At 31.5% G+C, this 144179-nt stretch overlaps 9 protein-coding genes, 2 long non-coding RNA genes and 1 pseudogene across 17 annotated transcripts in view; 6 read left to right on the forward strand and 6 right to left on the reverse strand.

Moving 5' to 3' along the window:
- The window catches only part of LOC111300662 (stress enhanced protein 2, chloroplastic-like), a 2712-nt gene extending 2025 nt beyond the window's left edge, over nucleotides 1–687 (reverse strand). Inside the window, exon 1 of the mRNA XM_022896283.2 lies at nucleotides 635–687. The gene's annotated coding sequence lies outside the window, so the exon portion shown is untranslated. The remainder of the gene's footprint in view (nucleotides 1–634) is intronic.
- A 38701-nt stretch (nucleotides 688–39388) lies between these two features.
- LOC111299829 (uncharacterized) lies at nucleotides 39389–42616 on the forward strand. 2 transcript variants are annotated; one of them, XM_022895295.2, is made up of 3 exons: nucleotides 39389–39810; nucleotides 39889–39945; nucleotides 42341–42616. In XM_022895295.2, exons 1-3 carry the CDS (start codon nucleotides 39577–39579, stop codon nucleotides 42530–42532), a joined length of 483 nt encoding a protein of 160 aa, XP_022751030.1. In that variant the 5' UTR covers nucleotides 39389–39576; the 3' UTR covers nucleotides 42533–42616. The 2 variants fall into 2 exon arrangements, with proteins under 2 accessions (XP_022751030.1, XP_022751031.1); XM_022895296.2 differs by having other exon boundaries at nucleotides 39392–39810; nucleotides 39904–39945.
- A 1763-nt stretch (nucleotides 42617–44379) lies between these two features.
- On the forward strand, nucleotides 44380–45509 carry LOC111301001 (uncharacterized). The gene is made up of 5 exons (XM_089746855.1): nucleotides 44380–44397; nucleotides 44554–44720; nucleotides 44900–44991; nucleotides 45082–45249; nucleotides 45379–45509. The coding sequence occupies exons 2-5, from the start codon at nucleotides 44623–44625 to the stop codon at nucleotides 45399–45401; spliced, it is 381 nt and encodes a 126-aa protein (XP_089602981.1). The 5' UTR covers nucleotides 44380–44397; nucleotides 44554–44622; the 3' UTR covers nucleotides 45402–45509.
- LOC149513806 (vacuolar protein sorting-associated protein 53 A-like) lies at nucleotides 45407–46003 on the forward strand. Its single transcript, XM_089746856.1, has 2 exons — nucleotides 45407–45509; nucleotides 45714–46003. The coding sequence occupies exons 1-2, from the start codon at nucleotides 45419–45421 to the stop codon at nucleotides 46001–46003; spliced, it is 381 nt and encodes a 126-aa protein (XP_089602982.1). The 5' UTR covers nucleotides 45407–45418.
- A 1478-nt stretch (nucleotides 46004–47481) lies between these two features.
- Nucleotides 47482–50941, forward strand: LOC111299825 (protein CPR-5-like; annotated as a pseudogene). The gene is made up of 5 exons (XR_016329951.1): nucleotides 47482–47843; nucleotides 48476–48532; nucleotides 48640–48673; nucleotides 48816–49558; nucleotides 50254–50941. The product of XR_016329951.1 is annotated as a protein CPR-5-like (transcript).
- A 1155-nt stretch (nucleotides 50942–52096) lies between these two features.
- LOC111299831 (protein HEAT INTOLERANT 4-like) lies at nucleotides 52097–58598 on the reverse strand. Of its 2 annotated transcripts, XM_089747792.1 has the most exons (14): nucleotides 58182–58598; nucleotides 57735–57773; nucleotides 57583–57636; nucleotides 57395–57458; nucleotides 57046–57104; nucleotides 56252–56376; nucleotides 55993–56052; nucleotides 55224–55282; nucleotides 54972–55051; nucleotides 54195–54233; nucleotides 53931–53993; nucleotides 53795–53842; nucleotides 53564–53692; nucleotides 52097–52580 (listed from the first exon to the last, which is right to left on the reverse strand). In XM_089747792.1, exons 1-14 carry the CDS (start codon nucleotides 58359–58361, stop codon nucleotides 52533–52535), a joined length of 1047 nt encoding a protein of 348 aa, XP_089603918.1. In that variant the 5' UTR covers nucleotides 58362–58598; the 3' UTR covers nucleotides 52097–52532. The 2 variants fall into 2 exon arrangements, with proteins under 2 accessions (XP_089603918.1, XP_089603919.1); XM_089747793.1 differs by lacking the exon at nucleotides 55993–56052 and having other exon boundaries at nucleotides 58182–58596.
- Nucleotides 58599–59088: 490 nt separating this feature from the next.
- Nucleotides 59089–61324, reverse strand: LOC111300999 (pentatricopeptide repeat-containing protein At3g02490, mitochondrial-like). The gene has a single exon (XM_089747791.1). The coding sequence runs from the start codon at nucleotides 61203–61205 to the stop codon at nucleotides 59223–59225; it is 1983 nt and encodes a 660-aa protein (XP_089603917.1). The 5' UTR covers nucleotides 61206–61324; the 3' UTR covers nucleotides 59089–59222.
- Nucleotides 61325–64794: 3470 nt separating this feature from the next.
- LOC111299826 (putative inactive receptor kinase At5g10020) lies at nucleotides 64795–73186 on the reverse strand. Its single transcript, XM_089747794.1, has 3 exons — nucleotides 71884–73186; nucleotides 68999–70657; nucleotides 64795–67065 (listed from the first exon to the last, which is right to left on the reverse strand). Exons 1-3 carry the CDS (start codon nucleotides 72818–72820, stop codon nucleotides 66488–66490), a joined length of 3174 nt encoding a protein of 1057 aa, XP_089603920.1. The 5' UTR covers nucleotides 72821–73186; the 3' UTR covers nucleotides 64795–66487.
- A 21269-nt stretch (nucleotides 73187–94455) lies between these two features.
- On the forward strand, nucleotides 94456–95942 carry LOC149513807 (uncharacterized). Its single transcript, XR_016329953.1, has 2 exons — nucleotides 94456–95006; nucleotides 95487–95942. It is a non-coding gene; the product is annotated as an uncharacterized LOC149513807 (long non-coding RNA).
- Nucleotides 95943–97620: 1678 nt separating this feature from the next.
- Nucleotides 97621–105923, reverse strand: LOC111299832 (uncharacterized). 2 transcript variants are annotated; one of them, XR_016329952.1, is made up of 8 exons: nucleotides 105545–105923; nucleotides 105022–105107; nucleotides 103390–103536; nucleotides 103174–103282; nucleotides 100819–100942; nucleotides 100589–100674; nucleotides 98905–99175; nucleotides 97621–98210 (listed from the first exon to the last, which is right to left on the reverse strand). XR_016329952.1 is itself a non-coding variant. In XM_022895299.2 (7 exons), the coding sequence occupies exons 1-7, from the start codon at nucleotides 105666–105668 to the stop codon at nucleotides 98103–98105; spliced, it is 969 nt and encodes a 322-aa protein (XP_022751034.1). In that variant the 5' UTR covers nucleotides 105669–105923; the 3' UTR covers nucleotides 97621–98102. The 2 variants fall into 2 exon arrangements, 1 of the variants encoding a protein (XP_022751034.1); XM_022895299.2 differs by lacking the exon at nucleotides 100589–100674.
- A 17521-nt stretch (nucleotides 105924–123444) lies between these two features.
- Nucleotides 123445–126436, forward strand: LOC149513808 (uncharacterized). Its single transcript, XR_016329954.1, has 2 exons — nucleotides 123445–124033; nucleotides 126254–126436. It is a non-coding gene; the product is annotated as an uncharacterized LOC149513808 (long non-coding RNA).
- An 85-nt stretch (nucleotides 126437–126521) lies between these two features.
- On the reverse strand, nucleotides 126522–129560 carry LOC149513809 (uncharacterized). Of its 3 annotated transcripts, XM_089747796.1 has the most exons (4): nucleotides 129246–129560; nucleotides 128851–128919; nucleotides 128658–128749; nucleotides 126522–127131 (listed from the first exon to the last, which is right to left on the reverse strand). In XM_089747796.1, exons 3-4 carry the CDS (start codon nucleotides 128697–128699, stop codon nucleotides 126706–126708), a joined length of 468 nt encoding a protein of 155 aa, XP_089603922.1. In that variant the 5' UTR covers nucleotides 128700–128749; nucleotides 128851–128919; nucleotides 129246–129560; the 3' UTR covers nucleotides 126522–126705. The 3 variants fall into 3 exon arrangements, with proteins under 3 accessions (XP_089603922.1, XP_089603923.1, XP_089603921.1); XM_089747797.1 differs by lacking the exon at nucleotides 128851–128919; XM_089747795.1 differs by lacking the exon at nucleotides 128851–128919 and having other exon boundaries at nucleotides 128658–128796; nucleotides 129246–129557.
- Between the last annotated feature and the right edge of the window lie 14619 nt (nucleotides 129561–144179).

Consider the following 144179-nt stretch of genomic DNA (forward strand, 5'->3'; position numbering starts at 1 on the left):
AAACTTAATTAATAAACTAAACAACAACCTAACAAAATTAATTAAACATAAAAAACCTAAGGTTAAATTAAAATTGAATTAAACAACTTAAACTAACATGAACCAAAACTTAAACTAAATTAAATGAATTTATTAAACTTCAAAACAGTAAATTAACCCTAATATATCACGCATGAAACATAAACAAGACAAATAAACTTAAATAACACTTAATAGAATTTAACTTAAGTAAATTCAACTAAAAAAATCCAAAAACAATAACCCTAATCTAACAATGTGAAATCATAATTTCTGCAAATAAATTTAACTTGAGAAATATTAAATCAAATTAGAGCATAACTAAATTAACCTTAAATTGCATGAACTGAACTTGAAAATAATTAAAACAGCAAATTAAAATAAATAGAAAGAATAGAAAATTAAAAAGCTTGAATTTAAATTAAATCAAAATAGAATTTACATTCCTTGAAAAACTTAAATTGAACTTGCAAAAATTTAAATTAATTTAAAAAAACTGAATTAAATTGAAAATTAAAAAAAAAAAGAAGAAAGCTTAAAAGAATAACTACTAGTCTATCACCCCAAACTTTAAAACTAAAAAGAACTTAAAAATAATAAAATAAAAAAAAAAAACCTGTAAAGTTATAATATGGGTTATCACCCTAACTATGCTCATCCTTAATGCCTAAGCTAGCTATTTATAAGTAAAAAAAATTACAAAAAATCCTAGAGAAATGCAGTTGACTCAATCTTGGTCTCTTGAAGTAGTGTGATTCTATCATGCTTGGTATCTTGAATGAAATAATTTTCTTGGATTAAATATTTAATGGATATTTTACTCATCTTCACGTGAATGCATATAGATCAAATATGCTAAATTAAGTGCTAACTTGTCTTTTCTTTATCTTTTTTAGATAAATCTTGCTAACTTAACACTTACATGATAAGAGTGTTGCACGACTAGCCTTCTTTTGTTAAGAATAATCTTGTTTTCTTTTAAAATCTCTCTAAGTAGCTCTTAAAGTCCTAACTTTGAGTTGCTTTCTTGAATGTAAATCTCTTTTTTTCTTGATTTTAAGCAGTTTTAGAAGTTTTAAATTTTTTTGTTGCTTATTTTTTTTGGACACGTTCTTGATGAGTTCTTAAAGAGTTAAATCTCTAAAATTGAAGATGCAGGTTTGGCTAAATCTTTTTGAAAAATAGAAGTTAAAAGTCTTCTAGAAAGTGTTCATAAAGTTGGAATAGATCTTGTTCCTTCTTAGAAACTTCTTGGAATTAGGCTTCTACAAGAAGTCTTCATAAAGAAAAGGGAATTTAAATTCTAATTTTACTCTTTTTAGTATGCCACTTCCTTTATTCGAATCCTTTTAAATTGCATGCAAATGTTACCCTAGGTAGGAATACCAAATTAAAGTAGGATTTCCAAATTAAGGTAAGGATTTTAAAATTGAGAAAGAAAATCAATGGTTGTTTGGACTTTTCCAAGTTTGGACAAACCTATTAAGTCATCATGTCACATAAGCTTCCAAATTTTCTTTGCCAATGAGTTTAGACTTATTGCCATATCAATTAATAATCTCATGGGTTTGTCTATAACAAAGTCACAATATATCAACCTTAATCTAAGGTCATAAAATATCTTAATATCTCATGATGTATTATGATAAATTATAAAAATAATATAACTTTTAAGAAAAAAGGAAGAACGGTAAACATTAAAAAAGGTATACATAATTTTATTTAATTTATTAATTTAACAAATGAAAAATGATATAGTTTCTAATTTTATAATATCAATTTATTTTACGAAATTAACTTAATTAATTACGTTTAATAATATATTTTTATACTTTTTTTATCATTACATTTATAATTATTAAAACTTTTTTTAAGGATAAGATATTTTAAACTCATTTTACATCTAATGATATGAATTTTATAATTATTTTCAATTTTTTATGTTAACAATTTTTTATTTAGAATCTTTTAATTTAAAAATATCAATTCTTTTACATTGTCAAGTTAATTATTTACTTTAATTTTTTGTTACGCTTGTTCATACTTTCTGTTTTGTTTAGAATTATTATAACTCTTTCTTAAGGTATTATGATATCAAATGATATCAATTTTACGGTTATACTTACTTTTTTTTTACTTTTTTACATTAACAGTTATTTTTTGGTTTGAAATTACTTTTTATTTATAATAATAATTTTTACATTTCCAATTTAATTATTTACATTATAATAATATATTTTTACACTTGTTCTTATATTTTATTATGTTTAAAAGTATCACAACTGTTTTCTTATGGTGTTACAACACTTCTAATATACTTTAGGCCAAATGATACAAATTTTACGATTATTCTTATATTTTTACATAAAAACTTTTTTTATTAAATTATTTTTTAATTTATAATAATAATTTTTTTACATTGTCAACTTAATTATTTACATTAAAATAATTTTTTTATGCTTGTTCTTATATTTCATTATATTTATAATTATTACAACTTTTCTTTAAATTGTTACGATAGTTCTAATATATTTTACACCAAATTATACTAATTTTATGACTATTTTTACCTTTTTATGCTATGATACTTTTAACACATTTTACGTTAAATTATATCAATTTTATGATTATTCTCACTTTTTTATGTTAACACTTATTTTTAGGTTTATAATTATCTTTTATTTAAAATAATAATTTTTATATTGTCAATTTAATTATTTACATTACAATAAATTTTGTTAACCTTATTTTGCATTTTATTATATTCAGAATTATCACAACTTTTTCTTAAGTATTACAATACTTCAAACATATTTTATATCAAATTATACCAATTTTATGATTATTCTCATATTTTTACTTTAACACTTATTTTTTTATTTAGAATTATTTTTTTATAATACTAATTTTTTTACATTACAAATCTATTACATTTCAATAATATCTTTTTACATTTTTTGTTACTTTTAATTATGTTTAAAATTATTACAATTTTTTGTTAAGGTGTAACAAAACTTCTAACCATTTTACGTAAAATAATACAAATTCTACGATTTTCTCACCATTTTATATTAATTCTTATTTTTTGTTTAAATTATTTTTTATTTGTAATAATAATTTTTTTTATATTGCCAATTTAATTATTTATATTATAACAAGTTTTTTTACGCTTGTTGTTACGTTTTATTACTTTTAAGATTATCATAACTTTTTTTAAAGGTGTTACAATACTTCTAAATATTTTACATCAAATAATATCAATTTTATGATTACTCTCACCTTTTTTATATTAACATTTATTTTGTGGTTTAGAGTAATTGTTTATTTGTAATAATAATTCTTTTGTGTTGCATAAAATATTATTTATGTTGTAATAATATTTTTTATACTTGTTTTTTTTTTATTATGCTTAGAATTATCACTACTTTTTGTTAAAGTGTTATGACACTTCCAATACAATTTATGCCAAATAACACCAATTTTATAATTATTCTTAACATTTTACGTTACAACATTGTAACATATTTTACACTAAATGACTTCAATTTTTCAATTATTCTCACCTTTTTAGGTTAATATGTTTTTTTTAGAATTATTTTTTATTTATAATAATAAATTTTTTATATTGTCAACTTATATTTACATTACAATAAAATATTTTACGTTTATTCTTACCATTTATTATGTTTAGAATTATATCACAAGTTTTTCTTAAGGTATTAGGACATTTTTAATATATTTTACACCAAATAATACCAATTTTATAATTATTCTCACATTTTTATATTAACACTTATTTTTTAATTGAATTATTTTTTCATTTATAATTCTAATTTTTTTATGTTACCAATTTATTACATTTCAATAATATTTGTTTACATTTGTTGTTACTTTTTATTATGTTTAGAATTTTTACAATTTTTTTCTTAAGGTATAACGATACTTTTAACTATTTTACATTAAATAATACTAATTTTATAACTATTTTCACTATTTTACGTTAACTCCTAGTTTTTTATTTAATTTTTTTTTGTTTGTAATAATTATTTTTTTATATTGTCAACTTAATTATTTATGTTATAATAATATTTTTTATATTTGTTATTAACTTTCATTATGTTTAAAAGTATTACAATGTTTTTTTTTAAAGGTATTATGATGCTTTTTACTATTTTATGTCAAATAATACTAATTTTATAATTACTCTCACCTTTTTTATACTAACACTTTTTTTTTGTTTAGAATTATTAATTATTTGTAATAATAATTCTTTTATGTTGCCAAAAATATTTTTTATGTTACAATAATAATTTTTTACACTTATTATTACTTTTTATTACATTTAAGTTTATCACAACTCTTTGTTAAAGTGTTACAATAATTTTAATCTAATTTATGTCAAATAACACCAATTTTACAACTATTTTTATCTTTTTACGTGACGACACTTCTAACATATTTTACGTCAAATGATTTTAATTTTACAATTACTCTCACTTTTTTACGTAAACTTATTTTTAGAATTAACTTTTATTTATAATAATTTTTTATCAGCTTAATTCTTACATTATAATAATATCTTTTACTCTTGTTCTTATCTTTTAATATGTTTAAAATTATTATAACTTCTTTTTTATTGTATTATGACATTTCTAACACATTTTACATCAACATATACCAATTTTACGATTATTCTTATCTTTTTACACCTATTTTTTGGTGTAGGATTATTTTTTATTTATAATACTAATTTTTTACATTACCAATTTAATTATTACATATTAATAATATTTTTTTTACACTTTTTGTTATTTCTAATTATGTTTAAAATTATCACAATGTTTTATTAAAGTGTAACAATAGTTGTAACCATTTTACGTCAAATAATATTAATTTTACAATTATTCTCACTTTTTTACATTAACTTTTATTTTTTGTTTAAAATTATTTTTTATTTGTAATAATATTTCTTTTACATTACCAACTTAATTATTTTTGTTGCAATAATATTTTTTTTATGCTTGTTACTACTTTTCGTTATGTTTATAACTATTACAACCTTTTATTAATGTGTTACAACATTTCTAACTCATTTAATGTTAGAGCTTTGATAGACAATAATTCAGGGGTTATCAACCCTATCCACTCTAAGGTTACTCTCCATACTATCCTGCTGTGAATAATGCCTTATCCTACCCATACCAGCTAGCTCCACAACCACCTTATTCATCCACATACCGATCAATTTTTAGCCCTCAAGATTTTACATATAGCCATAACATTCAAACTCCTGCAAGAGCCCAAATTCACCCTACTAACCAACAAGTGGTTTATGAGAGCAACAGATTACTCGAGAAAAACCTGTATTTGATCCAATCCCTATGACTTATACGGATTTATATCGAGAACTCTATAATAGTCACTTGATTGCCCCTAGTCGTGTGGAGCTGCTCAAGCCACCCTATCCTAAGTGGTATGATCCTACAGCCCACTGCGACTACCACTATGAAATTGCTGGCTATTCTACTAAAAATTACACTGCTTTAAAGCAACTGCTTTAAAGCATAAGGTGCAATGGTTAATCAATGATGGAATGGTAAGTTTTGATCAAGAAAAAGCAACAACACCTAATGTTAGTGGCAACCCATTACCAAATCATAATGCTCTGGGTGAAAATCAAGAACACATTGATCAGAAAGGGTCCGAAGAGTCACAATGAATTGAGGGGTAAGATGTTAATAAAGATTCTTGATCTGATCACATAAGGGGATAATTTTAGAGAATGGAGATAAGGCTGATTGAAAGTTTTTTATCATTTTAAGAATTTTTTAGAATAATGTTAAGTTTTTTTTAGGCAGTAGGATTTCATTTGTTATCATTTCAATAAAAGGTAATTTAATGTATTTCATTACATTTTCTTCTTCATTCAACTACTATTCTATACTTTGTCACCTTTCATAACTTTTGTTCCCATTCTTGAATTTTGAATGATGAATGTTTAGACAATGATAGCAATAATTTTGGGATTTAATTTTGAGAACTCATTCACATTGATTTAAGAAGATTATTTGAGCAAAAAAAGTCAGCTACTAGTAGATGTAAAATTAATATGATTGGAAGAAGTGTAGTCTCTTACAAATCCATGAGCTTATTTTTGCTCAATAGATGATGATCAAGGACAATATTCACATTTGAGATGAAAAATGACCATTTTTCTTTTATCATTTGAAAAATCATTCATTGCTACCCCTTTGAGCCTATTATGATTTTTTTTTTTAAAAGAACCTCGACCAAGAATCACCCTCCACACTGGAGGGTAATTTTTGAGAAAAAAAATAGCCTAAAGATAAAAAAAATGTCTAAAACAAGAGCAAGAAGAAAAAAAAATTAAAAAAATATCACAAATGATTTGGGGCAAAAAAATAAGAATCTTTTTATGAAGAATAAGATAGAAAAATAGAAAAGTAGTAAATTGATATAGAGTGGGGCAAAATTCTAAGCTGCATCAAGTGATGATTCTTTGGTTTTGAACCCTTTAAACATATATATTGAGCCTATTTTATCCATTTCTTTCATTACCCCATACCATGGCCTACATTACAACCTTGAAAAGTTTATTTGGATCAAGTATGAATGCTCGAATTGAATAATCATATGTTGGGCAAAGGTATGCTTATGATGGAATCATGTTATTGCCCTAAAGATTAATGTGTGAGAGATATCAACAATGAATGAAAGATGAGAAAAAAAAAGAAAAAAAATGGTGAAATGTAAAAAATAAAAAGAAAAAAAAAGGAAAATGAAAAAAAGAGAAAAAAAAGATGAAAGGAGGAAAAAAGAAGACTCAAATTAAAAATCTGAAAGGGTAATTTGGGTAGACCAAATCTCTGAGCTGAAAGTTAGATAAATAGTTCAAATATATAGAAGATCAATGCATCTAAAGATCCTTCAAAGCTGAGATAGAGTCTGATGAGCTCAAAATGATTTTGACAATCAATGGAATGAGTTTGTGAAAAACATCTTGAATTAATGTTCAAAATTGTTTGAATATTCATTTGTCCCAATGTCATACATCCAACTTGTTTTTTTCCCCATTTGCTTTGGTACCAAGACTCACTTCTTATTCTCTCAATGCACATTTCGTTCTTTTGTCCTCACATCTCTAAAATGAATTGAGAAAATGCTTGATTGCATTGTATTTGTTAAGAATTGAAATGATAATGAATGAATGAATATGTGCTTAAAAGAGTTTTGCATTCCTTTGAAAAGAAATCCAAGTTGATAAAAAAAATAAAGAGATCATAGAAACCTAAAAAGGATGATTTGAGATAACATGTGGTGTGATCAAATGATGAAAATGGTGATGGGTTGGTCAACAAATGAAGAGAGTGCAAAAACTTGAAAAAGTACTATGACCAAGTGATGAGTACAAGGATGAATTGCTTGACATGACTTGCAAGTTATGATTGAATGATAAAAATAATTAGTGGACAAAGTTTATTTTGGAATGGTTAAGGTTGAGAAACCTATGAGTGTGACCTAGTTCGGAATGGTTAATGCTGACACACCTATAAGTAATGACCCAGTGATGGTGGATGAAACTTGTTTTGAAATTTGTTAGTGTTGAAAAGTCCATGAATAGTGGTCAAGTGATTATCGATTAATGAAACTTGTTTCAAAGTATTGAGAAACGGAACAAGGAAGACATGCGAAATGGTAGAGTTTTGAGAGCTATATTACCATAATTACTTAGAATTTTATGATATAGACGTCTGCATTACATGCATCATGGTGGCATCATTGCTTGAATAGTACATGCACATAATTTGATGAATTAAACTTTGTTTAGACATGCATGGTACTATGAGAATATAGGTTGCCGCATTTGCATCATTAAAAAGGCATTTGCATCTTTGGTCATAACGTTCATTCATTCAAATTTTTGAGTCACTTGAAAAAGAAATTATGAATATTTTGATGAAAATTTTTGAGAACTCAAATGAGAATCTTTGAGTTTCAAAATGAGAATCTTTGGGGAGTGAAACCCTTAAGTTCGTCGAATATAAATCTTCGAACTAGAATGAAAAGTTTTAAACTTTTAGATGTAAATCTCCAAAATACAAAGCTTCAACTTTTTAGATATGAATCTCTAAATTTTTAAATGAGAACCTTTGAACTTAGATGTGAAACTCTAAGTTTTATTGCTGAGCCTTTGAACTCAAATGAGAAGCTTTGAATTTTTGGATGTGAATCATAAGCTTGCCAAATGCGAACCTTTAAAAAACCTTGAACTTTTGGATGTGAACTCCAAAATTCAAATGAGGATCTTTAATGTGAGTCTTGTAAGTTGCAAATGCAAATCTTGAGATCTTGCAAATTTGAATGAAACTGAAATTTTGAGAATCAAATTTCAGTAAATTCTTACGAAGTTGAAAGATTCTTGTGAATCCGAACCTCTGAATGTTGAACTCAAATTATGAATCTTTTAGTTTCCATTACAAAATTTTTTTAATCACGATCTATAACTCATTTGGACATAATTGTCAATGGGCAATTTACTTTTCAAAGTTGTGGTGCCTCTGATTAGAGGAGAAAGTTGTGGTGCCTTTGATTAGATGAGCCATTTATTTTTTCAAAGTCATTGAACCTCTAATTAGAGGAGCTTTATTTATTTTTAAAAGTTGTTGAGCCTCTGTTTAGAAGAGTTTTATTTATTTTTCAAAGTCGTTGACCCTCTGATTAGAGGAGCTTTATTTATTTTTCAAAGTCGTTGAGCCTCTGATTAGAGGAGCTTTATTCATTTTCAAAGTCGTTAAGCCTCTGATTAAAGGAGCTTTGTTTATGTTTTTCAAAGTCGTTGAGCCTCTGCTTAGAGAAGCTTTGATCAAAATTTTAACGAAAAAAAGTTAAAAAAAAAGGGTCAAGTGCAGTCTTGAATGGGTGTCTACGTCTTTGCATAATTTTTGTTTCACAAAAAACGTGTAAAGAGGAGCAACTGTAGACACCCAATTTGGTCCAGGCCCGGATCAATTGGGCCTGGTCCAAATGGGTAAACCCATTTTAATTTATTTTATTTTATTTCTTATTTGTTTTGTATTTTGTATTTTATTTATTTATTATTATTTATCTATTATTACTATTTATTAATATATATTTTATTATTAATTATCTGTTTATTTATCTATTATATATTATTATTTATCTATTATTATTATTATTTATCTATTTACATATTATCATTTATCTATTAGTATATTTTTTTTATTTTATTTTTTTCTTGGTTGAATCCTGATTGGGATTAGGATTAAAAAGACTGGAATTCTGGTGAAAATTTGGGGCTGACAGAGTTGGGATTGGATTCAAAGATTGAATCCAAATCCCAGAGGGAATTGGGATTGATCAGAAACTATTCTGATCAATCCCTATAAATAGGTGCTGGAAGAACAGAAATAAACACACAGAAATGTAGACATAAAGAAGAAACAGAAGCTAAAAAAGGGTTTTTGTGCGTTAGAATAATCTTAAGAATCGGTAAGAATTTTTTAAGATTTTGATGAATTTTTTTTCTGAAAATTTTTGGAAAATTTTTAGATTTCGGTTGAATTTTCTGACGAAGTTTGAATTTTTTGGTGACTTTTTCAGCCAAGTTTGAATTTTTCGGCCAGCTTTTCAGTTTTCGATGACTATTTCTAGAAACCGATCAGTTTTTCGGTGAACTTTCGATAAAAAATCCAGATTCCAGTGAAAATTTCCAAAATCTGACGAGATTCAACCAGAGTTCTTTGTTGGTTTAGAGAGAAAAGAGAGAAAAAAAAGGGAAGAGAGATGGAGAGAGAAGGAGAGATCTGCTAAAAAACAGAAAGGATAACCTTTTATACTCGTTGAAAATGAGAGGGGAGGAGAGATCTGCTGAAAAATAAAAATGATAGCCTTTTATACTCGTTGAAAACGACGTCATTTTGGCGTTATTGTGCACAGAGGATCCGTGCATTTTGAAGTCGGATGACCTGACCCGAGCGTCAACCCGCTTTCGACCTACTTTCGACCTGCGTTCAACCCGAGTGCGAACCGTTTTCGAAGCCGAGTCGATCTAAGTTGAGTCGCGTCTTCGAGCCGTCTTTTCTTTTTCAAGTCGCGCCGAGCCGAGCCACTAAGCTGAGCCATTCTCAGGTTTTTTTTCATTTTTTATTATTTATTTATTTATTTATTTATTATTATTATTATTATTATTATTATTATTATTTATTGATTAGATTAGAATTGTTTAATACTTTTTATTTTATTTTTATTTTATGTTTTATTTTATTTTCTTTAAATAAAATTCAAAAAAATATTTTAAGGAAAAGTTGAAAGTATCAATTTTCCTTGAAAATAAGTTTTTCTGAAAAAAATATTTTTGAGGAAAAGTTGAAAGTATTAATTTTCCTTGAAAATAAGCTTTCTAAAAAATATTTTTGGGAAAAAGTTGAAAGTATCAATTTTTCTTAAAAATAAGTTTTCAAAAATAGATTTTTAGGGAAAAATTGAAAGTATCAATTTTTCTTAAAAATAAGTTTTCAAAAATGGATTTTTGAGCATCAATTTTCCTTAAAAATAAGTTTTCAAAAGTGAATTTTTGAGGAAAAGTTGAAAGTATCAATTTTTTCTGTACAAAAGCAATCATTTTTTTCTTTTTATTTTCTCGAATTTTTTTTAATGTTAAATAATCCGACGTGGAGCCTCTGCAAGTGAAACAGTAGTTTTCTTGCATACTCTTGAGGTGAGGGAATTTTTTCAATTTTTTGCTAAAAATATTAGAGTCAATTGAGAATAATTTCTAATAATTAATTACTTGATAAATTTTTAAGGTTTATTGGATAACACAAAATTAAGCTGGTACCATCTTTCGATGGGCATTGTGAGGGTGCTATAACCTTCCTCACATGTAACCGAACTTTCAAACCATGTTCTGGTTAGTAGACCTAAACCTATTCTTTTAAGGACCTTTAAACTTAGGTGTTCCCTGAAAGGATAGATTTCTTAGGTGGCTAATTACACCTAGATAAAAAAGATTGGTGGTGACTCCTTCAAGTCAATGTCTAGTGATAAATCTCCGGATCTAGATGTTATGACACAAATTTTCACTCAATAGGTTTAGCAAAGCAAATCTTGAATTATTTCATTACTTTGACTCGAAAAATTTCAAGAACTCTAAGAATTATCAAGAACACATAAAAAACAATCCAAAATTCATCTAATGCATCAAGAATCATCCAAGATTGATAAAAAAATTTCCAAGATTATTCAAGATTTGCCAAGATTCCATCTTTCTTTCAAGATTTCCTACAAAACAAAAAATTTAGCACATTAGGAATAAAAAGATCTTTATTTAGCCAAAAACTAAGTAAAATTACTTACTTAAGCATTGAAAATATGTCTAAATAACTTTATTTTATGGAGTTATCATGCTATGGTATTCATAAACTAATATCCTCAAAAAATTATTGGATTTGAATCTACTTTCATTGGTTAAAAATAATTGGCATATCAAAAACTTATTTTAAAGATTTTTTATTTTTCCAATCAATGAAAAAAAAAAAAAAGACAACAGCTTTTGTTGGTGGTTTAGATTGATGCCTAGTTTTTACAAAAGCTACAAGAAATTACCTTCCACTATTTTTTTCTTTTTTTCTTTCCTTTTTAGATAGGTGAATGATTTTATTTATCCAAAATTAAAAGACTATTGCATCAAAATTTTTTAACTAATATGATTCAAATACAAAAGATCATAATTTAAGAATTACATAGTAAACAATTTTACTCTATAAAGGCAAAAATTTTTTTAAAAAAACATTGTTACATTAAACGGCTCTATCACACTATAAAAGTTTAGATTTTTAGTGATGCTTTTTTTAACGTTTAGCAGCATTTATAAACGCAAATAAAATATTTGCAGCATTTGTGAAAAATGTCACTCAAAGTGCTGACTATACACATGTCACGAAAAATAGCGATGTTTTTGAAAAAACATTACTATATTAGCGACATTTGTATCTAAAAAATGTCACTATATTAGCAGCGTTTACATCTGAAAAACGTTACTATATTGGTGGCGTTTGTATCTTTGAGATGCCGTTAATTTAGTGATATTTTTATCATAAAAACATCGTTAAATTGGTGACGTTTGTATCAAAAAAACACTGCTAATTTAGAGGTATTTATGTTTAAAAATGTCGTTAAATGCTGAAAATAGTGACATTTGTAGTAAAAATGTCATTAAATTTAACGGTGTTTTCTAATACAAACGTCACCAAATTCAGATTTAGTAACATTTTTAAATACAAACACTGCTAAATAAAAAATTTTACTTTTTTTAAAATTTTTTTAAATTTTATTATAATTAAATAAAAATGGATTTAAATTCATAAACTGAATATTATAAATATTTAAATATCTAAATACATAATTTGTTCCAATATGCATGTAACACATAGTTTAATACATACAATAATATTCCATTTTGCATTTGTTTTTCTCTTGCCCATCAATGGACTCCATGAAAGGAGTCATACTTGCTTTGAATAGACCCTACAACACCCATTCCTCATCTTGGCTTTCATTGCTAAAGAGAACATTTCTCCAGGAAACTCAAAATGTACTATTAGAAATGTATCATAGTACATTTCATTTATCTTTTCCACAACTTCATGTTCCATCCTGATTGAAAAATGTCACTAGATAAGCTATAAAAAGTACCATAAAATTTGTAATAAAGATAAAATCAAGGAAGATATACAAGATCTCATTGTTACATACATGCAGAAATAATAGAGAAACAGATTTAACCAAAGCAATAAACTCAGATATATTTTTTGGCCAATGATCAAGATAAATACACAAGGTAAAATGATGTACACTCTCTCTCTGAGTGCATTTTATGAAAATGCCTTTCATAATCATAGTTTTTCCATTTTGCATATATCATTATGAAATTGCTAGACTTGAAATGCAGTGCCATATAATTTGAAAAAAGGAGAATATATGAAAGGCTGAGAGATAGATCTTCAATCAAGTTCATGTTTGATTGCATTGGAAAAAGATAAAAATTATTTGATTCCATAAAGTTTATAAGATAAACCATTTCAAATCATATTTTCAGCTCGTAAATAAATTCATAGAAATAAATGGATTCAAATGCTTTAAGAGGAAAATAAACTAATCCTTCAAAATAAAATGACCACGCAATAGAGTTTCAAGAGAGAAATACAAATTGTGTAATGGATAAATCAACTATGCTGCACCTTGAACTGATGGTGCAGCTGTGTCTATAGAGATCAATGTTTTTTTATACTTAGCAGCAGCAAAAATTGTATCATGGAATCATTAGAAAGTAATTGGAAAAAGTATAGAGGACCAATCCAAGTTGATAGGTCTACAGTATGCACCTTTCAACTGCTACAATTCATCAATCAAGTTTGCTACAAAATTCAACAAGAAAATGATAGTAAAATAGAGAAAAATCAACTTAATGAACTAGTAACTCAAGTGATACTTAAAACAGAGAAAAACAGAGCATTAACAACTAAATCTAACCAAACACTAAATGAATTCATGAAAATAAATGCAATCAATTAAAAAATAATGAGTAAACATGTAAAACTAAGAATGTAAAGTATGAGAGAATCAAATCTAACACCTAGAAGGAGAAAGGATCATCATTCATCAAGTTCTCATGCATGGATTGTTTCTGCCTTTTAGATTCAGCCTTAATTTTGAAGATTTAACTGTACTTGTACAAATGGAATTTGAGGTTGAATTTTTACTAGATTATAGCCTTATGAACTATGAATCTAAGAAGAAAAATTGAACTAAATCAAGATAGAATGCACTAAGTTTTGATCAAAAGATTGAAGATAGGTCAAGTGTGTGATTTTGAAACTAGATTTGAGTTTAAAGTGAATTTTACAGAATTTGAAAAGGAATTCATGAGAATTTGTAAATTTCATTATAAAAATCTTAAAGAACATTCAAAAGGAGTGTAGGAAACCTAAAATTGTAACAAGATTCAATTAAGAAAATTGAAATTAAAAGCTGTTTGATTGGAGAGAAAATGAAAATGATAGTAGATCAGGTTCTGACAAGAAAAATGAAAGGTAAAATATCAGTTTGTGCTCTAAGTTGCACCAAGAAATATATATGGAAAGCATAAACTTCTTATAAGATAGCTAATTAGTCATAAAATATGGCTTAAATAAGGTTCAAGAAAGTTCGAACAAGTATCAACAAATATCATACAAACATTCATGTGAAACCATGGCCTCTTACCCCAAAATCCCTTAACTTTTGATAAACTATTAAAAGAAGTTCTTTTCGTAATAAAATACAAGATTCAAGTGCATTCAGTTATCATGAATTTATATTTTTATACAGTTCTCTTGATTCAAAAGATTTTCTTTCAAAATAATTACATTTTTCACTTTCTCTCAAACTCACCCAAGCACATTCAACACATTAAATCAAACAGCAATCAAAGATTTCTATATTAAACCAGCATAGATAGAGCAAGAATCAAGGTAAAGCATTCACATATAGATATGAAAAAAGTGAGAGTAACCTTGTACTGGAGTATTCAAAGAGCTTTTTCAGTGGCTGAAAAAACTAGAAGAGCTATCTCAGCATCGCAAAGAGTGAAAAGCTCATAAGCTTTCTTGAAAAGTCCTCATCTCCTCTTTGAGAAAGTCACTTACCTCATTGCTACATTGTCAATCTTCTTGATTTGAATTTTCTTTCTCACCATTCTCTTCTAAGAAAAAAGTTAAGAAAAGAAAGGAAATTACAGAGAAGAAAGAGGGGGTTTAAATTTTTGGAAAAAATTTAACCACGTCATTTTTTCACGATAGCGATGTTTACTTAAAAAAATATCACTATTTACAAAAAAGATTATTGAAGGTGTTTTAGGTAAAAAAATGCCTTTAATAATCTTCTTAAATTTTTTAGAGAAGATTATTGAAGGTGTTTTTTGCAAAAAAATGCCTTCAATAATCCTCTTAAATTTTGATAAAGAGATTATTAAATGCAAAAAACACCTTCAATAATCCCCTTAAATTTTGATAAATAGATTATTAAAGGCATTTTTTGGCAAAAAATACCTTCAATAATCCCTTTTAATTTTTTTAAGGAGATTATTGAAGGTATTTTCTACAAAAAAAAAAATATCTTCATTAATCCCCTTAAATTTTGATGAGGAGATTATTGAAGGTATTTTTGATCAAAAATATCTTCAATAATCCCTTCTAATTTTTTTATAGGAGATTATTGATGGCGTTTTTTGGTCAAAAACGCCTTCAATAATCTCATCTAATTTTTTAGAGAGGATTATTGAAGGTATTTTCTGTAAAAAAAATACCTTCAATAATCCCCTTCATTTTTTATGAGAGGATTATTGAAGGTATTTTGTGCAGAAAATACTTTTAATAATCCCTTTCAAATTTTTATGAGAGATTATTGAAGGCATTTCAAGCAAAAAAAGCCTTTAATAATATGCTCATAAAAATAGAGAGGATTATTGAATGCGTTTTTTGCTAAAAATGCCTTCAATAATTTTTTTTAAAAATTATAGAGGATTATATAAGGTATTTTTTGTCAAAAATACTTTCAATAAATCTTTTTGTCAATGAATCTACTAAAAATGGAGTAGCATTGTCAGTTAAAACATACGAATGTTAATCATAAGGTTGTAGGTTTGATCCCTCTCTTCAGTATTTTTTAGATCTTTTGAAGGATTATTGAAGGCGTTTATAATCAGAAATACCTTCAATAATCTCTTAAAAAATCCATAAAATGTTAAAAAAATGATTGAACCTATAATCTTATGATTAATGATTATATACTCTAACCAATAACACTATTTCATTTTTTATAAATTTATTGACAAGGAGGTTCATTAAAAGCGTTTTTAGTTCAATAATTTCTACAATTTTTTAAAGAATTATTGAAGGTATTTTTTTTTTACAGAAAACACATTTAATAATCACTTCTATTTTTTATGAGCAGATTATTCAAGGCGTTTTTTTGCTTCAAATACCTTCAATAATCTCTCATAAAAAATTGGAGGGGATTATTAAAGACGTTTTTTGCACAAAACACCTTCAATAATCCCCTCATAAAAACTGAAGGGGATTATTGATGTATATTTTAACCAAAAACACCTTTAATAATTCTCTATAATTTTTTAAGGGAATTATTGAATGCATTTTCTATAGAAAATGCCTTCAATAATTACTTTTATTTTTTTATGAGAGGATTATTCAAAGCGTTGTCTATCAAAAATGCCTTCAATAATCCCCTATCTATTTTTTATGAGGGGATTATTCAAGGCATTTTCTTTATAAAAAAATACCTTTAATAATCACTCCAACATTTTAGAAAAGATTATTCAATGTGTTTTAATCGATAAACGCTACTAATTTTTGTCTTTAGTGGCATTTATAAGTAACAACACCACTATTTGAATATTTAGTGACGTTTTGATAATAAACACCTTAAGTTTTATAAAAACACAGAAGCTAGCGACTTTTATAAGTAAAAGGCTGCTACAAAACTGCCGTTAATATGCTATTTTCTTGTAGTGTCATGAATCTCCCATGCAATTTTTAATTGTATTAAAGAGGTTTTCTTTTCTTTTTTTTTTTTTTCTTGAGAAATACTAAAGACGTTGGTTAGACTGAAATTAATAGGATTAGTACATAATAAAAAGCTGGGCAAAAGGGTGAAGCTTCACCTTAGTTAAAGGATATTGGAGTTATATGTTTTAATGAATGTGCATCGAAACTAGCATGCGAACCCATGCTACGCTGCAGGAATAAAAATAATAATGCTTAACAAATGTAATAAATTTAAATATATTGAGGATGTAAATTGATTTATAATTTTTATTTATAGCACTATATACTATAGCGTATATATATAATTATATATATAATGTGCATACAAAAAAATTTTAATCTAAAATCAAGATTGATGGAATAGCAAACACGAATGAGGTTCAACATGTTTTAGAAGAAAAATTACCATCTTTAGATCATCTATTAGTTGATCAATAAATTAAGCAAGCATTATTGGACAGTGCTCCCCATTTTGCATCTCAACATCTAAAACCTTTGCTAAAAGATGTCAAGTACTATTTTTTTTGTTTTCAACAACTGAAAAGAAAATATTTACAAAAGTACTTACTAAAATCAATCCAAAAAGGTATAAAACTTATCTTTCTATCTAAAGCAACATATATCAAGTAATGCTAAATCATAATAACCATATGATTTGCACAATAAAGTATCAACTAATATCAACTAAAATTTGGTGTAAATTTTTCTTATCTATATTTTAGATCCTTAAGAGATTTTCATACCCACATATGGTATTATCACAAAAAAAAAAATAATAATAATAACACTATTATTAAGTATAAAAAACAACAAGTAAACATTTGATTTGACTTGAACATGGAAGCCGAAGAGTGTGGCCCAAACTCTTTAAGATAGTTATTGTTGATTATGCAAGTTTGACAAAAATAGAAGGTTTTTTTTTTTTTTTTTTTTTGTGAAAATTTTTGAGTTTACAAACCTTTTGTGCTTGTTTTGAAATTTTCGCAGCTGCTTATGTCCATGCTTAAAAATTTCACAAAATGCAAATAAAAAAAGCCAAATTACTTCACACATTGAAATTTAAGAAATATGCAATCCATTGAAATAATCATTGAAGTCTTATCCTATTCAAACAACAATTATGGTTAATGAATGTAATGCTTAATGATTTTATTTAGAATTCGCTCCAAAGCAATATTATTGAATAGAAAGATAGGTTAGAGGACAAATATATCAAAATAGATATCATTATGAATAAAGGCCAAGTGGCGTTTCTTGAGCTTTTTTTCCACCATTTTTAAAGTTTTTTGTAATCGATATTAGCTAATCTTTAATTCAGATTTTTATAAAAAAGAAAAAGTAAATTAAAATAAAATGATAATGAAATATGAAAAGAAAACAAGGCAAGACAAATGAAGCACCTGAAATCTTTTGTTCACCTGTAAAAATTACAATTAAAAACATAGAATAGATCAAATGTACATTCAAGCAAAAAAATCAGCAAAGCAATATTTTAAATCTCATATGACAAATTAAATAGTCACATAGAAAAAAGAAAAGAAAAGAAATTATATTTAATATAAAAGCGAAAATAATAATAATTTCCATTACCATCCAATCTTGATCTTCTCTATCACTAGGTAAAGCCAACTTTGCTACTGGAAACCATATTTGAGGAGCTGGATCAAATTCATTTTTGTCAATAAATCCACGTATTTCTGTCATCATGCAACTCACTCAAGAATAGTGCTAGGATGCAAACCCCTAATATCAAAATATAAGATAGTCACATATTTAAAATACAAATACCTAAAAAAAGAGAAGTTAAGTTAATTCAAGGCTCCAAATACAGGCAAATTTGTAATCCATAAGACGTATAAAATATTACTATATACATAAGACCTTGACAATGTCTCCAATGAGTATAATCCTTATGCTAAAGGCAATTTTTTCAGAGTGACACATTGATCAAAGTGATACATAGACAAAATTAACACTACATGCAATTAAAAAGAAAAACAATAAGTAAAAAATGGTCGTGCACTTAAACATGGAAACCAAGAGAACAACCAATGACTCTTTAGGATAAGTCTAATTGATTGTACTATTAATCAAAATATGGTGCCTTTCTTAGAAACCTGAAAATTTTATAGCTAAATCCATTAAATTTGCAAATCAATTCTAAAAATCATATCCTCTTTATCTATAAAATACAAATAAGAAAAATAAAAAGTATCTTCACCCATGTGATTTAGTAAACCTTAAAAAATGCATATTTAGACTATTTTTTACCATCAATGTAATCAACATAAGAGAATTAACATAGATGTAGCAATGTTAATAAATAAATAAATATATATATATATATATATAAAACAAAGTTACGAATATCAATAATAAAAAAAAGTAAAAAAATCAATGAAATAAGTTGAATTAGCAAAATTTGATATATAAAATAAATATATAACAAAATAAAATGTAAGTTATTTTCATGGTTAGCTACATTTATCAAAATTTTATTTGTTTAAGACATGAGAAAATATTAAATACTTGTTCATTTTAAGGTGACAAAATTACAACAAAAAATTTTCAAATAGTTTTGGTTATTTTGCTCACTTGGTCATTTAGTTTTGGTTAGTTTTAATAAAATGCTACATGTCAAATTCTATGGCCAGGGTATTTGAGTAATTTAATATTTAATTAATTTTATATTACGTTAAAATTAATACATAATTTAATAGAGGCATTATAGTAATTTTAAAATAAAATATCACATGTAAACTCTTATGATGCATTCATAAAGGCATTTATGTAATTATGGTATAAAGGGTATTATAGTAATTCTAGTCAATTATGATAATATGGGTATTTTCATAAGTGGGGTATGAGAAATATTATAATAATTTTGGCCAAATATAGCAGGAGTGGTATTTTGTAATTATGGTAATATGGCATTATAGTAATTTTGATTAATTGTAGTATGAGGGGCATTTTTGTAAATATAGTAGGATGGTATTATAATAATTTTGAATAATTATGAGAAGATGAGTGCTTTTGTAATTATGGTAGAAAGTCACTATAGTAATTTTTTATATGTGTTAAAATCATATCAAATAAACAATGGGCATTATAGTAATGTTCATGGGAATTGTCTTAAAATATGTTATTTAACATTTAATAGGGGTATTATAGTAAATTTCAAATAAAATTTCACATGTTAAATTTTTATGAAGCAATGATAAGGGCATTTTAATAATTTAATATGTAGTTAATTTTATATTTTGTTAAAATTTCATATGAAATTTAATAGGTGTACAGTAATTTTTAAATAAAATATCACATATCAAATTATTATAAAAGCAATGACTAGGATGTTTTAATAATTTAATATATGATTAATTTTATATTATGTTAAATTTAATATATAATTTAATAAAGGTATTACAGTAATTTTGAAACAAAAATGCCATATATCAACTTTTTATGAAGTACTCATAAAATATATGATTAATTTTATATTATGTTAAATTTAATATATAATTTAATAAAGGTATTACAGTAATTTTGAAACAAAAATGTCACATATCAACTTTTTATGAAGTACTCATAAAAATATTTTCGTAATTATGATATGAGAGATATTATAGTAATTTTTGGCTAATTATGATATGAGTATTTTTTTTTTTATTTTAGTAGAAGGGTTGTTGTAGTAATTTTAGTTAGTTATATTAGGAAAGGTATTTCTATAATTATTGTAAGATGATATTTTAGCAATTTTAACTAATTATAAAAAAAGAAGTATTTTCATAATTATGGTAGAAAGATATTGTAGTAAATTTGGACACGTGTCAACATTATATCAAATAAACAAAAGGTTATTCTAGTAATTATTAAGGGGATTGTTTTAATAAATGTTAATGATTTTGAAACAAAATAACACTTCCTATTAAGCATTCATAAAGATATTCTTATAATTATGGTAAAAGGGGTATTATAGTAATTTTGATCAATAATAAGAAAATGGATATTTTCATAATTCAATAATAAGAAAGGATATTTTCATAATTATGATATGAGGAGATCATAATAATTTTGGTCAATAATATGAGATTAAGTAATTCTGTAATTCAATAATAAGAAAAGAGATATTTTCATAATTATGGTATGAGGGTATTATAGTAAGTAATTATAAGAAAAGAAATATTTTCGTAGTTATGGTGTAAGGGCATAATAATTAATTTAAGAAAAGAGGCATTTTTGTAATTATGATATGTGAATATTATAGCAAATAATTATAAAAGAAATGATATTTCATAATTATAGTATAAGGGCATAATAATCAATTTGATCGTGTGTAAAATGATTTTCAAACATTAAAAGAGTTTGATAATTTACTAAATGATTTTTTTAATATAAGTATAGATTTTTTTTTTTCAAATTTCTTTGCCCTTCTCCCAAAGCTTACATCCCTATGTATTTTATTATTTTTTAAATTGGTTATCAATCCCATAAGTCCTTTAATACCTTGAATAATTTAAAAAAGACCTTTTCTATCCTTTTAAAAGACCAAAATGGATTATTGACAAAAGAAAAAAATAAGAAAAAAAGAGAGAAAAGATAAAATGTTGCATGGATACTCACCATTTACTCAATTGTTATTTTCTTTTTTTAATCACAAATTTAAAAAAAATGACATGGAAAAAAATACAGAATTGAGAAATAAGTTAAAAACTATTATGATTTGGGAAATAGTTTTTTAATTATTATGACTAGATAAAATAAAAAGAAAAAACAAACTCCCGCTCTTTAAGTAAGCTCTTTCTTTCTTTCTTTTTTTTATAACTTTTTTGTGAACTTCAATTTTTTTCACACCTCTCTAAACGCACCATTTTTGCCACTCAAAAACCAATTTTTTGACCTCACGTTCAACTTTTTTTTTCTCTCACTGTGCTAGCTATTGTCGACTTTGAGCTCTTTTTTAACAAAAAAAAAATTATCACAGCTTCATTTTAACCACCTCATCACTATTCTAACCTTAGATTTCCTAAAATCTATCCCCAAAATCTTAGATCAGCAAACAAAACCATAACCAAAACACCACAAAAACACCAATCTTTGCCATTCTAAATGGAATAGCCTTCAAATATATTCTTTCCCTTAACCTATTCCTTCTCCTCTTCCAATTGGAAGCCTCAAAACTCTCTAGAGCTTCCCAAAAGCGAAACCCACCAACCTTTATGTGGTTTTTTTTTTTTTTTTTTGCTTCTTGTTGTTTTTGGTTATTAATTCTTTTCTTTTTCTTATGTTTTGTTTGTGTGGTTTCCTTTACAAGGAATGAGCTTTTAGTTTTTGCTAAGTTTTTTTATAGGTAATTTTAATGGTAGTTTGTTTGATGTTTGGATATTGATGGATTTTCTTTTTTGTTTTTTTTTTGCTTATGTGGTTTCCTCTATGGGCAATGAGACTTGTATTTTTTTTTTTTTTTTGTGTAATTTTGATGGTGGTTGTTTGATGAGTTTTTGTTAGGTGGGTAGAAAGTGGTGGTGAAGTGGAAGTAGTAACATTATGTAGGTTTCTTTTGTGTAGTTTTAATGAAATTTTGTTGTTGGTGAGTGGCGACCGACGATAGAAAAGGTGCGGAGGAGAAGTTGTTATTTTTTTTTTGGTAGAAAGAGAGTGAGAGAATAGTTTAGAGAAGGACAAAAAGAAAAAATGAACAAAAAAAATTAGGGTTTATTATGCACCTAAACGATGCATTTAAGAAAAATGGGAAAATAATGAGAAAAGAAAAAGAAGAAAAAAGGAAATCATTAAGAGGCACCATCCAGATCATTGAGAAGTGGTCAAAATCTTATCAAAATAAATAAAATTAATAGTATGGATTGAACAACCAGCATATTATTAAAAAATATAATACACGTTTTGATTAGTTATTTGAACTCAACATATTGGAATTATGTGTTTTTAGGACATTTGGTGATTCGTTATAAAATTAGACTTATTTGAACTCAACTAAATTCAATTCAATCATCATTCATCATCAACTCAAATTATAAAAAGATTGAAACTTGATATCTATACTAGTAGAATTCAAGTTCAAGCTTAAGTTCAACACTAGAATTAAGTTTACAAAACCCAATTTTATTTACAAATTACTTAAGTGTTAAAGGTACTAGAATCCAAAATGACACATTTTTCAATCTAGTTGAGCTCAAGTTTGGCTCGATATTCTACAAATAAAAAAAAAAACTACATCAGGATAATTGGCATTGTGCAGTTCACTACTACAATATTAACTTAAGTTCACTACTACAACATCAGGATAATGGTTTAGATTTAAGTTTAAGAACTGAAATTAAGAATTTAACACTCTATCAATAATCAACTTGGCTGTTGTTATTGGCAACTTAAAATAATGTTAATTGACCTCAAAAAGTATAGAGATTGTCATAATGTTTAGATCTGAAAATCTATCGTCAGACATTGACTTAAGGAGTTGCCATCAATCTTTTTTTATTTAGGTGGGATTGACCATCTAAGTAATCTATTTTTTCAAGGAAGACTTAAGCTTAAGGGTCTTTAAAAGAATAGGTTCGGGTCTATTAACTAGAATAGGGTTCGAGAGTTCGATTACGAGTGAGGAAGGTTATAACACCCTCACAACGCCGATCGAAAGATGGTACCAACTTAATTTCGTGTTATCCAATAAGCCTTAAAAATTTAAGTAATTAACTATTAAAAATTATTCTTAATTAACTCCAATACTTTTGACAGAAAATGAAAAAAAATCCCCTCACCTCAAGAGTATGTAAGAAAACTATTGTTTTACTTGCAAAGACTCCATCGTTAGATTATTTAACATTAAAAATTTTTCAAGAAAAAAAAGAAAGAAAAAAAAATAAAAAAAAGAATAATGCTTCGACTTTTGATATAAATCTTTTTTTTATCTTATGGAAAAAAACTCATTGCTTTTATATAAGTAAAATTGATACTTTCAACTTTTTCTCAAAGTATTTAGAGGTTTTTATTTTAAGAAAAATTGGTACTTCCAACTTTTTTTCAAAATATATTTTTTTAAAATTTTAATTTCAAGAAAAATTAATACTTTCAACTTTTTCTCAAAATATTGTTTGAAAATTCTTCATTTTAAGATAATTGATACTTTCAACTTTTTCTAAAAATATTTTTTAAAAAAAAAATTTATTTTTAAGAAAAATTGATACTTTCAACTTTTTTCCAAAAATATATTTTTTTAAAAATTTATTTTTAAGGAAAACGGTTATTTTCAACCTTTCCCAAAAATATTTTTTAGAAAAAAAATTTTATATTTAAGAAAAATTGATACTTTCAATTTTTCCTCAAAAATATTTTTTAAAAATTTTATTTTCAAGGAAAATTGATACTTTTAATTTTTCCTCAAAAATATATTTTTTTGGAAATTGTATTTTTCAAAAAAATTAATACTTTCAACTTTTTCTTAAAAATATTATTCTTGAAATTTTTATTTTATATTTTATTTTATTTTTTAAATTTATTCATGCGAAAATACTCTTAAAAATAAACAAACACCTAAATATAAAAAAATACAAAAAAAATGAAACAGCTCAGCTCGGGGATTAGTGCGGCTCGACCCCGAAGACAGAAAATGGTTGAAAGGGATGGCTCGACGGGAAATCAGCTCAGCTCGGCTCAACAGCAAGGTCTGTGGAGCGAGTTAAAACGGGTCCTGCTAGAGTCGAGTCGCCCCATATGGAAACGCGCAGATCTTGGACTCTTTTAAACGCCAAAAACAACGTCATTTTGAGGAGGCTATAAAAGCCCAAGCTTTGACCTTTTTCCTTAGATTCGACCTTCCTCTTCTCTCTTTACCCCTTCTTTTCTCTCTCTCTATCCCCCTAAGAACACCTATTGAAATTTAATCGAATTTTGGAAATTCTTGCCAGAATTTGGGTTGTTCATCGAAAGTTCATCAAAAAATTCAATCGGTATTGGAATCTATGTCGAATTTTGGATATATCGTCGAAAAGCTCAACCGACGTAGAAAAATCATCGAAAAATTCAACAGGCGCCGAAAAATTTTTTGAAATCTGAAAATTTTTTGAAAAATTTCCAAAAAAAAAATACCAAAAGTTCAAAAAAAAATTTCCTAAAAATCTTAGGATTCTTGTAACCATTTTAAACACTTTTCCCCACTTCTGCTTTATGTTTTTACTATTTTTTTTATGTTTTCCCCCAAATTTTTTGTGTTTCTCCTTTCTGTTCAGTATGTCAATTTATAGGGAAAATTAGAGGTATTCTAGTTCAATTGTGAATCTTCCTAAGATCATCACAAAACAGATTCAATCAATGTACAATTCTACCACCCTAACCACGGCTAAATTTACTTATCTTTTTTTATTTATTTTTTAATTATCTTAATCTTTATCATCATCTAATAATTGAAAATTAATCTGAAAAAGAAGAAAATAAAATAAAATAAATCTAGAAGAAAAACAAATAAATATATCAACATGAATAAATAATTAAGCCCAAATCTTTGGGCTTGACTGATCCCATTGTACCAGGCCTAATTAATCTGGGCCTAGACTAAATTGGGTGTCTACAGTTGCCCTTTTTTGTGCATTTTCTGTGCAACAGGAATTGTGCAAAGATGTAGACACCCCACTTAAGCCGACACATTCATTTTTTTTTCATTTCTTTTTCTAAAACAGACACTAAAATTTGCTAAATGACTCAAAACTCTTCTAAGTAAAGATTCACAATTTCAACTTTGAAAAAATAAACAAGGCTCCTCTAATCAAAGGCTCAACAACTTTGAAAAAAATAAACAAAGCTCATTTAAATAAAGGCTCAACGACTTTGAAAAATAAATAAAGCTCCTCTAAACAGAGGCTCAATGACTTTGGAAAATAAACAAAGCTTCTCTAATTAGCAAACAATGCTCCTCTAAAGAGAGGCTAAACGATTTTGGAAAATAAATAAAACTCCTCTAAACAGAGGCTTAACAACTTTGAAAAATAAATAACTCATCTAAATAGAGGCAATAGAACTTTGAAAAATAAATTGCTCCTCTAAATAGAGGCACCACAACTTTGAAAAATAAATTGCTCCTCTAAACAGAGGCACCACAACTTTTAAGAAATAAAATGCTCATTGACAATCATGTCCAAAGGAGTTATAGATCGTGTCTGATGGAAACTCAAAGATTCATAATTTGAGTTTGCAATTCAAAGGTTCAGATTCGCAAGAACCTTTCAGCTTCGCCAGGATTCACTGAAATTTGATTCTCAAAATTTTAGTTTTGCCAGATCTCAAGATTCACATTTAAAAATTGCAACAATTGCATCCAACATTTAAAAATTTTCATTTGAATTTTGGAGATTCACATCTAAAAGTTCAAAGCTTTTCATTCAAGTTCAAAGGTTCACGTTTGACAAATTTGGGATTCACATTCAAAAAGTTTAAGCTTTTTAATTCGAACTTTGAAGATTCATATCCAAAAGTTCAAAACTTTGCATTCTAGTTCAAAGATTCACATCCAGCGAACATTAAGGTTTCACACCCCAAATATCTTTATTTGAAACTCAAAGATTCTCATTTGAGTTCAAAGATTCACATTCGATGAACATTAGGTTTCACACCTCAAAAATCCTTATTTAAAACTCAAAGATTCTCATTTGAGTTCAAAAATTCACATTCGATGAACATTAGGGTTTCATACCCCAGAGATCCTTATTTGAAATTCAAATATTCTCATTTGAAAACTCAAAAATTCTCATCAAAAGATTCATAATTAAAATGTGCATGCAATGAATGTCATGATCAATGATACAAATGTTTGTAACAATCTGGATTCTCACAATGCTATATTCTTAACCATGATTCAAATGTTTATCGCATAATGCAAATGCATATCCAAACTAAAGTTTTAAACATTCTTCAAAAAAATAATGACAACATAATACATGTAATGTAGATATCAATGTCATAAAATTCTAATCAAAATATGGTAATATGGTCCTCAAGACTCCACCATCTCACACCTTATTTAGCTTCTCAACACTTTGAAACAAGTTTCATCAACTGATCATAATTATTTTCGTCACTTGATCACCATCCATAGGCTTATTAGCACTAACAATTCTAGAACAGGTTTTGTCTATTACCCCATATCATTTAATCACAACTCATAGGCCCCTCAGTAGTAGTAATTTCAGCATAAATTTCATCCATTGACCCAAACTATTTTTATCACAATTTACAGGCTTCTTAGTACTAGCCATTTTAGAATAAATTTTATCCTCTGAGCCATATTATGTTCATCACTTGATCACCATTAGTAGGCTATGTTGATTAATTCATCCCTATATTCATCACTTGGTCATATCATTTTTCTCAAATCATCCTTTTTAGGTTCCTACCATCTCTTTATTTTTCTTTTATCATCTTAGATTTTTTTTCAAATGAATGCAAGATTTTTTTATGCACATTGTCATTCATTCATCATCATTCCAAATCAAGACAAATATAATGCATTCACACGTTTTCTTGATTCATTCTAGGGATACGAGAACATAAGGTGAATTGAGGAAAGACAATTAATGAGAAAAGAGTTTGGTATCAAAACAAATTAGGAAAGAAACAAATCATTGAGGAATCGTATATCAAACAATGAATATTCTGAACATTAATCCAGGATTCTTTTTTAAAAACTCATTTCACTGACTTTAAGCTTATTGAACTTTGCCCCAACTTTAAGAGATCTTCATATATCTTTGACCTCTCATGCATATGAACTGTTTATCAAACTTTCAGCTCAAATTTTTTTTTACCCAAATAGCCCTTTCGGATTTTCAATTTGAGTCATCATTTTCTCTCCTTTCTATTTTTTTTCTCTTTATTTTTTTTTTGTCTTTTTTCTTTTTTTTTTTCTTCCTTCATTCATTCACCTATTTTTCACATCAGTCTTTAAAGCAACCAAGCATGATTCTGTCATTCCATCATGAGCATATCTTAGCCTAATATATGACCATTCAATTCGAGCATTCACATTTGATTCAATTAAATTTTTAAAGATTGTAATGTAGGCCATGGTGAAGGGTCATAAAAAAATGGATATAATAGGCTCAAAACATGTATTAAAAGGGTTCAAAACCAAATGATCATCATTTGATGCAACTTGACATTTTACCACATTATTTCATTACTTTTTTCTTTCTCATATTCACCTCACTCCTCATAAAATGATTCATATTACTTTGCCCTAAATCAGGTGTGACATTTTTCTTTGCTCTTTTTTTCTTTTTTTTTAGACCTTTTAAGCTCTTTTCTTTATCAAAAATTACCCCTCAATGTGAAGGGTGATCCTTGGTTGGGTTCTTTTAAAAAAAAAATCACAATAGACTCAAAGGGGTAACAATGAATGATTTTTTGAATGGTAAAAGAAAGATGACTAATTTTCATTTCAAATATGAATGATTTCCTTGAACATCACCTATTGAGCAAAAACAAGCTCATGGATCTTTATGAATGACTGCACATCTTCAAGAAATACTAATTTCACATCAACTTACGTTTTTCAAATAATCTCATCAAATTCAATGTGAATGAGTTCTCAAAATTAAATCCCAAAATTATTGTTATCCTTGTCTAAACATTCATCATTTGGAATTTGAGAATAAGAATGAAAATTTTTGAAAGGTAATAAAGAATGGAACAATGATTGAATGAAAGAAAAAAAATGTAATAAAATGCATTAACTTGCCTTTTTATTAAAATGATAACAAATGAAATCCTATTACCTAAAAAAAATCCTAACATTACTCTAAAAGAAATCTTAAAATGACAAGAAACTTTCAACCGACCTTATCTTTATTCTCCAAAATTATGTCCCTATGTAATCGGGTGGAGAATTTTTATTCATATCTTGCCTTCTGATTCATTGCAGCTCTTTAGGCCTTTTCGGATCAATGTGTTTTTAATTCTCACTCAGAGCATTGATATTGTGATTAGGCAATGGATTGCCACTAACATTAGGTATTGTTGCTTCTCCTCGATCAAAACTTATCATTCTATCATTGATCAACCGTTGCACCATATGTTTCAAAGCATTACAATTTTCAGTAGAATGGCCAGTAATTTCATAATGGTAGTCACAATAAGCTTTAGGATCATACCACTTAGGATAGGTTGACTTAGTGACTCCACACTTTTGGGGGCAATCAAGTAGTTATTATAGAGCTCTCGATATAACTCTGTATAAGTCATGAGGATTGAATCGAATATGGGTTTTTTCTCAAGTAATTCATTGCTTTCATAAACTACTTATTTGGTTAGTAGGATGAGCTTGGGGTCTTGTGGGAGGTTGAATATTAAGGCTGTATATGAGAGCTTGAGGGTTAAAAATAGGTTGATATATTGATGGGTAAGATGGTTATGGAGCTGGCTGATATGGGTAGGATGAGATATTGTTCACAGCAGGATAGCATGAGGAGTAACCCTGTGGATAGGGTTGGTATCCCTTAAACTGTCTGTCAAAGCCCACAACTTGAGCTTCAGTTTCTTTCTTCTCTGATGTCTTTTTAGTTTTTCCTCTTTTCAACTTGCCATTTTTAATGGCATTCTCAATGATTTCACCTAAGATCATCATGTCGATGAAGTTTTTTATGGCATTCTCTATCATCTTTTCATAATAGAGAGATTTCAAAGTGTTGACAAATAGTACAGTGGTCTCTTTTTTAGTCAAAAAAGGTTGCACCTGAGTTGTCATATCCCTCCACCTCTGGGCATATTTTTTGAATGATTCAGTCGTATTCTTTTTCATATTTTACAAGGAAAAGTGATCAAGAGCTAAGTCTATAATATGCCGATATTGACTGATGAAGTCATTGGCCATATCACTTCAAGAATGAATATGATTCCTGTCCAGCTGGACATACCACCTAACAGTAGAGCCAATGAGGTTATCTTGAAAGACGTGCATCAAGAGCTTTTCATTATTGGCACGGACAGCCATTTTTTAACAATATATAGTAATGTGAGTCTTCGAAGACTTTGTACCATCGTACTTTTCAAACTCTGACACTTTGAACTTCGAAGGGATAACCATATTCGGGACTAAATAAAGTCCAACAGCATCGATAGAACCATAAAAACCAATCATCTCTACAGCCAGTAACCTTTATTCTAGCATGCTAATTTTCAAGTCTTCTTGGGATTCAACCACTTTTGGCTTTTCTTTCTTTTTTTCTTTTAGTTCATCCAGATTAGAAACTTGAATCGGTTCTACTATCTTTTCAGTAGAGACAAGATTCACATAGTTGTAGTAATGCCCTAGATTAAAGGCTGATGGCATTTCAGGATATGTAAGATATGTGAATTGTTGTGATGGAACCTCTTGTGTAGACTGGGCTTGAGGTGGACCAAAACCAAGTGGATATAGGGGGTCAATCACTTCTTGTGATGGATGGTCTCGTTAATTGGTATTCTCTTCTATATTTTTTTTCTTATTTAGCTTGTTGAGAGCATCCAGAATTTTACTCAACTCATTTTCAAGCTTCTCTTGAGCCTTATCTATCTGTTAAGATGGCTAAAATTTTTTTATTTCATTTATCTAGCTTTGGCCCTTGTGTTGTATCGATGAGTTGGGTTCTTACTGGATGGAGCTATCCTTAAACCTTTGGCACCATAATTATGATTAGAAATGTTATGCTATGCTTTATGTATGATATATTGATGCATGAATGAAATGTACATTTTCATGGATGAAATCTAATATGCAGATGCATAATGTTACATATGACAATAAAAATGATGCATGACATGATAATGTAAATGCACAAAGTAAAACAATCAAAATAGTTAGATCAACACAACTTATTCCTTATTGTGTCATAGTTTCAAGATATATTTATCATTGGGTATGAAGGGTTTTATCTTAGGGCTAGACACTTCTAAGGTTCACTATTTATGGTTCAAGGCTAAAGTTCAAAAGTTCCTAAATTACTTCTTACATCATTGTCTGTCACAGACTAGTAAGTAGTGATGGCAACAGGTCGGGTCGGGGCGGGTTTTTGCTCGCCTCGAACCCGACTCGATTTTAAATATACAATACCCGTACCCGACCCGATAATTTTTTCATTTTTAATATCCGTACCCGACCCGACCTGATAGTGTATAAAATTAAATTCGATCCGACCCGACCCGAAATTAATAAAATATTATTTTAAATATAAATATAAAATTAAATATATATAAAAATATATATAATTAAATATATAATTAAATATAAAATTAAAAAATAATTTTTTTATATATATCGGGTCAGGTTTGCTTAAAACCCGACCCCGACCCGAACCCAAAATTTTTTTTACTCTACCCGACCCTACCCGACCCGATACTTGATTTTCAAAAAAAAAATCGACCCTAAGGGGTCGGGTCGGGTCGAAACCCGACGGATTCGGGTGATTTTGCCCTCCCTACTAGTAAGGCACCACAATCTTCACCCATTATAGGTTGCAAGCGAAAAAGATTCAATTTAAGTGAGAGTATTTTGCTAGCCACTATGGAGGCATTAAAATCTCACCAAAGCATAAGTACTTTATTCCATCATAAAGGGATAGAACTCGGGTATAGAGCTCATATTATGTACATACATATGAATGACATACTTATCAAACAAATAAACATAATGAATGTATAAAAAAATCTCTACAAAAAAATTTAATTTTATTAGGCTTTTGGATAACACAAATTTATTTGTTGGCCTGACTCTCGGCTGGGCTATAGTGGAGTCACCAAACTGTCATAATGTTTAGATCTGAGGATCTATTGCTAGACATTGACTTAAGGAGTCACCACCAATCTTTTTTCATTTAGGTGCGATTGGTCACCTAAGGAATCTATCCTTTCAAGAAATACCTAAGCTTAAAGCTCCCTAAAAGAATAGGTTCGGATCTATTAACTAGAACAAGGTTCGAGAGTTCGGTTACGAGTGAAGAAAGTTATAACACTCTCACAACGCCTATCGAAAGATGGTACTAGCTTAATTTCGTGTTATCCAATAAGCTTTAAAAATTTTACTAAGTAATTAACTATTGAAAATTATTCTTAATTAACTCCAATACTTTTGGCAAAAAATTAAGAAAAATCTTCTCACCTCAAGAGTATGCAAGAAAATTACTATTTTACTTGCAAAGACTCCATCATCGGATTATTTAACATTAAAAATTTTTCAAGAAAAGAAAGAAAAGAAAAATAAATAAATAAAATAGAAAAAAAGAATAATGATTTGGCTTTTGATATAAATCTTTTTTTTTATCTTATGAAAAAAAAATGCATTGCTTTTATACAAGGAAAATTGATATTTTCAACTTTTTCTCAAAGCATTTGGAGGTTTTTATTTTAAGAAAAATTGATACTTTCAACTTTTCTTTAAAAATGTTTTTCTTGATAATTTTTATTTTTAAGAAAAATTGGTACTTCCAACTTTTTCTCAAAATATTTTTTTTTTGAAAATTTTAATTTCAAGAAAAATTGATACTTTCAACTTTTCTCCAAAAATATTTTTTTTAAAAAAAATATTTTTAAGGAAAACGGTTATTTTAACCTTTCCCAAAAATATTTTTTTTAAAAAATTTATTTTAAAGAAAAATTGATACTTTTAACTTTTCCTCAAAATATTTTTTTTTTGAAATTTTTATTTTTAAGAAAAATTGATACTTTCAATTTTTTCTCAAAAATATATTTTTTTGAAAATTGTATTTTTAATAAAATTGATACTTTCAACTTTTCTTTAAAAATATTATTCTTGAAAATTTTATTTTATATTTTATTTTATTTTTTTTAAATTTATTCATGCAAAAATACTCTTAAAAATAAACAAACACCTAAATATAAAAAAATACAAAAAAAAATGAAACAGCTTGGCTCGAAGGTTAGCGAGACTCGACTCCGGAGATAGAAAACAGCTGAAAGGGGGTGGCTCGACAAAAAATCGGCTCAGCTCAACAGCAAGGTTTGTGGAGCTAATTGAAGTGGGTCGCGCTACGGGTCGGATCACCATAGGTGGAAACGCGCGGATCTTGGACTCTTTTAAAGGCCAAAACGATGTCATTTTGAAGAGGCTATAAAAGCCCAAGCTTCAACCTTTTTCCTTAGATCCGACCCTTCATTTTTCTCTCTACCCTTTCTTTTCTCTCTCTCTCTCTTTATCCCCTCAAGAACACCAGTTGAAATTTAATCGGATTCTAAAAATTCTTATCGAAATCTAGGTTGTTCGCCCGAAGTTTGCCAAAAAATTCAATCAACGCTAGAATCTGTGCTGGATTCGGGTATATCGCCAGAAAGCTCAACCGGCACTGAAAAATTCAACCGGCATCGAAAAATTTTGCCGAAATCTAAAAATTTTTCAAAAATTTTCAAGAAAAAAAATGCCAAAAATTAAAAAAAAAAAACCTTAAAAATCCTAGGATTCTTGTAACCTTTCTAAACACGTTTCCCCACTTCTGCTTTATGTTTTTACTATTTTTTTTTTTTTGTGTTTTTACCCCACCTTTTTTGTGTTTCTCCTTTCTGTTCAGTGTGTCAGTTTATAGGAAAAATTAAAGGAATTCTAGTTCGATTGTGAATCTTCCTAAGACATCACAAAATAGATTCAATCCATGTACAATTCTACCACCCTAACCACGACTAAATTTACTCATCTTTTTTTTTTTTTATTTATTTGTTAATTATCCTAATCTTTATCATCATCTAATAACCAAAAATTAATCTGAAAAATAAAATAAAATAAATAAATCTAAAAAAAAAATAAATAAATATATCAACATAAATAAATAATTAAGCCCAAATCTTTAGGTTTGACTTATCCCATTGAATCAAGATCAATTAATCTGAGTCTGGACCAAAATAAATATTTACAGAGATAAAATGTCAAGTACAAGTATTTCATGTATTTTATTTTTCATTTCAAATATGGGGACGCCGTTCAAATTAATTAGCAAAACTAAAAGGATCTTTAGCTAGTCTGAGCAGGGGACAGCCTCATTAGACCATGGAAGCTTTGATCCTCCTAATGGATCTGTTGTGTGTGATTACCGTCTGAATAAAAACAACAGCAGTAGATCTATGGATGATTAATTTCAAAACTCCTGCCTTAATATAGTTGACATCAAACCCAATTTAGATAGGTAGCATCATACTCATGGATCAAAAATTAAAATTTTTGAAAAAAAACAGAAAAAAAAATACCTCCGAAGATCAAATCTGAGGTGCTTCCCTATCTTCATTTCCTAAAAAAGGAAGACAAAGAAATTAAAGTGTTCAAATTGTTTTCCTTTATTTTCTTTTCTAGTTTTCAGGGAAAACAATACTTAACAACCTTTATCAATATTTTTGCAAGATGTGAAGGATTCAATCATGTGGCAAAGTCTCTTCTTGAGATCTTGAGCAAGCTTTCCGATATATTGTACAAAATTATATGGTTATAGCTAGCAGAGAAGCTGAATAGCTTTTATGTTACTGATAATGAAAACCTGCAAAGCTTTGCTATTGACATTGAAAAAGGCCTTTGCATCAAAAAAACAGCTAGAATGTGCTCAACATATAATTTATTGCACTTGTGAAACTAAATAATACTATTTTGTTGCATTCGAAGCAATTATAACTAAATGGTGTAGAGGCTGATGAGCACTCCATTGTTGCTTATTATTATTAGGGGACTGGTGGCTAGACCTATGAATTAATAATGATCATTCCTTTGAATGATTTAGATTTTTTGTTTCTGTTAGCTTCATGTGATTATATTTCTGGATTATTTTAAAAGAGAGTTCAAATTTGAAGCACTAGATTAGAATCATATACTCACAAGAAACATATTAGCTCAAGCCCATTATTTCCATCTGGGCTCAACATGTAAAAAGTCGAGGAATCCTTGAAGCTGACGACTTGATATAAATAGGCCCTAATGTATGCTAACTCTATATCTAGGCCCTTGGTCTTAGAACTCCCTAGCAATACCTCAGCCCCTATTGTCCATTGACACTGTCCTAAGGTGTTACATCACATTTAAGTCCTCCTCCGTCGACTTTCGCTTAACCCCATAGGCAATTTTTTCTCTTACAATACGTTGTCCACAAAGGCTTATGAAGCACAAATACAGACATATAATATGAGTACGATACAATATCGATACGACAACATGATAATTTTTAAAAGTGAAGATACATATACGACAAAACATAACAATAAAAAAAATATTTTTTATATATTATAATCATTAATTAAAAATATCTAATAGATATTGAGTTGATTTTAAAAGATAATTATCTTTATGAAAAAAATTGATGATAAACATATGATGTCATTATCCACAATAATAAAAGGGCATATAGATATAACAACAAAAGAGTATATAGATATAACAATAAAAGAATAGTTTTTTTTTTTCTTTGCAGTATCTGGTCAAGTTCAACAATTATTTCAATATGTTGCAAGTGATGAAATGTCGAATCTATGACATGGATACACAAAAGGTTCAGACGTGTCACACACTTCATGGATAAAGACTCGTCAAGTAGCCGTATCCTATCTTTTTCAGCTCTTTTTTCACATTCCAAGGCTTGCCATCCCTACACCTAATTTCTTTTGTAACACAATTGTTTACATGGCTACACTGCAAGAAAAAGCATTTCTAGAGTAGGAAAACTTAACTACTGTAGTGCTAACTCAGCAACTAACGAAGGGAGGCACTTAGGACTCTCTTGAACGGAAAGGCTTACCCTATCTTTATGATACCTGAACAAAGTGCCGATCACTCGAGTTCCAAAATTGCTTTTGTGAATCTATTATTGTTAACCCAACAGAAAGGCTTGGAACTTGCATGTTAGGGATGATGACAGGGAATGAATGAACAACAAATTGAAAGACATAGGATTTTTTGCTTATGTTTCTTGATCATTTGGGATGGTTGTACAATAGGCAATTGTTGTTGCATGGTGTTGTTGGGGCTTTCGAGGTTAAAGGGGTTGGTGGTGTTTGAGTTTCATCCCTAGAGGTGGCGGCATTGGTTTTAGGTTTAGACTCCCCCACTAATGGACGTTGATGAAACTAGAATAAGAAAAGGCCATAGTAGAGAGGGTCGTCAGGCTAGTTACCAGCTTGAGTTATTGGATACACCCTACAATTATGGCAATATTAACTTCTTCAGGCTTAGCCTCTTTGTTAGGCTTTGAACATCCAAACATACTATTGCTACAATAGTTTGGAAATACTCCATTTTATTTGGTGCAACAGATTTGCATTGGATATAGATCAAAGAGGTAATTTGGTTTGGATGTGCTTGGGACCATTGGTGGAAATGCATAAGGGAGCATATAATACTAAACATATTTGTATTGGATATAGATTAAAGAGATAATTTGGTTTGGATGTGCTTTCGACAATTAGTGGAAATGGATAAGAGGGTGTATAAAGGAATGAATATTGAAATTACCCTATTTTGGTTCATGCATGAAATTTACATACAAATTTGTGGTTTAGATGGATGGAATTATTGTAGACCAAACCAACCAACAAGATTAGATAATACTAGTAGAAGAATTTTATTAATGATTACATAGAACAACAACTAGCTATAAATTTTGGTGACATATTTAACTTTATTGATGGTTTTATTCTCTATGATGGATTTTGTTAATGCTAAGAAGAACAAAACTTAATGCAATAAACTTTATTCTATATTTGTTGTTAATGTTAAGGTCAAGTATAAGAAGAACAAAACTAAATTATTCTAGTAGTATATAGTTAAAAAGTCGGTTTAGTATAATTGGAGCCTTTGTAAAAATATATATTTTTCTATTAGAGCGATTTAAAAAGTGCGATTAAGGAAAATTAAAATAACATTAGATAAACTTAATGCACAATTGCTATAAAATATTTAAAAATATTTGATTGTAGTATTTTTGTATAATTTTAATAACAACCTTACTCATTGCTTAAGGTTTTCAATAGATCGATAATTTATATATTTATATTGTATAAAATATTAGAATTCATGTATGCATATCATATTTTACATGAAAATAACATATTACAATTCGTATTTACATGAAAATATGAAATATATTTTTTTGTTTGTTAAGCTCATGTAATTATTACTAAAATTTTAAATCATATTATTTTTGTGTCATTTTTTCGTATTATATCTATATTATGTTATTGTATTGTGTCTTAGATTATTAGATTTAATTTTTAAAACCTTGCATCTTAGTTTAAGATTTAATGTGCCCTTTATCAATAATAGTTTAGCTTTGTAACGCATCTAAAATTTTGTTAAGGTGTTCATTTGTTATAGTGGATATTGGCTAATTGTGGATTGTGACTAAGTATTAGATAATGGCAATTAATAAGATAGTTAGGAAATTAAAAACTATATATTTAGAAAAAAAAATTAAGGTGAAAAAAAATGAGAATGTTCAAATTTTTTTGAACTTTTAATTTTCTAATTTTTAAAGTGTCTAAAACATTCTATCATTACATTTGCATCCCTCTCTTCGGCAAAAACCAAATAAAAAAAAAAAACATTTAGGAACAGTCTTAAAATCTTACTAAAATTGCTTGATATTGAGGAATGGCTATCTGCTATGTTGTATTACTGGAGCATTTCGATTATAATTCTTTTTGTTACAATGTTATAATTGTCCAATCACAATTAATGATTATACGAAGGTCTGTAACTTATAAGAATAAACTTAACATAATATTTTGATAGACCTTAGTAACTTTAAAATCTGATTAGTTAATTGAAGTACAATTACTATAGTATGTACCCTATATTGCCCTTCTTGGCCTCACAGTTAGGCATCCCATCTTATCAGTTAAGAAAGCATATAATTATAATTCTTTTTACTATAATACTATAATTATCCAATCAAAATAGAGATTTATATAAGAATCCACTACTTATAAATGTGGGTTTTACGTAAAATTTTGATAGATCCTATATAATTTTGAATTAAATTAATTAATTATACTATAATAATTGTAGGTGATATATTCAATTAATATAACTTTTCTTCTTTTTATTTATGAAACAAAGGAAATATATTTTTGGCAAAAAAAAAAAAAAAAACGTTGATAAAAATGTAAATAATAAATAAAACAATAAAAAAGATCAAGATTTTTTTTTCTTTTGGCTACCGGGAATCTAGCTTTTGTTAAACACACCTTTTGAAAAAATAACATTTTCCCAGTAGGCTAAATATTTAATTTAGGATTTAACCTTTGAGTAATTCTCAATTAAGAATCAAACATTTTATTTGATACAATTTAAAATCAAACATTTTCGGATTTGCTCAAATTAGGATCTTTTAACGAGAATGAATAACACGCACAGTTATATTAATTAACGATGACATATGACAATTATATGTGTCAATATGACTGCCAACACACATGCATACATGTAATTTAAGATAATTTATATTAGTTTTATGAAAAAACTTCCTCTTTCTTCCTTTCTTTCCCTTTCAAAAGTTTCTTCTCTTTATTTTCTCTATGACATTTAGGGTTAGCAAATTTTGAGTTTGGAAAAAATTTAGCAAATCATTTCCTAAACCCGAATGCCTTTTAAGTCTCAAATATGAGTTTTTCAACTTAGAGTTTGGATTATAACTCAATCAATGATCATTCGCCATTAACAAAACTAGAGTAAGAGATTTTTAACTATCAGAGGCTTCAACTACCATAAGGGAATTTGGATTCATACCAATTACCATTGATTGTCTTATGAAAGTAGAATTGAATATCAACAATTATCTTTTATTTGGTCTCAAGCTTTATGGGTTAACTTTTTACAAACTTTCAACCCATGAAATCTCTGTAACTAAGGAGATGACCAATAGAATACCACATAACTTTGCCACCTTCCTTGCTTTTTAATGTTCTCTGTCTAGTAGAGATTTCATCCAAATATCTAGCAAATATTTAAGGTAAATGTCAAAAAAAAAAAAAAAAAAGAATTAGCGAGAGAAATTTTACTTTGAACAATTCGGTAATGAAGCATTAAATAGAGAAATTCTTAATTTTTTTTGCAAATTATATGAAGTAGTTAATTTTTTTTTTTTTTTGGTTTAATTGTTTGATTGAGAACTATGAGAAAGTGAGCAAGAGTTTTTTTTTTTTTTTTCAAAATCAAAATTTCTCTAACATAAAATCTCTATTTTTTTTCTTTCAAAAGCTAATTAATTTATTGGGGTAATCATCTATAATAAAAAGATAGACTATTCAAATTTCACATTTGATAGTTTTTGAAAGAATTAGATTTGAAAAACGAGAGAAAGTTTATGTGAGAGAAAGAGAGTAAAATGGTAGAGAGAGAAAAGCAGGAAGAAAATGAATGTAGAGACCATTTAAGCCACCTGAATAAATAATTCACAAAAAAAAAAAAAAGAGACGTTAGCTTGACATTAAGTTCTTGACACTACATTATCATATGTGCATTTCACCCAAATTTTTTTATTTAAAGAGAGCCTAAATTATTACAAGCCAATAATATTTAATTTTTTTTGTATAAAATAAAATATTTAATTATAGGTTGAGTAATAGTCAAATGTTTAGTCTTTAAGCATTTAACATTCTCAACATCTCTGCAACTGGACCACGCAAACTAATGGGCGCGTGGTCCTTAGCATTTTCCATATAATTTCTTTATTAGTCAGCTTCAGCCTACATAATAAAATTAAAAAAAAAAAATTGGCTGCCATTAATCAACCATGTAAAAAGCTACAGATCCTTTTATTTCACCTTTCGATTTTTAACCCACCATACCCCCTTTCTTTCTTCAGCTCTCCCATCCCTCCTCACCTACCCTTCTTCCCTTCAATTATATTTCCCTCTAAATTTTGATATATATTTGACCAGAGAAAGAAAACAAAATATGTTTGATTTTGGAGATGAACTAACAATTGAAAGCTACAGAATTCCATGGCTAATATGGATCCAAATACTTGTCATGTTCCTTCTCATGCTTCTTCTCTATGGCTTCAGCCTCTTCGCTTTGGATCTCCCCGACTCCGCTTCTGCTTCCGTTTGCTCTGAATCCCACTTAGATAAAACCCCTGTTTTCAAGCATAATACAAGACTTGTCTCCACTTGCTTCCAGGCTTCCCAGGTATGTCCACTTCTCCTTCTCCCTGCCTTTCCATTTTCTTGTCTCTTTAATCTACTTATCTCCCCCTAACTTGGATAAAACTCCTGTTTCAAGCATAATACAAGACTTGTCTCCACTTGCTTCCAGGTTTCCCAGGTATGTCCACTTCCCCCTGCCTTTCCATTTTCTTGTCACTTTAATCTACTTATCTCCCCCCAACGTTTTTCTATTCAATTGGGTCTGACCGTTGGCTTATTTCGGGTTAATATTTTCTTCACCTGGAAAACCAAGTCCAAAGAAACTTTAGCAACTAAAATTTATATATATTTTTTATAGATTGGATAGCTTTTAGAAAGCCAAAGGCTGGAAATGGTTCAGAAACTGGAATTTCTTGCTAATTTCTTCAATAGTTTGGGATCAACTTTTTTTTTTTATATTATATTAGTATACAGTGGATTTTGGAAATCATGTGAACATTATTGAGCCCCCCCCTTTTTTTTTAGTAAAACAGAAGGAATGTCTTTTCATAGTAGTAGTTGGCGTACCAAACGCAACCCTAAAAGGTTTACATTAGTTCTGACTTTATTTGAACACGAAGGAAGTTCTGCCACAAAACCCAATCTCCCCCAGCGAAAGTAAACAAAATTTCTTTTCACTTTATGCTTCTTTAAAATCAAAACTTGGAAGCTTGGTATTACCTTTTTTTTCTATGGTAAAAGGATACAGCTAATTTTCTTTTTCTTTTTTAAGCTAATGTTATAGCACACAATAATTTCTAATTGGTGAGGAGATTTTGTAAAGAAGGAAGACGTTTTTCTTCTTCACTCCTATGCCCTTTTTTATCCACTGAACATAATTGCTGTGCCTGCTGTTTTTAATGATGTTAATTGAGAAAAAAAAAAAAGAAAACTTATTAATGAGGCTAATTGAAACATGGGTTTAGCTCAAATGGTTTTCATTTTTTTAAAGAGTTGAATTATTGCAAGGCTGAGTTTCAATTTCTAGCACTTGCGATTCCCCTTCTTCTATCCTTAGGCTTGGGCCTCCCTTGTACCAAAAAGAAAATGAGGCTAATTGAGTAGTACTAGTATTTTTCAAGATTAGCTGCCTAATTAATGAACCTAATTGCATTGCCTGCTGTTTTTAATAAGGCTAAATGTGTAGTAGCACTACTATTTTTTCAAGATTTGTTGCCTAATGAAATTTGGTCTCTGTTTTAGACTGCAGAGCTTGGGCCCTGTGAATAGGAAAACCAAAATTTACTCTTTTTAAGTTCAAATAATTACTTATAGATGAATTGTTTTACGCTTATAGATGGATGATAATTAATATTATCTCCCATAAACGAATATGATACACACTTGTATTTTTTTTGTCATAGCCTGTCGACGTAAGGCTGGAATTCCTTCTTCAATTGAATATTCATTTTTTTGTCTGTTTGAAGTGAAAGCTACTTTGTTTTATATAATAAATAAACGAAGATGCATTGCATAAAATATCTTAATGCTGTTCTTATTATTAAATTATACTAATAATTCATTCACCCTACCTTCAGAAATTTGTCCTTTTCGTAAGCATTATTTAGATTTACTTTGGAGGCACATTTTTAATCCCTTTTAAAGAGAGGAGAGAGAGGAGTGAGTATAGTTGATTTTTTTCACTGTTCCAGTTGAGGCTCCCTTGTCTCTAATTTCTTCTTCTTTTTTTTTTTCTTTTAATTTTAACTCGTTTTTATTTGTTCAAGTTGTATGGTTAGCGTCAAACTTGTTATACTTTCGGTCTAACTTGTTTGAAAACTCACTTTGCAATTTCAATATGTTGGCTGTACTTAATTTCTTCCCTGTGTTTCTGTTTATTTGCCAACCCAGAATGAAAAATTGTCGAAACTTGGGCGGAGAAACTATTAAAAATGATGAATATATATACCTTGTTGATCTTCTAATTATTCCTAGGTATTGTGCTTGGATGAATAGGAAAAAGTTTGTCAGAGAATGAGAAGAAAGATTTGATTTGAAGTTATATTTTCTTTTTCTTTTTTCTCTTTTGGGTTTATTATTGTTTTAGACTAGAAAAAAAAATGGGTGAGGTGAGAAGCAAAATAATTTTAAAGCAATGGAAACTATAGAATTAGAGAGAATTGCATTAGTTAGTTTTAATATTTCTTTCAAGTTTTGTGAAGCTGAACCTCGGCTTAGTTGGTTCATGTCTCCATTCTTAAGAGGTGTTACTAAAAAGGTCTGGAATTCAAATCCCAAGATTTATAACTTCTTCCCCTATCCTAGGGTTCAGCTTCCTTTGTTAAAAAAAAAGTTTTAGCCGGTTAAAACGGAGAATTGCAACTCTTATTGTTAGCTTTTTTCCTTTCTTATGTAAACTATCCATTGTTACATTTCTGTTCACTTCACATAATGAATCTCCATCCCTATCTTAACTATTATTAATTTGGAAGCCAAATCAGTTGTGGGTTTTAACATGAATTGTTAATTTTTTATTTAAAAAAAGCACATATGAGTGTGGATAGCGTTTAATAATGGATATTGGGTATTGGCAGGTTGGAGAAAACCAGAGTATAAAGGGTGAGATAGCCATAGGAACAAGCAGAAGTATAGTAAGAGGAGGAGAAGACAGTGTAGAAAAGGAGAGATGTTCATCAAAGGAAGCAAATCAAAATTGTTATCATCCTTGTCACTATCTCAGGCTTGCTAAGCTTGCATTTCTCAAGTGTTTGGGTCTGGATTCCTAGTCTGAGAGTAGTTCAACAACTGAACAAAGAAACTAAAGATACTATTCATATTATTAACATGTCTATAATTACTTATTAGCTTAATTTCATTCATTCAGCTTCACTAAAATTTAAAATGTTGGTCTACATGGAAAATTTCCAAATTTCCTCTTTGATCAAACTATCTGAGAGCATTGCAAAGAGGGTTGAAAAAAAAAAGATTACCCTACCAATTCTCGTATCTCATAATTTGGTTTAATTTAACATTATTTTTTGTGATTGAAAAAAATTGGATTTAAAATAAGTGCATTTGAGATTTTGAAGTGGTTGACGGGTCAGCAAAAAATAGCATAAAAAATTAAAATGTCTAAAATAAATATGATGTTGAAAAATAAAAAATGTCATTTTTAATTTTATTTGAGTAAATTAATATTAATATATATATAAATAAATTATTATGAAATTTAATATTAAAATTTTATAAAATATGTATTTTAGTTTTTTTAAAAATTTAATTTATTTCAAGTTAAAAAATAGTTATATTTCATTTTAAGTTCAAAATATTTAAATATATCAAAAGTTGATAATATTATATCATTTAAATAAAAAAGGAATAATTTTATAAACCTCAAATAAATAAATAAATAAATAACCCTCCATTTCCTTTTTTTTATCAGGTTCAAACATAAAATCATAAAAAATATACTATCAGAAAAAACGTTTCTTTTTAAACCATTAAAAATGAAGTGAAATTCAAACTTATACATTAATTAGAAACACTGTTTATTAAGCTGAAATTATAGACAGTTGACCTCTGTCTTGAATCCATCAATCGTGCGTTTCTTACTAATATCCGCCCGCAGCGTCGGTCTCATAATCTCCGCCTTTCGCTCTGCCGCGTCGCTTCTCTTTACGTCCGATCAGAGTATGGTTCAACATCATCGTCATTGGTTTCTACTCATTATATCCCCTTCATTGGATCCTCCCCTCTCCAGCTCCCTCAATGGACCCTCACCAGCCGCCACATCCACTTGCTCAATGTCATCGCTTGCGCTATCAGTTCTCCTTAATTATTTCTATTTTTATTCCCTTAATTTTGTGGAAAATTCGCACCGATTTTGTGAATGAAATTGAAATGTACTTGTAATTAGTTAACAAAGTTGTAACAAAAATTAATGCAAATTTAAATCAGCATTTGACAGCATCATTCGGTTAAAGAAAAAAAAAAAAAAAACCTCATGAATTTTGCTAGTCATATACAAATGAATTCAGCATTCCAGCATTTGTGTCAATGATATGTTCCGAGTTAGAATCCCTCCTCTCCCAATGAAAAAAAGAAACAAAAGAAATGAATTTTAGTTCCATTCTATGTGCAAAATAACCATTCTAGATATCAATGTGACTATATAGTGTATCTTGTTAATGCCCTTTAAACTCCTGATAAAAGACTTCAACTCCATAATGAACTCAACTTGAAAGACGATAGAGAGAAATTAATATTTCGGTTGTCCCAAAATGCTTTCCGGAAGGTCATTCTAGTTCTTGCTGAAGCTCCTTAAGTTCTTTGGTTGCTCCAAATATAGAGCACTTAAGTGTACGAGTAATTGAGAAGTTTTTCATCCTTTTAAACATGCTTGAAAATCTCTAGGATTTGGAAACATGGTTTTGCATATAAATGCAGTCACGTTCAAATCCTTTGCCAACATCCTTGCAGCATCATTACTAATGTGGTCTATCTAAAGCAAGAATCAGGTCCCATTGATGCCTTATAACAAAGATCACCATGCTGGGATTCCAAATAAATTTCTCTTCTGTAACAATTAGCATTTTCCTATATTTTTGTTTCTTATTGGTTCCATAATCCATGAGAGGAATTTACAGGCAAGGTACTTAGGTTTTGAACAGCTTATGCTTTTGAAAATTTTTTAGTTCAAATGTTTTTGCGGAGTGTTCTTTCTCACTCTCTTAATCAAACAGTCAGCAAGTTCTGTTTTGAGGTGACATTATGTTATGCTTCTGACAAATTCACAAACATTTTCTAGGTGGCAGTTTCAGCAGCTTGGCTCTTTTTCTCTGCAATCAAGGGGTCAGCAGAGTCACTAGAGAAGTTGATGGATGTCACCAGGGAAGAGTTTCCTGATACTATGGCTGCGGTTCGGTTATCAGGCATGGAGATTAGCGACTTAACAATGGAGCTTAGTGATTTGGGGTTAGTATTTTACTTGATCGATTGAAGACTCTCATATCTATTCTCTCTTCCCTTTCCCTTTCCTTTTCCCTTTCCTGCTTTTATTCAGTATATTTTCTCCCATTTTGATTGATATAACAAAAAATAATATTCAGTGCTATCTTGAAGTCATAGTAACCAATTGTTTGTTTGTTTTACAGGCAAGAGATTACTCAAGGTGTTAGAAGCTCAACTAGAGCCGTTCGCTTAGCTGAGGAGAGATTGCGTGGGTTAACAGACATTGCTTCATCAGGTTATCCATGCATTTATTGCTCTTTAAGTAAATTTGCTAAGACCTCTCAAATGGATACCAATGAATTTTACTTTATTTTTACTTGATCAGCTTCGGTGCAGGTGGTAAGCAATCAGAAAACTGAGGTATCAGGGCCAGTGTTGGCTCGAACTGCAAGAATAATAAGGGAAGGAATTGTAAAGTGTCGAGCCATATTTCAAATATTTTTCACTCTAAGTCGATTTTCTAGGATGGCTCTTAACTATTTTGCCACTCAAGGTAAGCGGTAGAGCCATGGAGTCAAGCTTTGAGGTGAGCGAGTTTAGATCTGTCTGTCCGAATTTTGTTATCCTCTGTTGGTCTATCTGAGTCAGGATGCTTTGCTTTCTGTTTTTCTGCTGATTGCAGTTAAAGCATCATTGTTTTGCTAAAAGATGTGTTGTACGTCATGAGAAAATTTTCATTTAGGCCAGTTGACCTGCTATCCTCTTGGTCGACAGACATTTGGTGCTATTTTTCTGCTATCCTCTTGCCAAAAGGTACGCAAGCTGACAATTATTTTGGAAATTCCTTCACTTGGTTGACAGACATCTGGTGCTGTTGGCTAATCAAAATTTGTAAGTCGAGAGATGAGCAAAGCTGAAGCATTTTTTGAAGTTTATACTATCTCCTGTATTCTGTTGCGGATGCATACCGCGCATTGCTACCTGAAGGAACACTAATAGAATTTCACCGTATTCTAGAGCTCAAGGACCTCAAGAAATCTTACCAACAAAGTATATTAGATGACCTCAACAAAGGTGCACCGACAATCTCACAACCTTCGAGTTTGACACCAGTTGGCCAAACAATGCCACCTGCCACTACAGTTCAAGCGATTTCAAATCCTGCTTCAGTTGGATTTATAGCTTCTCGAGAGGATGTGCTAACAAGAGCAACTGCTCTTGGACGTGGTGCTGCTTCAACGGGGTTCAAAAGGTTCCTTGCTTTAACAGAAGCTGCTAAGGACCGTAAGGAGCTTTTCAATGCCTGAGAATAGTAGATAATTTGCAAATATGATTACTTATCAGATTACTCTGTTTCTTGGTGGTTTTTGGTTACCATTAAAAGTTAAAACATCATGATTATAATGATTAATTACCTCAAGAAAATTGGCTGAGAATTAATCAATAAGTGGGAAAAATTTAGGAATTTTGTTTCGGTTAGGAAGTTGGCATGCGTCAAAAGATTTACAAATATTTTTTTGTGCTAAAAAAAAGTGAAAGGATAAAAATGAACTTGAGTTTTCTTTTAAATTTGTGCAAATTTGTAGTGGATATATAATAAGGGATAGAGAGAGTATAATATTAAATTTTTAATCATCTGAATATCTAATTAATTTAAAAAAAAATTCATGCAAGCCTAATTTCACATGGATTAACCACTAGATAAAAAAATTTTAAGTTCAAGTTCAATTTAATTTGTAAAATTATTTTATTATAAAATAATTATTTTTATTTAATTTTAATTTTAAAATATTAATATAAATTCTTGTTAATATTTTATTAATAAATTTTAAATTTGATGGACTTAAATGAATTTAAATGAACAGACCAAATTGAATTTTGAATAAATATTTCAAAGGATTTTGAATAAATTTTTAAATATATCATTAGATAGATCCGACTTGTGAATAATTTTTTTCAAAACTACCTGAACCTACATTTTTACGGCATTTATGACAATGGAGACGCTAACCAAAAAAAAAATTTCGTCTCAATGTATGTCAATTATTTATTTTTTATATAAAACGAACTTTATTTTGATTATTATTTTTAAATTTATAAAATTTAAATTTTAAATATTTAAAAAATTATATTTTTAAATTGTAATTTAATATAATATTTTTTAAAAAAAATTATCAAAATTATTTCTTATCATCTACACTCTAATTAAAAGTTTTTCACCTTATTTTTAGAAAAAAATTTTGCATTTTCTGGTTCAATGTTTAAATAAACCCTTAAACTTTAATAAAAAAAAAATGAAATCATGTCCCTAACTTTTTATTATGTGTAAATAAAACAATTTTTTTAAATAATTATAACTATAAACCTTTAAAATAAATTAAAAATCCAATTCAAATAATTTTTAAGTTATTTTATAATTTAAGTTATTCTATAAAAAATCTAATTGAAATAACAAAATATTGATTATGACTTATCACATGTTTGCTAATAGTGTCAGACAACAAATATTAGTCTTCGATTATTATAATTGATTTTTTTTTTATTGATTTTAAAAGTTTTATAATTATAAATGTAGAAAAATAAAAAAAAATTATAGTTTTATTTATACAGTAAAAAATACGAAACTTATAATTCTATTTTTTTACCGAAGAAGGGCCAAAACGCCGTATATACAACAGTCAACGTTTACAACACAAGACGAAATTCAAATGTTCTTACGGCGTCGTTTCAACGCCGCTTCTTACCGTCTTTATTACAATAAAGGAGATATTCAAAATTTACGCTTTAGAAGTTTATTGTAATGGACGACCTTTCTTCTTCTACCCTTTCTCTGCAACCCTACGGATCCCCTGCTTGCACATCTACATACCACCTAACTATGACTCGAATTCAACGGTCCAAAATCATTTTCTATCTCAAAAACCCCTCATCAACATAAAGAAAAATGAAGAAAACAATTTTTAAAGAGGCACACTGATCTTCTTCTTGCTCCGCTTGTTCTTCTTCCTCTATTCAGAGAGGAACGCGCGTATCAATCAAACGCCGGACTCGAATGGTTCGGCCCGGTCTGGTTCGGTGAGCTGAGGTTCCTGACGTTGAGGTCATTGCGCTTCCTCTGGGAATTCCTTCGCGGCTGTTGTTGCTCAGGTTCGATCAAGTTTTAATCTTTTTCTTTCTTTTTGTTATTTTTTACACTTTTTTTAACCCCTATGTAAATGGAAAATTGGTGAAGTTTTGATTATGTATGGGTTCTCATATGATAGAAATGTTGATTTTCAGTTGAAAATTCGAACCTTTTGAGAGGGCATTGTTAGAATTATGTTGTAAATGTAGGGTTTTTGTTTTAGTTAGGAAATTTTGAAGTTAAATTTTGGTTTTTTATTTGACAATTTGCGAAAATTGTTTTAATTTTTTGATGGCGATAATCTCTGCTGACTAGTATAGAAGTTTGTTAGTGAATTCATATATTTTTGTACTTGTAAAATATTTATGCCAGATTTATCATTTATAGTTTACACAGTTTCTGAAACGATTTCTATCTGTCTGCCATGCAACTCCCTATTTTATCTGTTTTGGCTATAGTCATTAAACAATCCAAACTTTGCGTAGTTGGTTTATTATCATGCAGTGGAGGGGTCAAGGTAGTTTGAATCCCCTCTCCCTCTATTAGAAAAAGGGCTACATTTTTTGAAAGGCAATTCTTATACTTTTCTTCAGTTTGTAAATATCTCACATTAATTGTTGGTTGATTATGTTAACTTCGTTCCTTGTAATTCCAGGTTCTGGAAAAGATAGATGTCACAAATGAAAGGCTGCCTTCTGATTATCTCTCAGTGGTATTCTCCTAATTCTCTGACAGGATGCTCATGATAGCTGGTTTGTTTTTACCGAAGTTAAGAATGTCTTGCTTGTTAAGAAAGTTAGTCAATCTTCATGCTTGCAGATCTGCACTTCAGCTATCAGGGAATCTTTAGCAATATAAGCCGGACTTTAAACTGCTGACTCGGCAACTGACTCTCATTTTACGAGTTGAGTTTCCTCATGTCTTTTTATGTGCATCACACTATCGAAGATACTTATTGACCACATGCCTTTTGCTTCTATGGTCCACTTGGCCACTGGTTTTGGGAGACAATTTTGATTGTTTTGTGAGGAATTTTGAGAAATCATTGGGAAGCACCTTGAGGACTCTTAGATTGATTAATGAGTCATCCGAGCACTAGGAAAAGTTTCTATCAAACCCCAATAATGAGGAAAGGTCTACTTCAGATGGAACTTCAAGCAGAAATGGATGTTATAGAAGCTCTTCTGATATAAAGGATTCTCAATCAGAAGTCGAGCTGCCTTCCATTGCAACTCAGAATCTATTGAATATCCATGAAGAGGTACAGGAGAATATCCCAGTTGATTTCCTGAATCGGGAACTTGCCATACATGGACAAGTGAATTGACTTGCTTGTGTCAACTGAAGCACAAGTTCTGTTGTAAACCAGTCATTGCTTAGCACAATTGATAAATCTGTTATAGAGCAAGTTCGTTGTAATGACCTCAAGACATTAGAGCTTGGTCTTACTATGAAAAAGTTGAAGTTGAAAGAGGAACAGCTAGCTCTAAACTTTGATTCAAACCATTTGGAGAGATCAAAATTAGCAATGGGTATATCAAAGGCATCCTTTAAAGCTGAAAAGTTCAAGAACCAGCTAGAAGAAACAAAACATGCTGAATTGCTTAAAAGGTGCATTGATTGTCTTGTTGCTGGGTTGCTCATCATGTTATTCTTCCTTATTTATGGTGCTTATGTTTACTCTTACAAAAGGATTACCGATGCTACATCATCTTGTAGTCCTTCACTTGAGGTAAGAGTGATCTTCCTTTCCTGGATTCAGTTGATCAATTGCCTGCCAAGATTTTCTTGAGCGTTAGAAGTTCAATGTTTTGATTTCTTTTGATATGTTTGAGCATTAGATTAGGTGCCTCTTAATATTGATTCATGAGTTTGGTAATTATCTCCTTAACTAGTTTCTCAAGCCCATGAAAGGTATTCCTCAACAACACCACATGAAAAATTTATCTTCTAATGCTGTATTTTCAATGAATTATGATAGTTGCTTACTCTATAACTCTATGTGGAAAATTTGTGTAGCCTTTAGGCCTGTGGGAATTGAGTCTGTGGTTTATGGAGTAAATGAATGGTTAAAGCTTCTGGAATTAATGTCAGTGTCAAGTTGCACTTTGGACAAGAATGAGACGTAGGAAAATTTCTTTTATAGAGACTGCCCACCTTATACCATATGGTGTTTGTCTTTCTAAATTTTGGTAACAACAATTAATCTTTAGGCTTGATGCATGTTTACATCTCCAATATTCATCTGTTGCCATGTTCTGTTCTAGATAAATATCTGTTCCAATATTTATCTTTTTGCTTTTAGGTGCCTCACATTATCACACCATTCATAATAAATTATATTCTCTTCGTGATGTTTCCCCTCTAATATTGTTTTAAACCTTTCCCAAATTTATATGATGGTTTGACTTTTTATTTTTTTCAGGAAACCAGGTCCTGTGGGTCCCAAAGCCGGTGGCATCTTTCAATTTCAGGTTCCACACTCTCAAGTGACAGGTTCAAGTTGTAAGCCAAATGATGTTTGGTGTCTTGATGATTCTTGCAGTAGCTTATTTGCTTATACAGCGTTCAGCAACTTCAAAGCAGACGATGCCAGTCACTGTCATACTGTTGCTATTAGGAATTGCCTGTGGTTTGGCTGGGAAGTTCTGCATAGATACTTTGGGAGGAAAAGAATATTATTGGCTTTCCTACTGGGAGATTCTATGCATGTTGCATTTCCTCTTAAATGTCTTTACGTTGGTTTTGTTCTTCACTCTTCGTGGACCTGTTAACGTATCACAAGGGATGAAACAGAGCACATTGCTTCCATACTGGATTCGAAGATCAGTATTCTATTCAGTTATGCTTTTGATTCTGCCTTTATTGTGCGGTCCTATGCCTTCTGTGAACCTGAGTGAGTGGAAAGATCACTTCTTGCTGTTGGTTTTAGATGATATAAAGGAATCTAAAGTGCTTGTGAGGTTGTTAGAGTTTTGAAGTAGTTATTTTGGACTAGATGTCAGAGTGCCGACAGTAATTTTGTGGGCTTGGTTGGGGTAATTTATTGGTCTTTTCTTCCATTTATTTTCCCCCTCCTGTAGAGGATCACGTCCAGCAGGTGTTTTCTTACCTACAAAAAAGTTGAGGTTCAGTAGGCATCATTGGACTGTATTTTGTTGTCAAACTATTGTACATTTAACATTATGAATTAAGTTATATAAATTATGAAAACAGTTGCTGCCTTCTGTTTAAGGATTTTTCTTCTTGATATGAGAATTTTCTGCCTTTGTGATCAAAAGAAGATCAATCATTTGGGGAGAAAGAAAGATCTGCCCCTCATTCCTTTTTCACTGACAGAACAGGTCCTCTCTCTCTCTCTGCGTCACCTTTCCGTTTGTCATCAATGGCATGGATGCTGTTGCTGGTGAGCTGATATCTACCTAACATTTTTTTTCCTATATATTATTAGACTGAATAAAATTTTCTCATCTGGGTATTCATATATGCTGCTCTCCGAAATTTCCTGCAAGTAATCATGCAAGGCAGCAGGGAAGGGTTGCAGTCCAAGGATCATGAATGGCTGAATTTTCATGCATTTGTGCGTGTTTATGTATTATTTATCTGAGCTAGTTCAAAACCATGATTAGACAAGAACATAGAAAGTAACGTGCTTGTGTAATTATGATGATAATTTCATGCCAGTAAATGGTTTTCATTCGTCCTGGATACTTGATTCTTCCTTCGAACTTGAGTGCATGCTCGAGTTTCTCTGCTGATAGCAATGGAACTTTGATGGAAGTCCATTAAATTTTTAGAAATCTTCAAACCAACTTTTCAGTTTCTCTTCCCGAGAGTGCATAGATCTTTGTTCATTCAGATGTACGAGAGTCCTCCGATGTTCCAGCAAAGGCCGAACTCATGACTATCTCACTTGTTGATGCGTCATTCACGCCACCGTTGGATATATCCATCGTTCACTCAGCTTCTCAAAATCTACTTCTGCCACAGCCAAAACTCAGATTTTGTGACCATTGATATGAGGCGTTAAAATATTCTGTTGAGGAATACAATTTCTGGTCCTTTTCTAACATTTCCCAGCCCCGAATGCACCAAGTTGCAATCATAAATTTTAGATACACCACCACATAATACGTCAAAATGAACTAGTTTCTTGGCGAAATTATGATGCTTCAAAACACTGATATCGACCATCCGATGCCTGAAAAGCCTCAGTGAACCTTGTACAAACATAGAGCATTCAAAAACCATGAGATTCCCAGAGGATTCTCAAAGATTTAAGATGGAGTATTTGGCTGGTTTTTTCATTGATTTTGTTCATACAATTGAATTGTCATATAATACTACTATTACAGTAAGTAGGAACAAAAGATCGCTAAGGGGGACGAGTAAAATCAAGATATACTCAAGCTGCAGGGGGAGTTTTAGCACCTTAAGCTTAAGAAATCCTTCAAAAATTTTGAAAAAAAAAAAGGGCCTCAACAGAGTATTGTACAAATTCCTCCTATTGTCGCAAGAGCACCTGTTTTAATTATCTAAAAAGTTATGGAGCTATAAGTTTAAATCTTTCTCATAAGACACCTGGCCATGATGGGGCATCAAAGGCATGCTTCCAAAGCTTCCTGGTAACAGACAAATCGTAGACACTCTTGGGAGCCTAAGCAGGCTGTGGAGCATCTCTCAACTAAAATAGATCCTGAAAGAAAGCTCCGTTAGAGAATCTCATGAGCCTTCCCGTAATACCTGTTTATGAAAGGAGCCTGCAACACAGAACCACCAAAGAAAGATAAGAATTAATCGTAAAATTACCAATCATACAGTTATTAAATGTGACATCTGGATTCCTAAAGATGACATTCCTGAAGCATGATCTTACTGGACTAGTAACTGATATAGAGTTGTTACACCATAAAGAATAAAGATAATTTATGCTATTGACAAACTTCACATCATGAAATATACAAATATATCTTAGAATTGTCATGAAGACAAAGTGAAGTTGGTTATGCTTATGATTCAAATTCAAATTCAACAAGTGGCATGAAAATTAATCGAAATTTACTAAGCAATGTTCACTTTAATGCTTTCACTTCTTCATTACAACTAACATCAATAACTATTTGAAGGAGTTATAACCACCATGGTAATCCACATGATGTTCCAGTTGTTATGCCATATCTGGTTCAAAAGAGATTGACTCGCTAGGATCTTCTGGCCAAACAGTATACTACTGGAAATTGAGAGGACAAAGACAAGCCAAAGATTGAGAAAGATAGAATACAATATGGAACAGAGGGAGCAAGTAATTCAGTTGATTTTCCAGAGAAAAATCCAAAACTTTGGGAAGAAAAAAGTAATCCAACTACAAGTGCTCCAGCATATTTGATAAACCATGCCACCATCAAATCCGGACAAAATAAACTTATCCAACTTTACAATTCAGAAACTTAAATCACACCATGTGATCACTACTATCATTGATAGCATGCCCCAAGAAATCAAAAAGCCTTAGTTTATTATGTAACAAGCTCTGATGAGAACACCATGACTACCTATAAGAAAAATCTGCTCACAACTAATATAAATACCTTTCTGTATGAGAAACAATAAGTACTCATGAAGCAATATGTTCAAACTTGTTATAAGGCTTCATTTAACAAATTAAATAATTACCAAAAAATTAATACATTTTTTTAAAGAAAAAAAGAAAAGGCTTATAAAGCAGAAATTAATAAAACCTTACCTTAACATTTGATACATCAGGAGTATCCTGAGTTTGAACAGGATAAAACTTGTAAAATCTCATGCTCTGAAATGCTGCTTTAGTTTCCTCACTCATTTCTTCAAGGGCATTTTTGCGAGCTTCTCTTGCCTATAACAATGGAATCGGCCAAATTAATCAGCATATCCAAATTCATGCTCCCTAGCAAAATATTTTTTCACAAGTCAAAAAGTAATGTTGCCAACAACATACCTGCCGATTAGCTTTCTTTGCTTCTCGAACTTTCTCTTTGACAAACTCCTACAAACCAAAAGCATATCAAGTTGAATTAGTAGTTAGAAATACATAAAATCCACAATTTATCAGTGGATCTTCAAGTGAACTTCACCTTAAAGGCATCCTTCTGATCTTTATCTAATTCCTCTTCCTCGATCAGTTTATCAGTAAACTCCTGAAAATAGGTAGATATAGTTTAGAACCAAACTCGTATGAGGACTAAATAAAAAGCCAAAGCTTAAAATGATTGACTAAAGTCTAATGCATAAATAGCTGAAACCCACACAATTCCAAGCTACCAGTTCACATAATTCAAACTTCACAAAAAATCATGCTAATTAGACTGCAACATAAAAATGAAAGAGTTAAGTCTTACATCAAGTTCATCCAACTCCCAATCAAATTCACAAAAGACCTGCAAGACCAGAAATGATGTATCAATTTACATAATATTTTGCAGAATAGCTGCCTTACAAGCAGTGTAGTCAAGGAGTGCCAAGACGCTAAAGCACAATACAATCTAGCAAAAGCACCTCAGGCCCCTCCAATCAAGGTACTTTATTAAGTTGCAAGGCATACCTCAAATAACCTTCCTTTTTGTTTCCAGTTCTTTTCTTTTAATGAATATATTTTCACTTGATGAAGGACAGTTCACAATTCAAAAATAACAAATGAATTATGTCCATGAGTGAAGGAAACTCAAGAGCTAGAGTAATGATGCTTAGTAATGCTTGATCTCCGTATCAGGGAAAGGAGTAAAGCCTACTTTTCAACACTTATTAATGGCACATCCATACTTCAAGTTTAAAGTATAAAAGATCCATTGCTACAGGTGGAAACCCCACTCTCCACAAGGTTTGAACTTCAAACCTAGAAGTTTTAACTGTTGGAGTATCATAGATACATAAGTACATTAGCACATTTGAATGATGTGAATTAACCTTTCTACCTCTTAGCTCTTTGCTTCACTCATGCAAGCACCTTTTTTTGTGCTTGAGCCTTAAAATGGTGGCTCTAACCATATTGAATGCAACAGTTCATTTATCAAAACATGATAAGCTCAACCTCTAAAACAAACTCCATCCACCCATTAATATCCAGAAACTCCGGTGTCAGTTATAATTAATTTTTTTAGAAAATATGAAAACATTACCGGCTTTGATTCGGCTGGAAAAATTATTTGAACCTCAGTGCTTTGTTCAAGCTCATCTTCCTTCAAAGGCTGATAGAAATCTGTCAATAGAGGCATGCCAAACAACATAGCAACAAATAAGGGGTTTTCTCCTTTTTTTTCTTTAATATTTTCATAACTTCCTCTTTGACAAGTCATCAAAACAAGCAAAAGACTTGTGATGCTAATGCATAATCCAGCAATTTAACATCCAAAGATATCTAGAGAACTCACAAGGCAGACAATACTCGTATTGCTTGAGACGATCTATTTTCATTTGTTTCAGAGCAACCCTGCAAAAGGAATTTCAAATGCAACAGGTTAACCCGAAATACATGCATGCATTCAAAAAACATATATACACCCACATTCAGGGAGAGATGATATAACTAGAGAAACAAATTTGAAGTCCGTAAGCTTGCACTGAAATAATTTTACAATCTATACAAGACAGAAATTTATGAATTATTTAAAATAAGTATCAAATGGTCAGCTTAGCTCATATATAGAGACATACTAAATACTGTTCTCCATGCATGAACATTTCAAAAGGAAACCACAAACCTAGAAGAGTCAAAAAATGAGAAATGCACATTAATAAAAAAGCAATCAAGCCTCTGTGGATGGCCACAAATTTCTAATACATCGTTATTTTCAACAAGTAGGACTGAAGTCTCAGCACTTCATCTGGTGTACTTTGTAAGTATTGGCACAACAACAAGCTGACAGAATACATTGACAATTCTCTGAAAAAGCAAACCTGATTCCAACACTTAACCACCACCCCAGCATGCACATTCAACATACAAGTCTACCATAATATAGCAAATTTTTCAGAGAGAACCAAAAGAAGCATACATGACCCAAGTTAACAATCTCAGACAAAAGCAGTTGAAATAAAGACACAGTGATGGAATCTAGTTGACAATCTCATGCAAAAGAGAAAAAAAAAAAAAAAAAAAAAACTAAAGAGGATTGTAAGTGTTAGCGTGCACAACTATACCTTCTTTGAGTGCAGCCTAAGATGAATATTTGAGATTTCAGTCTATCAACTTGGCTGTCTCTGTAAAGGAATTAAATACCATCACCTCAAAGATTGATTTTAAATCAATTCAAATTCAAAAGTAATAAAAACAAAAAATAGATAATAACTCATTTTATCAACTGGCCTACTATATAGATAAATTAAATTAAATTAACCCCTTAAATATTAAAGATTAACCTTAAATCTGATCAAAAGAAAAAAGATAAAAACTGGGTACCTATTCTCAAGTGGAATATATGGCACCCAATCCATTTTCATTTGTTTCATGGGAACAATCTCTTCAGCTTCTCTCTGCACCGAGTTAATTCCAATCTTATCTGAAGGTGGGAAAGGAGACACAACCTGAAAGAAGCACCAAAAGTCAAAGATTAATCAGTAAGAAGATACAACCAGATGATGGTGGAAACAACTATTTAAAACAAATCAATCTCATAAACCATTAATAATTATGTCATTGCAGTCGTAGAAAATAATAAACACCTGACATAAACAACCAAGATGCCAATTATTAATTATAAAAGAAAGCTAACTGAAGTTAGGAAGATTTTAACTCTCAACATTCTGGACCATTACTATTAACTCTTTCCATCAAAAGAAAATAGTTTTGCACTAAATAAATCATATGGAATGCTCCATAACATGCATTTTGAGATGGTCATCAAAAGCCAGTGTGACAAAATCCCGTCCACATCTACAGAGGTGATGACGTTAAGTAAAGAAACCCATTTATTCAAGAGGCCCCAAGTTCTGCAATTCTAAGCTTGACAACTGCACCTTAAAGGAACAGCCACACTGAACCGTCAGAGTAAAATGTTAAGACCAGCAAGGGAATATATAACTTCAAAGCCACATAAAGATAATATTCAATAAACCTTTAGCAAATAAAGATGCTTAAAGGTTCTATTATCACTCAGCCCACTCATCACAAGAAAAAGAAGAAAGAAACATCCGTTGAATCAATTTAGTATGACAACCATTAAAATCACTTCACAACAATGTTAGGCAACTTACAGCCACAACCACAGGTATACAAATGACTTTGTTTTCTCCCTTGTAAGGGACCAATTGAGCTGCACAAATAGAACATAACTAAAATTAATAAAGTGTAATGGATGAACAAGAAGGAAAGTCAAAAGAAATTGAAACTACATGATTCAAGAAAGAAACCCATGGGAACTTAGCTCAAATCTAAAACCTAACACACAAACTCTTTCTCTTTTTTTTTCACAGTAAAAAATACATCACGATCGAGAGAGGTAATGCAGCCAATGGCATAAAAACCCATTTTCTCCCCTCAAGAAATGGCAAAGTGTCTGTATAAAGGCACAAAATACCAGGACCAAGGCTGTGAACTACTTACGCTCCGTACAACCAAAGAGATAAACTTTCTGTCCATATAGCTTTCCCCCCTCTTCAAATGCATCCTGACCAGAAACAGAACAGTAAAAAATCCAGTTAGCTCTAGACCAGGGCAAAACAAAAGCAGCAACTAGCAATTAAAAATGAGAAAAGAGAATGCAAAAAAAAAAAAAAAATCCTGCAACTCACTTCTAGATTCGAGAAGTTCCAGTTGAATTGGTAAACGGTGTCCAATTGATCCCACTACCATATGACAAAAGGAAAACGAAATGTAAGCAACAGCACTTAAATTCATAAAACAGACGAACCAAAATTCAACATGCAAAACTCAATATTCCAACCTCTGTTCCAACAGGAAACGCAGCTTTCCATAAATCTTCCTGCACAATGCAAATTGGCAATTTTCATAACAACGAATTTAGAAAACAATAACAAAGCAAGACTTTACCTCATTTAATTATCTCAATAAATAATATTTCAGCTCCAAATTTGTATCCATTATGAACATTAAACTTTACTTAATATAAGAAGCTTAAACACTGCGGTGTTATCCCGAATTAACAGCTCAAAACTTAAGTTGAAAAAGTCAACAGCATTGAGGAATAGGCCTTACAAACCTAAATCTTTTAACCTCGTATTTATTCAGATGTTGTACAAACCAAAACATTAAACTCATAGAAGACAAACCCTAATTTAAAAGAAATTAGTATCCTAAACAACAAATTTGAAAGTTGGAATCAATAAATAAAAAAGGGCATAAAACAAAACAATGCGGAGAAATATTATACCAAGTTACGCTTCTCTTCGAAGTACTCAGGCTCTGGCTGGGGCTTGGAGGTCTTGGAACGCTTAGCTTTGGAAGCAAGTTTATGGTTCGCCTTCTGATTCTCTTGTGAAGAAGACGAAGCTTTTACTTCCTTCTCCTCTTGTTTCTGGCTGGCGGCTTTTCTCTTAGCTCCTTTCCTCATTTGATTATTTATTATAAGAAAAGAGAAAGAGAAAACAAAGGCAATGGCAAAGCTGGTTGGATGAGAAAGGAAAAGAGGGGGTTTTTTTTTTTTTTTTGGTTTATTTTGGGGGATGGCGGTGGATCTGGATTCAAAATCTAGAAAGAGATAAAGGGGAAAGATATCTGTTTGACAAAAATGTATTTATGTGGTACGAAGGGCGCTTTGTGGTTTTGTTTTTGAGCGTCGATCCAACGCGGTGGTCTGCCAAATTTTGAGGGTTTTATTTTTCTTTTTTGAGGGGAGGCGCGGGGATATAAAAATTGAAGGGGCTTATTGAAATATTTTCAAAAGTTTTGACGAAGGGGGAAATTGAAAGAATACAAAATTCTAGTGCACGGTCAACCGCGACGGCTCTGCAGGGAATATATAAAAAAAAACCCTGGGGGACTTTGATTTCTTTTTGTGTTTGGTATGATATCTGGATTGGCAAGTTATCTTCTTTCTTTGTGCTACTCCATAGATGCAACAACTTTACAATTAGAGTCGGGCTTGAAAAAATTTTAAAGCTCAAATCATTGGATTTGCTCAACCAAGTAAATAAATTATTAATATGACCTGATTCATGAATTACTGATATGAAGTATCAGTCCGATCCAAATTTGAGGAAACCCTCTCTAGACTGAAGTCTTTGACCTAAAATTGACTACCATATGCAATAGAAAAGCACTAATAGGGAAAAAAAAAATCATAAAACCCTTGAATATCTTGGTTTTTATTTGCCAGAGGGCAACAGATTTGAATGATTGATTTAGAACATTTCATGCCAAACTTTTGGAAAATATGCCATAGTACATCAATGTGAATTACAGCCAATGAAGCCTAAGCAACCACAGGAGGTGCAGTATCAACTTGGCCAGATTTCAAAGAACAAAAGAGATTCAAAACATCTGCATTGTTACGAACGTAACCTGGGCATTTTGACAATAAATCTTGCGCTTCATTTTGCCTTGCACCTTTTAAAAAGGCTTCAAAAACACGGAGAATCACTGACGTAGATGGAAACTTTTTTGATGTCATAGACTTGAGAAAGGCTATAGCGTCATCACTACTTCCAGACTTCGATACATACTCAATGAATGGATCCACAAAGGGTGGGTAACCATGATCTTTCATCAAACTCAAGAGATTCAAAGCATCTTTAAATCCACCTTGAGCCAATAACTTCCTTATCAATTCCTTGTAGGTAGCATGCCGTGGCCTTAACTGATTCTTACTAACGTACTTATGTAGAAGCTGGCATGCATCTGTCGCTCTTTTCCCACTGCAATAAGAATATACCAACCATTCAAACGCGTAGCCAGCATGAGAGACCCCTTCTTTTTCAATCATTTTTTCGAAATAAGCTGACGCTGCTTCAAGATCTCCACCAGCGCAACACCCTTCAATTAAAGACACCCATGCCTTGTGATCTAAATTAGTATTTGATGCTGCAACATGATCTATAAACTCAGCAGTTTCATCTTTTTTACCAGTGCTAGCAAGTCTAAAGGTAATTTTACTCTGCAAATTACCACCAGCTACAAACCCACCTTCTTCCATTACTTTTAGAACCTTGTTGCATTCTCCAAGTCTACCAACACTTGTCAAAGATCTGAGAACCGTATCAACCATAGAATCTGTCAAGGCATTCCCACTCTCCGTAAAAATCCTCACAACTCTTGAAAACAGACCCAAGTCTAACTGTTTACTCACTGCTAATTTCCTCAGCAGAAAGGTACAACAACTCACAGAAGGCTTATTGGAACCAGCCATTGCAGACTCATACAAGTCTACAGCTTCCTTAATCATCTTCCTCTTACAAAAACGAAACAAAACCTTGACATAAGTCTCCATTTCCATTTCATACCCAAAACTTTTCATTTCATCAACAACCTTCCAAAACCTATCAATGCAATCTTCCCTCCCCAAAGCCCTCGCCATAGCATTATAACTGTGCTCATCAAGCCTTAACAAACCACACTCCTCAATCCACCGGAAAAATATCAAAGCTTTTGCTGGCTCCGAAGCAAGATTCTCCAATACCATTTTCACTAAATCATTCGAAAATGTAGCATTCAGATCACGCAACCTCTTCTCAACATCGTCCCCCCACAGCTGGCTCCTAATAATCTTACACACCCTCGAACAAACCTTTCCCATCGAATTATCCACTGATCCCGACGCAAAAACCCCTCTCAATCTCTCCAAATCGCTCTCCAACCCTTCTTTCTCAAACTTAACTGCAACTTTGTCGCGTACGCTACCAGAGATACCATACCCTTTCTTCTTCATGACATCAACCAAACCCCAAAACTCCTCAACCAACCCATTGACACCCAAAATACATAACATCCGATTATACGACTTGGAGCTTAATCTCTCCCCATCATTCTCCGAAACCCAATAAAAAAACCTTCTTGCCACGTCAGGACGAGACTCAACATCCCTTAACACTTTCAAAATCAGTTCATGGCTAAAACCAACATCATTTAACTCCAATTCTTTCTTTATATCATTCCCATCATTAAATCTAGTAAAAATATCAGTCACAGTTACCAAAACATGATCTGGGTCTTTCTGTTCAACAGCTGCCTCGGATGAGAAACTATAATGATTGATGAGGGTGCTTTTGTAATTTAACATGGATAATTCTTTCATCATGTTGAAGGGGTTTTTGAAATGGGAATGTGAAGAAATGTTGTGGAACGAGCGAATACGAGGAGGAGGAGAAATGGAAGGAGGGAGTACCTGGGACATAGTGGGAACTCGGAGAGGAGATCGTGAGTAGGTTCGGAAGAGAAGAAACCTCCACGGATGTCTCATCTTCTTCTTCTTTCTGATTCTGTTGTTGGGTCCGAGATTAGGGTTTTGGCTGTGAGAACTGAGAATGGATTGCTAAAGGAAGACGGCCGGACCAGGGTTTTAGTGGGGTTAGTGGAATTAGTGTGTGCCTTTTAGTTTATGGATCCAAGTTCGGATCATTATGGACCCAACTCGTTCCATTAAAAATTGGGTTTGAAAATTTGTTGCCCATTGAGTGGCATGAGCAGGCACGCAGCCCATTTAGTACTTCTTTTGTTGAAATGGGTGGGTTTGGGTTAGCTTAGATAGGTACTGGATTGGATGGGCACGACAGAAAGGTTCCCAACCCACATCTGTAGTCCAAGCTCCAGCCCAAGAACAGGTCTTACTTCCAAGTGTGTCAAACTTTTAACTTATCTGTGTGCTTCAAGCTTCACTGAAAAAAACTCAATCACCAATTAACCTTATCTTTCCAAATAAGCCCATGTTGTTTTTTTTTTTTTTTTAGATTTTAATGTAGCAATGAAGATGTTTTTAGTTTATTTTTGTCCATTTTTTATTTCGATTTTTTATTTAAAAGTTTTTTTCATTTCTTTTCATTTTTTTAAATTTTATTTTGAATAAAAAGAAGTAAATTTTAATATAAAAATAATTATTATCAATTTTTAAAAAAATCATTTTTATATATTATCATCAACTTTATTAGTTTTTAAATATTTATTAATAAAATTATTATTTGAAATAAAACTAATTCTAGTAATTTTTAATTATTTATTAATTTTATAAATGTAAAATAATTAATATTTTATATTTTATATAAATTTTAACATAATGTCTTTAATGATCATTTTTTATTTTTATTATTCTTTATCTCACCACCATCATTGTGGCTACATTCAAATACATATTTCATTACTAATTTTAATATTATCGTTATAATATTCAATCTCATCACTAAAATAATTAATCTTATCATTATTATTATTTTTAACCTTATCAAAGCTGATTTTACTGTTTATCCAAATAAACCCTTAGTATTCACTCTGTTTGCTCTCTTTTTTAGTTTGATTTTAGGTGGGTAGGATTGTGTCTAAAGTATGTTTGTTTTAGTTACTCTATCGTTTCTTTAATAGAAATTTTCTTATGTTGATTGTTTGTAGAATAATTTTTTCGTTTAAATTATATGAAAGTAAGTTTCACTGTGTTCATCTTGCTTAACTATATCTAGTTTGAATACTTCTTTTATATTGATGTCATGGATTTAACTTGGTTTTGTTTTTGTAAGCAATAAGTGTGTGCTACATAGTCATTATCTCATTTGAAGTTAAATATGGTCATTGTTGAGAGATTGTTCTCTTTCTTGAATCTGACTGAATAAGCTAATGCCCTTTCATTTTTTATTTTTCAACACTTAATGATTGAAGTTATTAGTTATATTTATTCAATTTAGTCCACAACAATTTATCCAATTATTTTTATCTATGAAGTGTTTTAAGAAATATATATAAATATATATATATATATTTTTTTTTGAAATCCAAACTACTTCATTCATTGTGGAAATAAATCGGGATTACGAATATGGGGAGGGAGGTCACATGCCCATAGCCTCTGCTCCCTTATCTGAAAATATTACTTTGCAAGACAATGTGCTAAACAGTTTGCATTCCTGTTCGTATGTTTGAAAGAACGCTTTCGAAAACATGTTGCTAACTCTCTAATATCTTGAATCATATTAAAACCTGCAAGGAAAGAGACTGTCGCTTGAACAGTTTCCTCTATAGCAATCAAAGAGTCACTTTCCACAAGTATTCTTTCCATCCCATGTTCCACAGCAATTTGTAATCCCCATCGAATTGCACTTACTTCCGCCGTTAAAGGGTTATATTTGCCTTTTTAGAAGCAGCTAATGGTAAGATCTTCCCCGAATTGTCCCTAAACACCGCACCCAGTCCTGTTTCTTGTAAGGAGACAACATACGCAGTATCCACGTTGAGTTTAATCTCCTCTAGTTCAGGAGGTTACCAGAGCTACTAGGGGTTTATATCAGAGACTTCCAGCTGGGACTCCTGTTCCATCCTCACTTCCCCAATACTTTGTACAATCCCCATCAGTTTGCTGATTGTAAAACATTGCCCCTAGTGATAACACATGTTCCTGTTCAACCACACTGTCCAAATACAAAGCATGAAGGTTTCCAGCGAAATTGTCTGTGATGCACCCTTAAAGACTTGTAGCTAGTAGTCCTTAGGGTTATCACAAGGGCACCTTCCAGATGTTTTAAGATATAATTGGTAAGACTCAATGTGTGGATTTCTTAACATGGTTTCAATTTTACATATTTGTATTGTCTTTGTAACACTCTCTACTGTGTAATGTTGCTTAAATCTTTTGTTAGTTCTTTAGAGTAGTTTTTTTTCTTTATGTTGTGTTTTGAATGATGGATTCTATTAATCAAGCCAAGAAAAAGAGAATCAAAAAGCTTAAAAGGATAAGGGCTAACAGATTAGCCAGGAACAATATACCAATAAAAAATAAAATATCAGGACTCGGTGTAAATCAGGCATATAATGATAGTAATGGCACAACATCCATCATTACGTTTTATCTAGACTTAGATTAAAGCTGCATCAATAGTTACCTCTCATCAGATTTTACCTTCATTTAGACATTTTGTTATTTTGACAAATCATCATAATGCTAACCAAACATTTTTTATATGAAATCTGTTTGATTACTGCATTATGTTGAGGCTTTTACTCTACCTATAAATCTGATGTATGCTGTATTTTGTAACTTCATTATGATAACATTCAAATATATTCATTAGGATTATGTTTGGATTATCATTATGATAAACTTTAAAGTTTAACAATCGTTTTGTATATGCTTATAAATTTTGATCAATTTAATTATATTTATATGATTAAATTTACATTAAACATTTCATATTTTATTTTGCTCGACGAGGGATACACACTATTAAATTATAATAGGAGTCATCCGAATAATTGAGTGATATGTTTTTATTTTCATATAACAATATCACCAATGTGGCAAATCCAACTAAAGCTATTTTTCTATAGATTCATTACTATCTACACTCGTCATTGTCAATCTCCTGTATTATAGGAATGACGTTATCTTATCTTAATAGAAATGATTTTAAATAAATAATACTAACTAATAAATATTTACTTGTTAATTGGTACATGAAAATTACGGAACTATTAAATAATTGTTCTTGTTCCTTTTACCTATTTAATAGGATTTTATTAACAGATCACTTAGACGGCCTGGTCAATCTTTAAAGAAAGCAAACAGAGGCATGATATTAGCCCATCTAGTAGGGATCATTGTGAATTTGTTGGATGCTGGTGCGGAGTCAGAATTGAAGGAATAGAATGATGTTGTGGGTTTATTTGCATGCATGGATTTCCCTGAAACTATGCATTATGGGTTCCAGCACATGTTAGCCTACACTGTTAGACTATATATCTCCAACAATTCATTATGTTTCTTTGTGCTTTATGGCTTTTTCATTTCAATGTTTCAATTCACCACCTTTGCAGTCTTAATTTTTTTTGTTTTTTAAACATTCAATTTGCAGGCTACATCTTTTAGGGGAGATGCGAATGTTCCTAAACTTTGCCAGCTGAAGAATTTCTTGAGGCTCCTCATCAGCCATTCTGATTCACAGAAGATGGAGGAGATTCAATGTGGAGAAACTGATGACGACGACGGTATGTGCTACATCTGTTATGCTTGTGAAGCAGATACACAGTTTGCACCATGTTCCCACAGGTCTTGCTATGTTTGCATAACTAGGCATCTTTTAAATTCTCAAAGGTGTTTCTCGTGCATTGCCAATGTCTTGGAAGTCATCAAAACCATAGAAAAACAGTTCAAAGGCAATTAAGAATATTATTTTTGAGGGCTTGTCAAATAATGTGGTAGCGCAAGCAAAATGGAAACGAAAATGGAGAAAAAAGAAAGCGTAAAAGTCCAGTAATCCAAATGTTTTGTTGTTAATAAAATAATTATTTAACGGAATATAAAATTATAATAAGATAAGATAAAAAATATTATGAATAAGATTAAATTAAATAACATCATCATATTTTGTGTTTGATATATATAAAAATTAATATATAATAATTTATTTATTAATCAAAATTATCTTTTTTTAAATTTATATAATTTAAAATATTAATGTAACTTTTAAGGGTATATGTAATCCTATCATTTTGTTTAGCTATAAACTAACATAATATAGAATAATTATTATACTATCATATCTATCATATTCTATCTATTAAATATGTCTTAAAGGCATTTTATTCTATAAATATGATATGTATATGGCAAAGGAAAATCTTTAGTCTCACTCTCTTTTTGATTCATGGTCACGTTTAAAGGTGAGAAAAAAATCAAGAAAACCAAAAATTGATTTAAAATTATAGTATTTGGTTAGGTTCGAAACGATTTTTTTTATTTGATTTAAATTAAGATTGAATATTAAATGTATATACTAAGTTCAGATCTAATTTCGAATCAGAATAATAAAAATAATTATTTTATATATAAATCTATTTAAATATATTAAAAAACTTATTAAAATAATATATATATAATACAAAAAAAATTAAGTTTTAAAAACTTAGAAATCGAACCGAGCTAAACTCATAGAATTAAGTTTGAATCGAATTGATTTAAAAAAAAAATCAATTCAAATTTAAATCTAATTTTAAAAATTCATAATATTATATATTATAAAAAAAATACTAAATTGAATTCAATCCAATTCTAACCATTACCAACCCTAGTCACATTTTATTAAGAAATAAGTGCTATTGTTGTCTAATTATTCATTATCACAAGTGGCATAGATCTTTTTAGTATTTGACTCCCATGGTATGTGTACATATCCTTTGTTCAAAGAGTAAAATGCCAAGTGCGTGAGACCACTCATATTTGTTGGCGACCATATTCATAAATCATACTAGGAGCTAAGCATTTCTTGGTCTCCAGGAGCTAAGCTAAAAGTAGCCATTAAAACAGATTGGAAGGGAAAAAAATTTTTGCAACCTTTTTAAATTGACGATCAAACTGAAAACACTGTCAAATAATCAATGGATCAGTAGTCACTTTACAAGAAAATTTTCAAGAAAAAGAAATGTGATAACTACCCCAAAATCACAAGGCTGAAAACCAATTGATGAGGAATGAAAATGAAGAGAAAAAAATCAACAATGCGGTCAAGGAATGACAAAAATGAATTCCAAGACTGAATGTACAAAATTTCAAAGGGATATTGTACAGAGATCCTCAAATACTTGTCTGATGTTAGGCCTCCCATTTACAGGAAGAATACACCTTAGTGATATGGCAAGCAAATCTTCCATGGCTTTTGTGTGTTCTTCCCCACTAGCAATGTCTCTGTCAACACAGTCCATTCCCCGTCCTTCTTGATCACATAATCGAACCCAATCTGTCAGATCCACTGCTCCTGATTGACCTGATATTATGTCACCAGCGCTTCTTCTTGTTAACAATTCCATCAGGATAACTCCGAAAGCATAGACATCAGCCTTAAATGATGGGACTGGTTTAGATGCAGAAGCAAGTTCGGGCGCACGATATCCAAGGGCCCCCAGATTCAATATCTGCTCTGCAATGCCAGTTGGTGTCATCAGCCGGTGAAGGCAATAATCGGTTAGGCAAGCATGGTAATCAGGGTCAGCAAGGAGTATATTTGTCGGCTTTAGGTTTCCGTGCGGCAGGCCTCTATCGTGGAGGTGTAACAGACACTGAGCAACTTCTACAGCAACTTTCAGTCTTTGGCTGAAAGATAAAGGGGAGTACCTCCGAGGAGTAGTCTCTGCATTAACACATATACATATTGATCAAATGAAAACATAAAAGGCAAAATCTCAGTAAATTCATAAACTCCTGCAATGGAACTGTATAAAGCATTTGTAATTCAATATTGCAAGACAATGGTAATAAAACCCTTCTCATCTCAAGAGAAGATCAGAGTGTGACCACAATGCCTCATGTAACGACGGTTCTAGCCATGATAGAAATCTAATACTGTCAGACACAAGAAAAATTAACAATAACCTTTACTTCTTGTTAGTCACTTTGTATGAAAAAAGATATAGCTTCTTTTCTTTCTAAAATGTAAGCCAGTCAGTATAGTCAATAATTAACAACTTCTCTTTGATAGGATTTGAGAGAAAAGATCCCCTAGTTTATTGTTTCTAATCTTCAACTTTGTAATTTCAATCAGTTATGAGAAGTTTCAAAAATTAGAAACCTATTTTTATCAAGGCCAAACAAGTTTTTTTCTCCACGTTTAACTTGTTAGTCTTGAATTCTGATAGTTGTTGCAATTACCCATTTGGTGATCAAAGAGGCAGAATCCCTTGTTGCCATTCTTCATTTACAACAATCAACCCAGATGAAGTGCCATACTGCCAAGAACAGGTCAATTAGACTGCAAAGATTCTTTTCAACCTCCTGCTCCATCATTTGCCAGGAAGAAAGCAAAATGTGGAATTTAAAAGAATTAAAGAAGTTAAGCCACAGAACTAACACATTGGAGCCAAAACTCAAAACCAGATTCAAAGTATCTAGGTTTATATTCGTCTTATATTAGAGCACTCATTTCTTGCCTACTGCCACATTGTTTGACCTCCAAGATTTTGTTATTAAGGTTTCCCTATGATAATTGATGACAAATTCATCAGGAGAGGATCTAAAATGGTTGTATCTAAAACAACTATTCACACTCTCCTTAAAAGAGAGGCATTTGATTTTATTCTAGAATCTGTCACCAACATTGATGCAAAGATATACCACAAAACCACATGAAAAATGTAATAAAATACCACCTAACTCATAATTAGAGTGAAAAGTTTAGCACCAGTAGTTGTTAACACTAGCAACCTAAGGTGATTATAGAATGAGCAAGTGTGCCTAATTTTAGGTTTAATTGACCACCTTATATTAGCAAACTGAGAAATTATTGCTTTTAGTCAGGTTCATTTGAAACTGATCTAATAATTTGATCTCCAAGGAGGTCAAAATTCAGTCAAGAATCAGAGCATCACTTGCGTCTCCCACAGCTAGTTCAGAACAATCACAAGAGACCTCAATAGTGACCTTATACACCCACCCACACAAATGCATATTATCCAGTTTAACTTCATAATCATTTGATGGTAAGACTGCCCTATAGATAGGGCAAACACACTTCAAGGTTCTGTTTCTAGGTCCTGCTACAGATCTAAAGAAAACAAGATGAGACTTGACTTTCCAAATTCCCATAACATGCACACAAATACATTGCAGACCATAGTGAATAAGTGAATAAGTAATACTCCTGTCGAAATTGAGGTAGGACATCACTCAGCAAATATCCAAAGAACATAAAGTTAGAAATAATTCAAACTAACATAAAAAGAACTTAATGGCCAAAAATAACATAAAAAGAACTTGTCACAGACATATTAACCGCACTAATTTTTATATGCACTGTCTTGATTTCAGCATCGACATAACTTGTAGCAGCTAAGAAGGAAATAAGTACTAACAGCAAACCCAACAATTTTAACATGCAACAAATAATAAGCAAATCTAGCAAAAAAAACAAAAAAAAAAAAAAGAGATAACAAACAAGACCATAAAACATCATAATCCATGTGATAAGATAACTTCAAAAACTTAAAGGCAATAAATAGTAAACAAACATTGAGATTTAGTTAAATAATCACAAACAATAAAAGAAAAGAAATATTAAAAGCTCTTACCATAAAGATGCAAAGCCAAGCTATCACACTGGATATAATCAGCTAGAAGAATCCTCTCTTGTTCCCTTGACCCCCAATAGTATGCTCGGACTGGAACAAAGTTAGGATGCCTTACAGATCCTATCTTTTTAACTTCCTTGGCAAATTCTTTCTTATGTTTAACCAGTCCTACACGCAACCACTTTACAGTCAACATATGTCTGTTACGTAGAGTAGCTTTATATAGAGTTCCATGGCTGCCTCTACCAAGAACTTCCGCTGGAGCTCGAGATAACTCCTCAATAGTGAATGTTAATGAAGTATCAAGAAAGAACAATTCTCCAGCCAAACGATCTGGTGAGCACACATCCATTATCACAGGCTGTTCACATGATTCTATAAAACGAGGTGATGATGGTAATGGAAAGCCTGGGGAGGATTTCCTCCCAGATGCTGCTGGCTCATTATCTAGTAGATTAGGATTCACAGATGCTGAAGAGGTTGTGACTCTCTCAAGTGCACCATGCTCAACAATATCAGCAACAAATTCTTGCTGTCCAGACACTGATGAAGTAAGCAAGTGATCATTTGAAAAACTCAATGAAGTTTGTGTTGTCTGAACATTTGAGTGGAACTTGAAAAGGGAAGGTCGTGAAAGCCTGTCTAACTTTGCATCACCTCCAGTAGTTGTGTCACTAAATCCACTTCTTCCATGAAATTCTTTCAGTTTCGCTCGATGATATGCCAATAATACAAAAACAATCATTAAAGCAGCTACGACTGAGGCAACAATGATTGCTACTCTAGTATTACTCTTTGAATTATGATGTCTCACATGATAAGGGGCCTGATCTGTAGAAGAGTCTGTTGATGGCATACCTTTAGGGAAAATTAGCAATGTGTTTCCTGGAGAAAATGAAGACCTAGGGAAGCCTCTCAAATTTTCTGGAACAGGACCTGACAGATCGTTATAGGACACATTAAATTCATTAAGGCTAGTTGAAAGCTTATCAGGGATTGTACCCTTGAAGTGGTTTCCAGATAAATCAAGGTATTCCAAATTACTAAGTTTGCTTAATTCACTAGGCAGCTGGCCTGATAACTCGTTATCTGCAAGATTCAGCAGTTTGAGCCTAGCTATGTTACCAATCTCTGAAGGCAAACCACCTGTCAAAGAATTCTTGGAGAGATCAAGCGACTCCATTTGGGGGTAAGACGACATAACAAGTAATTCATTAACACGTGAGCCTTGAAGAGGAATTGGTCCAGTGAAATGATTTCCTGAAAGATTCAGGCTTTCCAATGTTGCAGAAGTGAAGAAACTATCAGGTATGGGCCCACTGAGTTGATTCAAACTGAGTTCAACAACAGTTAATCTTGGAGAGGTATCCAATAAAGAAGGCAAGGTACCAATAAGAGAATTATTCCTAAGATTAAATGTGTTTAAATCCTCAAATTGAGACAAGTTTGACAGGCTTCCTGACAACCTGTTAGAACTCAAATCAAGAAACACCAAAGAGGCTTCCCAGTTCTGCATAACAGATATGTCACCAGAGATCATGTTGCTACTCAAATCGACAGTTTCACAGCTTCTTAGAGAAGAGGGTAAATCACCAGACAACTGATTAGAAGAAAGATTCAAAACCTTCAAAGTTGTAGAATTAATTACACGAATTGAACCTGTACAGATTTGGTAAGATGTAAAATATCAGATGACTTCAGATATCTCTAAAGTCAAATGGGCTAACAAGGATTTCAGTGCAATGTAAAATATCAGATAACTTCAGATATCCAGACAGTCAAATGGGCACATAAGAGAATTTAGTGCAACATTAGGTTAATAAAAAAACAGAAAGGAGTTCAGGATTCAATTTTGACACAATAAAAATATTTACCATCGATACAACACTACCACTAAAGATTTGTCTTTTGCTACACTTAAGCAACTCATTGAAGGGATTCAGTGATTTGCATTTGTCGAATATCCATGTACATAAGAATCTTCCTGGTTTAGTAGTCACTACTTTAAGCAAAAGCAAGAAAATTAGCTAAGACTTAGAAGATGAATAATTGTTACACAGCTTAACCACCTTGAATCCCCTTAAGCAAGCATCATAATTTGTTTGAAGCATCATAAGAATGCATCACACTCTCATCACTCCTCAAACAGTATATGTAAAGAAACCAAAAAAAACAAAAAAAATCCTTCATTGGCACTCAAGGGCTTACAGGAACAGCCAAGATGTTTTTATATTTTAAAATTTTGCATTTCAAAGATTGCACATAATCATTTTAATGCAAGATGGGATGCTCAGATTTATATTCAAGTAAGATAATAAAAATAAAGTACTTCCCTACATTGTTTTTTTTTTAATTCATGTTCTTTTTAAGACCATGAATTAAAAAAAAAAAAATTATTTACTTGTCAAACTATTGCCTCTCTTTGTAACTTCTCACCCAAAAAAATTTACGATTTGACCAGAGGATGATGTCACCAAAAACTCAATCCTCAAAATCATGAAATACAATGCGTAAAACTCCCCAAATCACTTCACATTCATCCACTTCTAGTATAACTCCAATGTCAGAAACATTAAGTAACTAATTATAAACCAAAAATTTTTTTAAAAAAGGTACATGTTTAACCGACATCAACTTTCTCTGGCCAAGAAAAAATGAAAGAAAAACTAGCATTGCTTTCATGGGAAATCTGAATAAAATGACCTATTGGCATTGTTCCCTATCATCAAAATATAAGGAAATATAACATCTACCACTAATTCAAATCCAAAAACAGATACTACATATTTTAGCCTGAAAATCAGTAGACTATTGACTAAATATTCCAACTTCATTATCAAGACAATAAAAGAAATAGAAAATGAAAGTCAACAAAAAGTCTATACCCGTAAATCCATTCTGACCGAGATCCAACTCCTCCAATGGAACAAAACCCACCAACAACTCCACTGGCACTGGCCCGAAGAGCTGATTTTTCCCCAATCTCAAAACCCGTAAACCCGGCAACGACCCGAAACTTGGCAACTCCCCAGCAATCGAATTATCACCCAAATCCAACACCTGCAAATTCTTAAACAATCCAATTGCTTCCTCTTTCAAAAACCCACCATTCAACCGGTTATGACTCAAGTTCATAAAACGCACTGTATTAGCCAAACTGGACACATTCTCAACAGCCACAGACAAACCCCCGTAAAACTCGTTATAACTCAAATCAACGTGTTCAACGTTCCTTAACTCACTGAGTAACTGGCCTATATCTCCTCGAAGCGCATTATTGTGTAAATCTAACACTCTCAATTGCTGCAAATTTCGGAACCCGCCCGGCAACCCGCCGTTGAACTTATTTCCAGATAAATTCAAGTAATTTAACCCGAAAAGGTCTGTGATCCGAGCCGGAATCGTGCCGACGAACTGGTTACCGGACAGATCCAATTGCTGCAGCGAGGTTATCCAGCCCAATGCGGGTGCGACCCGACCCGTGAAGGCGTTGCCTGACAAAGATAGGTTTTGAAGGTTCTTGAGGGGAGTGAGAGTGTGGAACTTGAGGTCGCCGACGAGACCCAGACGATCTAAGTTGATGGAAACGATGAAGCCGGAGTAGGGGTCGCGCGTAACGCCGGTCCATGAAGTAGGGTCGGGTCGGGTATCCGGATCCCATACCGAGAGTACCTTATCGAAAGGGTCGGTTTTGATGCCTTTCTTAAACTCGAGTAAAGCTCGGAGCTCCAACGGGTCATACCCAGATGCAGAAGTCAATCCCAAAAACAATAGTAATAAAAGAAAATAAAAGGAGAAAGCGAAAGACAAAGAGAGATTCATCTAATTCATGGATTAGAAAATCCCAAACCAAAAAAAAAAAAAAAAAACCCAGAAACTGAAGCTTCTGCTTGAGAAAGAAAAAGGGTTAGGGTTTGTTTAGGAGACAGAAAACTCAATGGGTTCTTTTTTTTTTTTTTACTACTAATCTTAAAAAAAGAAAGAAAGGGAAATTCGTCTAAGAATGCGTTAGGGGGAGACGTGGAGAAACAGTTCTTACAGTCTGTAAAGGGAAGGGAAAGGGGTTAGCCAACCCTCACTTGCCTTTAAACAAAACAAAATCAGAAGAAAAAAAAAAGGAAAGAAAAAGAGACAAATCTCTCTCTCTCTCTCACTTGACCCCACCATTGTTTGCGTTTACACTACTAAATGCTGTTTCCACTCCAGCTCACATGCCTTTTTTATCGCTTTGTTTCCCTAACACTGTTAAAATCTCTCTCTTCTGTTTTTTTTAACCTTTTTACTCTAACCTTTTACTTTTTAATCTCCTAATGTTTTATTTTTCTTAGTGCCGCTTGTATAATTTTTTTGTTATTTTTTTATTACTTGTTTTTTTTTAACTTGCTAAGTTTGAATTAAATAAATTCATTATTCTATAAAACATTGAACTTTAATGCCACTGGTATTTTTTTTTTGGTTACACTTAATAGCATACTTGATGTTTGTTCATATCCTTGATTTAAATTTTTTTACTTGTTTATGTATTTGTAAAGTTATATTATAAAAATCTTCTTATTTATTTTAATTAATTCACATAATCTTTTTTAAAAATAAGATATAACATATTTAAGATTTGAATTTAAACATTTCATTTTTTTTAAATTAAAACCTCTTTTCTAAATAAAATTATATCATAAAAAGTTATTTTTTTGTCGCTTTGTTTATTCTAATAATTTGTTCATATAAATTATTATTCACAAACTTTTTTTTTTGGTTGTATGTATTTTTTAAAATGATTATACTTAGAAAAACATCATTACATTTAATTCAATAATAAATATATGTATCTTAATTTTTTAAAAATTGCATTCGGTTATTTTTTAAGTTTAACATAAAACAATAGAGAATGAATCTTTATGAATTAAATACTTAAAAAAGTTTTTTAATTGAGTAAAAATTTTTTAAGGGGGACATTTGGTTGGGAGGAAAATAAAATTTTTGTCATAATCTTATTTTTTGTAGCTTGATGCCTTAATTTAATTCAAGAAATGTAATTTTTGAAGTTTTTTAAGATTCTTACAATGTCCCAAACTTCAATTATATCTTTAAGAGCAGTTGACTCGTATAGTGGCATTCAATTTCCCACAAAATTGTTTATTTTATAAACAGTAAGACTAAAACCATTGTCAAATTACCCCATCAAGCTAACATGTGGAAAAGGAAACGGAAACCTTTGAATCACTGCTGCAAAAGAAGCAAACAGATATCACACCTAATTCCTTGCATTGCAACCCAAGAGAGTACTTTTATGAAACATTTCTCCAATGGATAATCTTGCTCATATTGAAGTTATTAGTTTGGACACTTTCACTGTACGTAACATGTCTGTTCTCAATTTCGACAAAAACCTAATAAAATTGACTCCATCTTCTTCACTATTCGGACATACTTTTGGATGGAGGGATAATGAACTTAAAACTGTGGGATAACTGTCGTCTAATTTGGGTAATGGCTTAAGTCAGTTCATTGGAATTTGGAAGTCCAATACAAGGATAATGGCTTTAGTCAAATGAGTCATGGAAGATTCACATTGATCCACTGAGAGAGAGAAAGAGAGAGTCTACTAATGACAATCTCTTGATGGGAGAAAACATGAGAACATGGTCATCTTGGAATCTTAAGCAACTTGCTTGTGCCATCTTTAAGGTCTAATTACAAGCTTAGCTGTTTTAATACTATTTTTTCCACATCTTAACAAATTGAGAACTTGATTAAATTTTAGATGATGGGGGAGCATTACACTAGCCAGCCATCTGCTTTAGAATATTGATTGATTATTTAAAAAAAAATACTACACGATATTGGTTTTACATGAAGTAACAGCTAATAAATAGTGGACTTAAAAATAATAACCATACCTGACCTCCAATATACTCCCAATTTGTTTAGAGATACTGGTGTTTATTCCTAGATACATTCATGAAATATGAACAGTTTTCTAATCCAACATTGTTTTTGTCTTTCTAATTTGTGCAGTTTCCATGGCATGATCTGTAAAGTTAAAAGTACATGTTATTGCCAACTGAGCTCAATATATGACCACATGGGCATGGCCTCTACTTCAAATCACTTTGTCCTCAAAAACCAAGTTGGTAAGTGTAGATGTACACACAAATGAAGTTGGAAATTAAGGGAAATGTACGCACAAATTTCAGTGTGACGAAAAAAAAAAGTCAAATAGTAAATTTCAATTTATAAATTAAAGAAGGTGAAAAATAATTTCTGAAAAATTTTGAATAAAAGAAAATCAATTGATTTTTTTTTTCAGCAATAATTCATTTCAACAGTCTTAATGGAATTGAATAAATTTGAATTCAAAATTTAGGATTTATTAAAAATTTTTAATTAAATTCGATCCAAATTTAGTGTTTTTTGAAATTTTTAAAAATTTGATCCTAACTTAACATTTCCTAGAATTTTTTGAATTTGTTATCAATTTAAAGATTTTTGAAATTCTTGGAATTTGATATCAGTTTAGAAATTATTGAGATTCTTGAAATTTGGTGCTAATAAAGTTTGTTAGATTTTCAGATTTAGGTCTTTAGATCTTTTTGATTTGTTTGTTAGAACTGGTTTCAAATAGGGATTTCATTTGTGAAAGGATTTTTAAAAATTTAAAATAAAATTAATTTGCTTGGTAAAATAAAAATTTTAATTATCAAAACTTTTGGAATTTGAATGAGGAATCTTGAAAGAAAATTTTCTTTTCAAATTCTAACTTCTTAAATGGAATTTGTGAAATTTTTTTATTTTACATTAATAAGTCAATATTTATTTTTTTTTCAAGCAACTTTTGTTTTCTTCAATTTTAATTATAAAAACTCGTTATAAAATTTATTTTTAAAATTTTTAAAGTGTTAGTAATATCACATTTTTATAAATTTAATGACATTTATATTACATATATTTTTTAATATTTTATTTTTTTCTACATCTAATATCATTAATTTTATATTATAATTATTTTTAATCTCTCCAAATTCTAATATTTAAAATTTATTTCTAAAAAATAATTATCTAAACAGTAATTATAAATTTTATTAAATTGATTCATTTCAAAATATTAAAATTTTAAAATTTTTAAAATTGTCCAAATACACTGATTGAGCACGTCTCCAAAAGTCTGTTGCAGTTATACGAGCTTTGAAGACTTTGGCTATTCAAAAATTTTTTTCTCATTTGACTTGGCTTCCAGAGTTTCTTTTTATCCAGCTGTCTTTAAATCTTTCTCCCCAATTGTTTTCAAATCTCTTTCTTCTTCCCACTGCGTGTCAAATGATTTAAAAGCGCTATCTATTTATAATGGCAGATGAAAAAGTTTTTAAAAATTTTAATATCATCAAATTTATTTTTAAATAATTTTAATTTATTTACAAATAAAAATGATGACTCATAAGAGACATTTAATCAGTAAGATTATGAATTTTTAGGATTAGCTAAATCATGTGTTTCATTTTGATTTGTTAAATGATTTGTAAATCTTCAATTAATTTATTTAACATCTAAAAATTTAATTGATCACTAAATACAAATAAAAAATTCAAAGGACATGTGACACCTTATAATGGATAAAACTTTTCTGCTGTTGTGGTAGTTAAAAAAAAAATGAGGATCATGTTAAATGATATGAAACAAAAAAAAAAAAGGCAAAAAATAATCACTATGCATGAATAATGCAAACTTCAAAGGAAAGAAAATATGATGCTTGTTACATTCATTTAATTCAATCAACAAATTTAACTTTCTACGTCATCCAATCAGTAAACCTCAATTACCATATCATCTTATCTTAAGATCTAGCTCACCCTGCGTTAAGGAAGGGCTTGCTTGACAACTCCATTGATGTCTTTTCAAAACATCATTTCAGAATTAAATACTTGACTTTTAATTTATCTAAAACCATTAAATGCAGTTATGTTTACTTGAGATAATTAAATGCAATTTCCAATCACCCACTTGAACCTTCATTGAGCACGTAGACTCATTATCAATTATCAATTGTTTAAGTCAAGTCACCGTCCTTCATTTCATATATGGTAAAGAAGAGGTCCAAATATGTAATATTTAAGCATTTCTTTCCATTACAACTTCCTTAACATACTTCATCTTCTTCTTCTCTTAACCTTAAATATCTAATTGACTTGAGTGTTGGAACACATCTTGAAAAACTAACTCCAATGCCTTTTGACCATATTTTTTAGCTATAGGTCTAAGTCATTCCACCTTTAACCTCCAATTAGCTTTCATTCAGCTAAGACATCCAAAAACACCATCAACATTTTGAGTAGCTTATGGAAATGATAGTCGTGTCTCACCATCCCCACTCTTTTGAAACAACAACACCAACCATAAACACAACTACCCAACCTTCAATTGTCTTTGATGAAACAACTATTTTACCAACCCCTCACAAATCCCATCACCAAACTTTCCTTCATGGAATCCACAGTATGACTTCATTTTTCCATTCCCTAGTAGCTCACTATCATTAAATCCATGGACTACACAACCATTGGGATACTATCAAAATTTGAAGTTTTATTTCTAAATATATTTTTAACCCTACCATTGGTCTACACCATTACTACTAGATCTTTAAACTCAACATCCTAACCACCTTTTGTACAAGTCCAATCTTTACAAACCACTAATGCCACTCATTAGCAAAACATTCTCCTTACAACATCAACTGTACAAGTTACATTACCAAACCCAAAAATCCTTATATACCAACACATGCAATAACCACCACCATCACTGGAGTTTTACCATGCATTGTTAAACCAAATCTAGTTATTAAATGCCCAGGTAGCCATCCAGTAAATGCTACTACAATAATACCAACAAGCTACCTAATAGCCTCCATAGAACTCATTTAAGGGAAAACTCTATTTCTTCTTTTTGAGAATCACCACAAAACCCTACCTAACATGAAAAAGGCTACCCCCAACCCATTCAAGATAGTACTTGCCCTAATGACCTCACCACATAAACTAAACCTCCACCAACCTTAACTCAAAAAATGAACTAGTTGCAAGGTGGTTACCTTATCAAGGAACTTGTTGACCTCAAAAAGAAAAGAATAAATACCTCTAGTGTTTAGAAGATGACCATAACCTTGTCACCCCTTCATTAGATAGGTCGATATCCCTACTTCTCTCAAACTTCTTAAAAAACATATAATGGGGCCACTGATTTAAAAGATCACTTGGATCATTTTTAGACTTTTATGGACTTATATAGTACCTCAAACACGGTAAAATGTAAAGTTTTCCCCATAACTTTGTGAGAAAAAGCCCATACTTGGTTATGCTTCATGGCCCCAACAACCGCTGATAGTTTTGACACATTAAGTAAGTAGTTTTTGGCTCATTTTTTAATAATAAGGCTGCGATACGTTCCTCTATGAGTTTACTGGCCCTAAAGTAAAAGCCTAATGAGACTTTACAACAATATTTGAAAAGATTCAATGCAGCCACCTTGGAAATTAAAAACTTCAACATAAAGTGGGCTATCCAGGCTTTCACTTCTGAGGTTAGGTATGATCACTTCAGGTATTCTTTGATAAATAACAAACTTGAGCAGCTATATAAGCTCTACGAGAGAGCTTAAAAGTTTATTGAAACTGTGGAACTTAGAGTAATAAATAGAATTGAGAGGCATGAATAAAGCCCTAAATGTCTATAAGGTGATAGTAAACAAACAAAAACCTCCAGCTAGTGGTTCTATGACAATTGCCAATCCCATAACTAGTCATAGAGAAGAGACTGGTAAAACAACACCAACTAAAGCTCCTAACCATAACCTAATCACTACCAAACTTCAAATCGAGCCTTTAATGCCATCACCTAATGGCTTGCCCAAATAGCTAACTAAAAATCTAGCCAAGCGAGGTCCAACCCCAGATAATCAGATGATTAACCTTCACAAAAAGATATTGTAACTACCACTCGACTAGAAGAGACTTCATGGAGGTGATAGTAGATAAACAAAAACCTCCAGCCAGTGGTTCTATGACAATTGCTAATCTCATAACTAGTCATAGAGAAGAGACTGGTAAAACAACACCAACTAAAGCTCCTAGCCATAACCTAAACACTACCAAACTTCAAATTGAGCCTTTAATGCCATCACCTAATGGCTTGCCCAAATAGCTAACTAAAGATCTAGCCAAGCGAGGTCCAACCCTAGATAATCAGATGATTAACCTTCACAAAAAAACATTGTAACTACCACTCGACTAGAAAAGACTTCATGGACGAGTGCATATCTTTCTAAATAAAGATTGAAAGATTAGAGGGCCAAAGTAACAGCTAACCTACTTGTCATGATGAGTATCATAATAACCAATCACCACATCGACTAAGAGACATACCCACTCTTCAATAAAGTAAAAACTCTTTTGGCTAAAAAGATGACGCTCGTTAGGTGAAGGTAATTGGCAAACGTCTTGTCTAAGAGATAATCCACATCATTGTGGGAGTAATAAAAGACTAGGCCAATGGTAAGTCAAAGTGTAAAACCCATTTGTATAGTGTTATGGCCATTGACGTAGCATCTACGAAGCATATAATAAAGGATTGATGGGTGAAATTCTTAAAACATAACACAGATATCCTGGTTGACAATGGCAACAATCTTACAGTAGCATTGACGACCATTACCAACTTTTAAGTATAAAGAATCCTAGTGGATAATGGAAATGTAATTGACCTTATACAGTACCAGACATTCAAGTAGATGGGCTTTTTAGACAAGTGACCTAAGGTCATCAGGGCCTATGTTTGATTTTGTAAACCAACCTATCACTGTGAAAAGATCTATCACCCTACTAAAGACCATAAGAGATGGCAAGCATGCGTTCACAACTGTGGCAAATTTTTTAATGGTGGATTACCCTCAGCATACAATGTTATCTTTGACATGCTACTAATGGAAAAAGCATAAATGGTGACAGATATTTATTGCCTAAAAGGCAAGTTCCACACACCTACAAGGGTTAAATTTATTAGAACCAATCAAGTAATAGCCCGTCAATACCATTTGTTATTTCTACAACTAATGCAGAAGGAAGACTCAATAGTTGGCATAACACTTCCACCAATAGAGCAACTTGAAACACAATCCACCCCATCACCCTCGGTACACCTCATTAATCCTGCCTTGTCCCAAACCCTCAGCTTTGATAGCTCAGACATTCGTGATGAAATCAGGGAATCCAAGGCTTATTTTATCAAGTAAATAGTGTCAATCTAGCTAGACCTTCCTAATCTAGAGTTAATTACCTAAATGAGTTCATTATTAGACCCCAAAGTAAGAAAAACACTATACTAATTCTTGCAGCGTAATACATATGTCTTTGCTTGGTATGCATTTGACATTACAAGTATAAATGAGCATGTTATCACTTATTAGCTTAATATAAACCTAATCACCAATCCAATAAAACAAAAAAAAGTGTTTTACTCTCAAGTGAATATAAATAATTAAGGAAAAGTTGATAAATTGCTGGCGATAGGATATATCAGGAAGATGAAATACCAAAAGTGGTTCGCCAACGTTGTTATGATGAAAAAGGTAAATGAGAAATGGTGAATGTGAATAGACTTTACAAACTTAAACAAGGCATGCCCCAAGGACAATTTTCTTTTACCTTCAATTGATTGGTTGGTTGACTCCTCTACAAGTCACAAGTATTTGAGTCTTATGGATGTATTTTTAGGATATAATTAGATCAATTTGGCCAGTTCTAACTAGGAGAAAACATAATTTATAACTAAAAATGATCTATTTTGTTACATGTCATGCCATTCGGATTTAAGAACGCATGAATCATTTACTATAAGTTGGTTAATAGATTTTTAAAAAATAGATAAGGTGATCTTTAGAAGTGTATGTAGATAACATGCTAGTAAAAAGCTTTTTCCTAGAACAGTATGTACAAAACTGAGTAAAAGCTTTCTTTATCTTATGTCAATGCAATAAAAAGTTAAACTCTTCTAAATGTACCTTCAGTGTGAAGGTAGGTAAGTTTCTTGGGTTTATGGTTTTTAATAGAGGCATTGACGCAAACCCTGAAAAGGTAATGGCTATCCTAGATATGAATCACATACGGACAACTAAAGAGATATAGAGATTAATAGGATAACTAGCAACCCTTAACAGATTCATATCTAAGTTGGTCAAAAAATGCTTGCCATTTTTCAAAGTCTTTTAAAGTGCTATTAAGTTTAATTAGGTTGTTCAGTGTTAAAAATGCTTGAAGAGCTAAAGCAATACCTTTAATCACCCCTTTACTCGTTAGCCTTATATCTAGTAAACCCCTAGATGTCTTTTGGTAGCATCAAATGAAACAATGGTAGTAGTGTTCTTCAAAAAGAAAGTGGAAATCATATCTCAAAATATAATCCTAGTATGGCATTATAGAATAGAGATGTTAACTACACATGACTGAAAAAAATTACCTTTATATTAGTAATAACTGCTTGCTGATTAAGATAATACTTTCAAGCTCACGCCATTATTATACTAACGAACCAACCCCTTAAAGATATTTTACATAAAATATTCACTTTTGGTAGAATGATTAAATAAAATGTTAAGCTCAGTGAGTTTCACATTGAGGACAAGCCTAGAAAGGCTATCAAAGCCGAAGCCCTTGCATATTTTCTTGTTAAATGTTTGTTTATGCTTGAAGTTGAGGTCTCATCAAAACACGATGAAAACCCTTAACTTCAATCGTCATAACTAAAAAAGATAAAAGAGACATATAAGCCAATAAAGATTTTTAACCCACCATTCATATCATTCAACACCCTCAATATCAGTCTTTCTATCAGAGCAAACTTAGATGTTGTATGTCGATGGTTCCTCAAGAAAAGATAGCTTAGGCATAGATTTTATTATTGAGCCCTTATGGATAAGAGTGGTAATATGACCTATCTTTTGGTTTCTCTATCTCTAACAATGCAACTAAGTATGAAGCACTAGCTATAGGGGTAGAGTTGGCACCTAAATTGAATGCAAAAGATCTAATTGTGTACACAAACTCACAGCTAGTCACCTGCTAAGTGAATAACGAATATAAAGTTAAAGATCCTATGCTTGCCAAGTAGCATGCTATCATCTGCCAACTCAACCATTCTTTTCAAAAATTTTGACCCTTAAACAAGTCCTTCATACCAACAACACCAAGGTTGACTTGTTGTCCAATTTGGTAACTTTCATTGAGATAAAAAAGTGTAGGAAAATCCTGTTAGAATATCTTACAAGCCCCTTTGGTCTTCGACATAAGAGAAAAAGACATTTAGATGACCCCTATTAAAGCTTACATTAGAGGGGAGTACCTTTCCAACCTTACAAAAAGTAAGAAAGTTTAGAAGATAACAATTCAATTTGCACTATTGAAAGATACCTCTACAATAAAGCTTTCTACACCCCCTTCTCATGTGTCTATCACCATCTAAGGTAGAGTATATCCTAAGTGAAATTCATGACTGGGTGTGTAGTCACCATTTAGATAGGTAAGCACTTGCATAAAAGGCACTACAATATGGTTATTATTGGCCCACCAAGAAAAAAGATGCAATTGAATTGGTTAAGAAGTGTAACAAGTGTAAGAGGTTTAACAAAGTCTATTGGCAACCAGCGAAAACATCCAACCATATTTTTAACCCATGGCCATTCGTATAATGGGGCATTGACATCTTAGGTCCATTCCTTATGGCGATTGTTTAGAAAAAGCTCATGACTGTAGCTTATGATTACTTTACCAAATGGGTAGAGGTAAAACTTATAGCCATCATTATTATTAAGATAGTGAAAAACCTTATGTGAAAATACATAATGTGTAGATTTGATCTTTCTCATGCCATTGTGGTAGATAATAAGACATAATTTCAAGCTGACAAGCCGAAGTTATTTTATAAAAATTTTAAGATAACTTTCATACACAGGTCTATGGCCCATCCTCAAACCAATGACCAAATAAAACTTATGAATTAGAAGATTTTAATTGTCTTGAAAAAGAAGCTTAATGAAGCAAAAGGGACTTAGGTGAAAAAGGCCCTCTGTATATATTGTTCGATCAAGACTACAATGTTGGTATTTACCTTTTAAGCCGAATCATATTTTTGCTAAGATGTTATTATATTTGTAGTATTTTGATATTTGATATCTTATAAAAGTCATATTTTTTTTATCATTGAGGTTGTGCACATATATTTTAATGTTAATGTTTATATGATAAAGTCCTTAGAATATAAATAAAGCTTTGCAAGAGAATTATAATGAGATTATAATTATGATATCATCATTGTATAAAAGTTATATGTTTCAAAATTATTTCTAGTCGATGCTTTATCAATAAGAAAACAGTGACAAAAGCTGTTAAGACTAACACATAATTATGCTTTTGCTTATGAAACAAGCAATCGATCTCATAGGTTAAAATTTAGATAAACTTGAGCTAGCATGTAAATGTTTGTTATAAAAATAAATTCAACATGACTCAATATGATAATACCATATGGTAGTTCATATAGTGTTTATAACTATATTCTTATGTGATGGTTGTATAAGTGATCCTTTGATTTTAGATTACTTATGATCTTATGTGATAAATGTTATACCTCAACCTTACTTATGGTTCTAACCAAGAATGCTCTAGTCCAGTATTATTGGGTATAACATGAGGCATATGAAGATGCATGAAATAATCAACATGAGATTTATCACCTTATGTAATCAAAAGAGTATCTCAACTAGTCTTGATTGAATTAACTTGAGAAATCTTTAATCAAAGTGAAATAAGGCTTAGAATTGTTCTAAAACTTATTTGTGAGTTAATGTCAAGGACCTAACGTGGTTGAACAAGATTGAGCAAACACTAGGTCATACTTAATGTTCAAATCGAGATGTTATGTGATGAAATGATATTAATTATACACTAAGACCATTCACGGATAGGTTGTCAAGCCATATTAACTTTTCTTGAGTAATTGTGGGTCATAGCAATGAAACTAGCATTGATCATGATCTATAAACATAAGATTGGCTAATTGGAGAATTGGTGATGAAGATAAAAAGTTTGTTTCATCTATAGTTGAATACTAAAGCTTACAATACATCAATTTATTGTCAACATGCTAAAGAACCTAATGGTTACACATAATAGGACAATTATGAAATATTAACATTAAGACAAATTAAGTTGGACTTAATTTGATTTTGGTATGACCAAAAATAGATAAGATAAACATAAGAGAAAAAAGTTCCCCTTGTTTGGTATATTAGGCTAACATAGGGTTAATTATGAAAATTTACATTCTAATCATTAAACCTAATATGGCTACATGCTTCCCTTATAAAAGGAACATCAAAGCCACCCCTTCTTGTAACTGACTAAGTATCTAGAGAAGAAACAAGAAAAAAACTAAAAGAAAGAAGTTTCTCTCAAAACAATATAAGAGATCTTGTAAACACTTACTAGCTAAAGTGTGGTTTTGAGTTCTCCTAAACCTTAGAGAAAGTTCTTTCACAAGAGTTCTTGTGGATCACCATTAGAGGTTGAACACTTTGGTAGCTTCTTAGTTTGGAATCCATTTGGAAGGTTACCAAATTGAACTAAGAGATTTTCAGCATTTATGGTAATATCCTTAGCCAAAACTATGCATGTTTGTATATATATGTTGTTTATATAATCTTATTGATTAATCTTGACTTTAGAGAATTAAAATTTTTAAAATTTTGTTGCTTTAACTCTATATAATGATGCATAATTCCTTTTAAGTGGTGTAAGAGCCTTGTCAATATAGATTATATAAATTATAAGTTTGTTTGGTTGTTCATGATATCAAACATGTTTTAATTACAATTTATTGTTGTGATGTAAAGGTTAGAAAATTATTTTTTATTTTTATGATTGGATTCTTTTATAATATCAAAGAATGATGTCTTAGAATGATTGGGTTTGAATTTTATGATTTTATGGATATCGTTTACATGCTCAATAAATTTTTTGTTTGCAATTTATCTATTTCAAGAAAATTCTGCTGTAATGATTTTACAAAACTTGTTTCTCACTTTAGGGATATTATTTAGCTACAAAATTTAACATATGGAAATAGAAATATTTATGATTATTGTGTAAAAATTTCAAAATTTTTGGAATTGATTTGGTCATTCAAAAGTTAATGACAAATTCAGCCCATAAATCTGTCAATAGCGGCTGGGCATGTAAAATATGTGTATGATACATGGTTGCCCTAATATGATTGTGGTAATTGATTTTCTTAATACAATTGGTATTCTTAAAAGTTAAGAGACTTCAAAAACTTGTTCACTAAGATTTTAATAAAAATCTACTTGGTAATCAATATTGAAAATTTTAGGAAACTTGTTCACCAAGGTTTTAAGATTTGTTTTCTTAATCACCAAGTTTAGTAGATTATTTTTATAAAAGTCAAAGTAATTGTCACTTGTGATTCAAGAATCATGACCAATATAGTTTAGAACTCTTGGATGGTGGCTAGTAGGGGAGGTATAGCAAAAGATGGCTGAAACTATATAGTTTCCATGAAAACTACCTTAGCTGCAACTTGATTTCCTTCTTGGATGGGTTTTCGGCCAAGCCCTAGATTGGTGCTATTTCTTATTAAATTTGGATTCCTAAATAGTTTAGGTTTGAGAAATAAGATTTTATATAAAATCCAAATTGAATTGTACTTTCAAAATTGTTTAGAATTTCAAGAAACTATTTGACTACAACACCTAGTTGGATTAGGAAAATCCCAATGAATGTAATTTGACTTGATTTTAATTGATTGACATTCCTAAATGGTTTATAGTGATGTCAACTATGTTACATTAAAATTCAAGTAAAATTATAATTCTTTAATCTTTTTTAAGGAAATTATGATTGCAAATTACATGTTTATAAGATAACATTTAGACATATTTAAACATGCTAGCTAAACATATCTATGCCTTGTATCACATTGAGTTGGATTAATGATTGATATATGATAGTTATATTGATTTAAAGAATAGATGTACAAGATTATGAAATTGAACCAAACATGTTGATTGTTGTAATATGCATGTTAATTATGAGATAAATACCATATACGCTATATTGATTTATTATTATACATGCTAGAATTTATATGTGATAAATGCCATGTATAATTATAAGATGCATGACAAGATTACATGTATTCGATATATGATGAATTCTTATGCATGCTTGAGGAGATCTATGATGAATAAAAAATTTTTTATGAAAAATATTAAGTCTTGATATCTTTTATTCACATCAACAACTGAACTTTTTACTAATGGGGCTTGTTGAGACAAAACTTAAGGCATTCATTATTCAAAATAAGGTTGTGTTATCTTTAATGGATTTTACTTAACTATCATTATCTTATGGTTAATGGTGAGTACAAATTCACTGAACATGACCTGATATAAGAATATTACATGGTAGTTCACATAGTGTCTCTAGCTATATTCTTATGTGAAGGTTGTATAAGTAATCTTTTGACTTGAGATTATTTATGATCTTATATGATAAATGTTATACCTTGACTTTATTTATAGTTTTAACCAAGAATACTTCAGCTAAGTATTGTTGGGTATAACATGAAGCATATGAAAATGCATGAAGTAATCAAGATAGGATTCATCACATTGTGTGATCAAAAGAGTATCTTAACTAGTTTTGATTGAATTAACTTGAGAAATCTTTGGCCAAAGTAAAATAAGAGTTTAAAATTATTCTAAAGCTTATTTATGAGTTAATGTTAAGGATAAGACTTAACATGGTTAAACAAGATTTAGTAGACACTAAACTATACTCAATATTTAAATAAAGATACTACGAAATGAAAGGATATTAATTATACATTAAGACACCATATTGAGTTTTCTTTAGCAATTGGGTATCATGGCAATGAAGCTAGCTTTGGTCATGATTTATAAATATAAGTTGGCAAATTGGAGAATTAGTGATGAAGATAAAAAGATTGTTTCATCCATAACTAAATATTAAAGCTTACGATGCTTGTGTTTATTGCTAACATGCTAAAGAACCTAATGGGTCACACACAATAGGACAATTATGAAAGATTAAAATTGGAATAAATTAAGTTGAACTTAATTTGATTTTGGTATAACTAAAAATAGAGAAAATAAGAAAAAAGAAAGGAAGAGTTTCCCTTGCTTGATACATTTGGCTAACATAAGGTTAATTATAGAAATTTATATTTCAAGCATTAAATTTAATGTGACCAAATGCTTCATTTATAAAAGAAACATCATTTTTCCCCCTCTTGTAACTAAAAAAGTATCTAGGAAAGAAATAAGAAAAAAAACTAAGAGCAAGTAGTTTCACTTAAAAAGATACAAGAGGTTTTGTAAACACTTACTAGCTAGAGTATGGCTTGAAGTTCTACCACATCTTAGAGAAGGTTTTTTTCATAAGAGTTCATGTGGATCATCATTAGAGGCTGAATAATTGGGTAGCTTCTTGCCTTGAAAAAGGTCACCAAATTGAACCAAGGAATTTTCAATATTCAAGGTAACACCCTTAGCCGAAACTATGCATGCATGTATATATATATTTGTATAATCTTGTTGATTGATCTTAACTTTAGAAAATTAAAATTTTTAAAATTAGGCTACTTTAACTTTGTATAGATGTATAATTCCCTTCATATTAACCACTTAGCAATAGTAAAAATGCCATTCACATTGACTTATGGGACAGAGGCAATGATACTCACCAAAATGGGTGTAAACACACTTTAAACATCACACTTCAAATTCGAACAGAATTAAAAATCTTTAAGAGCCAACATAGATTTGTTATAATGAACCTGAGACTTAGCTAAGGTCAAAATGCCTGCCAGGGCCCATTAGGTCATTAGATACTACAACTCTCAAATCAAGCACAAGCATTTTAAAATAGGCAACTTGGTACATATAAATTATAAAGCTAGTAAGCTAGTTGGGGAAAGGAAGAAGCTATCACTAAACTGAGAGAGACCATACAAAATCTTTGCTATCATTAGATTTAAGGCATACAAGCTAAAAGATATAAGGACAATCTTATAATAAGGACATAGAACACCATTCACTTGAAGAAGTGCTACATTTAACAAAAGCCCATTACCACATCTTTTAGATTTATGAAGTATTCTTTTCTCCATTTTCACCCTAAAATCACATAAGAGAAAGAGAGTAGTTAAAGGCAAAGGCAATAGGTGTTTCCTATGTTTACACTCCAATATCCAAATCAGAGATCAGGATAAAAAAAGGTCAGAATGAAAAAGAAATGGGTAAATGGAAGAAAAAATAAAATAAGATAGATGTACTCGAATGGCTTTATTTATAGGAGAAATGTGAGGGGTCTGTGAGGCAGAATAGTGACATAGCCAAGCTGACATGGAACTATTCATGTCAGATTGACATGACATGTCAGCTTGACCCAAAAGTCAAAAATATCTCTGGCTGTCTGCTAATAACCACTAATGAGAAAAAAGACCAATTTATCCTATGGACCCAAAAATACCTATAACAATTAACCTCATAAAATTGATGGGTGTAGCAATGCAATTAGGCTAAATTAGGCTAAGGCAAACACAATTTATTTCATGTCATGCAACTGTGTTAGTGTCTAAAATTGACTAGTGTAGGTTTTATAAACCATTGTATGACAATTAGAAGATATTATATAACCTTTAGCCTCAAACCAATACATATTAATAAAAAAAGAAAATTTGTCTTTAAATCTTACGGGTAAGCTTGATGATCTATGAGAAGCAAAAATATTAAAGCAAAAAATGTATTGAAAATTGGCCACAATAATAAAAAAAAAAAACAATGTTTGATTAATCATCAATTTTATGCTCTCGTGAGGATTAAAGCACACAAATCTTGATTGATTTTGCAGATGGTGTGGAAAGCAATTAATCAACAAGGATATCTTCTCTTCTCAATAAATTTTATGCATTTATCAATTATAGTCGGAAATTCGTGAACAATCTTATTGATCTTATCCAAAACTAATGTGCTTGCATTCATCAATGACAAACTGTCGAATATAGTCATTTGAAATTTTACGTAGAATACATAGGGGTCAGAATTTTTTATTTTTACAAATAAGTAGCAATTTTTTTTTTTATTTATCTTATTTAAGTTTTTGACTTTGAATATTTTTAATTAAAAGAATTTATTGACAAAATCATATTTTTAGAATTTATTAAAATTTATTATCGAAAAATTTCATAAAATTATTATATTTCATTTTATTATTAATTCATCATTCAATAAACAAAATTCTTTTATTTCAACTATTAAAATTTGTAACAGAATGATTGAGCAAAAATACAAATAGAAATAGAATAAAGAGACCAGAGAGAATTTTAGACAAGTAGAAAGTAGGAATAGAGTCTTTTCATTCATACTCAATCATTTCCACTACGTAGCTGATATAGCCAGCTCAATAGATGAATTTCGAAGCTTTTATTCCTAATTACAAGGATATGCTAAATAAAACAACTAATTATCATCATCTTGACTGCTGCTTTAACAAATTTACTACTAATCATTGGCTAGCTGAAACTCAGCTAAACCGTTAGTACTGTCTAGTAGTTACTAGACTTCTCTAGGTGGCAGTGGTTCAGCATGATTCTCAGATTCCATTCGTTACTTCATGGCCTCCTCCCTTCTGTTATGAACCTTAGCTGCCAACTTGACCTTTTTACCCTTTGACTCCATTCTACCATCATACGCGTCCCGTGATATCATTACATTGCCACCCCTTTGAGAAGATCCTTTTCCCCAAAGGTCAAAAGATGGAAACTATGAATTAAGAACTGAGAAATCTTCCCATGTAGCATTCTCAGGTCCTAAGTTAGACCATATCGCTGATTGCCTCGTTGTTTTTCTTTACCATTCTCTTATCAATCATAGCAGTAGGATAAACTAAGGTCTGACCATGTTCTCCAACCTCGGTGGGGCTATACTAGAAACAACTTGAGCGCCAATCTTTTTCTTTAAGAGACTAACATGAAACACAGGATGCAACTTTGAATTATCCGGTAAATGCAATTTTGAATTATCCGGTAAATGCAATTTATAGGCCACCTTACCAATTTTGGCAATTATAGGATAAGGTCCATAGAAACTGGAAGTAAGTTTCAAGTTCTTCCTCAATGCCAAAGATGTTTGTTTTAATGGTTGCAGCTTTAAATAAACCTCAACACCAATATGAAATTTCCTTTCAATCCTATTTTTGTTAGCATAGAACTTCATTCAATGTTGAGCCTTCTCTAACTGATCAATTGAAAGCTTACTCAGTTTCTGTCCTTCAGCAACTCTTCAACTGTAAAAACCTTAGCCTTACTACTAGCATCCCAAGAAAACCCAGGGGGTTGATAACCATACAAAGCTTGAAAGGGGGTCATTTTAAAAGCTGAGTGGTAGCTGGTATTATACCACTAATCAGCTAAAAGCAGCCACTGTGACCATGTTTAGGTCATAGAAAACACATGCATTGCAAGTACTGTTCCAAACACTGATTCAATCTTTTTGATTGTCCATTTTTCTCAAGGTGGTAGGTGGTGTAAGCTGTACATTTGTTCCCAACGGCTTCATCAGCTCTTACCATACTGCACAGGTGAAAATCTTATCCCCGACAGAAATAATGGCTCTGGGGGTACCATGGAGCTTGTGTATCTAGTTTAAGTAGAGCTTAGCTATATCTAATGCATTATATGGATGAGACAACGGTAGAAAATGTGCATACTTGGTCATAGGAAATGTGCACACTTGGTCATTTTATCAATGATGACCATAATACAATTAAATTTGTTAAGAGAGTGGTAAACCTTCTATGAAAGCCATAGCAATTACCTCCCAAATCTAACTTGGAACAGGAATTTGTTGTTGAAGGTCCGAATAAACTGCATGATCATTTTTATTCCTTTGGCAAACTTCACATTACTGTACATACTCTTGCACTTCTTGCATCATTTTAGGCCGTAAAAATACAACTTGAGCCTATAGTAAGTGAGCTGTATTCCAGAATGACCTCCTTGAGGTAAGTCTTGAAGTGTCTACAGCACTTGATATTTTAAGGTTCCATGACTTCCTAGGTATACTCTCCCTTTAAATCTAAGTATTCCATTGGCAAAAGTATAGTGAAGATCATCAGTAGGATTGACTGACAATGCTATAATCTTCTGTTGGGCAAATTCATCTCCTTCATAGCTTTAGCCTACCTCAGCAACCCATTTTGGAATAATGGTGGTAGAGTTCAAGCTCAATAACTTCCCTTCCTCTTGATGCTGCCTGGATAAAGCATCTGCCACTACATTCGTTTTTCCCTTCCAATACTGAATCGAGTAATTAAACCCCAATAACTTAGTTAAACCCCTTTTTTGAATAGTTGTAGTTAACTTCTGCTTAAGCAAATATTTCAAGGCTTCATGGTCGATTTTATGACAAATGACCCTCCATCAAAGTAATGCCTCCATTTAGCTACTGCCATCAATATTGCCAAGTACTTCTCATAAATTGATAATTCAACATGTTTAGATCCCAAAGCCTTAAATAAACAATGGGTCTTCCCCCTTATGACAATACTGCTCTTATGCCCTTAGAACTAGCATCTGTTCCAAAGAGAATGGTTTGGAGAAGTTTGGCAAGGCTAAGACTGGAGCTGTACTCATAACTTCTTTGAGTTGCTGAAAGGCTATAGTTGCTTGAGAAGTCCACACAAGTTGTCCTTTTTCAGCATATCTGTTAAAGGTTACTGATCACCCCATAGCCTTTAATAAATTTTTTATAGTATCCAGTGAGTCCAAGAAAACCCCTCAAAGACTTCAGATTCCTTGGTAAAGGCCAATTCATCATGGCTTCCACCTTGGAAGGATCAGTTGCCACTCTTTGAGCTGAAATGATACGTCTCAAGTATTCCACCTGTCTTTGGCCAAAGAAACACTTGCTTTTCTTGGCAAACAATTGATTAGATCTCAATATTTCAAAAACAAGTTGCCAATTAAAACATGTGTTTCTAAGGTGCTGCTATAAACAAGAATATCATCGAAAAAGACTAATACGAACTTTCTTAAATAAGGAGAAAATACCTTGTTCATCAAGGATTGGAAGGTGGCTAGTACATTGGTCAATCCGAAAGGCATCACCTTGAACTCATAGTGTCCATGGTGAGTTTTAAAGGCTGTTTTGTATACATCTTCAGTCTTTACTCTGATCTGCCAATATCCAGACCTTAAATCAATCTTGGAAAAGAATCTGGCCCCTTTCAGCTCATCCAAGAGGTCTTCAACAGCAGGAATGGGAAACTTGTCCTTAATGGTCATTGCATTAAGCTACCTGTAGTCAACACGTAACTGTCAGGAACCATCTTTCTTGTTGACTAGAAATCAAGGCGATACAAAAGGACTTTTGCTTATTTGAATGATGGATAAGGATAGCATCTCAATAATTTGCTTTTCTACTTCTGCCTTTTGATAGTGGGAAAATCTATAGGGCCTCAGGTTGACAGGTTGTGATCCAACTTTGAGTGGTATGCTGTGATCTTGAGATCTTTGTAGAGGTAGATTAGTTGGTTCTTCAAAGATGTCAGAATAGGCATTGAGCAATTCCTACAGCTCTAGTGGGGTGTCATTCCCTGCACCACCTATGCTCAACATGTAGAGCTTTCCTATTACATTAGGATCCTTCCCTACCATCTTCTTTAACTTCTTTCCAAAGATGAGTTTAATATTAGCCTGACTTTCTTTTCCTTTAAAAATGACTTGTTGGCCATCCTTTCGGAAGGTAATAGACAATTCATTAAAGTCAAACATTAGAAGGCTATACCTTTTCATCTAGTCTATTCCCAGAACAATGTCATTTCCTTCCATTGGCAAAACCCTCAAATCATGGGTGAAGTTATGTCCCTGCATAACCTAAGTTAGCTCCTTGCATTTGATAGCACTATAAAGTTTTTCACCATTGGCCATTGTGATAGCTAAAGGGCAAGTCTTCTCCATCTCTATTCCAGTAGCCCATTTTGAGGTTATAAAACTATGGGTGCCACCACTGTCAATAAGGACATTTCGAGGTTTTCCCTTGATGGTGCTTTCTATTCTGATAGTACTATGCCCTACACTGCCAGTGAAAGCATTAATAGAAATTTGTAAGTCTCAAGTGTCATCCTGCTCCTCATTCACTTCCTGTTCACCAGTGTTATCCCCACTGTCATTAGTTTCCTCCTCCAGCTCATATGCAGTGAGAGCATTAAGTTGCTTAAACTTACAAGTATGGCCTGGACTAAACCTTTCTCCACATTTAAAGCAGAGATTTTGGGCTCTCCTTTGTTCCATGAGTAGTTGTCTACTAGGCATAGGTGGATTGGTTGATGTTAGTTTAAATAGCTGTCGTGTTTAGGTGTTTACTAGTTTTGGATAGGGTCCAAGGTTAAGGTTGGACGTTGGTTTAGTGTTAGTTTTGTATGTTTTGCTCTCATACTCCAAAGATAACTCATGCAACTTGGCTTGCCTATAAGTAGCCATGAGAGTAGTGGGTGCATTAGCTTTGACTTTAGGATTCAAGTCCTTTTTGAGCCCACTTACAAAGCTGGATATGAAATAATCTTTGCATTGTAACATGTAGGGTTTAAGTTCTTCAAACCTCTTTTGGTTATCCTCCACACTAGTTTTCTGAGTTAATTTATTAAACTCTTCAATAACATCAGAATAAGCCCTCTCACAAGATCTTTGGCATAAATCATTGGCAAACTTAGGCCAGGTCACAATATTTTTCTGCATAATGTAGCCGTCAACCATGTTTCTGCCTTACCAACCAAATACATGGTAGCGATTTCTAATTTCCGATGGTCAAAGATAGAAAAAAGTGCAAAATACTTTTGGCATTTCTTAATCCATCATCTTGGATTGCTTCCATCAAAGATTGGTAGCTCAATCTTTGGTCTAGGTGAAAAGTCATTTATAGCATTTGCAAAGTGGTTCACAGCAGTAAAGTCATTACTGTTAAGTTGCTCTGTATTAGCCCGACAGTAGCTACTATCAAAGATTTAAATTATAATTACGATCGTATTTTTAATCACGTCATGTTTATTTATTTCGATTTAAATATAACAAAAATTCTTACGATTATTACGATTATTACAGCCGTTAATTTTTTAAAATTTTATAAATTTATTATAAAATAAAATAATTATAATTATAATAATAAAAAATATTATTTATTAATTTTAAAATAATTTATAATATTTCATATCTTTTATTTACTTGATAAAAAAATTATTTATAATATTTTTGAGATTATAATAAAGTAATATAAAGTTAATAATATAATTTCCTTCATCATAAACACGTTTTGAACATCTAACATGAAATTATAAAAAAAAAAAATATTTTTTCAATTACAATTCAAAATTTTCTCATAAATTAATTGTCTCTAGAACAATAAAAATTTTCAATCCATTTTCCTAAATCAAAATTTCCCATTAAAACAATAAAATCTCAACCCCTTTCCCCAGGCCCAACAAGACCTTCACCCAATTCCCAACCCACCTAGTCACCCACAATCCACACAGGTTGCACTTTTACTTTCTCCCATCTTCCCCTTGCCCATCAGCCCCTCACTCCACTCATCTTTTTTTTTTTTTTTTTTTCTCAACTCTTTTTTTTTCTCTCCATGTTCTCTCTCATCATGTCTCAAACTCAAAAGCAAAAACCTCCGATTCAAGCAAGAAGCTCGCCGTCTACTTCTCATCTCATCCTCTCCTAATCGATAGTTTAACCTCCAAGTTCAGGGACTAGCATTCAGCAAGTCAAGTAGCTTGCCACCCCCTGCTCCTAGCTGCAGAACCATGGATGGCCGGACAAATACTCAAGAACGGAATGTTCAAGAGAAACAAAATCACCAAAAAAAGGCAATATATGCAGCTTCAAAATTCAAATCAATAAATTTTATTATGTTGGTTGATGTTGATTGAGATTGAAATTCTAAATTTGGTTGTGTGAGTTTTTTTGTTTTTTTGTTTTTGGGTTTCTTTGGGATTAATTTTGAACAAACGAAATCAAAAATTTTTCTTGCCATTTTTGGATGAAAAACAGAGTAGTGAGAATAACGGGAATAACGGGCCAATATTTCTGCTATTCTCCGTTATTCCGTTTTGCAATGGTCGATTGCGACTGCTAAGATTGAGATTGAAATTCTCACTCATTTTTTCTTCAATATCGATAGCGATAGGTGGCGCAACCCGAAATAGGGGCTACTATATTGCTATGCCACCGCTATTTAAAACCCTGGTGCCTACTACTGGTTTCAAATTGATTTTTAGGTAATAACCCAAGTTCATTGGACTTGTAAATGTATTTACCTTGACTATCTACTATTGTAATTTCAACAGGAAGCTTACCTTCTTTCTTGAGCAGGGATATTAGAGAAGGTTAGTTGCTCTAGGTATTAGTAACAATTTCTGACTCAGGTTTGGCTTGAGTGGCTCCTTTTGGATTAAGCAGGTCAAGGACTTGATTGATATACTTTTGATTCTCAGCAAGTTGTGCTTCAATGCCTTTTCTCTGCTCCTCCTACCGCCTCGGTACAACCTTATCAGCACCCTTTATTGACTCCAGTTGTTCTTACAAAGCTTGGACCTGTTCATGGAGGATCTTCAATCTAGTACCTTCTATCATAGATGGCTGTTTCTTGTGCTTCCTCAGTGTGTGAGTGGATCTAATTTGCTCTGATACCAACTTGTAACAGAATGGTTGAGCAAAAATGGAAATAGAAATAGAACAAGGAGACCAGAGAGAATTTTAGAGAAGTAGAAAGTATGAATAAAGTATTTTTCATTCATAATCAATCATTTCCAGTACATAGCTGATATAGCCAGCTCAATAGATGAATTTCGGAGCTTCTATTTCCTACTTACAGGGATCTGCTGAATAAAAACAACTAACTATTATTATCTTGACTACTGCATTAACAAATTTACAACTAATCATTGGCTAGCTGACAACTCAACTAAACCGTTAATACCGTCTAGTAGTTGTTAGCCTTCTCCAGGTGGCAGTGCTTCAGCATTTTTCTCGAATTCTACTCATTTCTTCATGCCCACCTCCCTTCTTTTACGAACCTTAGCTGCCAACTTGACCTTCTTACCCTTTGATTCCATTCTGCCATCATACTCGTCCCGTGATATCATCACAAAGACAAAATAAATAAAAGTAATAAATTAAAATTATACTTCACAACAAATTAAAAAAAATTCTTTTATTTTTTGTACTTTTTATCCTATAACTTGAAATTTAATTAAAAATATAAAAAAGAGCTAAAAATTTACCCTAAAACAATAGAAAAACCTCAACTGAATTAATAGTACAATGGATAAAGCCTAATGCATAATAATTTGTATAATATTTTTTAACCTTTCGACTCTAAATTCTCTCCTTTTGTTAGTTTTTAGGACGAAGACTAGCTTCCTCATCTTGGCAGTTCGGTCACATGCCGTGGGATTCATAAGTCAGGCCAAATAGAACAATTGTCAAGGTGCTTTTGAGATGGAAAAATTAAGTGAATAAAGAAATTTAGTTGAGAGAGTGAAAAACGATTTAATTTTTGTTTCCCAAAAAACTGCTGGGCTTAATCAACATTTTGTACCTAACTCGTTGGACCAAATCCAAAAGTGAATTAAATCTAAAGATAAAATATGAGAATGATAACGTCCCATAAACTAAATTTTACAATGTCATTGTCCTTTAGGTTCTTGATTTTGTCGTGAAATGGATTAGAAGCGTGTTTGCACATGTCAGCCACAACATTTTGGTCATTTTTGTCAGTTTTTGGGACAAGATTTGTCTCCTCATTTCCTTTCTTTCCGCACTTCGGCCACATGCCCTGGGATTCACCTGGACAAGTCGCATTTTGGGTTCTCGTCATGGAATTCTTCACAACTAAAGCTAAATCCTGGTAAACAAAACAATTCTATATCCACCATAGCCATGTGCTATGTGCAAATAAATCTTATTTGATCAATTTGTTCTCAATTCACCAAAACATGTAGGAACTACAATTACAAGTGCTTTCACTAGCAATGCCACCAAACCGGGCCTAAACTACTCGAAATCCAATCTGACTTAACTTAAAAAGTCAGGAATCCATACCCGATGCATCCAAACTCTGATGAGATCCAAACCAAATTCAATTGTCCTCTCAGTGCACAAGCAGCAAAATATCAACCAAACCTAAACAATGCAATTCACCCAACGGAAACTAACTAAAAAGAGTAAATACTAAACTCTGGGTCGTATATCAGGAGTTGCTTACTCATTTTAGTGCCCAAATCTTTCCTTCTAGCAGCTCTAAACATGGAAAAATGCCTATATTTCAGGTTTATCTTTATATAAAGCCCATACAATCTGCAGGGTAACATGGGTTATGTAAAATATAACACATTAAGTGTACAAACGGTTATAAAAAGTATGGAAGACAGTGAAAAATTGGACACACACAACAACAAATGAAAAGAGAGAAGGTATCAGTAAACATACAAAGCAGGACATTCAAGCTTCATTAATGCATTAACAATGAGAGTAGATATCCTCCAGCAAACACACACCTAATTTGGATGAAGTAGGTTACATAAGGAACCACTCTCAGGAAAAGAAGAATAGATCTCTATAAGGTTACTAACATTTGGCAGGAAACCATTAGCATGGACTGTCTTTGAAATACATAGTCAGTTATTACTTTTCCTACTCATGGAATTGAAACTAAAGATAAACATTGCAAGAATATGGAAAACAAAAAAAATACAATTAAGACCTTCTCACATCTTATCATTCACAGACTTCCAACTGAATGATAGTGACAACCTTAAATTTTGTTGCTTGATAACTGCATAAAACTCGTTTTTGTAGAAGTGGATTCATAAGCCTGTAGTGAAGACTGACCTACCAAATTAAGCAGCCACTCCATCTTTACATTATCTTGTTTTTGTCAATGACAAAATATAATATTAAATTCACAAAAGGCCAAGTGTTTTCAGCTGCTGGACATGCTCAGGTGGGAGAGAAGGAGGAGACCAGTCAGATCCAGTCATTTCACCATCGACATCCTCAACCACATATTCCTAATATAGTAAACATAAAACTGAATTATGTTAAACCATATAGCAGTTTAGAAACAACCTGAACAAAATAAAGAAACAAAAAAAGATGCAGCATATTCAAATGATATTTTGGGACCGAATTTATAAATAAATAAAAGATGAACCAATAAAAAGGCTGAGAATTGAATGGAGAACATCATGCTCTCAAAATCTACTTCATCTTAGTTTTGCAAAATGAACAGTACAATAGTAACCAGCACATGTGGACCTCTAAGCATTGTTGGCATACTTCACATGAACTGGAAACAAGTTAAATGTAGAAAGGGACCATAGATTATATGAGTATCCTAGCCAGGGGCATAGAAATGTAATGTATCTTCTTTTGCCACATTTAGCATGCTTATTATTAAACACCCAAATTTCCTGACAACCCTAAAATAAGACTTAAACGAAGCTTTTGTATGTCCCATCATAGAAACCATTACATCGATAGACATACTAACCATAAAACAAATAGGGGACAAGATGATAATTTTCAGTCCTTTCCATTTAATGTCTTCGTATAGAGGTGGCTCATTCATCTACAAACTAGCACCTAGAAATTAACTTCCTCAAATAGTTCAGTTGGACCTAGTTGGCCTAATGCCCCAAAGAATTGTACTTAATTATATAGTAGTACATGAATCAAAGCTGAAGACATGTCAATGCAACCTACTTTTGTTAGCATTCTTTTAGCAAGTATATGATAGTGTCGCTGCCAAATCCTTTGTCCAACCATTGTAGCCACCAAAACACTGTAAAATATGCCAATCACAGTAAATAGTCCAAGCACAATCAATGCCATTATGAACAATAATGGCAGCCCTGCTTCACCAGCACCTCCTAGGCAACCACATTCAGTAGCAGCACTGGCACAGCTTTCAAAGCAAGCAGTACAGTCAGTCCACATACAAAGAGTGCCAGGTAAATGGCAGTCTGCACACATTCTGCAAGAGTTAGAAAATAAAAAAATTAATAATTTGACAAGCACACACATAAATTAATTAGTGAATGATATATATACATATATATGTACTTCATCCCTATCATTAGCACCACTTCCATAGCTTAGGATATCAAAGAAATAAGAAGAAAGTACAACATGTTTTAAAATAAATCAGATCCCAGTATCCATCAACTACTAAAAAAATCTTTCAGACCATCTAAATTATATTACATTTCCCCAGTAATATTTAATGTACTTAATCACCATCAATAGCACCACTTCAATAGCTTGTTATATCAATTAAATAAGAAGCAAATGCAACCTGCTCTAAAAAAAATCAGATCCTAGTAAAACCATTTTCAGACCATTTGAAGTTATATTCCATTTCCCCAGTAACCCAGTCCAGTGTCAGCAACAATAACAATGGCAACCCCATAACAAAAAGATTAACTGATGAGAGGAGCACCAGAAAGGGAAGGAGGAAGAGAAGTGAAAGGTTTAGAATTAGGTAAATAATACAACGAGCAAAAATGAAGCCAATATACTTTTCAAACCTGAATTGCAACTCGGGATAGACTCTTCTAAACTGTGCAGATCACACAAGATAAATAAATAACAAGCCCAAAAGGAAAAAGGAAAGCAAACCAAAGATGCATAATGTAGCAAGTCTCAAAGAGAAGAGGGAAAAGGTGAGTGCCGATGAATCAGATATACAGTAATAGGTACATGACAGAAAATCCAAAGACATCATCAGTTTGAGCTATCTTTTATGCTACAATTTGAAAACATGTATAATCAGCACAGTAAACCTTAGGAGGATAAACAAATAAAACATTGATTTGATCATAGGTAGAGGAAGTTAATGTAAAATAATAATAATAATAATAATAAACAGTGAAAGGGTTAAAGTAGAGTTTTTTTTTTTTTTTTTTTTTGTGTCTGTGTTAGAGAACAACTATTTGCTACCTTAGGAAGGATTGCTAATATTCCTCTTCGTCTTGAATCCATGGACAAATAAATGACAAATGTCATATATTAGCAAAGAGAAAAGGGGGGGGGGGGGGGGGGGGAAGGGGGTGAGGATGAAAAAAATCATTTGATTCCTCCAAATATGAAAATTGGCAGTTTGAGCATACATTTTCCTTTCAGATTAAAGGAAGCCCACCAGTTCCTACGCAATGAGTAAGTATATTGCATATTGCACAGTATTGGGTAATTGACTAAAGAGATGGAACATAGTATAAGACATGCAAAAAGCTTTACACATTATGATGATTACGAAGAATTTGATGCAAATAGCCACTTTCTTTACACATATTTGTGCATGTGTTCTGTGCAAGTTTGCACACAAGCATATCCAGACATATATGGAGGTGTAACGATAGAGATAAACATGAAATGAATTCTGATTTACCAATCATGAGACAAATTTGGTAGAAGAGGGGTAGAAGGAAGAGAAAGAGAAGATGAGGGAGATGATGATAAATCGCAGCAGTTGACCTGTTTAAGTGATGTACGCATTCTCCTTTAGTATAACAACAATATGAAATTGACAAACTTTTAGTAAAGTAATGATGAATACGATATATCAAACTGTCAGTATAATTCAACAACATCCATCAAAGTTTACAAGTAGAGTTATACCCCGGCTGACAGCAACAGAGACATAATTCTCGACAAGGCTGAGCCAAATCATTACGCACTCTTCGATCATAGCATGTAATAAAGCACCCAGATAGCCCCAGCAAAGCAAAAAATAGTAATGCTCCTGCATTCAACAATCATTTTGTTAACTATCAGCAACAGAGACAGCATCCAAGCTTGGATAATGAATATTATTAAAGTATGAAAACCAGATAAATGAAAATTTTCTTGAAGCAATCTAGTCAAATTTACCCAGCAGTGTTTGGCAAATTTCAAAGAAAGAAATACGCAGCAAGTTTTGGAAAATGACTAGGTGTCATGTAAAAGACCATGAAAACAACAGGCAATCTAAATTTTGTTCACTTTGGTACTTTAACCAACTTAGAGAAGAAATCAAAATTTAGGGAAGAAAGCTTCACACCATGAAAATTGATAGTAACTTCCAAAAACTAAGGTCATAAATGAAATTTTTAGTCTTTTACATATATGAAATTACTATTTATCACTAAAGACCTAAATGAGGCCTTTTCCACCACTTTGAGCTCAATTCCAAAAGATATTTCATAAACTTCCTAAATGCTTTTACAATTTTTTTCATTTTCTCTGCAGTAAACTCAAAGTTTTCAGCATTAAACATCATGAGGGGGATTCTTGTGCCTCTGCAATGAAATCTACAGATGCTTTAACATGGTGTTGAGATTCATTTTCAACATGGCAAAAATTAATCAATTAAAATTTCTAATTTGGTTAAGATATGAAATTAATCAAGCAATTAATCATTATCAATTGTAAATTAAATGATGAGATAAACTTTCACCTAAAATGTTTGATTAAAATAACATGAAGTTAAATTCTAAATTTTTATTAATAAAGTGGGAAGGTATCTTAACCAACAATAATAAATTGTTAATATTTGTCCTTGGTTAGATTATTCAACCAAAGAAGGAAGCTTCATAGGTTGAGTATTTTGCCCAAGGAAAGAAGCTTATAAGTTCAGGATCTCAATCAAGGAAGAAATCTTTATAGATTTGAGTTTTTCAACCAAAGATAAGAGGCTTTATAGATTGTGTATTTCAACCAAGGAAAATTTTTATAGATTGAGTTTTTGAACTGAGGAAAGAAGCTTTATATCTTGAGTATTTCAACTAAGAAAGGAAGCTTTATAGGTTGAATATCTCAACTAAGAAAAGAAGCTTTATAGGTTGAGCATTTCAACAGGAAAGAAACTTTATAGGTTTAATATTTCAACCAAGGAAAAAAGTTTTACAAGTTGAGTGTCTCAACCAAGAAAAGAAGCTTTATAGGTTGAGTATCCTAACACCGCAATGAAGCTATTTAGGTTGAGTACAATGAAAGCAAGTAATGTTTAGGAAGGTAAGATAGTAATGTTGACACTTGAAATTTTCAAGCTTAGCTTTCCTAGCTCATTCTATTTAGCTTGTTGTTGCCTTTGTCTTTCTTTAGACAGTAAATGCAGTCCAACCTTACCTTCTTATTTCTTTGAGAAACACCACTTAATCAAAGACAATATCCTTCTTAGTTCTCCTTGGATGACTTATATAACCTAGTAGATATCTTAGCTTTTCTTGGCAAATGCTTTCTAATAAATGTAAGAATGTCCCTATGTTTTCACTATCAACTTTGGCCAAAGGCTAAACTTTTTATATGGTTCAAGCCTTTTAAGCTTACTAACTTGTATAACTTAATCGAAGTTTGAAAATTTCTCAAAGGCTAAAATTTTCAAGTTTAATATATTGCTAATTCGAAAAGCTTAGACTTTCACATTTAACATTGAACATAGTCTAACCTATAAAGCTTTCTTTATTGGTTGATACTCAACCTATAAAATTTCTTTCCTTGATTGAAAAACTCAACCTATAAAACTTTCTCGGTTGAGATCCTCAAAACTATAAAGCTTTCTTTATTGGTTGAGATACTCAACCTATAAAGCTTCTTTCCTTGGTTGAAAAACTCAATCGATAAAGCTTACCTTATCATTGCTAAGTTTAGCATTCACACATTGGGAACTACCATAAGTTTATTTCTAAAACCAAGGGAACATGATGGTTAATTCCATAAGAAAAACATTCCAAAGTTTTCTAAGGGAAGCAACAATGTCCCATATGATAAGAGTTTGTGAAATATTACTCCAGTTGCTTTGCTCTGTTGCATTAATTAACAATTTTTTAAAAGATATTTTTAAAACAATCGGGGATCAAATTGAGATACAGCAAAGCCATTCTTTTCCATATATCAATCCATAACCCAAAAAATGATTAACAAGGAAACTAAAACAAACTGTATCGTTTGTAAGAAACTTAATCAAGATATCACTTCAGGTTCTTGAGCTTTTACCACATATGTAATAGAAACTAAGCTCACTATCAAAACCCCATGTAAGACGGAGCCATGACTGCTGGTACCCATCAATTAAATACACCAAATATGCCAGTGAAGCAATGACCTGAACACAATGAACAAAAGAACCAGGCATTATACCTAAGAAACATATTTACAATAGGAGAAGTAAACTAAAATGCCAGAACTAACAATCAATGACTGACTACATACCAGTTGAACAGCCAGAAATATGGATAAAATGTCTCTAGTCACAAAAAATCGGAATTTCAAGGTTCGCCATTTCCTATCAGCTGCAACATGAACTCTCAAATGATAAGGAGCTTTACAGGTTGTGCAATGAGCAAATGCAAACCCTTCCTGCAAAAAAAAAACAAACTAGACTTTATGATATATGGCAGCTAGGAAACAGCAAAATAGTGTGATGCCTATGAAAAACACACAAACAAGCTAACACCAACGTCCAATTCCCTCCTGATTACTGGATATCAGTCTATGCATGTGTGTGCGCATAGACATAACCAATTAAAACCAACATTGTCCTATGCTCTGGTCATCCTTTTATGTAGGTAGTCTTCAAGAAGATAAGCAACATAGAATAATGAATACCATAACTAAAAGAATTAATTTCATATCACAATGCTTGCTTTGTTGATTGTTGTAAATCTTCTATAACTGTTCAAACCATTTATTTCAGAACTTTTTCTCTGGTTTTTGCCAAGGGATATCCAAGAACATCAGTCTTAAAGTGAAGTATGTTCAACTATTAGGCTATTTAGACAGATACCAATGTCAGAGAAAATCTAATACAGCTACATTTCTCGAAATTCTATTACATTTTGGTATATCATACTTGACTTTGACTTGATTACTCATGTTTGGAGTTATATGCTTTATTTGAGGTAAGTCCAAGGTATACTGCACAAAGTTTTCCAAATTCCTGTTAGGAACACTTTCCAATCTAAACTGCATTGGAAGCTATCAAAGTAACAAACACAATCAAAATAAATGGGAAAAACTGAAACCATTTCTTCCTGTATGCTCATTAGATTAAATTGAACTTAAGCATTGGAAAGTAAGTCAGCAACAAGGTACTGAACCACTGATAGGACAACTTTACAGAATAGACGAACAATTGTATCCTGTATGTCTTTGCCTTTGATGAAGGCCAATTGACAACATTAGATTGGGGGGGGGGGGGGGGGGGGATTGAATGCCATTCAGTGTGAAATCACAATCCTCATGAAATATAATGAATTTCGATATAGAATGAAGCTGATAGCTAACCATATTAAGCTAAACCAGATTTTAAATGAATTAGAATTTGTCCCCAACTTTTCATCTATGAATTTACCATTGATCCAATGTTACCCTTTATCAGTTTCTGTTAATAAAATATACAAAATGTGGCATGGAAGAGTTATATTAATTACTATAGACAAACATTGGGATGAAAAAAACTAGGAAAAGGCTCTCTCTAAGTCAACTGAAGTAAACTTGCATTTATGGGGAATTTATAAGGCAAAAACAATGCTTTTTGTCTCCATTACTGAACAAAGAACTAATGTAGCTCATATGTAATCTTTTTTAAGTTGTATAGTTGTCTAATTTTTACTTCTTAGAAGAAACAGGCAGAATAAAGAAATTATATCAAAATTATGAGAACAATTAACATCATAAAACTAACACTCCAACAGTGCAATTTAGCCTAAGCAATAATATATATATATATATATATATATAAACCCATTCCTAGGCTCACCAAGGAAACATAGTACAAGTATAGCATAATGCACCTGAATTCTCAAATGAGGAAAGGAAGAAAATGGGTATTAATATCAATACCTTTACAGCTCGCCAATGATCTAAGCATTCGCGGTGTACATATTTTGAGGTTCCTTTGCACTTGCAAGGAGCAATAAAATCTCTACCTGAGGAAAACCATTGCACATTGAACTATTAGCACAAGTTCCGTCAAAATCATAATTGGCAGCAATACTTGAGTTTTTTTATGATTTATTAAACATTATTGCGTAGGAATTCCTTATTCAAAATATATTTTTTAAAATAATAAATACTGGAATTTAAAATAAAAACTGCTATTATTTTCCTCTCTAAATTCGGTTAATAATCCAATCAGTTCCGTAACCCAAAAAAATTGAACTTGTAATACTAGAGCGGTGCACGTAACTTAATTTTGAAAAACAAATTATAGAGTTTATTGGATTGACCGGAATGTTGTCGAGTTAATGTGTAGAAATAAGCAAAAAGAGCATAATTCAGAGCAAAATCGGTGAAACCAAAAATTTTTAATTAAAAAAATAAGAAAGCGAAATTTCGAGAAATGAGGGTTTAAATTAGAAAGTACCGTCGGTTTCAAGGCAAATTCGACACTGAATTTGATCGGCAGGGCCGGCCTCGAGGTCGATCTCGCTGGGCTCGGTTATCGGTGGGGGAGCCATGAGAGGCGATTCCTCTAATTGATCGCTCATTGTTGATTAACAGAGAGACAAAAAAAAAAAAGAAAAGAAAAAGAATAGCTGGGATCGAATCTTAAAAACTAGAAATTTACAGTTTCCCTCTGTCCCTTTAAAGCTGCTGCTACTGTGGTTCTTTCAGAGGAATTTCATCTACTAGTTTTTATTTTTTATTTTTTGCTTTTTTATTTTTATTATTTCACATATAAACTCTTTTCCTTGACATTTTTTTCTCTTTTTGTCATTTTGGACAAAAAAAAGTATTTACGAAAATTGGAATAGTTTTTGCGTTTCCCGTAATAACCATGGCTTTTCCCACCTTGACTAACGTGTCCCCGTCTTTTTCTGTGCTTACGTTATCCAATGCGAACTTCGCTAAACACTGAACAATAGCAGTTTACAACTCTTGCACGTGCGGGTGGTTTTTTTTTTCTTTTCCTTTTAATTTTTTAGAGTTTCAATTCTTTTTTAAAAAAATATCATCATTTTAATAATTGATATGTTTTGTTTCTAATAAAAATAATTTTTTGTATATGTATTAATTATTTTTATGAATAATTTTTAATTTTTGATAGTTTAAAATAGATATTTGAAATTCGATTTTAACTGAATTAATTGACTGAATCGATTTAATTCGATTAATTAATCGATTATCAAATTAATTTTAATTTATTTTTAAAAATAATTTTGAATTAATTTTAATTTTTTATTAATTCAACTTTCAAACCAAATTAATGTAATAATTCAAATATATCTAAAAAAACTTATTATTTCACATTTTTGCCTCTTTATTCCACAGCTTATGTTAAACTTATACAGTAATAACAACATTAACAGATAGACATTCTCCCAACTGCATCACTAGCTACATGATCATATCAAGGGTGTAACAATAGTTGTATCAACTACAATAATAAATTCAAGAACTCAACAATTGCAATCTCAACTATATCATTATCTAAACAAAATGTCACTCTTAGCAACATATGCTTGAAGATCAAATTAAGCTACCAATATCAGCTCAGCAACTTGAAAATCTTATATGTAGTTAACTAAGCAGTTTAAGCTATTTGAAATGTAATTCAATCAATTCTTTATTGTAGCTTAAATAGAAATTACAAGATTATGATTCAATCTTGAATAGGAGATAAGATCAAACCTATCTCTGAACTCAAGTGTATATACATGTATCCTAGAGAAATGAAACATTGAATTCTTCCTTCATTTCATACTATCTTTATATGGTATCAAAGCCTCTCTAAGTTTAACAACTCTTTTTCATTCAAATGACAACTAACATTTTTGTTGCTAACACCACAAAACCTAAATTTTTTTTAAATAAACTCAAGCATTCAACTTTTTTTAAAATTAAAAAGCAACAATTTCCCATCCTAACACCTACAATTTGATACTTTATTGGTTGGCCTTGACTTAATAAGATATGTCAATGGCATATATCTATGTCTAGCCCCTAGTCATCACTATTTAAGACAAAACAACCCCAAATCCAAAATACACCAAATGGATTAGACAAAACAAACTTATTCTGCATGCCCTTGTATCATCTGTCATTGAATCAATGATACCTATGATGGCCACTACCAAGTTATCTCATAAAGCAATGACATGACAAAATTTATAAATTTTATTTGTAAGTAAAATAGATCAAGAGTGATGTCACTAAAAAAGAAATTATCATTGTCCATACAAAGGAGTAAGTCTATAATAGAATATGTGCAAGCTATGAAAAGTATTGTAGATAAGTTAACTTTAGCCCACGTGCCAATAGCAAAAAATGATCTCATAATCTTAATTTTTAATGGTCTAAGCATGGAATTCAGAGAAATTTTAATAGCAATAAGAGTAAAGGAAAATGCAATATCTTCAGAAGAATTGCACGACAAGTTAACAATTTTTGAAACAATAATTAATGTCGTAATAATTTTAGGTTCACCAGACGAATTTTAAAACATATGGAGTCGTCACCAATCTTTTTTTGGCCTAGTGAGATTAGCCACTTATTAAAACTTAACTTTTTAATAAAATCTTGAAATCAATTAAAACTTTATAAAAAAGATAATTTTTGGGGTTTGCAAAAAAAAAGTCAGGTTCGAGAGTACGGTTACATGTGGATAAAGATTAGTACCCTTACAATGCCTATTTTAAAAAAGATATTAATTAATTATGTGCTATTTTTTTTATTTTTGACAAAAATGATCTTGAATTTAGTATTTAAAAATAATTTTCTTGACTCCCTTTGTTTGCAATAATTTTGATTTTTTTATTATTCTATTTTATTTAAGAAAAATAAATTAGAATCTTGTTATTAAAAGAATTCTTAAAATATCTCAATATGTTGGCAACATTTAAAGAAATTTTTTTACCTAGGGATTTCTTAAGTATTGTTATTCGAATTATCTTAAAATCTCATTTTCGAAGGTTCATATTTACCTTCAAAATCAATATTTATAATGCATATAAAATATGATACCAATGATTTAATTCTAAAAATTCATTTCTTATTCTATTTTAAAAAAATAGAGAAATCTTTATAAAAAACTATACTAAATGCTCAGTATATTAACGACATCTTAGATAAATTTTCTCACTTAAAATTTTTTAAAAAAATCACTACTCAAACTTTTTTAAGATCTCGTCCTCAGAGATTTCATTTATTTATAGAATTGGTGTGTATGGATGTAATATGATGCGTATGAATTTATTTATAACATTATTACATTGTAATATTTTTTTTTTAATGAGGAAAAGTAAATGATAATTTTTTCTTGAAAATTGTCCTAAATATCCTAATACTTTAACAATAATTTAAAAAAATTTTCTCACCTAGGGATTTATTAAAAATCACTACTTAGACTTCTCTAGAATCCCATCATCGAAAATTCACATCACTTTCAAGATTATTGTATTCATCTACCTATGATGAGTATGAAAGACATTTGAGCCTATTAAAAATTGATTACCAAACTTATCTAGGTGTATTAAAGTATGTGAAAGATCAGTAGTTAGCAAAATATAAGGATAGATTTATTATGACTTAAACAGATAAAATAATGCACTTTGACAATGTTATAACAAATATGTTTGATAACAAATCATTAATATACCTTTATTATTTCTTTTAGGGTAGAGAGTGCACATTTGAAATTAAAGAGACACCTTGGATCATCACAATGGGATTTCAAATTATCATGGAAGATAGTAAATGAACTAATTGAGTTCAAACATACAGAACTCAAGGCTTCATTTAAGTGAAGTTTTATCATTGTGGACATAATTTTAAGCCTTCATTATTTAAAGAGTTATGAGATTTGGTATCTAAAAATGCACTAAATATGATATTGATAGAAGTCAAACGAGCTAATCATATTAAGATTAATGTACATGCTTATAGTTGTATGATAAAAAACATGCATGGATTACCTTGTGCTCATAAAGTTGCAAAGCATATAAGAATGGAAAGTCTAATTTCTTTATCTGAAGTGCATTTACATTGAAAGAAGTTGGATTTAATAAAAAGTGAAGATAATGCAATATTTGATGAGTTAACCATCTAGTCCAAGATCGCTCGAATCATCAAATGCTTCAATGAATGTGATGAGTTTGATAAGTTAGCCATGAAAAAAAAGTTACGAGAACTTTGTTATCCATTCATAACTATCTATATTTTACCATTAGAGATGGTTAAGCCAAAAGCTCATAGAGCTTTAAAAGTATATACATCTACATGAAGCAACCTGTCACACTAGAAGATTATATTATCAACTTATGATAGTATATCATGACCAAGTACTACAAACTCAAAGAAACTAACAAAACAAATTAGTAAAATTTCTATTCACCAACTTTACAGTAAACAAAAAATGTGATATTTGAATAATTTACCGGTGGAGTTACATATGTATATACAGAGTATCATTGATGTTGAGATGGATGGACATTATGGGTTTCATGCTATTACAGGGTTGCTTGGATTGCGATTAGATGGTCGAGTACAGGTGTGACGAGATTTAATTGAAAAGCTTAATTGATTTCGAGGCAATTATCTGACTTTGTATGGATTTATGGAGCGTATTGAAGGGTTGTTACAAACTTTATCGTGTTTCAAAACTTTTGCATCATACGATAAGTGGATATGGGTCATTTGATTGCCTCATGATATAACGTCATGCTAATCTACATCAGTTTAAAATAGTGCCTAACATATCTCCTTACTAGATTTGTACCACCTGCACCATTGAAGCATAGATTAATTACGATTAGATATGTGTAGGTATTGTTAATTAGTGTTGTCAATTACTATTTATGTTTATCATTTTTATTTTATGTAGGTTTTAATGACATTACATAGTTAATGTTTCTATATTATGCAGGTGTTTTTGAAGCCATTCGCACCAATACCTCTTATTGCATGCAATTGGTGTAAGATTCAGTATAATTGTGCTCAAAGGTGGGAGATTTCATATGTACCCCACATTAAGGATTTCAATTTATTGTTTAGTTTAAATTCTGATATGGCCACTTAAAAAAAAATAGACATTGATTGATTATTTTTTGTAATGATTCTAAACATTTTATATTAATTTTTATGGTTTATATTTGTTTATGCTTTATATTATAAACATGTTATCCAATGAACAATTATTAAATTGAGGGAATTTTTTTAAAATATGGAAGATTTACCCATTTACTCTATGTTTTCACGCTTTATATATATAAAGGAAAAAGACAAATGGATTTATGTTTTTGATTCTTTACAATAACTTCTCTCTTTTACTCTGTTTTCACGTAAAAGCATGTCGAAAACCTATGTTTTAAACATCTAATTAGATGTGTCACATTGAACAAATAATAATCTAAAGAATATTTTATAAATATAAACTAAACATAAACATAACTACATATAAAATAAGTATTTAAACATAATTAACTAAATATAAAATCAGTATCAGTATATAGTAATAAATACATCAATCCATATCCATCGACCTCTCTCTAGACCTCTTACCTTGATGATATAGACGAGGTACAAAAGGAATGAGCTCTACTATCATTTTTACAATAGGAGAACCAGGGCAAGGATGATGATATGGCCAATGCTAGTAATGGTAGGAATGGTGTAGACATGAGCGGTACAGAAGGTGTTGATGAACCATGCATGAACGAACTAGGAGTGGGCTTTGCTATCATCTCCAAAATGCCAATGTCGATGGGAATATATGTAGACACCCAATTGGGTCCGGGCCCGGATCAATTGGGCCTGACCCAGATCATTTGGGCCTGGCCCAAATGGGCAAGGCCCAATTGAATTTTTACCCGTATTTTTTATTTTTATTTTTATTTTTTTTTTCTCTCTTGTGTATTTTATTATTTATTATTATGTATTAATATATGTATATATATATATATATATTTTTTTTCATTAGAATAGATTTATATGTATATAGTTATATATTTATTATTATTATATTATTATTCTTATCTTTTTTTTAATTATCTGTTCTGATTTTTTCTGATTTTCAGATATTATTTGAAAATTTTTTATCTTTTGATTTATCTTTCCAATTATCTAGATTTTATTTTAATTTTATTTTAATTTTTATTTTGGAGGGCTAGGATTCAAAGTTGAAGACTCCCACTTTGAAGGGGAATTCAATCAGAAGAGTCCAATTGGATTCAAAGACTGAATTCCCGTCCAAAGAGGAATTGGGATTGATCAGAAACTCCTGATCAATCCCTATAAAAGGGACCCCCCTGGAACAGTCAAGAACACACAAAAAAACAGTAAGCTAGAGCTACTGATTTGAGAAGCAAAGGCGTAGGGAAGAGTATAGAAGGCTAGGAAAAGGTTTAGGAGAGTTCCAGAAATTATCAGAAATTTTTTGGGGATTTTTTCGAAATTTTTTTTTCTGGGAATTTCTGGAAAATTCCAGTTTCCGGTTGAATTTTCCGGCCAACATTGAAGTTTCCGACGAAAATTCCGGCCAACATTGAAGTTTCCGGCGACCAGCCCAGTTTCCGACGAAGAATCCCAGAAACCGGCGAGTTTCCGGCCAACTTCCGGCGAAAATACCCAGATTCCGGCGAAAAATTCCAGAATCCGGTGAATCTTCAACCGGAGTTCTTCGGTTTTCTAGAGAGAAGGAAGAGAAAAAGGGAAGAAGAGAGAGAGAGGGAGGAGCGTTCTGCCGAAAAAACGAAGGGGATTGCCTTTTATACCCTCCCAAAACGACGTCGTTTTGGCCTTAAGTAACTCAGAGGATCCGCGCGTTTTGCCGAACCCGACCCGACCCGGGCGTCGACCCGCTTTCTGACCCGCGCGTTTCAGCCCCTCCGAGCCGAGCCGAGCCGAGCCGTTCTTCCCGAGCCGCTTCTCCGAGCCGTTTTCTCTTCCTTGAGCCGAGCCGAGCCGAGCCGCAACCCGAGCCGCTCCAGGTTTTTTTTTTTTTTTTTTTTTTTTTTTTTTTTTTATTTGACTTTGATTTTGATCTTGATTTTTTTTTTTTCTTTTTTCTTTAATTAATCCGACGATGGAGCCTCTGCAAGTGAAACAGTAGTTTTTCTTGCATACTCCTGAGGTGAGGGAATTTTCTCAATTTTCTGCTAAAAGTATTAGAGTCAATTGAGAATAATTTTCGATAATTAATTAATTGGTTGATCTTGATTTTTCTTTAAATAATCCGACGACGGAGCCTCTGTAAGTGAAACAGTAGTTTTTCTTGCATACTCCTGAGGTGAGGGAATTTTCTCAATTTTCTGCTAAAAATATTAGAGTCAATTGAGAATAATTTTCGATAATTAATTAATTGGTTGATCTTGATTTTTCTTTAAATAATCCGACGACGGAGCCTCTGTAAGTGAAACAGTAGTTTTTCTTGCATACTCCTGAGGTGAGGGAATTTTCTCAATTTTCTGCTAAAAGTATTAGAGTCAATTGAGAATAATTTTCAACAATTAACTACTTGGTAAAATTTTAAGGCTTTTGGATAACACAAATTTAAGCTGGTACCATCTTTTGATGGGCGTTGTGAGGGTGCTACAACCTTCCTCACACGTAACCGAACTCCCGAACTTTGTTCTGGTTAGCAGACCTGAACCTATTCTTTTAGGGACCCTTAAACTTAGGTGTTCCCTGAAAGGACAGATTCTTTAGGTGGCCAATCGCACCTAGATAAAAAAGATTGGTGGCGACTCCCTGAAAATCAATGTCTAGCGATAGATCCCCGGATCTAGACGTTATGACAGCTTGGCGACTCCACTGGGGACTTTGAGAGTCAGGCCAGCAAATAATTTGTGTTATCCAAAAGCTAAATAAAATTGAACCCTTCTTGTATATATGTGTTATTATTCATTTATGTGTATTTGCTTGGTTAATTATGTCATTCATGTGCATATGCATAACATGAGCTCTACACCCGAGCTCCGTCCCTCTAGGAGGGAGTAAAGTACCTATTGCTTTCGTGAGGTCTAATGCCTCCGCAGTGGCTAGCGAAATACTCCCACTCAAATTGAACCTTTTCCGCTTGTAGCCTGTAATGGGTGAGGATTAGGGTGCCTTACTAGTCTGTAATGGACAGGGATGTAAGGAGCAATTTGAGGACCTTTAGACTCTGACCTTAAAATCGCATGTAGTGAACTTTAAGAGTGCCTACACTTAGGATAGAGCTCTTTCTGCCCAATGATAGATATACCCTGCAATTAGGACACAAAAAATGGTGGTTATCTAATCATTTTGATTGTTTAACTTTGTGTATTATTTTTATCATATGTAATATTATGCATCAGCATCACTTTCATCTCATCCATGGAACTAACTATGTTGTTTGTCTGATTGTATGCATCTGTATTCTTTTCATGATCATGTTTCAACACAATCATTTGCATTCATTTCATACTAGATTTCATTCAAAAAATGTACATTTCATTTGTGTGTCAAAGCATAATATATAAGGCACAGCATAACATTTCTAATCATAAGTATGGTACTCAAGGTCCGAGGATAGCTCCATCTAGCGAAAACCCTGCTCATCCATACAACACAAGATCCAGAGCAAGGCAAATGGAAGAAGAAAGTTCTCATAGATTTGAAAAGCTAGAAAAAGCTCAGGAGAAGATTGAAAATGAACTTAGCAAAATTCTGGAGGCCCTCAATAACATGAATAAGGGGAAAGGAGTTGAAGGAAGTACAAGCCAGCAAGAAGTGGCTGACCCTTTGTACCCTCCAGGTTTTGGCCCATCTCAGGTCCAGCCTGCTCAAGAGGTCCCGCCATATCCTGGAATACCATCAGCTTTCAACCCAGGGCAGTATAATAGCTATATAAATCCTGTCTTCACTGAAAAAGTAGCAGAACCAATTCCTGACCTAGATGCCTTAAAGGAGAAGGAAAAAGAAAAGATGAAAGTGGAAGCTGAGGAGAGTTCCAAGATTAGCATGCTAGAGCAGAGGCTACGGGCTGTGGAAGGATTTAGCTTTTATGGGTCAGTAGATGCTGCTGGGCTCTGCCTAGTCCCTGATGTGGTTATTCCCTATAAGTTCAAAGTACCAAAATTTGAAAAATATGACGGTACCAAGTGCCCCAAAACCCACATCACCATGTATTGCAGGAAGATGGCAGCTCATGCTCATGATGAAAAACTTCTGATGCATGTTTTCCAGGACAGTCTTACTGGCTCTGCCGCCAGATGGTATGTTCAGTTGGATAGGACTCGTATTCGCTCTTGGAGTGATATGGCACACGACTTCATCAGTCAATATCGACACATTATCGATTTGGCCCCTGATCGTTTATCTTTGCAAAACTTGGAGAAAAAGTCAAATGAGTCTTTTAAAGAATACGCCCAGAGATGGAGGGATATTGCTTCACAGGTACAACCTCCACTGACAGAGAAAGAGACCACAGTGCTGTTTGTTAGCACTTTAAAGCCTCCCTATTATGAAAAGATGATAGGAAATGCAACAAAGAATTTTGCTGACATGGTGATCTCTGGAGAAATTATTGAAAGTGCCATAAAAAATGGCAAGTTGAAAGGAGGAGAAACCAAGAAGACATCAGAAAAGAAAGAAGCTGAAGCTCAAGCTGTGAGCTTTGATAGACAACAATTCAGGGGTTATCAACCCTATCCATCCCAAGGCTACTCTCCATACTATCCCGCTGTGAATAATGCCTCATCCTACCCATACCAGTTAGCTTCACAACCATCTCATTCATCCACTTACCGCCTTAACATTCAAGCTCCTGTAAGAACTCAAGTTCGCCCTACTAACCCAGCAAGTGGCTCGCGAGAACAACGGACTGCTCGAGAAAAACCTGTATTTGATCCAATCCCTATGACTTATACAGAGTTATATCGAGAGCTTTATAATAGCCACTTGATTGCCCCCAGCCATGTGGAACCTCTTAAACCACCCTACCCAAAGTGGTATGATCCTACAGCCCACTGCGACTATCACTATGGAATTACTGGCCATTCTACTGAAAATTGCACTGCTTTAAAGTATAAGGTGCAACGGTTGATCAATGATGGAATGGTAAGTTTTGATCAAGGGAAAGCAACAACATTCAATGTTAACACCCTAAGTGAAAGTCAAGAACAGAAAGGATCTGAAGAGTCACAATGAATTGAGGGGCAAGACGTCAATGGGGATTTCTTCACCTGATCATATAGGGGGCTAATTTTTAATGGAGATAAGGCGGGTGGAAAGTTTTTTTTGTCACTTTAAGATTTCTTTTCAAGTAATGTTGGATTTCTTTTTGCAATATGACTTTACTTGTTATCATTTAATAAAGGCAAGTCAATGCATTTCATTACATTTTTCTCTTTCATTTGACCATTATTCCATACCCTGCTACCCTTCATAACTTCACATTCCCATTCTTAAATTTCAGATGATGAATATTTAGACAATGATAACAATAATTCTGGGATTTAATTTTGAGAACTCATCCACATTAATATGAGAAGATGATTTGAACAGAAGTAAGCTATTACTGGAGGAGAAACAGATATGTCTTGAAGATGTGTAATCTTTTATACAGATTCATGAGCTTTGTTCAATAGATGATGTTCAAGAAAGGTATTCACAATTGAGATGAAAAATGGCCACCTTTCTTTTACCATTGGAAAAACCATTTATTGCTACCCCTTTGAGCCAATCATGATTTTTTTTCTTGAAGAACCCCAACCAAGGATCACCCTCTACACTGGAGGGTAATTTTTGAAAAAAAAAAAAAAAAAAAAAAAAAACACCACAAAAGGTCTCAAAAATGAAAAAAAAAGAGAAAAAACAAATGCCACACATGACTTGGGGCAAAGTAATGAGAATCCTTTGTGTGATGAAAGAAAAAAGTAGTGAAATGATGTGGGGGCAAAATGCCAGGCTGCATCAAATGATCCTTTGGTTTTGAACCTTTTTAATACATGTTTTGAGCCTATTATATCCATTTCTTTTATGACCCTTCCCCTTGGCCTACGTTACAACCTTGAAAAGTCCATTTGGATCAAGTGTGAATACTCAACTTGAATGATCATATGTTGAGCGAAGGTATGCTCATGAGGAAGCAATGAAATCATGGTCTAAAAGATATCAACAATGGATGAAAAAAAAATGATGAAAAAAAAAAGAAAAAAAAAAAGGAAAAAAAAAAGAAAAAATGAAAAAAAAAAGAAGGAAAAAAAGAGAAAATAAAAAAAAGAGATTCAAATTGAAAACCTGAAAGGGTGATTTTAGTAAAAAAAATCAAGTCAAATGGCTCACATGAATGAAAGATCAAAGACATCTGAAGATCCCTCAAAGACTGGGGCAGAGTTCGCCAAGCTCAAGATGACTTCAACAGTAAATGGAATGAGTTTTTGAAAAAGAATCCTAGATTAATGTTGAAAATTGTCTGAATATTCATCATTTGGACATACCATTTACCTCAATGACATCCAATTTATTTCCTTTCCCATTTATTTTCTACCAAAATAGATCTTCATTGATTATCTTTACCATAATTCACCTTGTGTTTCTCTTATTGTTACACCCCTAGAATGAATTGAGAAAATGCTTGGTTGCATTGTATTTGTCAAAAATTGAAATGATAATAAATGAATGAATATGTGCTTAAAAGGGTCTTGCATTCATTTGAAAAGAAATCTAAGGTGATGAAGAAATGGTAGAAACCTAAAGGAGATGATTTGAAAAGGTATATGATATAATGGGGCAAATCTTGAAAAGTGATGAATTGATCGATATGACTTGCAAGTTATGATTGAATGATGAGAACAATCAGTGGACAGAGTTTGTTTTGGAATGGTTAATGCTGAGACAATGACCCAGTGATGGTGGATGAAACTTGTTTTGAAATTTATTAGTCAAGTGATGATCAATTGATGAAGTTTATTCCAAAGTATTGAGAAACTGAACAAGGAAAAATGTGAGTGGAAAAGACAATTGAAAGCTACACTGGTTCGATCTTAGAAGAGCAGTGCAATTGGATCCTTGAAGAATCAAAGGGCTTGACACCCAAGAAAAAAAGAGCTTGAGAAACTTGAGTATCATACATTGAATAAGAATTAATTGGCCATCATTTGCATAACATGCATTGAAATTCATACACATTGCACAGCATGCACTACTTTCAGGAGAATATAGTGTATAAATTCAAGAAGCAGGGGTGTTCCAACATCCCACATGGAGAAGATAAATATGAAGATATTTTGCAAAACTGAAAAAAGAGAAAGCTTGTCAGGTAAGTTCCTAATCCTTGAAATAGGATGTCTTTTGGTATCAGGGTTGATTTATAAGACCTTCGGGCATAATCTCCTGAAATCCCTTCAAACACAACTTTCAACTCCTTTGGACATGATTGTCAAGGAGTATTTAATTTCCAAAGTTCCGTTGCCTCTGTTTAGAGGAGCAATTTACATTCCCAAAGTCGTGGTGCCTCTGTTTAGAGGAGCAATTTATTTTTTCAAAGTCGTGGTGCCTCTGTTGAGAGGAGCAATTTATTTTTTCAAAGTCGTGGTGCCTCTGTTGAGAGGAGCAATTTATTTTTTCAAAGTCGTGGTGCCTCTGTTGAGAGGAGCAATTTACTTTTCAAAGTCGTGGTGCCTCTGTTGAGAGGAGCAATTTACTTTTCAAAGTCGTGGTGCCTCTGTTGAGAGGAGCAATTTACTTTTTCAAAGTCGTGGTGCCTCTGTTTAGAGGAGCAATTTACTTTCCAAAGTCGTGGTGCCTCTGTTGAGAGGAGCAATTTATTTTTTCAAAGTCGTGGTGCCTCTGTTGAGAGGAGCAATTTATTTTTTCAAAGTCGTGGTGCCTCTGTTGAGAGGAGCAATTTATTTTTCCAAAGTCGTGGTGCCTCTGTTGAGAGGAGCAATTTACTTTTCAAAGTCGTGGTACCTCTGTTGAGAGGAGCAATTTACTTTCAAAAGTCGTTGAGTCTCTGTTTAGAGGAGCTTCGGCAAAAAAAAAAAAAAAACAAAAAAAAAAACAAAAAAAAACAAAAAAAAACAAAAAAAAAATCAAAAAAAAAAAATCAAAAAAATCAGAAAAAAATCAAAAAAATAAAAAACAAAAATAAAAAAAATCAAAAATAAAAATGTTGAGTTGAGTCTTGATTGGGTGTCTACGTCTTTGCGCAATTTCTGTTTCACAGAAAATGTGCAAAGAGGGGCAGCTGTAGACACCCAATTGGGTCCGGGCCCGGATCAATTGGGCCTGACCCAGATCATTTGGGCCTGGCCCAAATGGGCAAGGCCCAATTGAATTTTTACCCGTATTTTTTATTTTTATTTTTATTTTTTTTTTTCTCTCTTGTGTATTTTATTATTTATTATTATGTATTAATATATGTATATATATATATATATTTTTTCATTAGAATAGATTTATATGTATATAGTTATATATTTATTATTATTATATTATTATTCTTATCTTTTTTTTAATTATCTGTTCTGATTTTTTCTGATTTTCAGATATTATTTGAAAATTTTTTATCTTTTGATTTATCTTTCCAATTATCTAGATTTTATTTTAATTTTATTTTAATTTTTATTTTGGAGGGCTAGGATTCAAAGTTGAAGACTCCCACTTTGAAGGGGAATTCAATCAGAAGAGTCCAATTGGATTCAAAGACTGAATTCCCGTCCAAAGAGGAATTGGGATTGATCAGAAACTCCTGATCAATCCCTATAAAAGGGACCCCCCTGGAACAGTCAAGAACACACAAAAAAACAGTAAGCTAGAGCTACTGATTTGAGAAGCAAAGGCGTAGGGAAGAGTATAGAAGGCTAGGAAAAGGTTTAGGAGAGTTCCAGAAATTATCAGAAATTTTTTGGGGATTTTTTCGAAATTTTTTTTTCTGGGAATTTCTGGAAAATTCCAGTTTCCGGTTGAATTTTCCGGCCAACATTGAAGTTTCCGACGAAAATTCCGGCCAACATTGAAGTTTCCGGCGACCAGCCCAGTTTCCGGCGAAGAATCCCAGAAACCGGCGAGTTTCCGGCCAACTTCCGGCGAAAATACCCAGATTCCGGCGAAAAATTCCAGAATCCGGTGAATCTTCAACCGGAGTTCTTCGGTTTTCTAGAGAGAAGGAAGAGAAAAAGGGAAGAAGAGAGAGAGAGGGAGGAGCGTTCTGCCGAAAAAACGAAGGGGATTGCCTTTTATACCCTCCCAAAACGACGTCGTTTTGGCCTTAAGTAACTCAGAGGATCCGCGCGTTTTGCCGAACCCGACCCGACCCGGGCGTCGACCCGCTTTCTGACCCGCGCGTTTCAGCCCCTCCGAGCCGAGCCGAGCCGAGCCGTTCTTCCCGAGCCGCTTCTCCGAGCCGTTTTCTCTTCCTTGAGCCGAGCCGAGCCGAGCCGCAACCCGAGCCGCTCCAGGTTTTTTTTTTTTTTTTTTTATTTTTTTTTTTTTTTATTTGACTTTGATTTTGATCTTGATTTTTTTTTTTCTTTTTTCTTTAATTAATCCGACGATGGAGCCTCTGCAAGTGAAACAGTAGTTTTTCTTGCATACTCCTGAGGTGAGGGAATTTTCTCAATTTTCTGCTAAAAGTATTAGAGTCAATTGAGAATAATTTTCGATAATTAATTAATTGGTTGATCTTGATTTTTCTTTAAATAATCCGACGACGGAGCCTCTGTAAGTGAAACAGTAGTTTTTCTTGCATACTCCTGAGGTGAGGGAATTTTCTCAATTTTCTGCTAAAAATATTAGAGTCAATTGAGAATAATTTTCGATAATTAATTAATTGGTTGATCTTGATTTTTCTTTAAATAATCCGACGACGGAGCCTCTGTAAGTGAAACAGTAGTTTTTCTTGCATACTCCTGAGGTGAGAGAATTTTCTCAATTTTCTGCTAAAAGTATTAGAGTCAATTGAGAATAATTTTCAACAATTAACTACTTGGTAAAATTTTAAGGCTTTTGGATAACACAAATTTAAGCTGGTACCATCTTTTGATGGGCGTTGTGAGGGTGCTACAACCTTCCTCACACGTAACCGAACTCCCGAACTTTGTTCTGGTTAGCAGACCTGAACCTATTCTTTTAGGGACCCTTAAACTTAGGTGTTCCCTGAAAGGACAGATTCTTTAGGTGGCCAATCGCACCTAGATAAAAAAGATTGGTGGCGACTCCCTGAAAATCAATGTCTAGCGATAGATCCCCGGATCTAGACGTTATGACAATATAGATGGAGTTAACTCGAGTGGCCTGGATGGTTTGAATGTATAAATTGATAGTAAAAGAGTTGATGTCGGTTTAGACTGACTATTTTTGCCTGCAATAGTATAACCAAACCCATCTAATATGGCTCATGCTCGAATAATGGCATATATTTAATAGTTAACGCTTTAAACATAACCACTAGCCAAGATATGACCAAAAAAAGATACAGTAGTCGAGATTCACTACAAAATATTGATAATGTTATTACTATTAATATCATATAATTAAAATTGACAAATTAATAAAAAACCTTAAAATGTTTTAATTTCTAACTTACTGAATCACTTGTATGTGTTGTATCAATCGACTGAGAATGGAATCTGTATTAATATTTTGGATTTTGAATTTGAAAGTGTGAAATAATTATGAACCAAGCATTGTAATTGAATGAACACTTTTCGGTCTCTAACATCTCCGACCTCAATGCTAAACTGACATAATGTGTATATCCCATCGTTCCTATACTGGTTCAGAAAGCTATATACATCATCATACTAGTTGAACAATGGTCTTCGTTGAGTACAAGACGAGGATAACAGTCTCTGTGAAATAGTCTGTACAAAGCTGAACTGGTCTAAAACCCTCTCCGAGTGATATGGCTCTAAGATTATCCCACACTTGATACATTCAGTAAAAAAAGCAATGTCATACAAATGATGTACCTCTCGTCTATCAACATTCTTATGCACTAGATGTTTCTCTCATATTTTGACGTATGAGGCTTAGCACATGTCCAATACTATCAACCTATCCAAGCTTTCATGTAAAGCAGACAATGTATCAGCATAAGTATAAGCCGTCCATCATCGGGCATATGATAAATCATCTGAGTACGTCAAATCAATGGTTGGGCCCAAGATGGAAAGTACTACAAATTCACGCTTATATGAAATACTTAAGTAATATTTAATTAAATAATTATAGATATAACCCATAAAAAATAAATCAAATAATTATAATATGTTTTTAAATAATTATAACTACATACCTAATAAGTATTAGATATCCGACAATCTGATACATGTGTACCCTGCTCATAATCATAAGTTGCCTATACAAGTAAATAAGGCTAGCCATCCCCTAAGCATACCTCCTAGTAACAATGAGGTCTTCTAATAAAGGTAAGTACGCTATTGAGATTCTCGTCATAGTCTTGTCATAAAATAACATACTCTCTATCAAATATAGTAGAAAAGCCAAGGATGTACGTGCAATCACCTTATCATTTGATGCATTAATGGCATGCCTGAAGGTCTTATCATTTGATATATTCATGGCATACCTGAAGGTCTTATCATTTGATATATTCATGACATACCTGAAGGTCTCACGCAGCCAAGATAGCCGAATAATAGATCTTTTACCCAATTCGTTATCTCTTATAGCATCATCATAAGAAACTCCAAGTAACCTTAACAGTAATGTGTTCACCTTGTGCATCGTCAACAAATGAGGCACTGTAATCAAGGTCTTAATGGTCAATATGTGGATAAGGATAAATATATTACCCAACGTGATAGTCATATCATCGAATGGCATATCAAATGTATTAATCTTCGACTACCACCTCTCAACAAAAGCAAAGACTATTATTATGCTCATTGTATGATAGGTAGTCGATGAGTGAAAACAACCCTAACTGGACCACATGGGTTCAGATCTTGCTATATGCATCATCTAGATGCCATTACTATAACTTCGACCCGTGGTTAATCAACTTCTACGGACCTCGCTCCTATAATAACAATAACAACAACAAAAATATTAATACAACATCATCAATATCAACATCATACATAATATCATCATCAATAACAATCAATTAGGGCATTCTAAATATATAAACTAGCACGATTCGTATTATATAATTTGAGTGATTACTTGACCATTCCAAATTTGAAATATAACATGAAAAGCAAAATTTTATATAATGAAGGTATTAATCAAACTTCCTAGAAATGACTCCATTGTGATGCTCATTAATGGTGAAAGTTAAAGGCTCAACTTAAGGAATGTCATCAACCAAACGGTCCTTCAACTCATTATCCCCCTACTCACCATTTCTTCTCAGAGGCAATCAGACACCTCTAACTTAGGCTATCATTAGCTCCAGTACCATTGCCTTGGGTAAAAGCCATATCTGTAGCAAAACACAACTCATTAATTTAAAAACTCAAAAATAAATTTACAAAATATATTAATTCATGTAAAAATTGAATAAAATTTATACAATACAAAATGGATCTTTAAGTTTTTTGGAAATCCATTTTCAAAAAGCTTTAAGTTCTCTCGAAAATGGATCTTCGAGAAGACTTATGCTTTCTTAGAAATGGATTTTCAAAAGGCCTTAAATCTTCTTGGAAATAGATGTGTGAAAAAGTTTGTGTCATTTTAAAAATAGATTTTCAAGAAAACTTGAAGCCTCTTGAAAATGAATTTTGAAGAAGACTTGAGGCCTCTTGGAATGAATTTTCGAGAAGGCTTCAAGTCTTCTAAAAAATTCATTTCCAAAAAGCTCATAGTATTCTTGAAAAAACATTTATGAGAAATTTGAATTCAATCGAAATTCTACTGTAAACCCTATTTTATTTCTATAAGAATTTCAACCAAATTTTAACCAAATTAATTAAAAAGTAAGCTAGAAATCTTACCTTTAATCAATGAAAAACTAAAAAAAAAAAAAGTTGATTTGGGGTTAGTTTGATGGATTTAGAGTTTTTTTTTTTTTCTAATTGAAAATGAAGAGAGAATGAAAAAATAGAGTGAAAGGGTAGGAAGGAAAAAAAATAGGTTGTAAGGTATATTTAGTAAAAATAAAAAAATTTAAATTTAAATTTGTGATGTATTTAATAGTAGGATGTCTAAAATAAAAATAGAATAGTAAATAAAATTCCCAAAAAAAAAAAAGTAGATGAAGAATAAAACAAAAAAGAATTTTAGAGAGAAATAAAATTCATTTCATTTGAATATAACTAAATGAATACAATTCTCCGCTTTGACTTTTCGTAAACAGCTAATAGAATGACAACTGTATCCAAGGTGCTCGATGAAAACCTACCCTCTACCTTCGCAAAGAATCAAAGATAGCATAACAAAAAAAAAAAAAGATTTAAAAACGGGCCTTTCATAGCAGCCTTACAAGTCCAATACTAAATCCAAAAGAAACACAAGAAAACAGTCCAATAACTGCATATGTGGCCCGTAACAGATTCCGTTGGCCCCACCTCGGCGAAGGATTCGGATCAAACGCACCAGAAAAACCCGGATGATTTGAAGAAAATAAACTGCAGCCACAGATGTTGGCGGCGTCTGCTGCGACGCAGAATTTCCCATTGTTGGTTCATAGTAATCCCATTTATGGGATCTTATTAAGAAGCCAAATTAGTCCATTGGCGGCGGTGGGGGCTACGAGCAAGATGGCTGCTTCTTCTTTGCCAACGGTGCGGACGAGCCATGTGGATGTGGTGGTGGGAGGGATTGAGAGGGCAAATTCCTCATTCCAAGTCTGTACGAGGCAGCAGGTCAAGGGCTACAATGGTTCTATCTAAATATACAAATTGTGCAGCAGCCAAGGGGCCGGAAGATGTCAGGGGACAAATACGACTGGGGCTTTTTTTGGGTTCCCATCATACATTTGGTATGGTTTTAATTTGTTGTCCATTGTGAATTTTAGATTTTGTTTTTCAAATTAGATGTTCTTTGGCAATTTTTGTTAGATATTTGAAGCTGTAGGATGGATTTTACTCTGTTTTTCGAATTAGTTGATATTTATAGGTGGATAACGAGTTAATTTAAAGAGTAATGATAACGATAATAACCTATGTTATATGGACTAGAGATCCATTCTCAGATTCCGGTATGTCACTGACTTGGGCATTCGAAATGTCTTGTTGTTTGTGTAATCACTAATTTAAACCCAAATCACTTTCTTTCTACAAGGGCCTCTTCCCTGCATTGCCGCTGCTGGTATTTCATCTATAATTTTTTTACACACAAGGGTCTTTTACTCTTTGTAGAACTTTTCCAATATCATTTTTCTGGTCTGTTAAGTTTAATTTGTTTCTGAGTTAAGGTGTTTCTCTTTTGTTTCACTTTGAGGCTTTGGCTTATTGTGCAATTGGAAGCCTTATTTGCATTAAATGGCTATTGTGACCTTCATTCAGGGTTACTTATTGAATGGTCAATCATCCAGTTATTGCTATATTTGGATCTAAGATTTTTTTTTTTTCCTTTTCTGAATAATTTTTCTTTTGTATTTCTTAATTTTGTTGCAAAATTTCACCTTCGCCCTTGGTTTTTCTGGCGTCAATTATGTCAAATTTTATATTTTGAAGCTTTAGTTTGTTTAAAAGGTTTAGTTTAAAGAAAATGCTTTTGCTTGGGAAGCATTTTATACTTTATGTTGTTTTATTGCCATTACATCGCTTGGGCTCCATATTTGTAGATGATTTGCAGCTGAGTTTCAAGATGTTCATGCATTTTTGGTTTGGGAAACATTTCATGATCATTTGCTATGGAAAACTTTGATGTTTGACAATGATTCTTATGGTTTAGATTTTAAAATTTTGCTGAGCTCAAATAGAATTTGGTGAACCAGGACCTTGGCACTTCTTATCTTCTTCTTCAGATACGAGTTTATAAGCAATAGCAACTTTCAGATTTCCTTTCTTAAATTTTAGTTTCTTTATTTCTCTGGCATTACTGTTTTTCTTCTGTTTTGAAATTTCCTTTTATTATATCAATTTTTTTCTTCCATCATTTACTATCTAGAGATCTTGGGTAAGACGATGAATGTATTTAAATTATTTACTTTAGATTATGATCCTCTATACTTATGGTTCAATGATTACATTTTGAATACACATGCGGACATGCCTCCTCAAAAGTCAGTATTCTGCCCAAGAAAAGATCTACTTGTGTCTAATTTAAATATCTTTAAGGATTTCTTTTATTCTAATTTGGTATTCTTATATAGCATATTATCTGTTTTCTTTCCCGCATTTATGAATGATTGATTGTTGAACTTTGACAGTATTCTATAAACAGTATAGAACCCAATATTTAATATGAAAAAATAACTTTTAAGAAAGCCCCAAGGCCTTTTTTTCATAAATTGACTGGTTTTAAGTTACTAGCTGTAGTTTCCTACTCAAAATATATGTCTTGATTGGGGCTCATTTGTGTCGTAATTTATGTACCCCATTTTGATCCCTTGCTTATGGGATGGTGTTTCTCTTATGCTTTTCTTACCAAGTCAGCCTGGTTACAATATGAAACAAATTCCAGTGGTCTGGATTTCTCTCTCTCTCTCTCATGCTTTGTGTGTTATTTATTTCATTCCATCTTTTTTTTCTTTTTTTTTTTTGGGGGGGGGGGTGGTGGCGGGATTGGAGTAGTGGTGAATGAGAAGAACTTTTGCATGTTGGAGTAGCTGAATAAAGACAATCAGCATTACCTTTAAAATTTGTTAGCTACATTCTAGAAATTCCCTTACCCCTGGAAATATATATATATATATATATATATTAAATTTAGATGGGAATATAAATGATGCAATTGGAGATCAATCTAATATCTTTTTCCTTATATTTTTCACAAAATTACTATAAATGGTGTAAAGTGTAAACTGTTCAAAATAATTCTAGTGGACTTAAATAAATCCCAGGATGGAAGTTAAAACCAGCTTTATAAGTTATAGTTTTAGGGGCATCATTTTTAGTTATACAGCTTATGCTTCTACATAAAACCATAGTGCTGTTAGAGACCAATCACTGAAATTTAGTCTGGCAGTATATTAGGATTGATTTATAACCATTCTTGCATGATCCTTGCCATTAAGTTTCTGTATTTTATGCAGAAATCCAGGATGCTTTCTAGCTATGCTGAAATTACGATCCTAGGACTGAAGAGATGTTGAGCTGCTGTCCTTAATGTAGTAGAAATCTCTTCCTGACATGACTCTGCTTACTGAACAGTTTATCTAAGATAAATTGTATTCAAATAATTAATAAAAAATTGGAAGATAAGTTCAGTTGATTCATATAGTCATCTTAAATGAAATCTAGCAAGTCAAGGTTCAAATAATAACATTTGTAATCCCTTATCTCTTTTTTATACCAAAAAAATTAACTGAAGGAGCGGAATCATACATTTTTTCAATTGAATCTTTGCTGCTGCTCGAATAGTTCTACAGTACTCTAATTATGCAAAGGAAATTAAATAATTATGCTTTAAAACATTATCCTAAATGCCCTCCTCACTGGCTAAATAAGATCATAATGTCAGAGGAACAATTTACGTATCCAAGTTTTACTTCTTCCTTTTCTTGGGAGGCTGCAGGGATTCCTCATCTTCATCTTCCTCATCCTCATCTTCATTTTCTACTCCTTCAACATCTTCCTCATCCTCTTCTCCACCATATTCTTCCTCCTCCTCCTCATCATCATCATCATCTTCATCCTCTGTGTCTTCACCATCCTCTTCATCATCTTCTTCTTCTTCCCCATTCTGTTCTTCCCCACTTGCACCACCTCCTGGTCCCTTCTTTGGGTTGTTGTCACTGTTAGGATTGTTGCCATATTCCCCACCTTCAGAGGACAGCTCCTCTTCACCATCTCCAAACTCACCATCCCCAACATCATCATCTTCCCCATCAGCATCCTCTGGCTTAGGCTGGTTTTGTGCATGGTCTCCCTTGACTCTAGGTTTGTTGGTCAGCAGCAACCCAAAGGAGTTCTGAAACCAATGTCAAAAGGATGCATTCACAGAACAGGTTAAGCAGAAACTACATAAGCAAATTACACTGAAGATTTTTTGTACCAACAAAACAAAAAGTACACGATTTTCACTTGCATTTTTACTGATTGTTGCTATTTTCAAAACTGAAACTGAACAAACTAAAATTCAAAGTATCAGACTCTGCTTCTTTTGCAAATTGGTCCGTTGTTCCTTCATAAAATCTTTAAATTTTTTAACTTCGGAAACTCCAATCATCTTCGAGCACTATGAAAGTAAAAGTAAAAGCATCAATTCCGGTAGGCATCTTTGAACAGAGACCAGAAAACCCGTCTTTAGACGAAGTGAGGGACAACAAAAAATTCAACTTTTTTTTTTCCTGTTCCTGATGCTTAGAAGCAAATGATATGACAACCAAACTTGATGGTTAAAGGAATATGCTCTCACTGCACACTGAAAACGAAATACGTTTTCTTCGCTTTGGCCAGAAGAATCGGACTCCACCATTTTCGTCCCTTTTCATAGTCCAATCTAATAGTTTTAACAGTGATTTTCCAAGAAAAAAATCTCCATAGAACTTGGCTGTTTGTGTTGTTATCCCCTGATCATGTAAGAAAATTTCCACCAAACCTAGGTGGTAGTGGCACGGTCCTCCCCAAGTAAATGTATTGTTTTTTACTTGTCAAAATATTTTCGCATAAAGTACGATTACTAAACCATTCCAAATAAATAAAGACAAATTTATAGTTTCAAGTTTGATAACTCGAAAAAGCTTCATAAAGAATACTACAGTAATAGCGCGACGTGGCATCCTATGATATTACAAGGATATTATTCAAGGAATATGCGATTTCATAACAAGAAGTTTGTCTTTTTGTGTTTACAAAACAAGACAAGACAAAAAGATTCAGTATACTGTGTTCCACGTGTGACAAAACTCAAAACTACAACAACATAATTAATGTTTTTGTCTGCCCCCCCCGAAGCGTAAGTTAGCAAATAAAAAATCAAAGGGACATCAACACGGGACGGCGCACGTTAGCCTTCCCAACACGCCCCAAAAAACTCGATTTGCGATCCCAGGTCGCCGAAAAAAAAAAAAGTCAAGTCCCATCAACAATGGCGCATGTTAGAGATATCTAGTGCGAAAGAAGAAACGATAATGCAAATTGTTCTTTCTTGAAATCAATACTCTAACAAGAAAACCATGAAACTAGTTTTTTTTTTAAAGATAGTATAAACAAAAAAAAAAAAAGGTCGTGCTGTCCAATGACAAAAGAAAAACAGCATTCCTAAAAAATGGATGCCCTACAACAGCACATTCTAGCACTGATCTAAAGGAAAAATCGATAACACCGCAGCAAATAATAGCATAAAAATTAAAGAAAGAAAAAGAAGGGAGAGGAAAGCAAGAGCTAACCAATGAAAGGCCAGGTTTTATGGCGCAAGATAGCATTGAAGACAAACTATAAAAAGACAATTAAAAAGTAATAAAAAAGGAAAGCTAAGTTTCGTATTGATGTTACCAGAGCCAAGAGGTGAGTTTCGACCAGAGCCGATAGGAACATGGTAGCTAGCGTTTCAGCGGCGCACGTTAGCGCGGCGTAACTAACCGCAACTGTCATTGAACCCTGGTCAGTCACCATTTTCACGGCCAACAATAATCTAAAAAGAGGATATTTTAAAAAACAAGTAAGTTGCACAGAAAAGAAGCTGTACCGTTGGATCTAAACTGAAGCTGTGTAAGCCGTTAGATCTGTTACTTTATTGTACAGAGTATAGTACAAACTACGAAACATTAAGCAAAATTTAGAAAAGGAAAAACAAATTTTCAACAAATTATGAAAATAAAGAATATTTCTCCAACAGTGCAAAAAAAGTTGAAACAAAGATGAAATAGCGAGAGTTACACCAAAAGGAAAATAAAATAATAATTGTAGAAAATAAAATAAAAAAGGAAAGTTCTTTTAGAAGGAAAAAGAGAATAAAGCACTATCAGTTACGAGCAAAACTCGGCGGCCGAAGTGGTATTTTCGTAAATGAAGATATTTCTCAGGCGAAATCAGAATAGCTAAAATTACTTAAATTTAAAGAGATTCGGAAGGGAAACGTACCGGGAAACGGAGATCAGAGGGAGGAGATAGTAGATCTGAGGATTTGAAGGACTAAAAGCAAAGGAAACGACCAAAAATAGAGGCGTTCATTGTGGACCGTCCGATGGTGATCAAGAAGACCTGGGATGAGAAAAGATATAGGGAGAATAATCACGCAGAACCTAGGGGGAGGAGAGAAAGTGTGCTTGGAAGTGACTACCGTAATTTTTCCCAGTCAGGAATCGGGCTGGGCGGGCAGCATACTCATTCTCATGTAAAGAGATCGTTGAGTTCAGGGCTGCCCGGCATTGCAAGTAGGGTCAAGGACAGGCGTTATTAGAGGTAAGGTAATACTCTTTAATTAATTCAACTGTTTATTTTTTGCTGTTATTTAATTAATTATTAAAAAAAATTGGCTTTTTCGTTTAAACTCACTGAGGTGGCCTTTTCTTCTCGATTTTCATTGGCTAGAAGCTAACTTCAAAAAAGTATGAAAAAAAGGTTGAAAAACGATTTGGTTTTTTTTTTTTTACATGTATTCATATGATTCTTAACTATATAAAGATCTTTTTATTATATTTTATTTGATAAAAAAAATAACATTTAATAAATCTACAGTTCAATTCTTAATATATTTTTTAAAATTTAATATTAATAATTTCCATTTTTATCTTTAAATTGTGGACACCCTTCAATAAAAAAAACAGTTTAAGAAAAATATTTAATCTAATGGCTGACCTATAACATTTTCTATTTTATAACTTAATAATTAGATTAAAAATATTTTTCTTCTTTTGTTCTTTCTCCTTGTTGCCAAAGGAAATGTTAGTAAATATTATATTTTTGTCGTAAAATTTGAACTCAAGTTTTGTAAATTTTAGTTGTTGATTGTTTCCCTTAAAATTTTTTTTTTAGCACTCTCAGGAATGTTGGATAACCTTTTCTTATTAATTTTGCAAAATGTATTTACACAAATTTCATATTCCTTACAACTTGATTATTGGAATGTTTTAAAGGGCATTAGACATTTTAACCATAGGCTTTTTCATATAATTGCATGATTATAGATTAAAGAACAAGATAATTATTTAATATACTAATAATGAAACTTTTTAATTTTATTATAGGTATTAAAATGATGATATTTATATTTATTTTTAAATTATTTTTTTTATTTTTGAATACATATTAAAAATATATATGTTATAATTTGAATTCTGTTTATGAAATTAAAAATTTTCATATGATAATTTTTTTAATAAAATAATAGAGATGATTTTTTTACCATTTTAAGAAGTGTGTGGGATATATTATTTTTATATAATAAATATTTCATCAGCTTTGGACAGATTAATTTATTCCAACCCATTATTAGAGCCAGTGCATAATGCGTTACCATATATGCCTAAGTGATAAGGAAATTAGGACCAAGATTTCTTCAGATTTGAACGGCAGCAAAATTTCTATTTAACAAAATATTCTCTAGCGGGTGGCGTAGGGTTGGTTGTAGAAGTAAGCAAGTCAAAGGGACAGATTTGGGCCCAATGTGTTAAGGGGCCAAAGTTAATCAAACCCAAAATTGAGAAGTCAACCCAAAAGGACTACATAAGTATTGTTATAGTTAATAAAATTAAAGTGCAATAAAAATGAGGGATTAGTTCAGTACATATAATTATTTTTAAAAAATTATATTTTATAAATTTAAATTATAAATTTGATAATTTAAAATATGATTTATTGACATAATATGAATTCAATAAAAAAATAAAAGTGATATGATTTAAAATTTTAATAATTATATATATTTAATAAGATTAAAAATATATATTTTATATTTTTATATTGATACAAATTATGATAAATAATTTTAATATAAAATAAAATATAAAAATTTTAATATTTTATATAACGCAAATAAATGAATTATCAAATATTTTAAAATTCAAAATTTATAATTTTTTCTTATTTTTACATTGCATCTTCCTTTATAAAAAAATAAAAATTAAATTATAATCACCCAAATTAAAAGTTTAATATTTTATTAACAGGTATTCGATTTGTTGACAATTCAATACTACCTTCAAATCTCTAAAAACAGAAATCTCAATTTCCAATACCATTTAAATTTGGTTCAATTACCAAATTTTTTATCTAAAAATCGTTAAAGGTAAAAACAAATAAAAAGTCAATAAAGCTTACCTGGATAAACGAAATAGTCTCTTTCTCTTCCTCGCCAACTCATTTGGGCTAATTAATAAAAGAAAAAATACTGGTGCATATAAAATATTTTTAAGGAGACTATTTTTTGTTTCGTTTGGTAGAAGTTTAATAATTTTCTTCTTGCTTTTTATTATAAAATAAATATAAAAAATCAAAAAATAAAAATGTATACCAAAAAATAAAAAGTACAATCATATATCAAGCTAAATGCATGATATAAGAATTAGATGATAATTATTATTTTCTCAATAAAGTTGTAACTTGAAGGTGGAAAAAGAAGTTATAAGAATTGAAATTGAAATTTTAGATTTATTAAATGTTATTTTTTAAAGTGATAATATAAATCAATTAAATTTAAATTTAAATTTATTAAAAAATTTGTTCAATTACACTTGGACTCACTTTTTTATTTTAAAATAATATAAATTACTTGAATTTAAGTATACTTATTTCTTTATTTATGTATAAAAATATAAAAAATTACCATTACAATAGTTTTAAAATTTTCGTTTTAAGAGTTTTTTAAAATTAAATATCTTTTACTATTTAAATTAATTTAATAAATAATAAGGAAATTGATATGTTTTAAGAGGTTTCCAAAAAGAACTCAAAAATTTTTTTTGTTATATATTTTTTTAAAATTTTTTTGGCGTTTTTCTTTTTTAAAAGGAAATTAAAAAAGTGAGAGTCAACCGTCATTTAACCTAAAATATTATTTAATATTATTTGAAAGACTATGATAATATATACAAAAAATTATTTTGCTCCTTAACTAAACAGAAAGAAATTGTAAAGGCCGAATTGCTGGACAAATGTTAAGCAATGAGGCCCTCAATTAAAGCTAATGAATAGTAAAAATTAAGAGGTTACTTTTAGCTATTGTACTAATACGATACCCGTGCTTCGCGATGGGTTTTTTATTTGGCATAATTGAAATTTTAAAATATATAAAATTTTTATTTAATTAAAAAAATATTATATGAAAAATAAATAATTAATATAAAAATTTATGTATAAAAAAAATATAATATATAAAATTTATTGAATTGATTACAATTTATAAATTATACATATCACATTTTTATAAAAATAACTTCATGAATCATAATTGGATAAAGATAATTATTAAGGGAATATGTCCATGTATTATTGAGATTAAAAAACTATATCTTTTACAAGACAAAAAGTTGATTTACAGTTACATGAGATGTACGTTTAATTTTTTTCTAAGACATCATAAACTTACAATTTTAAGATTAATTTATAAAAAAAAAATATTTTGATTCATTTTTTAAGAAATAATAAAAGTATTGGCATGCATTTATAATAACTTTTGTTAAGTCATATGTCAAATCTCTTTTTATTATTCATATATTTTGTTCTTCTATCTCTAACCTTATTTGACTCCACTATCCACAGTAAACTATAGGAACAAAATTGATGGGAGAGGGAATTGTGCCTTAGAATGTTGGCAACCATCTTGATGCCAATACCATGATACCGCTAAATCAAAGGCTTGTTGGCTCTATCATTCACATGTTTAAAAAGTTATCATTTGTTCGTAAATTTCAATTTCTTTAAATGTCTTTTATTATCTATATCTCCTCCAAGTATTATATTCCAAGACAATGAATAACACTTGGCACTTTATATAAAATTTGTATGATTACATTTGAAAAAAAGGTTTAAAAATATTTTTTTCAATATTAAATATAACTATTATCAAATTCAAGAAAATTAAATATTATACTAAAAAAAGACAAATATGCAAATGAATAGAAAGAAAAATGAATGCTGAAAAATTAAGCCTAAGCATTTTTCATGCAACACTTAGCAAAAAGATCAAAGCTCTATGATAATATATCTAAGATCAACTTGGTAGCTCTTCTATCTTAGTTTTTTTTTCTTGCTGACAGTTTTTACTTATAAATTCTGAAAATAAATAAATAAATAAAAAGACTAAATATTAATTAGTTAATGCAAAGTTTTACCAAACTCATGAAACCAAAATTTCATCAATATTTCACTCCAATCAAACATAGAACAACTGCACATAGAAATTTTTTCATTTATTCCAAGTTTTTTTTTTTCTAAATTGGAAACCTTAGCACACATAAAACCAATACTGACAAAAGACTGAAAAAGTATTGTATGTTATAGCTACCAATCCAAAGCATATTACTATTTGGACACATATAGGTAAAAAAGCCTATTGCCAATAGTCAAGATTAGTATTTGATAAGCTATTGAGAAATAATCTTAGAAAAAAATATAAATAAAATAGGAAAGAGTTGAGAAAATAGATATAGCTCTCAAAATCAATTGCATCTAACCATCATTTGTGTCTATATCAAGGTTCAACATCCAAGCCAATGCAAAACATGAAAGATACAATAACAGAAAACAAAAAGTCAAGTTGGATGGAGAATTTTACCTATTGAATAAGCATCTTGGTATGAGAACTCATTTTCTTACATATCGAAGCTATCTTTGAAGATTTAGAACCAAAATTAAAAGCATGTGAAAGAGGAGTAATTGATTTTTTCAATACTTAACATGCATTATCTCTTGAACCAATAGTCAAAGCTAACAAACCTATAAAAAAGTTATCAAATTGATTACTGAAGCCTTGTGTTTAATTTCTTATTTCCATGTGTGCGTAACCATTTGCAAATTGTTCGATCCTTTTCTGATAAAATTCACACACTAATGCAAGAGACAATCGAAAAAAATAACATGACCATTAAAAGCACACAAATTCTAGTATTGAAATATATATTGTGACTAATGAGAAATATCTTCATCTACATTTATAAGTGAGCTTGGTAATTAAAAATAATAGTCTAAAAATATGAGATCTGAAGCACAATTAATCGGTTTTAATTCCTTATGCAATTCTTGCAATAATGTAAATTACGACTAAGATAAAAAGATTTAGAAAAAGAGCAACTTCTTCTCCAAAAACTATGAAAGTTGCAATTGAAAACCTCAATAATCATTTTCTGCCATAATTGTGGTGCAACATACATAATAACTTGAAAGATTAGAAAGGAGAACTATTAAAAAATATTATTTAATAATTAAAAGATACATATTTTCTCATTTAAAGCCACAAGACAAATTTTGCCCAATGGACTCATTTCATTATATTGCCATTTCCAAAGCTTGTGAACAACATTTGAAGTAAGGGCCAAAAAAGCAAGGCCAATTTAGTATTAAAAAACCTTACAACCTATAATTAAGGATTGTTAACCCTTAACCATAGGGTATAAAAAAATCTAAAAGTTTGATAAAAAAATACAACAATTAGGTCTCTAATCATACCAAGTTTATATATATTCAACTTAGAAAGAATAAATTTGATTTTGCAACAAAATATAAATAAATAAAACTTACTAAAAGACAACAAAACCCAATCACGTTAAACATACACTAATTACATTAAAGCATTAATTAATCAAAACAAAACAAAATTGAAATATAAAAGTATTTTACAATATTGGGACTCTGAGAGCTTTCTGTTAATAGAAAATACCTTGAGCAAAAAAAAAAAACACCAATTAAAAAAAAACTTATAAAGGAAAAAAAAAAGAACATACAGGCTCAAATTTAAAATTAAAGGTAAAAGAAATTTTGATAGGGAGCCATAAAAAGCCATAATGGAGAAAGGAACTGAGAGAACAAAACATTTAGACTTCCAAATTTCAAAAGCTACTTTTATTTTCTTCTGTTGCTATTGTAAAGAATGTTCTGTAAAAGACATAGCTATATCAAAACCTTTCTTATCTTTTTTTCTAATCTCTGATAAAACACTAAAAAATGAAAACTTTATATAAAAAAAATATCAGGAATGATCTATCCTTTCATTATAAAAAAAGGACGGTTTAATTGATAGATATTCAATTTAACACCATCTCTTGTAAGTCTCACATTCATTTTGGTTTTCTTAATCACAAATAACTATAAGAACATTAAACTATTTTGTTTAATGACATTTATACTTGAAATAAGGAATAAAAGATAAGGAAACTTATACCTTGACCATTATACCAAAAAACCTTTTATAAATACTTACCTGTTGGATCTCCCTTTTCTTTTCAACTGTGAATGCCTGACTTCATTTAAGCATTACTATGTGATGCTCATTGATTACGTAAATGACATAATTATGAAACAACAATATCTGAGACCAAATTGGAATCGATAAAAGATATAAAACTATCAAAGCCTAATATCAAAGCCTAATATCAAAGTTAAGTTAGCTATGTTTTGGAGCTTGATGTCTAACACATAATTGAGCTACAATACATGCTATAGGTCAGCATTCTAAAACTCACATTTATTAAAATGTATTCAATTTAGTCTCTGCACGGATGGTTGCTGCAATCATTAAATCACCGTAACATCTCTTCTCCAGTTATTTAATAATAACTGCAAACTCCAACATGACTATAATGTCATAATAAAACCTAAATCAAACAATAATAAGATTACGCTACTTAAACTTTTAGCATATTTAAATCCAAAACACAAAAGGGTTGGAGAGGAACCTGGAATTAGTGATCTGCTATTCAACAATAACTTTTTTCTGGCTACGACACTAATAAGTAGTAGTCATGTTGGGTTCACTATATGACAGACTATGAAAGTAAAACAAAGAATAGATAGATAAATAAAATAAAAATTTATAATATCAAATTATAATATATATAATTTTGCTTGGTCAATGTTATTGAGCCAGACTTGGCAATAGAAAGTAAAAAAAAATACATCGAATATAATTTGACAACGAAAACACCAAAAGAAGCACAGCCTCATTTTCCTTGGTTTCTCATCACTTATAATAGGTTATCCATATATGCTTCCAACATAAATAACAAAAAAAAAAGGATCATAAACACGATTAGTTTTTAATCTCAGTGGAGAAAACACAGTTCATTAATATGTAATGCATGCACGAAATTGGCTATATATATTAATCGTAAACTAGAAAAACAATAAATGCAACAAAATACAGAAATATTATAAGAGATTTAGTTAGTTTTGTCTTAAAAGTTCAAGGACATACCAAATGTTCTCAGCAAAGTTCAATTGCTATAAATGGTGGGCAATTCAAGCTTAAAATCGTAGGACAATGTCTTTCCCTTCCATTTTCTACCATTAGTGGAGGCAAGTCTATCTTATCCCTATACCCTTTACCACTAAAAACTTCCACTATAGTTTGCATAGTCCTACAATGCCTAAATGTCTAAATCCATTATTTCCAACTAAAGCATGAGAGCTAAAAGGTAAAAACCAAGTATTCATTATAAAAGTAGCATGAATCTTTCTTTTTTCCAGGCAATGAACATTTAACACTAAACAATAACTATGATTCTTACATAGATTTAATTAGATGTGTTTTCAATTTTTCCTTGGATAAGTTCCTTGTCTTTTCTTTTTCTTTTTCTAGTCTTCAAAGTTACAAAAGAAGATTGTTGATTTTGCATTGAACGTGTTATGTGAAACATGTCTTTTTTCGTATGATATAGACTATAAATGTATGCACATAAGCATAGGCAATTTAAGCATAAACTTTAAATTCTATTTGCTATCCTAAAATGTTATTGAATTAGACTTGACAATACGAAACAAAAGGAAATAGATTGAATATAATTAACAAAGAAAACACTAGTAATGGGGTTCATTAATTAAATAATGATAAAAAATAACAAAGCTAGGTCAAAACTGTTAGGAAAATGGGGTCCAGTCCCATGTAAGTGGTTTTGGACCAAGTAAAGGCCATGGGCCTTGATCTTTTATTTTACACAGAGCCCTAGCTACTTAATAAAAAAAGAGGTGGGGTTGTTTTAGGTGTGTGTCAAAAACCAAGCAGAAAAAAAAAGAAAAGCCAGGAAAAACAGAGAGAGAAAAAGGAGAAGGGAGAGTCGGTTGAACGGAAGTCGATCCGTGGTCCGATTGAGTTGGAACCTTGTCAGGAGGTTTATGATTCAGAGTTCTACATTCTGAACGGTGAAGATCGGGTTTGAAACTCTCTAGGAACAAATCCATGGTGTATTTGTTGAGTCACTTATTTAGTGAGATTTCTCCAATTGTTTCTCTAGTTGTTGATTAGCTCTAGTTTTAGCTAGAGAAGAACTTTGTATAACTATTATTTGATAGTGAAGATTTTTCTGGTGGCCCGTGGTTTTTTTTTCTCTACACTGGAGGGTTTTCCATGTAAATCTTGGTGTGCTTTATTTTTTCTGCGTATTTGATTATTGATTGTTATCTATTGCTTCTATATTGTTGTGATTATTGCTTCAGGCGCAACAAGTGGTATCAGAGCGAGGGTTATTTTGAGACATCGATACAGAAGCAACCCAGGATAGAAGTAAATTCTGTTTGGGATCATAGAGGGTGATACAAGTTTCATGATAAAATTGATAGCATCGCATTATTCAATTTGAAAGCCTATGATGGAGGATCATTTATACTGTAAAGATTTGTATGAGCCAGTATTGGGTGATTCAGCTAAACCAACAGATATGAAAGATGAAAGCTGAAAGAAGCTAGGTAGAAAGACGTTGACTACAATCAGAAAATGGGTTAATATCAGCGTGTTCCATCATGTAGCGCAGGAGTCAGATGCTCACATTATTTGGAAAAAATTGGCAGCATTGTATGGCAGAAAAATAGGTATGAATAAAGTTATGCTTGTTAAAAAGCTTGCAACTTTGCAGTACAGGGATGGACAATCTGTTACAGAGCACTTGAGTGATTTTCAAGATATATTTAATCGGAAGACTACTATGGAGCTTAAAATGGATGATGAAATGAAGGTATTATTTCTTTTGGGTTCATTGCTAGACAACTGGAATACTCTAGTTGTGATTGTTTTTAATTCAGCTCCTAATTATAAGGTGACATTGAAGATGGCAAATGATAGTATGCTTAATGAAGAAGCAAGGGGAAAAGATGTAGACCCTGGGAATCAAGCTCTAGTTACAGAGAACAGGGGTAGAAACATCGACAGAGGTCAGGACCCAAAAGGCCGTGATAAGTCTAAACATAGATCCAAGTCTAGAGGTAAAGTGAAGTATTTCTATTGTGATAAGACAGGTCATATAAAATGAAATTGTAAAATCTTGAAGCAAGAGCGAAAAGATGAGAAAGGTAAAAGTTCAGATGATGGTAATGTTACAGCAGTGAATTCAGATAGTGATTCAGTTACTTTGATTTGTACACATGGTGATTGTAATTATGTTAGTGATCCAGACATTGAGTGGATAGTTGACACAGGAGTGACATATCATTGTGTTCCTAAGAGAGAGTTATTTATAACTTACAAAGCAGGAGACTTTGGTTGTACCAAGATGGGAAATAAAAGTGTGTCATAGATTGTTGGGATTGGTGATATTATTATACAAACTAGTACCGACTGCATGTTGACTTTGAGGGATGTCAGACACATTCCAGATATGAGAATGAACTTGTTTGCTATTAATATCCTTGATCATGAGGGATATGAAAGCTGACAAAAGAATGGATAGTGGAAGCTTCTAAAAAAATCTATGGTAGTTACAAGAGGAAAATTATGCTGCACAATGTATAAGACATGGATGTAATTGAACGGTAACCAGGTAAATACCATTGAAAATGATGCTTCAGCAAACTTGTGACACAGGAGGCTGACATACATGAGTGAAAAAGGGTTACAGGTTTTGGCAAGACAGTCTCTCATTCCTTTGACCAAAGGTATGTCTCTCGATTCATGTGATTATTGTTTGTTTGGTAAGCATCATAGAGTTTCTTTTCGTAAAAGTTCTCAGAGAAAAGAAAATAGATTGGAATTAATTTATTCTGACATATGTGGTCCTATTGAAGTTGAGTCATTAGATGGTAGCAGATATTTTGTTACTTTTATTAATGATGCTTCACGTAAGACTTGGGTGTATATGTTGAAATACAAAAGTTAAGTATTGCAGTATTTTTAAAAATTTTATACCATGGTTGAAAGGATGACAGGGTTACCTTTGAAGTGTATTCGAACTGATAATGGTGAGGAATACACATCTAAAAGCTTTGAAGAGTATTGCTCAAAGTATGGGATCAGGCATGAGAAGACAGAACTTAGAATACCGTAACATAATGGTATAACTAAAAGAATGAATCGCACCATTGTAGAAAAAGTCAGATGTATGTTGAGGATGACAACATTATCAAAGCCATTCTGGGGTGAAGCAGTCAACACAGCTTGTTATTTACTTAACAGGTCACCATCAGTTCCTTTGGGCTTTGACATTCCAGAAAGAGTGTGGACAGAAAAAGATACTTCATACTCTCATTTGAAAGTTTTTAGGTGTAAAGCATTCATGCATGTGCCGAAAGAGCAGATATCAAAACTTGATAGTAAAGCCACACAATGTGTGTTTGTAGGATATGGTGATAAAGAATTTGGTTACAGAGTATGGGATCCAATAAAGAGAAAGACAGTCAGAAGTAGAGATGTGGTCTTTCATGAAAACAAAACCATAACAGACCTTGAAAAAAATAAGAAGACTACACAAGTTACTGTTGAGTGTGATGTTTCAACATCGACAGGGATTCCACATGAAAGAGCCACAGATGGTGAAAATGAGCAAGAAATAAAACTTGAAGATATGAATGAGCCAACCACAGTTGGTGATGAGCCAGATGCTATTAGTTTTGAGCAGGGGGAGCAATCCTCTCTACCTGAGAGTGTTGAGCAGGGGGAGCTACCTTCGGCATCAAGTGATGTAGAGTCTCAGCCCAAGAGATCTACTAGAGAGCGTAGGTTATCTACCAGGTATCCAAGTTTAGATTTTATTTTAGTTACCAGTGAAGGGGAGCCAGAAAGCTTTCAAGATGTGTAGGCTACTTCAGATAGAGAGCACTGATTAAAAGTAATGAAAAAAGAGATGAAGTCATTGTGAAAGAATGGTACTTATGATCTTGTTAAACTTCTAACTGGAAAGAGGCCATTAAAGAATAAATGGGTATTCAAGTTGAAAAAAGATGGTGACAAACTAGTAAGGTATAAAGCTCGATTGGTAGTAAAAGGTTTTTTTCAGAAACCAGGCATCGATTTTGATGAGATTTTTGCTTCAGTTGTAAAAATGAGTTCTATTCGAGTGGTACTGGGATTGGTAGCTAGTTTGAATCTTGAACTCGAGCAACTTGATGTTAAAACTGCATTTTTGCATGGTAATTTGTAGGAGGACATTTATATGAATCAGCCTGAGGGTTTTGAAGTGAAAGGGAAAGAGCACTTAGTTTGTAAATCGAAGAAAAGCTTGTATGGCTTGAAATAAGCTTCGTGACAGTGGTACAAGAAGTTTGATTCTTTTATGGTGAGTCATAGCTATAAAAGAACAGCAACGGATTCTTGTGTGTATGTTAAACAATTCTCTAATGGTAACTTCATTATCCTATTATTATATGTTGATGATATGTTGATTGTAGGACAAGATGCTAGTATGATTTACAGGTTGAAAGAACAATTATCTAAGTCCTTTTATATGAAGGATTTAGGTCCAACAAAGTAGATTCTTGGTATGGACATTATCCGGGATAGGAGAGCTGGAAAGTTATGGTTGTCACAGAAAAAGTATGTTGAACGAGTGCTTGATAGATTCAACATGCAACATGCTAAATCAGTTAGCAGTTCACTTGCCAACCATTTTCATCTAAGTAAGAAATCTTGTCCAGTGTCTAAGGAAAAGCAACTAGCTATGTCTAGTATTCCTTATTCTTCTGCAGTCGGTTTTTTAATGTATCTTATGGTTTGTACAAGGCCTGACATTGCTCATGCAGTTGGTGTAGTGAGCAGATTTCTTTCTAATCTAGGGAAGGTTCACTGGGAAGCAATGAAATGAATTTTTAGATATTTGAGGGGTACCTCAAAAATGTGCTTGACTTATAAAGTTTCACAACCAGTTCTAAAAGATTTTACTGATGCTGACATAGCAGACGATCTTAATGATAGGAAATCTACTTCAGGGTATTTGTTCACTTTTGCAAGAGGAGCTGTATCTTGGTAATCTAAGTTACAGAAGTGTGTTGCTTTGTCAACTACAGAGGTTGAGTATATTGCAGCAACCGAAGCATGTAAAAAAATGCTTTGGATGAAATGTTTTCTTCTTGAATTGGGGTTAAATCAGAAAGAGTATGTGGTATTTTGTGATAGCCAGAGTGCTTTAGATTTGAGTAAGAATACCATGTACCATGCTAGAACAAAGCACATTGATGTTAGATATCATTGGTTACGTTCAGTGATTGAAGAATAGAAGAAGTTATTGAAGAAAATTTGTACTGATAAGAATGTAGCAGATATGTTGACTAAGATACTTTCCACGAAAAAGCTTGAGCTTTGCAATAACTTGATCGGAATGAGTTCCCTGGCCAAGGTAAGTTCCAAATGAAATTGCTATGGTGATGAATCTCCTTCTAATGAGGCTAGAGGAAGAGATTGTTAGGAAAATGGGGTCCAGTCCCATGTAAGTGATTTTGAACCAAGTAAAGGCCATGGGCCTTGATCTTTTATTTTACACAGAGCCCTAGCTACTTAATAAAAAAAGAGGTGGGGTTGTTTTAGGTGTGTGTCGAAAACCAAGCAGAGAAAGAAGAAAAGCCAAGAAAAGTAGAGAGAGAAAACAGAGAAGGGAGAGTTGGTTGAACGAAAGTCAATCCGTGGTCCGATTGAGTTGGAACCTTGTAAGGAGGTTTATGATTCAGAGTTCTACATTCTGAACGGTGAAGATTGGGTTTGAAGCTCTCTTGGAACAAATCCAGGGTGTATTTGTTGAGTCACTTATTTGGTGAAATTTTTTCACTTGTTTCTCTAGTTGTTGATTAGCTCTAGTTTTAGCTAGAGAAGAACTTTGTATAACTATTATTTGATAGTGAAGATTTTTTTAGTGGCCCGTGATTTTTTTTTCTCTACACTGGAGGGTTTTTCATGTAAATCTTGGTGTGCTTTATTTTTTCTGCGTATTTGATTATTGATTGTTGTCTATTGCTTTTGTATTGTTATGATTATTGCTTCAAGTGCAACAAAAACACCATTATATATATTTTATAAAAGGTCGCATGTAAAAAATAAAGGAAGGGGTTGCAAAAATCTTGAAAGAGAAACAAATTAATTGAAAAGTTATGTACCTTAGCAAAAGGGAAATAATTACCAAATCAATTTTCTTAGAAAGCTCCATTTCTTGAACATGCTTATATAGATTATCAACCTATTATAATAATATTGGTGCAAATATAATTGTGCTAAAGCATTATTCTTTCAACCAGTCCTTAAGAAAGCCCATTTAAAGAATAAAACCAACTTTGATGCACATTCTTTAAAACTCCAAAACAAAAAAAAAACCCAAGTTTAGATTTTTTTTAAAGAAATTCCTTATAAACCCAATTACTAGATATTTCACACCTTTTTGAAAAACCAATAATTTATTTTAACCAATGATTTTTCATAACAAGAGGCGTGAAATGGACATCGAAAAGGTCTTCAGATAAATAAGCGTCATGATCTTTTTTCTTTGCTACATTATGAATCCCTTGAACATGCCTCACTTACTTTCCATAACTCCAATATTAAAACCAGATTGGTTTATCATATTTAATTCCAAACTAATAAAACAAAAATGGTTTTAGAGCAAGATTATAGACTAGATGCAGAGTTTTACAAAGTGTAAAAGGTATAATCCTGGACTACTTGTTTCATCCATATCCGCACTTAACCAAAAAAAAATTTATAAACGATACTTACCACATGAAGTTCTGCCACCCCTCGTGCAATTTTTGCTCTATAACTACATTTGGAAAACACTTAGTAAGTTATAGCAAGTTAAAGACAAGCATAAATTTGGTAAAATAGAAAAACTTTATGTGATGTTTAATTACCCAACCAATACAATTCAAATACAAATTGCCTCAATAAAAAATAAGAAAATTATATTTATACACAAATGAAGAAGTGCATGACACTTGGTAGTTGTAAAAATTAACTCTAATATCAAATTTTAAGAAATTTTATACATAAAAATATTAAAAAGGTTGAGACAGGATGCATAATAAATGTTGCATTAAAATTTTCTAACGTCAGTAAAAATTATACTTCATTCATAAAATCAATCCATAGAAATCAACATATCATATTGATGATACTCAATAATAATGAGATAGAGGCTAGAACTGCCATTGTTGAACTTGATTTTCTTTACTTTCCCCTTTTTAACCATGTTCAAGAACTCACTATACCTTTATTGACTACTTTTAGGAAGATCAAAAGATTGAAATTGAGGGTTATGAGCAATTAATATGAGGTTTTAACAGAAGGGTGATTGGTTAGAAGGGCTTAGCTTGGTTGGTAGGGCTTTGATTACAATTAGCAATGTGCATGGGGTGTTATCAACTGCTAGTGCTTGTGAGGTTACTGAAGAGAAGAGTAAGGCATCTAAAGTGGCATGAGATTGAAGGGCTTTTAAGGTTTGTTTTGAGTTGGATTTCTTGTTGAAGATAGATTGAGTTACTTTGAACTCTCTTTTGTTTTTAGAGTTAGAAGAGATAGTAAGAGTTTTGCAAAAGCTTCTCCCTTTAAGAAAAACTTCTGAAAACGCTTTCTTCCTAAAATTACCTCTTAATTTTTTTTTCTTTACATTGTCCTTTCAAAACATGTTAGGGGATAACTTTTGTATGTATTATAGATTATATGATTATGTTAAACTTAAG

The sequence above is a fragment of the Durio zibethinus genome, chromosome 18 (assembly GCF_047325235.1).
Source record: "Durio zibethinus cultivar Kanyao isolate XHJ-2024 chromosome 18, ASM4732523v1, whole genome shotgun sequence".
Taxonomy (NCBI): Eukaryota; Viridiplantae; Streptophyta; class Magnoliopsida; order Malvales; family Malvaceae; genus Durio; species Durio zibethinus.

What these genes read in the sequence shown, in the direction of transcription:
- LOC111299826 (XM_089747794.1), bottom strand. Translation starts at nt 72,820, where the DNA reads ATGAATCTCTCTTTGTCTTTCGCTTTCTCCTTTTATTTTCTTTTATTA. An exon ending in CGGTCAGAATGGATTTACGG is followed by an intron (nt 70,658 to 71,883) that starts GTATAGACTTTT and finishes AAATCTGTACAG; the next exon opens with GTTCAATTCGTGTAATTAAT. An exon ending in CTTGGCTTTGCATCTTTATG is followed by an intron (nt 67,066 to 68,998) that starts GTAAGAGCTTTT and finishes GTGTTAATGCAG; the next exon opens with AGACTACTCCTCGGAGGTAC.
- LOC111300999 (XM_089747791.1), bottom strand. Translation starts at nt 61,205, where the DNA reads ATGAGACATCCGTGGAGGTTTCTTCTCTTCCGAACCTACTCACGATCT.
- LOC111299829 (XM_022895295.2), top strand. Translation starts at nt 39,577, where the DNA reads ATGTTTGATTTTGGAGATGAACTAACAATTGAAAGCTACAGAATTCCA. An exon ending in CTTGCTTCCAGGCTTCCCAG is followed by an intron (nt 39,811 to 39,888) that starts GTATGTCCACTT and finishes TAACTTGGATAA; the next exon opens with AACTCCTGTTTCAAGCATAA. An exon ending in CTTGCTTCCAGGTTTCCCAG is followed by an intron (nt 39,946 to 42,340) that starts GTATGTCCACTT and finishes GGGTATTGGCAG; the next exon opens with GTTGGAGAAAACCAGAGTAT.
- LOC149513809 (XM_089747795.1), bottom strand. Translation starts at nt 128,777, where the DNA reads ATGGTGACTGACCAGGGTTCAATGACAGTTGCGGTTAGTTACGCCGCG. An exon ending in AAACTCACCTCTTGGCTCTG is followed by an intron (nt 127,132 to 128,657) that starts GTAACATCAATA and finishes CATTGGTTTCAG; the next exon opens with AACTCCTTTGGGTTGCTGCT.
- LOC111299831 (XM_089747792.1), bottom strand. Translation starts at nt 58,361, where the DNA reads ATGAGGAAAGGAGCTAAGAGAAAAGCCGCCAGCCAGAAACAAGAGGAG. An exon ending in ATACGAGTATTGTCTGCCTT is followed by an intron (nt 55,052 to 55,223) that starts GTGAGTTCTCTA and finishes CTCTATTGACAG; the next exon opens with ATTTCTATCAGCCTTTGAAG. An exon ending in TTCCAGCCGAATCAAAGCCG is followed by an intron (nt 54,234 to 54,971) that starts GTAATGTTTTCA and finishes CTGGTCTTGCAG; the next exon opens with GTCTTTTGTGAATTTGATTG.
- LOC111299832 (XM_022895299.2), bottom strand. Translation starts at nt 105,668, where the DNA reads ATGAGCGATCAATTAGAGGAATCGCCTCTCATGGCTCCCCCACCGATA. An exon ending in TATTTCTGGCTGTTCAACTG is followed by an intron (nt 103,283 to 103,389) that starts GTATGTAGTCAG and finishes CATTGTGTTCAG; the next exon opens with GTCATTGCTTCACTGGCATA. An exon ending in CTAAAAGAATGCTAACAAAA is followed by an intron (nt 98,211 to 98,904) that starts GTAGGTTGCATT and finishes TTACTATATTAG; the next exon opens with GAATATGTGGTTGAGGATGT.
- LOC149513806 (XM_089746856.1), top strand. Translation starts at nt 45,419, where the DNA reads ATGAGAAAATTTTCATTTAGGCCAGTTGACCTGCTATCCTCTTGGTCG. An exon ending in TGCTATCCTCTTGCCAAAAG is followed by an intron (nt 45,510 to 45,713) that starts GTACGCAAGCTG and finishes ACCGTATTCTAG; the next exon opens with AGCTCAAGGACCTCAAGAAA.
- LOC111301001 (XM_089746855.1), top strand. Translation starts at nt 44,623, where the DNA reads ATGGATGTCACCAGGGAAGAGTTTCCTGATACTATGGCTGCGGTTCGG. An exon ending in ATGGAGCTTAGTGATTTGGG is followed by an intron (nt 44,721 to 44,899) that starts GTTAGTATTTTA and finishes TTTGTTTTACAG; the next exon opens with GCAAGAGATTACTCAAGGTG. An exon ending in TAACTATTTTGCCACTCAAG is followed by an intron (nt 45,250 to 45,378) that starts GTAAGCGGTAGA and finishes TGCTGATTGCAG; the next exon opens with TTAAAGCATCATTGTTTTGC.